Raw genomic sequence first — 126838 nt, 5'->3', positions numbered from 1 at the left:
TTTAAATTATGAACAATGGTGTACTGTCTGTTTTTGTTTATTAAACAGCTTTCAATTAAAAAACATGCCTTTCCTTAAATGCCCACTTAAAATTGCAGTTCTAAATTTACAACAATTAATTCTAAAATGGTAATTCAGAATTTAATTAAATTTAATTTAATTTAAGACAATTTATTGTCTGATTTCTCAGAAATGTTTATCATCCAGGCCGCATACAGGCTTTAAAAAATTACAATAAATAATATAACATTACATAAAACACAGCAACCCATACAAAGTCCTGCAGGAATGCATATACTGTAGACCATATTATTCAATTCAATTTATTTTTATATAGCGCCAGGTTGCCCCAAGGTGCTTTACCAGTAAACCTGTAAATTGACTTCCCCTACCATCACTCCAAGCTCCTATAAGTGCACATTATCCCTTCATTTTAATTTAACAACAAATTGCACTTGCCCATAAACCAATAATCCTTTATTGAGTAGTTTGACTGAATGTGAGATAAAGGAATTCCTCATTTTGTTACATCTACATTGAGAGACTCTAAAACGTATTGGGCACTGATTTATGACTTTGATTTAATAATGGAATGAATCTCTTGTGGGATTTAAAGAGAATATGTTTATGCTTTTACAATCCCTACATTCTATACTGATTCTGTTCTTATTTTAGTCCATTCTGTTTCTCTTAAACTGTCTCATTCCTTCATAGTCTGCATTCCTGAAATTAAAAAAAAAGTTTATTGTGGACTCTGCCTGTACAGTTCCAATTGCTCTCTCACAATGTTTTTCCTTACTCTATATTTATTGTGTAAAAAATAGACCAGTATAGACCATTCCTCTTGTACAGTAGGTGTTCTGATAAACTGAGATAGCAAAGCAATTGTTAGCCATGCCTGACATTTCAGTTTCAGATGCAGATGTGCATATTAGTATTCCCCAATCTATGTGAAGAAAGGTAAAGAAAGTTAAAGACATTTTACCTTTGCCATTTTCACTCGAATAACTGAATTCATTATATAATATTGCACTATAATCAATATCTGAATTCGGTTGAATGTACTGTAGCTGTGACAGGCTTTCAGCAGGTGTCTATTTGGGAAGTTGCAGTTGTATGGAATTGATGTGGAACTACAGTTATAAGTGGTTTTATTTACAGTATATGGCCTGTCTGACTTCCTTAGAGGGGAATGCTGGGCTAACTCTGACCACAGGACTTCAATGGCTCTCTTGGGAAGCAAGAGAAAAAAATGAGTAAACTGTGATTGGGGGCTGTGGGTTGTTACATAGAATGAGAAAAAAAGAAGAAATGAAACTGTGTCAAGTGAGTAGGAAGCGAAGAAAGATCTTGTACAGACAGGTCCTCGATGAGCTCATCGGGAGGGGGTTGGGCCATTCTGCTACAACAGTGTACTCCTTGAACAGTCAAACCAGACTGGTAGATTCTGAGACCCGTGATGCATTGAGGGTATCTTCCTGAATGCTCTTTTTGTGCTACACCTCAACCACTGTACATATGATATTATGCTATATTCTTCAGCAATACTCACTCTTATTGAATTTCAATTTTAGATGTAAATGCATTCTAATGCAACTTGACACCACTCTCTTACATTTTATTTCTAATACTCCTTGGCACTTAGGTATAAACATGCAATTGGGTGGTCCTTTAGCGTTTTCATTCTCTAATTAATCTGACCATGATAAGTGCTCATTTTGCATAAAATAAATCATATCCATCGAAATAAAATAGACAAATTATATTGTGTCTTGTTACCCTACAACTTAACTCTAAAGCTCTTACTCAAGAGGGCACCAAATGTGGAAAAAAGAATATTCATGGTGAATAATTATCACTGGGGGAGGGAATACTGTCTAGTTTCTTTGTTTTGGTTGATAGGCTTTATATTCTAGCTTTAAAAACATGATGATTTCATGTAATTTAGGGTTCATACTAGACTCAGGGCTCTAACCCAGGGGATGACTATTCCTGAATGGCTAATATATCAGCAGGTCTTTTTAAAGTAGCAAAATCTGACCTGAAAAAGCTGTTAAATGTATCCGGTTAAGCTGGTAATCAGCCGGTTTAGCTTGTTAAGAGCTGATCTGGAATGAAAACCAACTCAGACACACCGGGCCTCCAGGACAAGGATTGTCTAACCCTGCTCCAACATGAGTTTTAATTAAACAGGTTTTTGCAGTATTTCGTGTCTCATGAAAGCTGATTTCCACAAATATATTCATTCTATGGTCATATGTAGACTTGATTACTGTAATTCCCTGCCAGCCAACTCCCACAGAAAACTCTTTCAAGGCGGCAATGTGTTTAGTATGCTACTGTCTGAACTCTTCTAGGCAGCAGGATCATATTACTCCACTTGTCTTTTTTCTCCTTTCCTGCTCCATGCTCTGTAAATAACTTCACAATCCAAATCCACAATCTTAGTTGTAAGAACTGTAGGACTCTCATGCTCTCTCTCAGTCTCTCAAGTTTTCTGACAGGTTTATTAGTCATCCCGTTGAATGAAAATGAATTGCTTTTAGTGCCCCAAGCTCCTCAACTCTCTCTTATGACATTAGAGAAATTATTATTCTGTTACAGCTAAGAATATGTTTTTAAAGAGGGTTGAATGGTCAGAAATAACATCTCTGCATTGTCATTCAGCACTGAAATGTTTTGCTGAAGGTACTTTGGATTCATATGTTTTTGTAAAGTGAATACTGACAAGAACATGTTTTCAGACAAGGTATGAATTATACATATACAGTATATTTAATTTAAGGATAATGTCCATGTAAATTACTTTACTAAATACTAAAATCTTAGTAAAATTACTATAATGCAACAGCGTAAAGGTCAGATGAAAAAATAAATAAAAAGGTAAAAAGAGGCACATTAAAAAATGTGATGCATGTTACTTTATGCTGTCATCTGCAAATCATGGTGCATCTTTAAGGAATTTCAAGACATGGACACCACAAGTCCTTGCTGTGAGGTGGGTGTTCCGTTGTCACATGATGCACCTATATTCTTTAACTGTGCATTATTTACATGCATGTACAGTAACTGTATGTCTTCTGCATGGTAACTTCAAAGCAGCAGAGACATCCTATCTAGGTGTGTCTGTAAACATAAGCAGTGAGCTGTTTCGCTATACTTACCAAGTGTCCATTTGTTTTTGCAGCACAACAAAGAAGTGATGCATTGTACCCAAAGAAAGGTGGGGGAATTTTTTAGGAATGACAGGTTATTTCTAGTCCTTTGCAAGCTCCACAATGTCTTACACAAAGTAGCAATTGGAGTCGTTTCACTAATCCCAGCTTTCTCCTGGTGGGTTTCAGACAGCTGTGCGCTGTCACTAAGGGAACCTCCATTACAGCTGGATAGTGACATGAACATGTTTGAACAGGTGACATCTGGATTATAGAGCCCAACCAAGAGAGCTCACTTACTGACTGGGGGACTCAGCCTCCATTTGGAGTTGACATGGACAGATCTCTGTGAAACATGCAATGGTTTTATAGTGCTCTAACTTCTAGGGTAAATTGTTTTTAAACATGAGAGGTTTTATTACGTCATTTGTTTAAATACTCTTATACTTTATATCAATATAACTTTATTTATAGGATGGATGCCTTTATATAGGTGTCACCATTTCTTAAAGGTAATTTGCTAATTTCAAAGGATCTCTAAACTACTTATTAGAACAAACCACCTAATTGAGTGGTTTGTTCTAAAACAGTGGTCAGAACTAAATTGTTGGAGGAATTAGAAATTGATGATTTAAGGGTGACCAATAACAAAAACACAACCCAAGCTTATAAAGCAATTAGAAATTTACTTTCAAAATGACAAACAAGACATTTAAAGGATAATGGTAGATTTTCTATCAAATAAAAAAGGAAGTTCACAAGTCTGATACACTTATTTAAAGTGTATCAGAACTCATAAATGATGCATAAGTTCATATCAGGAAATGCCTTCAGAGTAGATTTAATCACCTTTAGTTAGCAGATATTTTCTTTTTTTTGAACAACTTTAGAATGAAATAAATTGATAGCATTATTAAAATTAAAACGAATATACCTATATATGTAAATATACAGTAGATGATAAACATGTATAAATTGTTCTGTTACACACATAAATGGTTTGGAGCTGAAACATAAAAGCTTGGTACTTTAAATTCCTTAAAACACCTTTAATACTTTTAAGCAAACATTTAAAAGCAGATACTTTGTAAGATATTTGTAATAGTACTGATGTTTAATGATTTTGAAATGCAATTTTACCCTATTTTCAAATGTTAACACTTGTCAACAAATTCTGTTTGTATTCATTTTATGGATAATTTATATGGTATAATATTTCACATTAGACTTTAATACACACCATTTGTACTTGAGCATGCTTCACTGTTTGCTTAATTTTCTACACTGGAGGGTAACGTTCCATAATTATGTTCACACAGTTACCAGCTCTTGCATGTTACCTTCAGAGAAGAAGAGCTTTTAATTGCAAGTGCTAGTGAATTATAGTTCTCTAAGGACCTAGAAGATACATTTATGAATAATGATACTGAAATGTCGGAGGTTAATTGAGTTTAACAAGATGAATATCACAAGTTTGTAAGATAACAAAACTTCATAAATAGAATACATATCACTAATTGCTTTGTTTATTCTAGTCACTCAAAGCAATATGTACTGTATGCATGATATTTATGCAATCATATTTCTTTTCATTTTAATCAGAAAACATTAAGAACACAGTACATAAATTAAATGATTAACAAAAATATTCAATTTTATGCTGTTCATATTTATATAACCAAGCTACCTCAACATTATTTTCACTTCTATTCCACTGAGGTATTACGTTTGAAGTTTACCTTCAAACTGTCGCTTAAATTTAGTAGCATGACAGCAGAAGGAAGTTTTAACGTGTAGGAAACTTCAGCATCTTATGGGTCATGGGGGAGAGGGGTCCAAACCAAAAGGCTGACCTTCATAGATGTTTATGCATACTTAATTGATAAATCTTATGAAAAATAATGCATGGAAGAAACTAATCTCCACACGTTCTCACTTATCTTAAGGGCACAGTATGACCTACTGTATGCAATGGTAAAATGAACAAGAAATACAATAACACCTTTACTTAGGTAAAATGGGTAAATGGTGTTAATGAATTTGACCAGTTTTGTTTTAATCTTTATTGTGAGTATTGCCCAAGCACTGTACTAAAATCAACTATTTGGGTTTTAGCATTGTAGTTTTTAAATGATTTTACTGACATTATGCAGTTCAATATGTACACATTTAGTATTTCTTTCTATTGCCTCAGACCCTCTATGAGTAAACATATATTTATTCTTGTGAAAATCACTTTACAGAGAAGATGACACATATGTGCAAGAAGCAAATGCAGTTGCACATGTAAATTATACACACAAAACGTCCCAGTTCATTTCTATGTATGTCTTACTGGGCAATTTAATTGATAGATCAACTTAATAAGACTTCCAATAACAAACAATAATACATTTTCTTATGTTAGCAGTATGCAATGGTGTCAGCTGAAGATAAAATCAGCAAATTCAGTTCATTTACAGTATAACCTTAAGATATGGAACATTACAACTCAGTAAGTAGAAAGAGCTGGAAATTTGGTGCTACTTTATGATAAGAAATTGTGAAAGCCTGCTATGGATTAAACATAAACCCTTTTTCTTAAGAGTCACCACAGCTTTCTAGATGTACAGTGATAATCAAGCCAGAAATGTCACTCAATGATCAAGAAATAAAATGCTCTTCATTGACAGTTATTGAAATAATACATTTTCATCTTTTAAGTCTCAAAAATCATTTTATTAACAAACTAAAATGGCAAACCTTTCGCTACAGAAAAAAAACACTGCACAGTGCATGTCCTTAAGAAATGACATTCATTCTGCCTAAATATGTTGACTCTAACTGAAACATTTTAGTCTATTTTTAATGGAGTTAATTCAGATACCTTACTTTAACTTGCTTACTAATATAAAGGGCCTAGCAAATACAAGCATGCCAGCTGAGATTCATTTCTCTGCTGCTGTAAAAAGTTTGATAAATCATAACTTTGTTACCTGTGTGTTTTACTGTTTTACGTGAAGTAATTAACATCAAAAGCTTAAATGATTCAGTTCAAGACAGTTCATTATTTCAGTAATAGGTTGTCAATAAAAGCTACAGCAGGAATCCAGTAGAGACACACATTTCATTGTTGTTTATAGTGAATTTGAGGGCTTCAACAGAATTGCTTTCTTCAGATACAGCTGAGGGTGGAGTAATAGCCTCTTGGTTCTTTTGGCCAGATAACTGATACACTGACACTGAAGACAAAGGTTTCATTCTTTTCCTGTAGTAAGTAACTTGAGGGCTTTTTGCAGATTCTGGACTGCTGTGCCGACGTCTTCATACTGCAGAGCACTGCCAGCATATTTGCAGTATTTCTGAGCCCTGGTGTAATCTTCTGGTGTGAGCCGAACTTCACCTGTTGGAACACAAACTAGAAAGTCTGCTTTTTTCTCAGAAAGCTATGTTTCTTACTAGTGATTTTCTCTAAATGTGTGATTTCAGCATAATGCATTTAGACTAAAGTGTTGAACACCAAGGAAGTTGTCTAAACCCAAACAATGAGAAAAACGTGCAAATTATAGACTGTTCAGTAATGAAAAGGCATTTGGCAGAGAGAAATACAGGGAAAAGGAGTTAGAGGAATAAATCGCAAAACCTGGACAAGAGTCAGGTTTTGCAAGTCAATAAATGGATCATTCCAAGCCAAAGTCAAAAACCGATGGTCAACACGGGCTTTAAAATGCTGATGATGCAGCCTTCAAGAAACAGTAACAAAAAATAAGTATAAGCTATATCTCTTTCAATCTGAATGTTTAAATCTACTTATGTCAGCAAAGACTACTGTGTAATACAAGTGAAATTCTGCTGTCAGGGCTATGCACTTGTACAGCTACAATAATGAAGATTTTGTAGGTATCTTTAAATATTCAGGGAAAACAGACAGGTAAAACATGTTCCAATTAAGCAAAATAATTGACTCCATTGTGTCACTAAGGGCTCAGTGGGAATAAAGAACAGAATACTGTGGCTTTCCAGGACCAGTGTAGGATAATTGGCAAACTAGTTCATGTAAAACACTTTTTTGTAATCTTCATCTATAAAAATAAATGATATATATGGTAGTATCACAGTGAAGACTGCGTGCCACTTAAGAAAAATATAATCAATATTACAGTCTACTTGTAATAAGTTTAAGCTATTTTAAAATCTGCATTCAAGCAAATTTTAAACAGACAAGGAGCATCCATCCTAGGCGTCATGGTATCTTTTGCTGGTATAAGATACACTACTCAGTGGCTTGGAAATGTTCTTGACTAGACATATAAGTATACATAAGCTTCTCATATTCATTTCCTTTTGAGTAAAATGGTGTAAAGTATTTTTTCATGGATAACTTTTTTCTCCTCAAAATAGAAAATAACAGAGGTCAAATCAAAACATGTCACCCTTCATTTTAATTCCACTGCAGGGAGACGTTTTAATGTGGCTTTGCTAGTAATGTAGTCTCCTGTACATGTTTCAAAATACATAGTACTTTCAATGATGTAAAAGATCGTGGGGATTGATCCCCTAACATGCAAATAAATTATTAACTGTATTTCTCTAGTTTAAATAAACAGCTATAACTGATATACAGCACTGCATGCAGACAAGGCAAGGAATTTTCTTGAGGTTCCCCACAAGCAACTCCTATTTACCACCAGTCAGCCAAATTGTAGGTTTAGCAGAAGTGGTGGTAAACTCAATACTCACTCATTTGCAAAAGTACAAGTACCACATACGTTACATACCCATTGTGCCACTAGCAATATGCAATACAGTGCACAGAACAGATTCTACAGTACATTAAAGTACACTTTACAAGTAATTTACCTATGGCATGTATTTACAGTAATCAGGACTATATGAAGAGGACAGACCTCTTGGTTAGAGATTATAACAAATATCAGATCAGAGCAGACTGACTGCCAAGACCGCAGGACTTAATGTCAGAGTGAGAATAGTAAGGACTGGGCTGATTTCATTAGGTCTGCCTTTACAAGATCATCATACACAACAAGCACAGTCACTAAACCTGTCTCAAGTCATTACAATCTGAGGTCAGAAAATCACGCTAGAGCTTGTTAATGTCAAGGGTAACTCACTGCTGGACCAGTAAAGGTATTATACTTGGGTAAGTTAAGCAAAATATTTTTTGTAAAATTACTCAATCAATATGGTTTACAGATCGGGAAGACTTGCAATAAATTTCTTTGTATGACTGCATCCTGCCATTGCTTAAGAAAGGTTACATGTGACCTTACTGAAAATTATGTTGGCTGGTTCCTGAGGCATTCCTGCACTGCCACTTACTGTAAATCGACAATATATCATCATCACAAAAGCCTCAAACTCAGAGAACGTCCTTTACCAGGCCAAACAGATAAAAAATGTGATGGTAAAAGGTTCAGACTACAGATTAGGTAATTAACAGTTTAAAACCAAGCTCATTAATGTGCTGCATTGTAGCCATTGTTATGTGGTGGCATGTGTTGTCATGTTGTGGGATAAGCTAATATATAGTCTGGAAAGCTCTCTGAAGAAAGAAGTTGTGATTACCGAATACAATACAAATACATGGGTGCCTGACCAGCAAGATACTCTGTGTATAAGGTTGAACAGCTTGTTGCTTGTGAAAAGGCACAAATATGCCTAATCAATCATCAATTTTATCTTTACAGCTACAGCCCAACAAATGAGACTGAGGTCACAGATCAGGAGGAGAACATAGTAGCATATGTGCAGTGTGGAAATGTTCCAAACTTTGGTGGGAGACATTCAATCAAAATTAAATTAACTTTTTTAATTTTTAAAAAGATACAACCGTAAATGCCCATCAACATCTTCAGGACAGTGCTTGTTATAAGAAAGGGAATAGCCACTCCTACACATTTCTCTGTATTTTATATGCTTATGTTTACATAATTAATTTTAAGAGGACTTAACATTAAAGGCCTGAAACTTAGTTGCATCACAACTTACCAATATTTTCAACCCCTTTCAATAAAGTCCCATTTTGTTGTATTAAAAAGATACACATTTTTAAATATTTTTAACCAAATTAATGCTCCAACTAAAAACTGAGATTTCAGTGAAGTGAAGTTGATTTGTAAAAATATGTACACATTTTCGTTCCAATAATTCCGTTTACTAGTATTGATAAGCAGGAGAAGTAAAAAAAAAAGCCGCGGTGTACCAACTCCTCGAATTACAATGAAGTACAGAGTCATTTCAGTCCAATAACAGCAACTTTCTAACTTGTATTACACAGAATGTGACAAACTGAGTTTCAACTCGTATAGAGAGAAATTAAATTCTACAGAGATGTCAAGTTCCAGCTGCAGACTGAAGAAGAGCTGTTTGCCACCTTTGCAGTCCCTAACCTTACCTTGCTGGTTGGTGTTCAGCAGTGAGGGGTCAACTGCAGGAATGCTCCTAGGAACAGGCACAGGTTTAACAGCCTCTCCTGTGGACAAGGGGAACAGACCAGACACTCGTTTGCCACCAGGAAAAACACAACTTTTTACGAATCACCAAAACACTATTCATATGAGTATTTTTAGAAAGGATGTGTTTATAGACCAAAAAAACCCTGAATTAAGACTTTATTCCAGTAATAACATCTTTAGCTGTAGTACAATACAGATGTTGCCATCATTAACAATAAATCTGATATAAAGGGTATACAGTACCTGGAAGCACATGCATTTAAACATGAAGGGAACGTGATTTCTAAAAACTGAAATGTTATGATTTTTAGATTTTAAAAAAGTTCTCAGTGTTATTCTGAATTTAATTAGAAAGGGCTACTCCTGGGGTCAATCGCAGCAGATTAGTCATTTCCGAAGTGGCTGAAAGGGAGTTACGTTAATTAAGTAGTGCACACAACGGGAAGCATACTCTGCTAAAGGTATGACCTCAATCTTTTCTCAGTTCTTAAAAGGTGCAGAAATGAAAACAGGAAATCTCATAAGGAAAAATGCTGTTCTGAACAGAACCGGCCCAGAACACACTGCTCACATTATAAAAATAAGGATTAATTGTAATTTTTGTATAGAAAATGAGAATGTACATAGCAGGTACCATGGTTTGTAATACAACCCAAACTTCTAACCCAACCTAAACGTCTATATATTTCAGATTAATATTAGTTCAGTATTTTGATTAAACTTACTTACTTTTTGAAGATAATTAAAAAATGTGTTGACTGTGTGGACCACTTCATAAATACTAGAATAGCTATACCATTTAAAGTACAAAAATGACATTTATCATAATGCTGTGACTACACAATGTAGCTACTGCATTATTTAAAAAACGAAAATAATTAAACAAACATTATTTAAAAATGACTGAAGATACAAGCAAGTAAAATTCATCTTCACAGGTGTTTAAGCAATGCTCTGGACCCACCCATCTCTTAAAATTTCTTTAAAAAAGTGAAATAAGAATAAACCTTTTAAAGTAACACGTTCTATAAAAAAATCAAAACCATAGTATGCAAACCATACTTATATTTAGGACAAAATACTCCAAAGCAAAATAAATTTGCCTTTTTGATTGCTGACCTATAACAGAATAATTGTGAATAATTGTGCAGTAACAGAACACCTGTATGGATACACCTGTATACATACAAATTTCTAGAAACCATTCAGTTCTGCCAGATCACAATGTGCCACCAGAACTCACAGTCCAAAGAAGAGGAAGGGTTCACCCTTCAACCTGAATAATACTTAAAGTTTCTGAATTCAAAGTGGATATATTCTAACACAATATTTAGAAATGCATTTACCTCGGCAATCACATAAGGAAATTTGCTAATACTCCACATACAATGGAATGCGAAAGGAAAAATGATTAAGCCAGTTTCCCATGCATGTAAAATAAGCCAAAGTACACAAGTTGTAATCACAAGGTCTTTACCCTGTTGGTATTTGTCTTATTTGGTTAGTACAGGCCAATTTCAAAAAGCTGCTTTGGCCCGCTTTGTTACTTCCAAACTGAATAATCTGCTATCACACTTGCTGGACTGTGAGAAGAAAACTCAACAATATGAACACATTTAAATACACATTGAATACATTTGAAGGAAGGAGTCTGACTTGCTTTTGTACGAGTTTGCATTTTATTTTGTTCTTTGTCAGTTCTGTTTTAAAAAAAAATAGAAATGTGGTAAAAGCAAGCCTACAGCTTGAGCAGCAGCAAATTCTATAACTTAGATAAATACATATATTTAAATGATATATAACGCCCTCACACAAGAAGCATTACTTTTATTTTCTTCATGCCATATTCTTGCAATGCTATGCTTTACAAAGAGATACCAACTTCCCCATGACTAACACATAAATATATTCCAGTAAATTCAATTGTATGCCAGTATCCTCAAAGGAAAAAGAAAGGTTGCTTGGCACATTTCCTTTTTAAACATATTAAAAATGACAAAGTATTCTTTCATAACAGACCAGAGGAAAAAAGAAAAAGAGAACTACATTAACCAATATTTATTTTTATGGTTTGTTTTAAAAGCTATGCAAAATCTAATTTAATCTTTGTGGTAAATGAACAAAATCTCATATATAATAAAATATAACTGGGTTACTGTAGTGTACAGTCATCCCTCTGTTTTACAGAAGACCTTTAACACCAGGCCACAGTGAGATGGAATGATCAAGGCGGCTCTAATTATTTGAACACAGTACACACGCCAGGGGCCGGACGGTGCTTTCATGCTGTACCTGTAGTGGGAGGCACCTCTGCAGGGGTGTTGGCCGGGGCGTGGGCCCCTGGTGGAATATGGATGTTGCTGAAGTTGGAGGGTGGCACACCACCTGTATCGGCCGTGGGGAAGCTTGGCTGGGAAGGCTGCGGAGGTTGCAGAGGCTGAAATGATGCCCCGGCGTCAGTGTCATATTCATCATCTGTGGGGAAAAACAACAGAAACTCAAAAGGGTTATCAACACAACAGATGACTTTGCTGTACAGTATGTCTAGTTATACATGTAAACATACGCACATGAGGCTCCAAATTAGAAGGGGCCATTTGGCCAAACTAGTCCATTTAGCTGCAAGTACCTAATTGATCTAAAGCTCTTATCCAGCTGTTTTGTTAAAAAAAAGGCAGGGCATCAGCTTCAACAACATGGCTGGATAACTACTTTCTTCTTCGCAGTTTCACATGGTTTCTACTTATGCCCTCTTGTTCTTTCTTGTCAATTCTGAAGACATCATTAGGGTTAACTTTGTGAAATCCTTTGAGGATTTTTAATAACTTAACACAGTCCCATCATAATCTTCTCTACTAAAGACTAAAAAAGTGTCTACTAAAGTTCTATATAGTTTCTATCAAAGACTAAAGGCTCTATCCTTTAGCCAGATCTCAATCCAGAATAAGAAGATTAAGAAAAATAATATTTTTATTTTACCTGATAAACCAGTTGAGAACAAGTTCTCATTTACACTGATGACCTGGTTAAGAGGCTTACACCACCATTTCACAAAAGAAAAACAGTGAAAGAAATATGAGAACATTCAGTAAATTCAATTAACATGACAAGATGAAAAATAAGAGGATATGGAAGAGTTAACAAGTACCAAATATGAGGCAGAAAAGATTTAATCACGTCTCCAAATGCCCCAAAATACACAGGGGGATCATTTTAGTTTACACTACAAGTTTTAGTTTACACTCTGGTAGATGTTTTTGGAATATACAGTTTGATAAAAAATACTACATTTTAAATTGCAATTAAAGATCTGTAAATTAGTTTAAACCAGTGAAGCATGGTCATGTATGCAGAGAAAGCTGAACATTCAAACAATATAATTCACGATAATATGTAAAACAAGGTGCCCAAATACAAAGCATGACAAAATGGTGAAGGACAAAGCCTCCTAACAACAACTTTAAAGACCATTCTGTAAACATCACTGTAGTCTAACATGGGAAGTGTGGACATTTCAAAGTTCACACCCACTGCTCGAGTTATGTAAATGTCTTCTTCTGCTTGTCTTGTACAGTATGTAACCCAAATGTTATGCAAGTCAGAAGCAACCCTTTCTTAGCCACTGCATGAACACATAGAGAGAATTACCATTCATGATATTTATAAATAAAAACATTTTACCTAAGGAGAACAATGAATATAGAATCCATTTAAAAAACATGCAGTACAGTCAATACATTCAGCACTGGAAAGGGAGTAAATTACTATGTATAAATACTGTATTGTACTTTTTTTCACCATATACTGAACTGTAGTTAACTGTAATTACACACAAAATAAAATAAACAGTAAAAAATAATATCACTACTTTTTTATTATACCTGTGAAGCATCTTGGTGAATGCTTTTGTACTTCTTACTACTTTAAATCTTTGCCGTAGTGCACAATTTGCTGTACATTTTTCTAAACTCAAAAGATTAAAAAAACATTTACACTAACTTGGAAAAATAAAGCAAATTTTGTTCTGAATCAAAGACTTTGAATATTGACCCACATTTGCCATTCATTGTTGCTTTTATGTCTAAATTACTTGCGGAATTGTGTTTATACATGTGTATATTTATACACTATGTCTTTTTTCTCATACAATTTTTGTATGCAAAGCTCAAATGGACAAACTGTTTTATGCATGCAATTACACATTATTTTATTTTCCTGATTGTAAAAACATAGTCATGACTTCGGTGTCCTTATTTTCCTTGTATCCCATACTTCAAAACAGTTGTGTCAGGTAGAAGTCCTGAGACATAATATTAAAATTAACTTGATATGTTTTAGTTAACAAGATAGCCAGCAGCCATATCACCCTGCAACTCACAAATGGAAACCCACTGAAGCTCAGCAGGTGTGAGCCTGGTCAGTACCTGGATGGGAGACCTCCTGGGAAAAACTAAGGTTGCTGCTGGAAGTGGTGTTAGTGGTGCCAGCAGGGAGCACTCACCCTGTGGTCTATGTGGGTCCTAGTGCCCCAGTATAGTGACGGGGACACTATACTGTAAAAAGGCGCCGCCCTTCGGATGAGACGTAAAAATCCCAGGGCGTTTCTCGAAAAGAGTAGGGGTGTAACCCAGGTGTCCCAACCTAATTTTCCACTGGCCCTTACCATTCATGGCCCCCTAAAATCCCCCATCTATGAATTGGCCTCATAACTCTGTTCTCCTCCCCACTGATAGCTGGTGCGTGGTGAGTGTTCTGGCACATTATGTCTGCTGTCGCATCATCCAGGTGGGGCTGCACATTGGTGATTCGGGGGGAGTTCCCATTACTGTAAAGCGCTTTGAGTGGTGTGTCCAGAAAAGTGTAAGCAATTATTAATAATTAAGATGGTAAAATTAATGTGACATGCTTTAGTTAATAAAACTATAATATCAAGATTGTCCTCTTTGTGATGAGTACTTCAAAAAATAAAGAAACTTAAACATTATTGAATTTAATAACATCAATAACAGGAACAGCACTTAATGGAAGTGAAAGATACCTAACACCCTAACCTTTACGATTAAGGACATCCCTGATGAATGATCCTGATATTATCATCCCTTCTGCTTAGTGTGCATTATCTGAACAGAAACCATAAAACAGCACATACAGTACAAAGTACATATAGTGTGTAATGTTTTTACAACAGCAAAGCACACCACACCATAGCACCATTCTGATTTTCCATCATTATTTTCCTTTTGTATACATGAGGCTGAAACAGAAAGAAAATTTGGGCCAATTTGCTGATAAGCCGTGCACTAAATGAGGAGAACTAAAGACGCCACATGCAGTCCATGGTATGTTGTGCCAAACCAGTTATTTCATTTTGCATTGTGAATTCAAAAAGTAAATATTGGGGACATAAGAACTAGTGGGAGAACAAATACAACTTCAATTTAAAATTCAGAATCCCATAGGCCTCCAGGCAGAATTGGGAATTCTTAATTCCACCTCAGCCAATCTTTTCTCTGTTCCAGCAAATTTTCTGTACCAGCTGTTGGTCTCATCCTGCCCTCCACAGAGAGGCTTTTACCAGATGAATCATTGAAGAGCCCCTGGGATATTTAAAGAAGTGGATCAGCATTTCCTGACATAGTAATGAGATACTCCTAAGAGCATTAATGCTGCTGTCAGGTGATTTGTATGCATAGAACAGATAATCAACAAATACACCTCAGTTTGTACAATCCTTTTTCTTTTCAATTTTCAAAGCTGCTTACAAGGGAACTAATACGTAATCTTGACATGATGACAGCAGAAAAGAGAAATGTGTTGTGTAAAATAATTTACACATTAACACCTAGATCTACAGTAAGTCACACGGTTGCCGGCCCACCCAAAAGAGAACAATAAACAAGAGCTTGAGTGGGGAGCTGCTTCTGTGTGTGCAGCTTGGAAAGGAAAAAGAAAATGTTAATTTCACACAGAAAGAAGAAAAAAAGTTCTAGCTGTTGAGTCTTCACTCTTGAAGATGGCTCAGCAGCTGAAACATTGTGTTGCTTCTGTTTTGTTAGTGTGGAATTAACCTTGTTCATCTTCAGTAACAGCATCCGAGTTCATTGTAAATCTTGAAAATGGTCTGTAGAAGAGTACAGGACTGCTTCTGTAAGCATTGGAAAACTATGGCAATTTAAAAGACATATAGCAGAAGCAGACTGCCTGATACCACAGCACTATGTGCCTATATAATTAAAACGTAGCCTATGTGCTTTCTTGACTTAAAAAAAATGCAATTTGCGTGTGTCCAACAAAAGCTGTCAAGTGTATTTTCCCAGGGTCTGTTTGTATTACTCAAAATTAATCAAAATACTACATTTCAGAATAAAAATAAAAATACTTTCCAAAACTGACGATACATCTTTCTTCTTTAATTCTATTGCTTTCGTAATTCCCAGATGAATTAAAACTTTTTTTAACATATAATTTTAAAATGGGTGCAAACTTACACAAGACTTTGACAGACAAATGGGAAATAGGCAACATAATCTAAAGGCATATGACTGCTGTTTGTTTGATTTAGATTTATTTTGCTCTCTTGGTTTCTCAAGGCTATTTTTCTCCTACAAATGTCTGTTTATTCAAAAAGGGCTATTTTCTGAATGAGCCATTTGAAGGTTAGATAATAACTGTGGTTTAAATTAAATATTTTTTCTAAGCCAAAAACAAACAACATAAGTACGCATTTTGCTGAAGGCACCATGTAACTGCTTAAATATACCCAGATATAAACAGCCGTCTGGAAGCCTGGAAAATAAGTGAAGGTGCTAACATTCCCAAAACCTACAATTCAGGCAAAAGCACAATTTCAGTGCAGTGCAGAGTTCTGACAGTGAAAGAAGAGGAACATTTTCCTGTGAATCTTAGCTTATCTTCAGTCATGCGTTGTTTTGTCCTTCCAAAGTTATACAGAATGTAGGACTACATTTAGGGGGTTAAGATCTTAATTCTGTACGGAAGAATACAAACACACAAACAAACCTGTCTTTTACATTTGTTTTAGAGGATATTACTCCATGAAAAGGAAACCAATTTAAAAAGCTAAACATTATTCCACAACATGCGTTTCCTGCAGAAAGCAGTAAAGAACATCCTTAATTGCATTATTTCATATGGTCCAACTGCACTATCGAAGTGTTTTATAAGTACACTGCACTGTACCAGGAACGGAAAATAAACTGAAAAATTAACTAAGTCATACAGGCTTCCCAAATAAGAAACATAAGCAGCCTCATAATGTTCACAACTGATACTAAGGACTAGAATTAACTGGTAACAGGTATATGATGTCAGAATGTACAGAGGTGCCAGAGTTACTACTGGTTTGCTGTTCTCAATATCATGACTGAAAATTTACCTCTAAGCCCAATAAGGGAAGGGCTTTAAGGGTCAAAGAAGAGATAGTAATATCAGACCCAGTCAGAAGAGCACAGAAAAATAATACACAGAAGACTGTTAGATTAGATTAAATAATAAATGTCAATACGTATTATTTCCATTTCCTCAAATATTTTCAAAATTCATGGGAAATTACATTACTACTGAACAATTAAGTAGTTAGAAATTCCTAACTTAAAGAAAGGCTAAAATATTTTCTTTGTTTTATCACAATTTGTTAACTGTTTTTAACCTTTTAGCTAGTAACACTATGCGGATATCAAGAAATATAAAAGTTACTTTTCAAAATGTCTATTATAATCAATGAAGTAAGAGTGGACCCATTAGAGTTGACCTTATGAGAAAGAGTGGACCTGGAACCACCAACAGGTCAAACATTTTAAGTTGATATATCCATAATAGAGTCTATATCTAAGACAAATGTTCAGTATGAATGATCAATGTGATGTCTAATTATGAACAAACCTAATTCTATAAAACTTCCCAAAGGACAAATTGCAAAATTAAAAGTTAAACTATTTAAAATTAATTTCTGCTAAGACATACTATAATTTTAGTACGGAAGAGTTGGAAAAAATCAGATTTTTAAATTACAACATGCCTGTATGACAAGTTCTTTATTTGACTTATGAAGGATTCACGCATGCTTATGAAATATGCAGGCTACCAATGGGACTTATTTTAATTGAGTGTTCTGATGTTATTCATTGAGACACCTGTTCAATTATGATCTTGGAAAACACTTAATTATGGCACAAGGGCCTTGTTTTTCCATTAAGAAGTAATGTGAAAATAATACAGTAGGTAAAACAGATTCTTTTCCCTTGGGATAGAATCTTGGGCAAGTGTGTTGCAGTCTGCATTAATTACATTTCCATCCTCATGAGAAAATAGATAAGAAAATCCTAGGAAGAAATAATGTTCTTTAATTTTATATTGAGCAAGATTCTGTTTATGACCAGGCATGAACATTTAACTCCGTAAACATTAGCAAAATTGACTCTAAGGAAGGAAATACGTAGCCTAATAATAATAATAATAATAAACTTTATTTTATATAGCGCCTTTAAAGGTGGCTTCTCAAAGCGCTTTACAGGATGACAATAACAATAAATAAGAAGACTACAACAATAAATAAGAAAAATTTCACAAGACAGGACACAATTATAATTACAGCAATACAACAATAACAATAGAGGAGACCGTGGAAGATGGTATTAAGAAGAGCAGAGGGGTGAAGAATGGAACCAGTTAAGTAAAGGCTTTTCTGAAAAGGAGGGTTTTGAGTCTGGATTTGAAGGAGTTTAGAGAAGGTGACTCTCTAATATCCTTGGGCAAGGAGTTCCAGAGCTTGGGGGCATAGCAGGAGAAGGCCCTGTCGCCCATACAATGTAGACGGGCTTGGGGGACAGTAAGGAGGGCAGAATTTGAAGAGCGGAGGTTGCGAGGTGGGGAGTAGGGCGATAAAAGTTCAGACAGGTATTGAGGTGCCAAGCCATGTAAAGCCTTGTAGGTGAGCATGAGGATTTTAAAGTCTACGCGGAATTTGACCGGAAGCCAGTGCAAGGACTCCAGGATAGGAGTAATGTGAACACTTGCACTAGATCTGGTCAGGATTCTGGCTGCTGAATTTTGGACATACTGCAGCCTAAGGGCAAGTAAAGACAGGAACTATTTTAAATATGTTAATGTGTTTTGTTTGGTCTGCAGCATGTATATAATGGCAGAATTATTATTATATTTAGATTCTTAATAATGACTCAGGACTATCATTCTAAAAGGCCACTGGTACCTCCAAAACAAGTGAATTCTTTCATGTGCAGTCCAAACGTAAATTGTCTCTTACTATTTGTAATTGACTAGACATTTTTGAAGAAAAGATGGCTAGCAAGTAAAGAACAAATTGTCCCTCTTGGTAACTCTTTATTTCAACCTCTACCTTCAGCACCTTTGGTAATTAAAACCCTGTGCTTGATAATCTTAAAACGTTGAGATTTCTTATGTGAACAGGAAAATTATGGCTTGCATTATCATTCACAGTTTGTTATAACCATATTCCATCAGCACAGATGATGCCTTAGGAAAATGTTAATCAAAAAGGTTGCCTGGAATTGGTTCTCTTCTGTTTAAACTGGTTTTTTTTCCCTCCATTCCTTTCTCCTTGCTCATTATCTTCCTCCACTTGCAAATGGAAAAGTCAAGCAAATACTGTATGTATCTAAAACAATGGCGCTTTTATTGTGGGATCTAACAAAGCAGGAATTATTGCAAATCTTTCAGCAACATCCTTCAAAGCAGGTTGACTGGCACAGCATGGCACATGAAAGATATTAAGACTAAAAAAATTTCTCTGTGATTGTTTAGATATTCACCATAAGCCGAGGCTTAGTAGATAAAGGCCTGTTCAAGCTGCTTGTTCTGTTTTTTTCCCATAGTTTTAAACTCCTTATATACTAAAGGTTTAGAGAACACTCTAATAATTGTTAATTTTCACCATTAATGCTTTATAAATGTGTGTGTAATATGATGTAAACATTACATTTAACATTATTTCACATGATTCTGGAATAAAATTAAAACGCTCTAAGTGTATGATGGAAAAAAATTTTTCCTGTTGGTTTTTACTATATATTTAATATCTCAATTATATATACTCAATCTAATATATTCTGCACTCTTCCTTAAAATACTCTAACCTCCTAATACTTAGGTATTCCCCTACATCCCATTACAACAGGTAGTAACCCTGGTTTATCTGTGTAGTATAATTCAAGTAAATGTAAAAAATAATTCATTGTAGAAGTGATATAATGTAAAAGGTCAAGGTAGACTGATTTCTGTTATAATGCAGTATAATTGGACATAATGAGAATGTACCAAGATAAAAGTCAATGTGTCTGTATCAAATAAAAGTATGATTTATTGCTTTTCGTTACATAAAATAAGTAGAAACAGATGTGGCTCTTCTGTACCACTACTTAACCAGACTGCGGTTTTGTTTTCTTTTCTCCCGACACTTACCCACCATTCAAAGTAAGCTCCCTTTTCTGAACATCCCCCTCTGCTGTGCATGTTTGACAGATGTAAGGAAACAATGCGAGATAAGATCCTGATGTGCAGACATAGTGGGGGAGAGACCATGATATCAGTTTTCTCTTGGCTTTGTTAGACATCATTGAGAATTACTTAACATGATGTCACTCCTTGGAGTGTGAAGCCCAGATCCTTCTCAAGAGACCTCCTAAACATAACATAAAATTAATAAAAGCGCAAGACCCAAATATACAGTATTTGCACATAAAATTTGAATTGCAAATGCCAATATAATTCTGTTCAAATGATATGGACTAACAACTTGATAGAAGTTACCTTCAAAGCCAAACAGCAAAACAAATATGTCCCCCCGGCACTGTCCTATGCTTATGTTCAGTGTGGAATCACAAACTAAAGCAATCCCACCAGACAGTGTAGAACATGACTTCATCTCTGACATGAACAGGTCAGACCAAACACAGCACACCCAGCAGATGTTGAGTGGAGAGACGTTTTATGGGTCAGGCTGACTATGAAAACCACGATCAGGTTCACATCATAGACTACTATATGCTGAAATGTTCCTCACCAGGCCTGTGTTAAAACCACTGCTTATTTTTAACTGCCTTTCAAACCCCCGATGATCTATATAATGATAATTGCCAATAGTCTGAGCTGTTGCCAATCTCCATCTAATTTCTAATTAAAATCATTAAATATTTAAGTATTTAAAATAAAAAAAAGTTTGTTGCCCTAATAAGAATTACTTCAGATGAAGAAATATTTTATTATAATTGAAAAGTAACAAACCATATTTCACAGCTATATCACTTACTTACAGAGGCAAAAAATACAGAATTAAACTCCACCCGTAATATTTAACAGATAAGAAGTCTTAAAGAATGGTAAGTTAAAAATCAGTTTAACTGCACGGAGAGCCATTAGGGTTCTTGTCTATGTTTCTGTACAAACTTTAAACTTGATAAGGCTCTTGAGAATACAATGTGGCTAACCTTTACAAACACGAGTATGCCAGTATACCCATTAAGGAAACAGTCTTCAATGCGCCTTCAGAAATGCTCAAGAAAATTTATTTTGTTAACAGGAGCCACGGTTTGTTTGTACCACTGATTGTTAATATCAGCCCTCACCATATGCTTCCCCTTCCATTCCAATAGGCCCAGCCTGGGGCGTCTCGCCATTCTTCAAACAGTTGTGGATGTAAGTTGCCTTCCACCTAGCATACTTCCTGTGCTGGATGTTCTGCAATGAAGAAAAAAGGAGAGTGTAATGAATGAATGAGTTAATTAATAAATAATAGTAAGAAGAAAAAATATAACCTTTATGACCTTTTTGGGGGGGGAAGGGAGGCATGCTGGGCTTCAGTTGTGACATTTTCAAATTTATCAGAACCATCACCTTATTTCTAATTAGATGTAAAAACAAAAGACCATTTAAAGGCTCCTATCTCACAGTTCAGCATGTTTTTCTTAGAGAATGGTCCAGAAGTAGCTGCTACAGCATGGTTGCAACAGGGGTTTGCACTGCATGAGGACCACAATGTATTCATCAGCTGGGCAGACTATTAAGCAGACTCTTGTAACATTTACAGTATTTAAGTGACACAGTTAAAAGTAAAGAAAAGAGACAATGTCCATTTGGGCAGTTGGCATAGATTATATTGGATACTTAATAGACATATACTAATATCCATTGTGGGATTGGTTTTACTGTAGTCTAAGTTGATACGTACCTTAAAGAAAATATGCCTATTTAATTCTTGTTCTGATTTGGCAATCCCCATACTATTGTTGCAGAAGGGGAATCCTCAAGCATTTAGGGATCAAACTTGACATGTTTTATGATGTCAAATTACTAACAGGACTCTTAAAACCCTGTGAGTTATTAACTCATAAAATGAGTTGCAACTTACAGAAGAAGAAAAGTCATATGGTTTGTTTATATTTTTGGTATAAACTTCCCTCAAACCTTTAATATGATAAGAAGGCAAACTGCCTAAATGGAGATGTAAATAAGATTAGCATAGTGGTTTTGTTTTCACCTGCAGCTGTGAATTCAAAGTGACCAGTAGAGAATACACTATTCATGGGACTGTGCAGAGATTCACTTCAAACTGCTGTGATGAACGTTGGAAAACCAAAACATTAGTTTTCCCGAAGATAAGGCACAGTGAAAAAAATCCATTCTACTTGGAACCTTAGAATCCAAAATGATTAAAACTGTGACAAAGGTCTGTTGACAGCTATGATTACAGCTTTGATATCACTTTAAATGTATGCATGCTGAAAGCTCATATTGTATCTGGCACTATACTTTAATTACAGGACAGCTAATTCCTGAATAAAAGTTAAGCTTTATTATGTCTACTGTTCAAAGTTCTCTTTCTGTACGTAACCAAATCCCTTTCTATTCATCATGGAAATCTATCAAATAGCAACATAAACTGGGAGATTCTGAAGGCTCATTGTTTGGGCTAATGTTACAGTATGAAGAAGCAGTGTTAAAAAACATCACCCAATGTGCTTTCTACGGTAGGGAAATGCCTGCCCCTTAGGGAGAGAAGAAAACTCAATGAAACATTGTACGTCTTCTGACACAGGTCACTTTTTTCTTTAAAAGGATGTCTGAGGCAACAGCACACAAATGTAGATGTTTAAATCTGAATGTTAGGGCAACAGCAATTAAAGACAGCTGAAATGCCTCTATTACAGACTGTTTCCACTCAGCAAACCATACAATTATTTAACATGTTCTCTGAATCGGTATGCAAAATAAAAATAAGCAAGTAGGCAAATATCTTCACAATTACTACTTAAATAGTAGCTTAGTCAAGTATCTTTACTTTCATTTACTGTATATTTTACTTTTTAACCTTATCATATCCTCTGTGCCACTGCTATTTCTGCTTGGACTGTTTATAACAATTCCAGATAAAACTGCCTCTGAATAGACTTTCCAGAGCTGATGGGAAAGGAAAAAAAGATAAAGAATGAAAAGAGTATAAATGAAATTAGGCTATTTGGCTCATCCAGCTTGTTTGCTTTTTTAGCTGGATCCCATCCAACTGTTTCTCAAAAGGGTATTAGCTTTAACAAAATGGCTGGGTTGTTTGTTCCATACTCCCACAACCCTTTGTGTACGAGGTGCTTCCTGTTGTCCTCTAAATGCACTTCCCTGTAGTTTTCACTTGTCTTAGCTGGTTCATGCTTCATTGACAATTCTGGAGATGTCTAATGGGTTGAATCTGTCAATACCTAAAGAATTTTTAATCATGCACCCTCACAGTCATCAATATTCAAAACTAAAAGTTTGTTAGCCTGTCAGTAAAGGACATTCCAGGATGTCAGTTTCCACTGGAAATCCCAAAGTAGCAATATTTGCAGTACCGTCACCAAAACTGTACAACTGAGGTACAGTTGTACAATTTGAGGTCTTCTGAGGTACAAATTGAGGTCTTACTAATGCATGGTACATTTGTACCATAACATTCCTTAATTTAAGCATGTATTTTAGCATTTCTTAAAATTGTATTGCAAATATAACACACTGTCTAGAAGATGATATGTTAACATAAACAGGTATTTTTCTGTTTATGTATCTTAAGACTGGAATATAAGAATTCATTTTATATAAGGAGCTTTATCAAAGGTCTTATGAAAATCCTAATATACCATATCATATTGACTGTTTGTATCCATTACCACTGTGCTTGCTCTAAAACATCTAACTGGTTAAAAGATAAATGCTTAAACTAAGTGTACCACCTGCATTAAATGCACAAGATTTTAGCCGCTTGGCTTACCTCTTCTGAAAGCTCACCAAACACTGAAAGAACATCAAACAAGAGACTTGCAGTGTAGAATGACTTTATCATATTCCTGTTAAAAAGTAAAAACAACAGCATAAATCCATGAAAGTATACACTACCTCTTGTGCTTGCCATTTAAAGAAGACAATGATCCTATAGGCATGAAATCATTCATAACAGTTTTAGTGGTATGTATTTTGTCTATATTGCAGACCGGACTGAAAACATGATGTTAGATTGTACGACATAAATGTTGAAATAAAATGTAAATCAACCATTACAAATCGCAGATTCATTTAGAGTGAAACAACATAAAACAAAAGAAGGACAAAACACAAACCAAATGTACAGAAGTTGGATTCTTGTACAGACAGCAATGCCATAACTCCTAATTTTTGTACTTGTGTGTGGGATACGACAGATTGACAGGGAGTACGAAAAGAAGCCATGAAAAGAGTTCATAAATGTTAACTGTACATCCCCAAAATGATATAATAGTGAATTTAACACTTGATCATAAAGTTCTGTGCTTCTGAAAATCAGTGCTTTTGCAAGAAGCAATGAAAACATTTCCTGTAGACTAAAGTCTGTATAACAAGGACTAAAACATTAATTATGTCCACATATAAATAAAATATTTCTATATTTGCTGTCATTCCCCAAAGTGCTTTATCACACAATGGAAACATATCCAGTTCTAGATTTGTTTTTATCAGGCAGGAGGCGGGTGGTCAAAGTACATCAGAAGATCGCAGAGCCACTTTTTTTAAACTTAGGTGCCCCCCAAGGCTGCTGTCTGTCACCACTTCTATACTCCTTGTATACAAATAACTATGTATCTACTACATGATCTGTGAAATTAATCAAGTTTGCTGACGATACTGGCAGGGCTAATAACAACAGACAAATCTCTGTGCAGGCAGGTGGTCACTGCTTTGGTGAGCTGTTGCAGCTCAAATAACTAAACCCAAAGAGGTAACATTTGACTTCAGATGTGACAGGGATGAATGACAGCCTCCTGGGATTGATTATCAGACAGTGAAGAGGGCAGATACCTTTAAGTTTCATAGCACAATCTTCTCTACCTTGAAATGGGAGGTCAATGAAAAAGCCCATCTTTCAGTCTTCAGCCTCAGTGTTTTCCCTTTTTGTGTTGCTAGATCATCTCATTGGTGCCTGTATGCCTGTACTGACCTGCAATGGTGCTAGAGTTTGTCAACCCATTCCAAAGAAATGGAAGTTCTGAATAAATTTTACCTATAATGTGATCAGATCTTCATGAGTCATAAAAATACAGAGAACCCAATAAAATAAACAACACACAAAAGGATACACTTTTTCATTCATTTATTGATCAAAATGATTGAACATTAAATGTCTTTGTCGGAAAGACATTGAACTCTAGGATTATCAGTTCAGTGTTACGGGGATAATTAGAATAAGGAGTTTCAATCAATGGGATGACAATCAGGTGTGGGTTTGGGTGGCCCTGCCCTATTTAAAAAACATAAACGCGAGTCTTCACTACCAAAGTCTGGTCTTCACCACACAGGCTTGTGAACGCATGCCATGCCTTGATCAAAGATTTCCGAGGACCTCAGAAAAAGAGTTGTCGATGCTCATCAGGCTGAAAAAAGGTTATAAAACAATTTCGGAAAACTTTGGGCTTCACCAATCCACTGTCAGGCAGATGGTGTACAAATGGAGGAAATTCAACACCATTGTTACTCTCCCCAGGAGTTGTCATCCAACAAAAATCACTCCAAGAGCAAAGCGTATAATATTCTGGGAGATCACAAAGAACCCCAGTGTAACATCTAAGGCTCTGCAGGCCTCTTTTGCACTGGCTAATGTCAGTGTTCATGAGTCTACCATCAGGCAAACACTGAACAAGAAAAGTGTGCATGGGAGGATAGCAAGGTAGAAGCCACTACTCTCCAAGAAGCCAGTTTAAAGTTTGCTAAAGACCACCTGGATGAGCCAGAAGACTACTGGAAGAATGTTCTGTAGACGGATGAGTCGAAAATAGAACTTTAAAGCTTAAATGAGAAACTTTATGTTTGGCAAAAACCAAACACCGCATTCCAACATAAGAACCTCATCCCAACATGGTGAAACATGGTGGTGGCAGTATCATGGTTTCCTGCCACGGGACTAGGACGGCTTGCCATCACTGAGGGAACTATGAATTCTGGATTGTACCAGCAAATTCTACAGGAGAATGTCACGGTATCCGTCTGTGAACTGAGGCTCAAGAATAGCAAAACAGTGACCCTAAACACACAAGTCAGTCTACCAAAGAATGGTTGAAGCAGAAAACATTTTGTGTTTTGGAATGGGCGAGTCAAAGTCCAGACCGTAATCCAATAGAAATGTTGTGGCAGGACCTAAAGCGGGGAGTTCATGCTAGAAAGCCCACCAACACTTTTTCTGACAAAGACATTTAATGTTGAATCATTTTGATCAATAAATGAATGAAAATGTATATCATTTTGTGAGTTATTTGTTTAATTGGGTTCTCTTTATCTATTTTTATGACTTAGATGAAGAACACATTTTAGGTCAAATTTATGCAGAAATTAAGAAAATTCTAAAGGGTTCACAAATTTCTAGCACCACTGTACTGTAAATATCTTCTGCCAGGTAGAGTTGGTATAAATTAGGAAGCCAAGGTCCATTTTTACAGAGCAACTGTTGAGAGCGTGTTTACTTTTTCTGTTATGTTCTGGTTTGGGAACTTTCCCTCTCCTTGTTTGAACTTATTCCCTTGGGAAGAAGGTTAAGATGTATCAAATCTAAAACAGAGCAGTTCCGGAAGAGTACTAATCCCGAGGCTCTTCAGTCTTTTTAATCAACACTGTTATAAAAGTATTGTTAATTTTGCACAAGGGAGTATTCTGTACTTGGCTAAATGGATGTCTATCTTCAATGTACTCTAGCATTGTATTGTTTTTTGTCTATGATATATGCCATTTATACCTTTTCTTCTCTTTTTTTGTATTTCTGTCATTTTTAGCGCACCACAACAAATTATTAACAACCTGAAAGGTTGGTTTACCATTAAATTTTACTTTGACTTTAATACTTCAAACCTTTAAAGTTGTTGTTACTTGTGACATAGTGCCATATTTCCTTTGTATTTGTACATTTTAATTTTAAAAAGCTAAAAACGTCTTAAACAATTCTGTGTATCCGTCATGGGTGGCATAATGTTGCAGCAGTTAGAATTGCTGCCTTGCAGTGCTGGGGCCCGGAGTTCAAATCCACACCTGGGGTACAATCTCCATGGAGTTTTATATATTCTTTATCTGTGTTCACGTGGGTTTCCTCTGGGTGCTCCAAATTCCTCCCAGGGGCCAAAGAAATACTGGTAGGTTCATTGGTTTCTGGGGAAATTGGCCCTGGTGTGAGTGTTTGTGTCTGTGTGTGCCCTGAGGTGGACTGGCGCTACGTCCAGGGCGTCCTCTGCCATGCTCCCACTGCTTACTGGGACAGGCTTGCAGGATTGACTCTCCCAAGACCCTGTACTGAATAAAGTGGTTAGAAAATGGACGGAAGGATAGTCATTGGTCCTTTCCATGTAAGTCTATGTACAGTATGTACGCACATATTCTGGAAACTCCTGTGCATTTTGGCTTCGCCATTGTTGAGGTCTATATTCAGAAACAGTACGAGACTATATACAATCCATACCCAAACACGTGCCATAAAGCTGCCTGACAGCCCATTCACATATACAAGACTATACTGGGTACAGTCACACTAAACAAAGTTTGGAATCTTAATTTTCTTTATAAAACTGGTGTCTGCATATTTTAACTGAATACATTCACAGATGTACTATAAAGGGCTAGATTTATTTGGCACTACAAAACATACTTCATAATTATTACCCTAGGAGTTATTTGAATATTTCCCTCTCCCATATGTTTGAGCTATACTGAAAGTCTTCCTCTCAATTTAGCAAAAAAAAAAAAACCCTGCAGCACGTGTGAATGTACTCTGAAGTTGTGTTACCACTTGGCACAATTTGGTCTATAAAAGTTATTTTGTTGGTGTGTCCTATGAGGATCAATAAGGCCTTTGTGCAGTTGTTATGGGGAATGGAATCAGTTATCCTGTGCCAGCAGTTCCATTACTTCTTACCAGAGACATGAACACACCCATGTTTGAAAATAAACCTAAAATTCAGTATCACCAATTTTGATGTCACTGCCTATTGTATAACTGCATTTAAAGTGAAATTAACATTAATAAATCACACTGGTACACTAATCATCTGTCTGCCAACACCCCCCAAAATGTTTTGATGCCAAGACCAGGGATATTTAAAATGCACTAAAATGCATGAAAACTAAACATGCAGACATATTTGTCATTTTTTAATGGTCTTAAAATAGTTATTGGTAGTTCTGTAGAACCATGTTTGACAATGCAGCATTTCAAATCAAGAGTCATTGAGAAGTTAACTTGCCTTTGAGTTAGTGGTTAAGTTGTAGAAATGTCACACAGAACACTGGAGAAGCTTATAAAATAATGTAACATGGGTCCAATAATGCAGATTATTCTCTAATGAGAATTTAAAGTCTCTATACCTATATCAGGCAGGGTGAAAATCTAACTCGTTTTCGTTGGTTTATATGTGGGGCAGTTAATTTGGTGCTGTAATGTCTTGTCACTGTACCCTTTGTGTTTTCTCCCCATTCATCAATTTAGACCCAAGATACTCCAGGGTCAGCATCTTTAAAAAGTTCACAGTTAGCCTATGGCTATTTACATACATTATGGTCATGACTCTGAGAAATGACCCTCATTAGACCTAAGCCAGTACTCTTATTCTGACACACTCCCTCTTACAATGCGTCTCTTGTTTTCCAGTGATTAACAAGTTCTTAATCCAGCTCCCCATTCACAGGTCAATTAGGGACCTTTATCTTATTATGTCGAGCAGAATATTTTAGAAGCATCTTACTGCAGTTTTAGGGGAGGATTCATTTGGGAATTGCCTTTGAATCTTAAAAGGATTTGGGCTTTCTTTTCATCAGCTAGATCTGTTCCTATCACAACTTACACAATTTTACTTTCAAAAGTTCTGAACAGCCACAACCTATTGTCTTACATTCCGTTCTCTTACAATTATTACCATACCCTGTATTTCTGTATTGCTTTTCATCCCGAAGCATCCCAAAATATTTGCAACTGGACCAACCGTCTTCTCCAAGTCAGCTGACAAAAGGCAGTAAGTCACTCTATTACTTTCTAGGTAATGTACTCTCTCTTACAAAGGGAACTCACTTCATCCACCACTGTAACGCAGCACCTACTTGAACAACCTTCATTTGCATGCCAATATGATGGAGCTCTCAATGGTTGGCTTTTAAACATAAAACTTTTTTGAAGATTGGCTTTTCATTTTGGAAACTGTTATAGGCAGCCATTTGCCAGTGTCAGAAACCTAGAAATTCACTTGGCCATAATTATGAAATGCCTGCTTAAAATTGTGGAATCCTTTTTCTGTCACCTAGGAAAAAGTTAGAAATTTCAAATGAAACCTAAAATGGAAAATTAGTAGACTTTCTCAATGGTAGGCAATGTGTTGCTGTTATAAATACCCTTTTCGTAAAAAAAAAAACTATTTTGGAAATGTTTGAAAAATGTAGCCATCAGCCTCAGTCTTCAGCTTCAGTGTTTTCCCTTTTTTGATGCTAGTTCATGTCATTGCTGCCTGTATGCCTGTACTTACTGTACCTACATTAAATATCTTCTACCAGGTATATGCCTATTCTTGAATATTTACAATATTTTTACAGTAGGTTTCCTTTCACTGCTTCTATGGTGTTCGCCAATATACCTATTTTGGTATAATTTGCTAACTTGCCATTTTTACCAACTGTACCAGAAAATACAACATCATTCATTTAATTTCAGTCATTTTATAAATCACCTTTTCCCTGGTATTTACATTTCATATTTTTCTTAACTGATTTGTTAAACCATTTGTGATTTGTTTGTTTTTTTGCACCTTTAAGATAAATTGGTTCTGTGATTCAAGAATAATTTGTTTAAACTGTTGTTGCACATTCCTATGACCACAGTTCTGTAATGTGTCTCTTACCTATGCCTCACTCTGTCTTGATTGCTTGAACAGATCACATCTATATAAGAATTTCCTCTTGTAGATGCTCTGTCAGACTGGGTAAGGAAACTATCTAACCATATTTAAAATTTCATTTTTGTTCTACCAATATTCTTATAGATCTTTCCCCATCTGTATTGGAAAAGTTGAAGTCTCCCATAACTACCTCTTTATTTATATACACTGTACATCACTATTATACATACTATATTACTTTATTATAATATCTGAATTGGGTCACCTGTAGCATACTGCTAATACTACATCATTTAAATGTTGTTTTGCAAATCTGACCAACATATTGATTTCTTGTGCCTGAATATTCTCTTTGCTGTATATTTCTCTAATTCCACCTCTTCCATTTTATCTATCACTTTCAATTATATTGTAAGTGTCTGCTAAACAGTAGTATCTATATTTTGTATGTTTTACCCCATAGTCTTGGCATTCAGGTAAGAATTATTTATCTAATTCTTTTGTTTTTTGTTTTTTTTCCTGGGGTTCTCTTTTAGGAACTGTTCTCTGTGGATCTCCCTTGAAGATGTTCTTTCTTCCTCTTCCATTTTAGCTAAAATGTTTTTTTTTAGCCCTTGTCAATGGGTCCTAATTTTATTTAGATATATTTAATCACACCTCCACAGCGGGCCTTCGCCATAGAAAGGTTTGCAGTGATCATGGTGTGCTGAAGAAGATGTCAGCTTTCAAGTGCTCAGCTGTGTTTACAAATTAAACATCTCCAAGTGTTCATCTTTGAACGGTGAACGATTCCTGAAAAAACACTGATGTAGTCCTGTTCTTTAGTTTATCGCCAAGGCTTCTGAGTTTGTTATATATTGCTGTTTATGTCAATGTCACTGCTTCCAGCATGAAGAACAACTGAGCTTGAGAGGAGTCTGTCTACTTTTTTTGGAATATTAGCAATCTTAGATCAAATGAGACAGCATACTTTAGTCATTTTGGGGTCCCTGACACACCTTTCACTTTCACAAATACTGAAAAATCAAAGTCTTGTGGAATACATGCCACTTCTTCAAGCTTCTCAGGGTATTCACTGGGAGTTCCTAATATTTTTTCTACGTTGAATGTATAAAATATACTCCTTGCCTGGCTTATATACACTGTCTAACAATGCATCAATCCATTTACTAACCACATTATCCAATTCTGGGTCAAGGGAGAGCTGGAGTCTCACCTGGCAAGCAACTGGCACAAGGCAGGATACATCCTGGACAGGACACCAGTCCATTGCAGACCCCAATGCACACAATCATGCTAAGGCCAAATTTTCACAGAGGACAATTAGCCTACCGGTACATCTCTGGGGTGCTCTTGCTAACCTCTGTGCCACCGTGCCACACCTGTCTGCCAATCATGGTTTCATTTACCTTCAAAATGTATCTAAACTATCCAGTCTCTCAAAAATACATATCCTAATTCCCTCTCTGAAATGCTGACCACACTGCAGCTCCTCTGACACTCTCCTGCTTACAACTGCTTAACCTAAATAATGCCACAGCTTCACGTATGATCTCCGATTAATAAGAAATGCTTCTAATGGTCTTTGTAAGAATCAATATGATTGTTGTATTTAATCTAATTTGACCATTCCTTAAGTGTTCCTGAAAATATTTTATATACAGTGTGCTACAAACATATTCAGCTCCTTGCACAGGTTTCACATATTGTTGCATTAAAGCTAGCATTCATGACACTTTGAAATACCAATTAAAGGAGAAATGCAGTTCCATGCAGTTATTTTTTGCTTCGTTCTGAATCGCAGAATATGGCGCTGCGCAAACCTGGAGATTTTGTCTATCTTGTGATGCAAATTGTAGGTTCACGTTTCTTTCATAATCCAAAATAGTGTTGCAGTTCCATTTTAATATTGGTTATATACACAATCTGTTCCACGTGCAAAGAAAAATGCAAAAAGAAGCAAACAGATTATGAACATGACAGAAAAATACAAGAGTCATAATTGTATAAATATACACAGGTGTACAAAATTACATTTAGGGGCCACAGACTTGTTTAGTGGCCTCCATGTGCAATAACATCTCATGATTTCAGAATAAATCCTGTCTTTGCGAGATTCATTGGTTGGGTACTGAATGTCAAGCAAAGACTCAATCTAAAGACGGAGGATCTTTCATAGCAAGTCAAGAATAAAGTCACTTGAAAAATCAGGAAAAGGGTACAAAAAGTATAGAAGTCATTGTATATTCCTGTGAGCACAGTCAGCACAACCTTAAAAACGGTGATAGTACCAAACTGGGTCAAATCTGGTAAATACTTACGAGAAAAAAAAAAAACTTGTTGTAATTGTTGCTTAAGATGTTTCCACTAAATACTGAGTTCAGGGATCTGAATTTTTAAGCAATCAACATTATGTCTGAATCATTTTGTAATTTATTCAAAATAAAATATCAAAGGAAGGGTCTAAAATACTTTTGCACGGCACTGAATTACAAGTGAACAGTTTTTTTTAAAAGGACTAAAGCAACCAGCATTAAAATACAACTCACTTACACACATAAGTCATTCAATAATATTGTGATATAGTATATATCACTTTATACTTTACATTATACTCATCATCATCGGCAGACTCCATAGCGAAGCGGAGCGGTTTCTACAATGCATTGCCAGCCGTCCCTATCAGTCTTCATTATACTTATACTTTATACTAGTATGAACTTTAAAAAAAAAAGTATTTTATCCGTAGTTTTATAGATAGTATAACAGTTTTGAAATGGGACAGTATGCCCACTTAAATTCAAGCAAAGCAGCACCTTGGTCATCCAGTATAGTCTACAGTGATAGACCTGACATTACTTTTCAGGTGAGGTTAAATCTTCAAAGTAAAACATTCAACATATTTTCCAAAATCTTATTAAAAGAAAATGCATAGCCTTACTTGTGAAACCGCCCTGATCGATCTTCATTGTCTGCATAGAGGAACATTTTTATAGCATAGTTTTCAATGTGGGCGTTTCCAACAATCTCCTGAGAAATGGATTCACTGTCACTTAACTCCTTTTTCATCTGAAACAACAAAGAAACACAGAATTTAGAGGTTGTACAAAAAGTACATAATACAAGAAGTGGATAAGAATGGAAACACCGATGTATAGGAACGTTGGGCCACCATGTGTGGCCAGTACGGTTATTATGAGCCATGTCATAAAATCAACCAGTGTCTGGAATTCTGTAGGAGGGATCAAACATACACGAGAAAGTCGATTAACTCATAAGTGGTTAATAGAGGTGTTATCCCAGAATATCTAAAACAAGCTGGCTTAGGCAAGAAGGGATAAGATGACCAGTCAGTAGACACGAAGTATACTACTTAAATTATGTGCCCCATAACACTACAGAACTACCGGAACCCTTCGCTGCTGGTTTGGTGGAAAGATTTCCTTAGAATGGCACCTGTGCACATGTCCGTTTCTTAAGACAACAGTAAAGGAGCATTCATCTGATCATTTCACAATTCTTAACTGCTCTTTGTACCACCGGACAAGCAAATGTGCATTACAAATGTGATGAACTGTTTGTGCGTTCAAACCTGACTGTGGCAACCAGCTTCAAGGCTGTGGACGGTTTCTGATGAAACTGTCTACTTTTGCATTCAAAATTTGTGAATTCAAATATTCTGTATTTCTGTGTTGTCAAATATGTGTTTGGCTTAAGACTTGTTCCTTCTTAAAGGGTCTTTGGCCATGATTAAAAAAGGTTTTTTAAAATATTAGTAGAGAAATGCGATATTTCAATAGTGCAGTGCCATGCTACAGAAGTCCACTGGTTTATTATTATGTACTTAAAACAGGTATTACAGAATTCCCGAATTCACAAAATCATTGTTGAAGCTGCTTTTGCTAAGGAACAATATAAATATGGGAAAAAAAACAAAGAATAATCAGAAAAAACAGTGATTAAATATCTTAATACTTTACTGGAATAAGACGCTTTGATTTATACTGTAGCTGTATCAGCAGGGTGTGGTGTATTAGTAGGGGGGTAGATCTACAGCCAATTCAGACCAGACGGATGAACTCAACTGTGTGACCCTCACGAGAGAAGTGAAGAGAGAGCCAGAACATGAGAAGAGCTGAAAAGCTGTACTGAAAAGGGGCTACCACACAACCTCAGAGACTTAAAGCTAACCTGGATTGGGTTCCCTGTTTGTGGGTTTTATTTAACATTATTTTTAGCTTCTTTCGCTGTTTGTTATGAAGCTATAGAACAGCAAAGAAAACTTTCCTATTTTCCCCTATTATTATATACCAAAAATCCTGGTTTCTCTCTCTCCAATAACAGTAAATAAAACACTCTGTGGGCCATGTTCATTGTCTTCCCCGCCTCCATGTTGGTGTGTCATCCGTGGACATAGTGACTGACACTGTCACAATAGGTGATGTCATTTTTTATTACTTCAAAGCAAAACTCCTATTTTTTTAACCACCCTTTGTCTGAACAGCTTTCCTAGCAACACATAAATTATTAATTATTTTTTCCCTCATGTTGTGAGTTCCTGTCCAAATACAGTCGGCCAACAAATCTGTTATTTTAAATCCGTTTATTTTAAAATAATAAATATGCAGCATTGCTTTGCTCCAAAATAATTAAAAAATAAAGTACGGTAAGATGTAACCAGCAGCCATATCATCCTGTAACTCACAACTGGCAACCCACTGAAGCTCAGCAGGTGTGAGACTGGTCAGTACCTGGACTGGAGACCAACTGGGAAAAACTAAGGTTGTTGCTGGAAGACTCTCTGTGGTCATTAAAAATTCCAGGGCGTTTCTCTAAAAGTATAGTGGTGTCACCCTGGCATCCTGCCCAAATTTCCCATTGGCCTTTACCCATCAAGGCCTCTTAATAATCTATGAATTATCTTCATCACTCTGCTCTCCTCCCCACTGACAGCTGATGTGTGGTGAGCGTACTGTGCGTACTATAGCACAGCACTATTACACATAACTGTAAGGTTTTTTTTATTATTAATAGGTAAATCTGGAAGTTCTCTGATGATAACTGGAACATGAATATGAGGCTTTTCTGTACTTCACAATGCACAATCAACAGTTGATCCGGTTAAATTAAAGCATACTGTCATCACAGTGTTATGTCACTTTATAGCTGGTTTCTAGGTGCTATATGTTTCTAGGTGAGGGACAATAATAAATTACTGACTAGAACAATCTGATTATTGCACTTCATAACCTTGAAAAGAAATTCTTATATTTACAGAGAATATATTAACAATAATAAAGACTACAGACAGTAAAGTCAGAAAATGCTAGTTTTAGTACAATTTAATGTATCACAAATTTCTCAGAGAAAATTATGCCTATAAAAAATTCAAATCACAGATATTTTGTTGTTGTATCTTAGTAGAAATTGTGTAAATAGTTTACCACACTGTGGTACAAAAACGATTTAAATGCTTCATTTACAGTATCAATACACTATTAAATATAATCCTCAGATGATTTAACCACTTTTCAAAACGTTGTATTCTGGGGAATTCTTTGAGTTATTAAAACAATTAAGAAATGTAAACATCTGCATGTCATCTCAGAGTTTAAGTAGTAATTATGATTAATAATTCCTTGCATTTAAATGTTGCATTGTATCCAAAAGCAGTGTACATATACAGTCTGATCCACTTCATCTACCACTAAAATACGCACACATCTGGGTGATGCACAGTAGCCTCAGTATACAACGGATCCAGTGGAAACCTTGGTTTAAGATCTCCATCAACACCACCTATAACAGCAGCCTAGTTTTCCTTGGAGTTCCCCCATACCTGTACTGACTAGGACTGAACTTACTTCCTTCTCCTCAAAGTATTAAATCACATCATAGAACAGACATAACCAATCTTGTTATACTGTTTTCGACAATTTTTTTATTTTACATTTGCTCAACTACTAAACAGATGATCACATTCTATGATGCTATTTAGTCCCAAGGAGAACAGCAAGGGAGTTTCATCTCCAAAATTACAAGTGATGTTTAGAAATTGTGTAAACTTTCTGTTTGAATACAACTTTTTGAAAAGCAATTAAATCATATTAAACCATTTGGATATTTTGAGAAGGAAATGTGTTTAATATTCTATTGATATCTGTATATGAATCCTTTGGAATCATTTAGAGTGAATATTTTGTATCTGTTATCATCATACAAAGACTATCAAGGAAATACTCAATAACTGATGCTTTGGAGTGTCTATTTAATATCAATCTGCATAAAAGAAAAACCTTAAATCATTACCATTACAACACATCAACTATGTAACAATTTCGACAAGGAAATGTTTATTCCTACCCAAAACAATCAAGTTTAAATCCATATAAAAAGCACCTTTTTGTGTCAAAAATTTATCATTTTAAAACATTTGCACACAGATTTTATTTTCTACCATGAATATCTTAGGTGCATAGATTAAATGAAAATAAAAGACGTTTAACAATAGATACTTGAAATTATGTTAAGCTTTCAAAACAATCACAGGTCAAAATATTAAGGCACAGTGGATGGTTAACTTATTCATGCACTTATGCAAATGCAATATTCCACAATTTCACTTTAAATGGAAGACTCCTTAACAAGAAAATAAAAAGATCAAAACAGGTCTGTGTCACAAAAAGCATGATTGTGCCTTTAAAAACATTTGCAGTATATTCTCTCAAAGACATGCATGCAAGAGGTTTGGATTCTCAATTCAGTGAATCAGAAGGTGCTGAGAGAAAGCTTATTGTACCATATCTAAAGAAGACTATTGAGAAAGAAACCCTTTTATGGGAGACTGTGTGGTCTGAAACCCCTAGACACGTTTTCTTCTGCTTAAGTGACCACCACCTCCCTTCATACGCTAAATTAGCGGGACTCCCATATTGTGTGTATCAATGGTTTGAAGTGGCTGGAACCCAAAAAAGTGCTTCGGAAAGCCAACTCACTGTGACAGAGTAAGACTTTCTAAGATGTTAAGAGTCTACCAGAAAGCTTCAGGTTTCCCTGTAAAATCAGTAAAGCAAATAATACTGCTTACATTTCAACAGGTGGACTCAAGACTTGTGAATAGAGTTACTGTTCACTTTTTAATGAAATTTCAGGCTCCTTTAAAAAAAAAACATAATACATTACACAGTACATCATTTGTATTTAGCAATGGGAAAGAATGTGAAAACTTAAGAGGAAGTGTGCTGACTTCCTACAGTACAAGGGACATATCAAACATGTTAACCAGGCTCAATTACATGAATTATAACAATCCCAAAACTTGGGACATTTATTTAAATGTGACATAAGTCACATTGATGTGAAGGAAATGGCCCTTTAAATATGAAGATTTACATATTAAAATTGTGTTTTCATAATAAATTTAGTCAGTACTTCTCATTTATCATTCATATTGATAACATAGTGAACAATTGTCTGTGTAGACAGTAAAAGGTACAGTAACTACTTATGATAAACTTATTCAATAAAGATAGATAAGATAAATCTTATTCAAAGGAAGAACTCCAAATGATTTTAAATGAAACATTACTTACATTTTAATTGGTTGTCATGCAACATATTTAAAAGAAGGAAAGTAAACTGTTAGAATGATTTAATGGCTATAAGGTTGTTTCATACATTTTACAGATAAAAAGTGGCCTTTAGAAAAAAATACTTTAGGCCCCAGTACAATATGCAATACTAGGAAACTGTCACATGTAGTATCTTCAAAGGTTCATTGTCACTGTTCCAAATTTGAAATGCAGTTACAGAAGACATCACCTCTTCTAGAAAACTGAATGAGCACCTTCATATGTGTGGGACATTGTTCAATAAGACCCTTAATCGAAATCACAAGAATCAACTGAGAGATGGAAAAACATGATAGACACCGCCAGATAAAACATATACAGAAATAGCAAATAAAGGGATAGAGGACAATGTGAAGAATGTGATTATTTTTTGCCTATAAGGTACTGAAACAGAAAAGAAAGAAATTGGATTATGTGTTCTGCTTTGCACTCTGGCAACTGAAAAGGTTAATTATTCCATCAAAATAAAATTATACTTTAAGATGGAAACATCACGACTTTTATTGTATCTTTTTACACTGAGGTACAGCATATATCATCTTTGTACTGAGATGAAGCCGACATTCTAATTGTCAACAGCAATTTTTAGGTGATTACCAAGTGGGTACTAAAAAACAAGCTTAGGTTAGACCTTAGCCTGAAGCTAGCATTCTGAATACAATTGAGGCCTTTATCCACAAAATGGAAAAGCCAATGATACCGATTTTGTTATTCTAACCAAAATATTTTATATTCTTGTAGTTCATTTCAGTTTCTGCCACAGTAACTACACTACAGATAAAGAAGTTGATTTTTAAATTATGCCCTTCAGCCTTATAAAAAGGTACTTCTCCGAGAAAAGTAATCCAAACAACAATAGTATCAAAGAAGATATCTATCAAGAAAGCAACCCTGTAGTGGGCACATAGGAAAATAATGTTTTAAAATGAATAAATGTAATCACAAATGGACAGAAAGCAGCTGCATCAGATTATAGAACAGTAAAACTCTGGCAGGAGGACAGGTGTTTATTTTTAAACACAATAGGGAGGGCAGTGCCAGATTGCCACAAACAGAAAGAACACTGGTTCTTTGATCAGTGGAAGGTCACACAGGTTTTCATTTTTCTTTCCAATTAATTTGCAGTGTTTATACATTGCACACTGTGAGGTTACATATACTTGACACAAAGGGTTCTCTTTCTGAAAACACTCTCCTAATGGGTTTCCTTTATGAATAACAGGTAAGCACTAACTTGCTTTTATCAGGGAGTACATGTTTTCACATCCTTTTGCTAGAAAAGCATTTACAAGAGTAACACAAGGCAGAAACACCAAACATACAAATGGGAGACTCCTCTGAAAAGAAATGTTATCATGGGCAGTGATATCAGGAGACATTTTTCTAGGAGTTAATTTTAAACTTTTAAAACCATTTTTTTTCCTTTGGAAATAATAAAAAAAAACAAATACACAAATGAAAATGGAAGCCAGTCCATTACAGACCCAGAATCACTGCGTTATTAATTCAATATCACTCAGCTTCCACCTAAAGCTTAAAAAAATTATAACAAACTTATCTGAAGACGTTTCCAAATAATATAACTACTGCGGAACCACTCTATTGGCAGCAGGGATGTTCTGTTGATATGATATATCAACCACTCAACATGGCAACCAAAACAAATTCTCAAGTCTTTCTTAATTGAATCCAAAGTATTCTTAAAATTCCCAGTATATAAATGGAAAAAAAGTATTTATTTTTCCCCTTCAATGTATGCATCATTCATGACCCCCATCTTCCACACACTTAAACACGGAAAAAAATGTGGGGCTCTGGTTAGCAAATGTGTCTGTAGGTACTTATTAATGTAAAAATGGGACCATTTGCAAACCACAGCAACCACATATTAAATGTGATTTAGAAGTCATGTTTCATTCTTCAAAGGTGAAAAAGGATTTAATATTCTTTTTTAAGAGCACCTGGGTATCTGTGACAGTAAAAAGGTTATGAGCAGTGGATGTACAAAATTTACAATCACAGTTAGAATTTGACTGGGGTTTAAACTTCAGAGGTTGAGATGTTTAATTTTTCCATATCAGAACTTCATACTGTTTTAAAATTTAATTTTTCAGGAAATAAAGGAAAAAAGGTACCCAACCTATGTTCCTCATCTATTTTCCTACGTTCTAATGGGTTGAAATAAATAGATTATAAATAGAGTGGATTATGTACAAATGCTGTACTAAATCAAAATGACTTAGACGACCAAATTTTTGCAATGAAAATGATTAACTGAAACAGAATAAAAAATCTTCTATGTAATCCAAGGTGTAAACAAATTCATAGGCAATTTAACATAACTGAATGGAACTGCCCAAAATAAATTGTATATTGTATTTAACACCCATATTAATTTAATGATAACTACTATAAATTTCTTAACTGAACAGCAAAAAATTAAGTTTTGACTTTGCTGTTCCAAAACAATTGCACGACACTGTAACTCCAGTTCATTAACTAATCATACTACAATGTACAACTGCTTAAATAGCCTTTTATGATAAAAGAAATGAAGAATAAAAAGTATTGTCCAGATAATTAAAGCACTAAACACTAAAAGATGAAAAATCTCTAAACTGCTGCAATTAAATGCACATTCCTTTTAATAATGTACTGGAGATATAAAAGTCTGTAACACAGTTAGTAACAATTCTGCTTTTTTCTGGCAATCATCAGCAATAACATTCTACATTAGTTCACTCTTTCAACACGTGACAGTGTCTTGTTCAGATGATGGCAGATATTGAGTATGGGCAAATATGAGAGACTATGTAATTATAAACACTTTTCTGCCCTTGCATAATTGAGAATTAATATTTGTATATCACATTATACATGGATGCAGTATTACCTTATAAATGGCTACACCTTGCATCCTTTTTTTAAGACAAACTAAGACAAAAAGACAAGACTACAACAAAATATCCAGAGCAAACACTGCATACTTATGTGTAGGTGTCATGTTATGTTTATGTGCAAAAAAAGGAACAAATGTTGTCCTGTTTCAGTCACAGTGCAACACCGTCACAGCTCTTCATCAGGAAAAGAGAGAGTGAACACACTTAGGATTACAGCAGGAGTGTCACAATACAACATGGCACACAGGGCCAACAACCTTGAGTGCTGAATCCCAGAAAAGCTCTAATGATGGTATATTGGCATTACTTTAAAATGTATACAACGATTTCCACCAGTTTTACAAATACTGTAAGATCTGTGGGCTTTATTGTGTGCACATGCATTTACCATGCACAGTACTGCCCATTATTCAGATATAAAAAAAAGGAAAAAATTTTGCGGATACTTTGCTAACAGAAAAATAATATTTCTAAAAAATAAACTTCTTCTGACTTAAGTAAATATTTGAACTGCGGTTTGGTTTTTGCATAGCCAGCATTCTTAGTCTGCTTTTTTAACACCTGACATAAGGCGCATTTAATGTCACAATTTGAAAATCCAGAACATCGTACTAATCCATATTGCTTAATTCTGAAGTGTGCCTGAAAATAACGCATGATATAATTAAAGTGCATACACTAATCAAAACATTTATGATCAATAAAAACATTTTTAAAGAAAATTTGCACCTAGGTAAATTTTCAAAAAATACATTTCGGATTAACTTTTACAACTATGCTGGTGAGTTACTGTATAATTCCTAATAATTATGAATGTTTTCTAATAATTAAACAAAAGTAATTAAAGGTGCAGCGATATTTTATTGGATACGGTGGACCCATTTAAAACTAAGTGCAGTGGTCCTTTTTTCTCTCTTCAATGCAGTAAACCTTAAATTATTCAGAAACCCAGATTTGTGTTTGCAGTATTGTAGATTTTTCCCTGACTGGATGAAAAGAAAACAACATCACTAAGGTGTTTCCAGGACATAGAATGAACTTCTTGTAAAGCAGTACCATACCCTACTATTAAGAAGAAACAGTATCTCCTAGGTTTTCTGTACCATACCACCTTTTAAAATAATCAAATGTCAGGACATTTAAAGTGCACGTACCTGGCAGTGTAGACAGAAAGACATTTATTGCCAGAATATCAAAAGCATAGCATTCATACAAAGATTAGCAATGGTTTATTTTCTGAGCCTTGGCACCAGAGTTCTAGTGTTTGAAGCGACTCTTGATTTCTAAAGAAATATACACACAGCTTTCAAAACATAATTATCATTCTGCATTTAAAGTATAAAGTATGTTTCAATGATGCATTCCATCAATCATTCGAAATGGGATTATCGTCTTCCATAAGATGGCCCTACATATACTGTATAACATTATAGGATGAATCTGTTAAAACTGCATATTTCTAGGCCATGTAGAGACAAAACACGACAAGTAACATAAAGCTATTAAAAATTAATGTGGAAAGTTTTAAATCATTATTGGAAAGTCAGTCAGTTGCATTTTGGGTTTAGGCTCAGAATACTTAACCTTTTTTTCTGTTATGTGAAAAAGGAAAATTCAAAAGGAAATTCTGCCAAGAGGTACAAATGGTGGAAATTGCTTATTATGTCTAATTATGGTAATAAAAATGTCTTTCACTAAAGGTACTCCCTTTAAATGTTGAAATCATAATCACAGCAAATGAGCATAACAATTGATATGCTTCACCTGCTATTTAAACCATAACCATTTAATCGGAAGATTTTTCCCCGATTATTTGAAATGACAAAATATTTGCAAGTACAGATAAAAGAGCCAACAGTACAGTAACTCCTTTATTTGGGAATATTTTCCATTTTAATTGTCAAAACTGTTATTTTTAAACTATAGGTGAATTTAAAAAAGTATACATCTTTTGATGCGTAACAAAAAGCTCATGATGAAAAACTAAAAAGTATAATAAAGAAATCACTTTGAGGTCAAACTTTATTTCACACTTTGACATTAGTACTTGCCAAAATACCTAATTGCATCTAATTTAGGCTTAACAAACACTGATTTCTTATATAAAGCAATAGCAGATAATAGGTACCAAATATATATTTGGTCTACAAAAAGAATGCAGATCTACCATGTATCAGAAATAAAATAGAAATTAAATTCTAATTTATAATGGAGGAACTCTTTCAATGCATACAGGCATAGGGTTGCTTTCTAAAGATGTGTGCAGTACATCTCTTAAATTTTTACTTGTTCAGGTGGGTAGCTGCATCAGCATGCGTAGGCTGCAAAGGAATAAGTAATAGGTTTATTCCATGCTGAAAAAAAAGAAGAAAGAAAACACAACGTTTCGGCCGTGGAGCCTTCTTCAGGCTTTACACCTGAAGAAGGCTCCACGGCCGAAACGTTGTGTTCTCTTTCTTCTTTTTTTTTCAGCATGGAATAAACCTATTACTTGTTCCTTAAATGGTTACTTTCGTGCAAAGGAAATGTAACTGGAAATAAAAATCAGTTTCTTCTTTTCATTTTTATTCTGCTGGTTCGAACTAGGGTTATGCCACTATCGGAGTATTGCATCTGTATTGGGGCAGCAGCTCATCTTCATTTATACTATAACGGATTCTGGTTCTCTGGGCTTGTGCCCTCGCCACTCCCCACCCCAGTTCAGAACCTGCAAAGTTAACTAGTCAAGTAGTTTGATGACACCAAAATAGGAGAAGCAACCATTAGAAATGGCAAATTACTGGTAGTTCCCGACTTGCATAAATATGACTTCAGGTAAAAAGTTACGTGCAGCCTCAGTGTCGTTTCCCATTGCGTTTTATGTGTGCATTTGCACTGTGTATTTGCAGTTTTACCCTTTTAGTGTGAAATGCATTCTAGTGATACGAAAGGCACTAATGCTGTGAAAAGCACTATACAAGTACTTTTCAAGACCACAGTTTTAATATTAAACTACTGCATAGTACATTTTAATAATGTTGCCATTGTGTATTACAGTACTGTAAAGTTATTATTTTTGTAATAATAACAGCTGTAAGTATGAATGTACTGTATAAGAGTTTGTTCTGTGTAAATTATGGCTTATGTACAGTAACATTATACAAAATGTAACCCTTATGAAAACTGAGGTATACCTGTAACCTTTTTATTTAGATGTTATTAAAGTAAATGTTTAATACTTGTGAAATATGTGGCAGATGACTGTTACAGTGTAACTTGCAGGTTGCAAAATCAATGGTAAATAAGAAATGGGAAACAGCTTGGAAAAGCTAACTAAAAAAGAGATTTTTATTTTGAAACTTTCATATCATAGACAATGCAGGTGAAATGATAAAATAGCAAACAACCTTAGTACATTCAGTTAAAAGTGTACAATGTACAAATAAGATCCTATTTAGAATACAGTACTATGTTTGTTAGTGAAGAATATGTCTGTAGGAGTTAACATATCAAATCACTTAGTTGTCACAAATCTGTTGTTACCACAAGTAGAAATAACACTGGAAGCACAGGGATGAATTCAAGGACTTCAGAGAAGGGAGGCACAGCAGGAAAATATCATTAAATACAAACAAAAGGTCAAATGTACCTGAAAACATAACTTACAAACTATATATATATATAGAAGCACAATTTTATTTTCAAACTGTTGAAAATCTTTAAGTTCTTTCTACATTATCATCACCTGAAAAAGTGGCATGAAGCATTCTGACTACCCAAACACTTAACACTCTTTACGACTGATAAGAACATCACATTGGTTAGGGCCCAAAAACTACACAAGCTAGATGGGCTACATGAACTGCTCTTGTTTTCATGCTTTATTTATTTTGGTAAAATCTTTCTCCTTACAGTAAAACATTGTTTTCTGTACCCTGCCCTGACAAAAATCTATAAATGTGGTGTACAGACCTGTTTTGTATAGAAAGAACAAAGCAGACATTATTTAGCAGGTCCATGAATTACTCAAAATCGAGAAAAGCCTTTGTCCAGCTCAACTAAAACAATTTCTATTAAATCAAAACCATGCTGAGACACAAAAGGAAAGGAAGCTTTTGTAGGTTGCAAGACTGAGATTAGGAAACTTTTCTTGACACAGAGTTGTGTGCTGTGAATGTGGATCATGTGGGATCCTTCAAGAGCTGCTTGATGAGACTTTGGGGTCAAAAAGACCAAGTAGATACAAAAAAAGTCCATTCCATCTTTTAATAAGTCAGAATAACCAAAAGAAGAGGATGTTTTTTTCCCCACAAATAGCCTTACCGTCTCCAATTGATCCATTAGCTTCACTAGAAATTTACGACATTCAGGCGTTTTACTGTCAAGTTTCATTCCTGTCTGCATGGCATAGAGACGACCTGAAAGAGAAAAATAAAAGGTTGTTGCACATTCCTTCATACACAAAATGCATAACATGCATTTATGTGCTAAATTACCATCCCTTCTTGCCAGAACACAAACACTCTAAGGTGATGTCTTTGTATCACATCATGTACTGTAGGCTCCCATTATCTACTTTCAAAGTGTATATTAGGTACACCGCAAGGGTGTTTCTTCCATGTTCGTAACATTGCTCACTTATTAATATACTTGCTCTGCTGTCTGATGCTAAACTATTGAAAAATGATTGTATTTAATCAAGATTAGACCTCTCAGTTACCTTCTAATGTACTAAATATGCTTTAGTTTGTGAAGTATTTTGTGGTTTGTGCACCTAACTAAAAGAACTCAGCATCAGCATGTTACTCCCAGCTTTTCAAAGTGGTACCCAATGAAATTTAGAGTAGACTTTCAAATTCGCTTATTTAATTCTAAACTAGAGTGCTCTAACTCCAGGGTAAATGAAGAACTTATTTCATGAGTAGAGCCCAGCTTTGATATCTGAAAATTTTAAGTCTTCTTACCATGCCAAAAAAACAGGCTCTCAATGGGCAACCGAGTCTAACTATGTGTGCCACAATTTCTGTGGAAATCAATGCTCAAAGCCTTTAGAGAATCTATGAATGCTGATATTTTTAAAACATACTCAGATCGTTTCAATAAAGCATTTAATTTATAACTTCATTTTAGTCTTTGGTTTACAGAGTCAATTTGTGGTGTTTTTATATCTTTTTACTTATGTGTATTAGGATTATTTGTCAAATAACTCTCATTAGTAAAATTGTATTACAACATGATTTGTCTTGTTTGTATCCATTAGTGCAGCTCCTTCTTCATTGATGTAAATTTCAACACAAGAACTACCATGCCTAAATTCTATGTTGACTATCCCCTATATTTATAAAGCCAGACAAGTTTTATTCTGAAAAGAGAAGAAAGGAAACACAACGTTTCGGCTTACACCCGAAGACGGCTCCACAGCCGAAATGTGTTTTCTTTCCTCTCTTTTCAGTATGGAATAAACCTTTAACTTGTTCCTTTGCAGCCTACGCATGCTGACACAGAATAGAACAAGTTTTATTCTAACTATTATGTACAAAATAGTATTAGCTATAGACTATCCTTCTCCATATAACCGAATACTTGGAGTAAGCAGCATGTTTTGTGAAGATGAGCCTACTCATTCCCACCTTGAGGCTTACTAGCGGTCTGTTAATTATACCTTAGTAAGAAAGCAGAAATCCGTAATAAAGGCTTTATTGATAAAATGTTATTTAGAAATAAAATCTAAGAGCATATTTCTTAAATTTCTAAACAGGGGTATTAGGAGGTTAATTAGTGGGCATTTGCAATCGTCGGTTCAGCATGGGAGATAGAATCAGATGTTTATGATCATTTTAGCAGGTTATCTGAAATTAAGCATAACAGTGACCTTACAAAGCCTTACTGTTTAGAAGTAATAAATTAGGAGCATATTACTTAGAATAAAATATATTTTTAAAACAATAATAATAATAAATAATTTTACAATTAAACTAATTCTTCTTTTCACTGTAGTGTAATGGACACTTCCTGAGTGAGCAATTGAAACTGGTTTAACATTTAACTTTTTTTAATTATACAATATGAGCAGCAGAGTATAATTAATAATTTTCACTTTAAAATAGGCCTGCTGTATAAACCTAAAAGCTGTATACTAATAATGGATTTTTTTTACTACTTTCATCTAATTCTTTCATTTAATAAAAATAAATAAAGTGAATTTAAGTACTTTTAAACTTCATTTTGAATTTGCATGTTTGAGGTTGAATCCTACAGAGCTTGGCACTATTACCAAGACTTGGATGAAAAGGAAAAAATAAGACTTTTCCAAAGACAGAAAAAAAACAGAAAAAGTTCCATTGTACATTACATAAGTCAACATATTTAAAAAAATCGGAAAAGAAAAAAAAAGAAGAGATTGAAAAACTAATTGAAAACGTCTTAGCTAAAAACACATTTTAGAAAGAATTAGTTAAAATATTTTTGTAATCCAATTTAAAACTTCTTATTCAATGCTGTGAATCACCTTGTACAACATACAAATAAAATATGCAGTGAGTGTTGTGCATTTTTATGCAGGTGAATCACAATAAAAGTGCTATTTTCAAAATTTTGACCTGCACCCTGACAATTTATAAAACTATCACAACAATGAAAGATGAATATTTTCCCAAAGGACATTACGCATCATAGTTAATGACATTCAACATATTCAAAAGGCTAGAATACAAACTTGTTTTTTCTTTAATCTGGATTTACCATTGTTTTTTTTCATACCTTCACCCCCATTAATCACCAAATGTTAATCATTGTGATGTTAAAACCACCAACCAGTGCTGCACCACAGGAAGAACAAGGACTGTAAACACTGTCTTCCAAAATGCACACACTGTAAGAGCCATCTACCATTTTTTAACAGTGTTAAAAGGATTATCACTAATAACAGTGATATGTTCCTTGCTTACAACAGTGCAAGCACACAGTTTACACAAGGAATGGTGGAAGTCAATAGCAAGCTGTCTATCCTTGCTGTTATACCCTTCATTCAAGAAATGGCAGGATAAAGTCCTCAAATCATATAGCTTCTAGTAACCAAAAAAGCAATTAGGGCCAAATGGACTCCTCTTATTACAATGTTCTTCTTGAGTAGAACGTAGAGCTCAACTTCCACTCTGCAAGGGTGTCGTTTTGCATTATCCCTTCTGAATCCCCCTAGAACTCCTAAAAGCTAAAAGCAATACTGACCAACGAAGTACTTTCTTGTAAGTAAAATATAAAGACAAAGACGTGTATTACTGAACTGTATTAAGCTTTAATGTGGGTATAGAATACTAAAGAAAAAATAAGCATTTTGGTGAGGTAAATAAGGTGCAATTAAGTAATGAATTGCAATTCAGAAAAATAAAATAGTCAAATTATTTAAAAATTGTTTCTGTAAAATGGGTTTCTTTTTTAAAATTGGGAAGTTGAACCATATTTTCCACTTAATTCTAACATATTTAGTTCACGTTTAACAGGGTACTATTGCATGCCAGTACCAGTTTGGGCATTTTGTTAAATAAACAGGACTTCTATTTACAGTCAAACGTGTAAATGTTTTAAGGGCTCCAGTAGTAACACTTTATGAGCTTTACTGTAGTTTAGAACATGTTTCTGTTAAAAGAGTAATGGACAATTTTTTTCCTTGCGTTCTAAATTATGGGAAATTTTGTATATACTGTACTCTACAACACATGTGAAAAGTGTTTTAAAAGCTATGACGTGTTGATGGGGTATGTTTTTCCCTAAGGTTCTGAATTCAGTCAGAACATTTGTACCACTAAATGGTATCTGATGATCTGCGTGAACACAAACTAATGGATGATAAACAACTTCTGATAAAAATAAAACTTTTAAGTAAATATAAAGTAAGAGAATAAGGAGCATTTAAGTCAGGTTGATAAAGTAATTCAAGAGGTCCTCCTTACTGTAATCCCCTTACTTCTGTTATATGCAGAGCCTTGAGTGCAGTCTGGTACCATGCAGATTCTGAACTTAAAACTCACTTTCAGTTTAAGACCACTGAAATCCCAGCCCAGCAGTATTAGGCTACACTGTCTTGAAAGAATTAAAACAAAAAAACGTATACCCAGATGGGAATGTTTAAGGTATTACAAACAAAAGAGGAGCATAAAAGTTAATAAACTGTCCTGTATGTCAATAAATTTAAAAAAGTTTTTCTAGCAATTCCAAGTAAAACTATAACACTTGAACTCGCCACAGAATACTTTGCACTGAAAACTGATTTCAACAAGTGCTGTCTTGTGATATCAAATAAACTACATGGCTTTCCATCATTCCTGTCTTCTAAATTTTGGAATTGAAAATGGCACAGTAGGATACAATATATTTAAAAAAGGAAAGACCAAAGATTTAATCAAATTCAATGCTAATAAAATGTCAGCAGCTATCTTTTATAAGGTTAACTTTTAAGATAATACACATACTTCTATATAAAAATGAGAACTTAAAGTACTGCACAAAGACAAAACCTTTTATTTGGAATGTCAATAATTTCATTGGTGGCTTCTTTGTCCAGTTTGCTACGTTTAATTCTAAACTCCACACAATCAGACTCAGTTCAATGTAAAGAATCTATTAGCTACAAACCAAACACATAATTGCATGGCATATTATGGGTGCTGTTTCTGTTATTACACTGCAATGTAATACAGTACAGGGTACAATTAATTAAAACAGATCCTAGATTTGTATGACAAGTATACAGTGTCATCATACTGAAACTGAACGGAAAATGGGATGGCTTGTGCTATGTTTTTTTTTTATATGGAAAAGTCTAACAAGCTGGAAGCAATCCACTGAAGATTGATATTAAATACTAACTTAAACCCTGAGGCAGTGCCTTACACAGTAGCTGTTCCTTTTTGTAATCAGTATATTAAGCTCTAAAATCTAAAATTGGAAACCACATTACAAATGTTTCTAAACTAATCATCAAACAAATTTTCAAAACCTTATGCAAACCTAATCCAGCTGAAACCATATTTCTTCCAGAGCTCAAATCACAACATATAGACCAACAACCATGAGATTTTTTCCTGACATTTGACGTTGCCCCTATTACAACAGATTAGACTATGCATTGTACAATGTCGTCCTTTGTCGTGCCACGACGCCCATACTGCTAAAGCTCAGATTTTCCTCATTTGAAACAATGCAACAGTGTGGTCATTCAGAATGCAAGACCATGAAAATTAAAGTCACAGTCTTCTCCTACAATTCAGCAAATCCTTTTAGCTTAAAGGCATTGCTTTTTTTTTTTGGACAGGGCTGGGGGTCACTATGGCATCATTCTTCTTACTATGAGAAAGTAATATGTTGTCTTGGTAACAGTCTCACAGGAATATCCTACCAATACTTTGGTAACACACTAACTTCCAGCTGCTGTTCAGCAATGTTTACTCTCTGCATCTGGTTACTTTCTGTAATCTGTTTTCTTCGCCATCTTAAAGGGGAACAGCAATGCTAATTTAATATTTTGGGGTTAGAAAGAATCGGCATTGAGGAATGCATTTCAAACTACAATGAAAGTAAAATGTACACAGTAATGTGCAAAACCTCCAATTTACGTCCCACAAAATTGACTACGTTTCCAGTTTTGCACAGAGCCATATTCAGTGATTTAGAATGAAGCAACCCAACTTCCTGTGAGGTGAAGTGGCCCTATTACATTATAAACAAGCAAGCTTGCGAATACGTCACTTTTAATCCAATAGAATCAAACCTATATTACTCTCGACTTCAAGGCAGTTTTGCTTGTTAACACTGCACGCAGATCATGTTTCTGCAGTGAAATGTCTGCTTCACAACCTTTACGTATTCGCTCGTACATTAAATTACATAAGTCATTACAGTAACAAGTGAGCAGGAAGGACCGCTTCATATTGCAATTCACGCAAACTCTCGCCCTTGGTGATACCAGGGGTTTGTGACAAGATGGCGACTTTACGGTTCTTTCACAAACTACATGACTTTGTACTTAAATCACAATTTGTAAAATTTTGAGATTGTGTCAATTAATTTATTTTGTTGTACTATTTAAGGCAATGACATCATTTACATTTGCTTTAAGTGTAGATGTTTCACATGCTGTAAAAAAAGGCACTTTCTACCCAGTTTCAGCTAAATATTTTTTCCAATTTCCCACCATACTATATGTCTCACAGTTGGACAAAACGAGAATAATTAGGAAAATACACCATCTAAATGTCCTTTTGACTTTTTTTTGCATAATCTATCCCATGAGAGCAACCTTAGACTGCAACAGTGTGCTTAACACTAACCCACTAGGAAAAAAAAACACAGGCCATGTGTTGAGCAAATAATAACAACACATGACTTTAACAGATGCAGAGATTGCTGGTCCAATGATCCGTCTATTAACTTAATGTTATTGCAACCTTCAACAGCAGACTGTTTCCGATGTTTGACTACTATTAGGTTAATCTCACCAATAAAAAGCAATCTGTAGACTGTCATGCTGTACAGTGGATACTTGCTATACCTAAAAGAAGAATACCAAAAATAAATGTACATCCAGAATTTTATATGTTTTCATCATAGGAGAGTTTTGTCCTTGCAAATTGTATTATTTGCCCACAAGATAGAAGGATGAGTATATCTAACCCTTTATCAAATCCCTGGCAAATGTCTAATTTCAAGAGGAATAAAAGTGCAAATTCCCAGTCTCGGGACATGACCGAGTGTTTTCACCAACATCTGCAGTAGGAACAGAATTGTATATTCAGGAATGTCAGCCCGCGCGTTGTGCCTTCCTCACTACAAGGATGTTATTATGTAGCAGCAGTTTAATTTGAAGACTGGATTTAATCCAGGAATCAAGAGGGAAAACAATGTCAAAGAGTTGCTTTTCCATACATTTACAACATTGTAGTGAGCGGCACGAGAGTCTTTTATTATAAGCACATTTTAAGTGGAGTTTAAATATTATATAATGATATCTTCAGAGAAAAATAAATTGTATCGTGCAATGTATCAGTTCTAAATTGTATCATACCTTCATTACCTACTAAATGAATGTGGATGGACAGTGCCTTGTAAAAGTATTAACTTACAGTTTTCACATTTTATTGTTTTAAAGCTTCCAGTTATGACACTTAACATGGCAACCTACTCCACATAAAGCAAGAAACAAAACAGAGAAAGTAAATATAATATTTGATAGTAAATATAACATTTAATATTATTTGTTGTGGCAAAGCTAAAGTAATTGTAGGCAGCTACATTAATTTAACATGCCTCACAAAACACAAGTTAATTGGACACTGTGCAGGTTCGCATGATTTCAGAATAAATCTACCCTAAGGCCTTCAGTCATGTATAGAATTGCAAGCAAAGAGTCAACCCTGAGGACCAACAAGATTTTAAAATAACTCAAACACTCAAGGAAATGTGTATAAAGGTAAAGATCGGGGTATAAGAACATTTCAAAGAACCTTAATATTTCTTTGTGCAAAATGAAACTGATCATTAAGAAGCGAAAGGCACTCAGACACTGCCTACATTAGCCTCTCCCTCCATACTGAACATCAGGGCAAGAAGGAAATCGTTCCAGGGTGTCACCAAGAAACTTACTGCGACATTGAAAGAGTTAAAGAAAATGTGACTTTTTTTTCCCCCCATTCGCTGACATGAGAAAAAGTGTCCCTTGGTCAACACCACCCCAGTCACTACACAAAGGGGGCTTGTATGAAACTGGAAACAAAACACGCAATTCCCACATGGAACAAAAATCCACCTTTTACCAGGACAATGATCCAAATCAGAAGGCCAGAAAATACACTGGAGTGGCTGGCTTGAGAATAAAAATGTGAACGTCCTTGAGCAGCACAAAGTCCTGACTTGAAACGCATTGAGGACCTGTGTAAAGACTTGAAAACCGCTGTCCATACATGATCCCCTTAAGCAACTCTGCCACAGAGCATGGACAAGAACTGCACCGAGCCAGTGTGCCAAGTTGCCATACACTCACACAAAATTAACTGTGGCTGTATTCCGGTTCAAATTGCTTCCAATAAAAACAGTTCATGAGTCAGTCGACTTAACTTATTTCATTGTTTTTCTCTTCAGTTTCTGCTGGCGTGTATTGTAATGTCTTAATCTTATTAGTCTTCAGTTTGTATATTCAGGATTAAATCAAATATTAAGTTAAAAATTAGTGCATGTGTCATTTTGTAATTTTGCAAAAGAGGACATCACATGAAGGGTCTGAATACATTTGCTAACTGTATATATATGCTCATACAATGAATGTGGACCTGAAGAAAATGATTCTTCAGGCACAACATTTTGATGAACAATGTCTATACACATTTTTTGCAGCATTTAAACAGCTTGCCTTTCATTTGGGTAAATATCTGTACAAACTTCGATGCATTTTCTATCAAAGCTTGTGAAAATCCTTTACCCAGTTCATGTCTAAAGTGAAGAGCATTGAAGTCTACAAGAGAAATTACATTTCTAAGTAGACATTTTACAGTTATCAAAGGGGATTGGACTTGTTATCTATATTCCTGAGACTATGTAGTCTTACAGTAAGAAAGGATTCAAAATAATAGTAATGCTGCCCCCATGTGGTGAATTTAAACACTTTCACTTGGCAAAAAGGCATTTCGGGTAGTCACGTTTTCCCTGTTGCTTTAAGGGTATGAAAGAAATCTGAAATATCTTAACCACCAATTTTTAAAAACAGGTGTACCACAAGATACAATGACACACTGTATGTTTAATGTTCGAAAAGCATGTAATGATTTTTTGCCTTTCTCCAATAAGCAGCACAAAGTGTAATATGAAAACGATTAGCATGAGCAAGTACTCTCGAGCTTTTGAAGGTGACGCATGACCCAGAGAAAACATGAGGAAATGACACGGAAGTACATTAAATACTGAATATAGATGGCATTTCTTTAACTGAAGGGTTGGGAAACTAGAGAACATGCCCACTCATGTTGTTGAAGCCAACACCCTGGCTTATTCCAAGAAATGGCTGGATGGCATGCTTGAATCAATCAGCTACTAACAGATGCACTTAATGAGCAGAATGGCCCACACGTTTTTAAAATAATTAAGCAAACATGTTTGAAACACTATATAATCTTTCAGTGAAAATAAGGTACAAAGTCATACAGAAAGAAACAGGTGATCATTGCAAACTGAGTATAGACCAGCTTTGTCAGAAAAACAAAACAAGACTTTTTCATGCAAGTTCTTAATTTTTCAACTGTGAGTGTTAAGTAGGTATCCAACTAGATCAGTAGGTATAGTATCAGAACCTTAATTATCATTCATTGGCTTTATATCAAAATGTTAATGAACATCTTGACTGAATTCATAGTTCACAAAAAATATATAATTACCAGGTCTATCTTTCACTGTATATAACAGATGGCGAAATACCTTTGTGTGTGTTTTTAACTGTATTGTTGAGAACATAAGAACATTTACAAATAAGAGGGGCCCTTGTAGCCTGTTTACTGGAAAGTAACTAAACAATCCAGGAAATATCAGCTTCAACCACCTGACTGGGTAGCCTGCTCCAGACACCCACAGTGCACTGTATTGACAATTCATCCAGTTCATAGTTCTAATTGCACTGCCAAGTAAGTATTTCACTGTGGTTACTGAAGAAGTCCACTAGCTTGACAGTGTAAATACTTTTAGGATTTTGCATACTTGAATCAACACTTAAACTCCTTGCATGTTAGAAGTTACATTTTACATAATATTACATATTAATAATATATTATATTAATAATACTCTTACTATAATTGTCATTCCTTACATAAAATACACCTGGTGGTGGCTGTCTGTAAAACAGGACAATGAATATAAAAAATAAAGACTGCCTGATTACTACAGTAAATATTAAATGGACACTATAAATTTCTGAATGAATAAGTAAACATAACTTTTCATTCCTGAAGCAATCTCATCTTTTGGGGAGCACCCAGTTATACAATGTGCTTAGAAAAGACCACTCAGTCATGAAGAACAATACTAAAGGAATGTCATTTGCTCACTGACTTCAAACATCCTTTCAGATCACAGTACAGAGACTATTTAAATAGAAGCTAACAACAGAAATAATAATAGAAAAAAAACTTGGTTTGTGATAAATTTGAGAGGGTTAGGTACTGGCAAATGTTCACTTTAATCCTAAAACAATACGTTACAGGTAGGGATGTTGAGATTTAAAGGTTTCACTATTAATCACGATTAAAAACGTCACGGTTTCCAATCTGTGAGAATTTTAGAAGCTAAGGTAAAATTCTATTTTAGGAGGCTCGCGTTCCTCATTGTCTTGAAAAATTCCTCTCGCGGGTGAGTGTGCCAGGCTCACCTCAGCTGGCTAGTCCAACAACACCTTAGTTTGGGTGGGTAGCTGTGTCAGCATGCGTAGTCTGCAAAGGAACAAGTAAAAGGTTTATTCCATGCTGAAAAGAGAAGAGAAACATTTCAGCTGTGAAGCCTTTTTCAGGTGAAGAAGGCTTCACAGCCGAAATGTTGTGTTTTCTCTCTTGTCTTTTCAGCATGGAACTAACACCTTAGCCTACAGAGAATGGCAGAGGGATACGACATCACAGCTTTATATCCACCAAAAAAGCGCCTTAAACCGGCAGTCTGGGAGCATTTTGGATATCTAAAAAGTAATCAGTAGTAAAAGACGACAGATATCCAATTTGCAAAACGTGCCGAAAAAAAAGTGGCTGCCAAATGTTCAAACACGTCTAATCTGCTTCAGAATCTCTGGATCACCATCCATCCCTCTATACCCTCTAGTAAAGGTAAACAAATTAAGTTAGGGCTTGCCCTGGCTGGAGCAGTTCACAGCAGAGCAGTCCTTGTTTAACGTTCCTTTCGTTTTCATTCGAGTTGATTTTGCGGGGATACCTCTATCACTTATAAACATTTTTCCTGTAATTTGTGCCCCCCACCAGTCCATCCACTAGCCCTGACGTTCAAGTAAATACACTTTTTATTGACAACGAGTGACGAAGTTCCAAGCAAGGAGAGGGACGGGCTGAGACTGACCTCTTTGAATACTTCCATTAGCCCTCTATAAATTATTCTAAATATTTAATTTAATTTATTTTTATTTATTCAAAAGGTAGATATTGTATTATTTTGGTTTCTAAAGGCAGCCACAGTGAATTCTTTAATGTGCCTACTTTCCCCCCCATCATATTTATGTTATTAATATAAAGTAGGCTTACATGTTTTATTTGCATGACCAAAAGAATGTTATGAAAAAAAAACTATAAAATGTTTAATTATGCCATGCTTTTTGTCTTTTTTCCCTCCATGGTGTCTCATAATAAATTACCTGAAAATAAATTCAGACCGTGAAATTTCCTGAGACTACAATCGTACCATCAAAATCTCACACCGTGACATCCCTAGCTACAGGTGCCCCTTTTCCTAATGAAATCAAACTAAAGAGGAAAAAAGCACTGACCCAACATCACAGCTGTTACAATATGTCATGGTTGTCTGTATAATATAGCAGCTTTGCCATTTACTCCAAGTAAAATAATACTTCTTCCCTTCTGAGTGGATAAGGTTACCATTTCAGCCTCTCAGAAAATCATTACAACACGACACGGAGTATAACAACCCTCATCATATACTCATCACTTCCCTACAAAGCTCTCTACACAGAAACATGGCATGATCAAGATATAAACTATTTCAATGAACTGTTGGCAATGACAATTTTTAAACTAAAGGTTAAGAAATCTGCCAGTCTAAAATGTTTTTTACGACTCTATAAACTACAAATAATCTGTGCACGTCCTGCTGCACTCAAATCACCAAAGAACTAATCTACTGTATTTTATACAACAATCTGTGGCTCCTTGTCTTTCAGTTACCCACTAAAAAACTCAATACCTACACCTTGAAAAGTCTAGTTCTTACACACATATTACTTATCTATGTACATGGATGTCAAACTGGAAATTTGCTCTCTCCAGCACATTTTGCAAAGAATCTTCATAGCCAGTACAGTATATCCCAATCATTTCAAGTGAGTGTCTTTTGTCATTCATCTGTTACTCTGACAGCTCACACTACATAAAAGGTATTAGGGTGACTTTTATTATCCATGCTTTCTAAGAGCCTCAAAGTATCAATGTGCAGCTGTATGATTCACACTGTGTACCTTCACTACTCATTTGCCTGGCAATGGAAATGTACTTAGTGTTCTTCTGAAACAACTGGGATTCATTGAAGTAGGAAACATGTGATGCAAGGAAAAGTGTCTGCTAGATCTGAACAAGAGGTGATTGAATGATAGTGCCTTTGCAAAAGCCATTCATGTAAAACCTTTGCAAGGCTGCCACAGCGAGCTATTACAAGAGCTTTTTTGATCTCAGCATTCTAAGGTGAGCCGGGTGTTGAAAGCATTTAAAAAGCCATCTAAATTCAATTCATAAAGTCTTAGTCTAAATGTGAAAAGGGTACACGTGACTACTTTTCTCAGAGCATTATTTGTTCTGATCTTTTTTATTTATTTTCAGAAAGTAGCAATAGAAAATAGCAACATAACAGATAAATAATCCAATTTCTCCCTTCCCCAATGCCTCACCCGAAGATCAAATCATACTTGACACTGTGTAAAGGAAATACCAAATTAAACTAAATATTATAATCTCTGAGGAAAGATTACGTTTTCGTCCAGCTCTTACCATGAAATGGGGACATCAGCATCACTCCAACCTGTGACCATGACAATTGAAGTGACCAAAATCATAAAGTTTGAATGTTGTAACAAGATAATCCACCAGAGGATTTTCCATGATGGAATTTATGGGATTTAATACGTGGCTGCTCCCCTGCCACAAAAATGTATAGATCACTGCGTGCAATTTACTTTAATAAATGGGGTTAAGTGTGTTGAGGCACTGAATGGAAAACATTCATTTAATTGCTTCTCTTCTACTATTTTTATTGAAAATGAATGAATTTGACCTGCATGGGAGAACAATCATATTTATTATATAAATATGGTCCTGGAATCAATGGTAATACTGCAGCCAGGCATTTAAATGTCTTCCAAAAGTTTTAATTATGGTGTTAAATTCAGTTAACAGTTGTGCGTAAGGATGGGCAGTTGTTAGAGCCAAGCTCTTGAAAGTGCTTTGGCATGAATACAGGTAAAATCATGTTTGTGTGTAAAGTAGCAAAAAGCAGCAGGGCAAATGTAAACAAGCTGATTCTACATCTTTAAAAAATATATTAAAATTGTCAAAAAAGAAAAGGGTGATATCAGGCACTATTACCAGGGTAATTTGAAATGCTAGGCTGCGGATGTTTAATGCTGAAAGGGAAGACTGAAGAGGGTCTAATTAAATGGCCAGCTACAGCAGAAAGAGCACACCCCTGACAGATGGACCTAGTGACTGTGAACTATCTGCAAGATTTTCAAAAAGCATTCCAAATGTTCAAATAAGGCATGTCATGAAACACACAAAGCTTTAATTCACAAGTGGCCTGTCGTAGGACGTCTCCCTTGCTTGCTTTCACTGGTGTCTTCTTAACATTGCTGAAGCCATAAACACTCCTCTCAAATGTGAAGAACTCCAGGTGCCTAAGATGAATTTCATAAATGGATTTGCATATATATCATATTTTAATTAACTCATTTCTTTATCCAGTTCTAACACCAACCAGAGATCGCGCCACTCTCACGCACTCCACTTTCCACTTGTACACAGAGCTACAGTATCGACGGCAGAAAGAATGACATGAATGAAACAGAGAACATTATCTGTTCTCAACTGGGTTCTAATATATCTCTGCTTAAACAATTCAGGAATACAAGTTTCAAGTCTGATCAACACATTTGTGTTCTCCCGAATTGACTTCTGTAATGCTCCACTCGCTGGGGTATCTAAAGCCACATTGAACTAACTCCAGTGTATCCAAAATTAATCAGCCAGAATCCCAACCAGGTCTAGAGCAAGTGATCACATTACTCCTATCTTGGAGTCCTTACACTGGCTTCCCGTCAAGTTTTGCGTCAACTTCAAAATCTTCATCCTCACCTATAAGATTCTGCATGGCTTGGCACCTCAGTACCTGTCTGAGCCATTATCGCCCTACGCCCTACCTCACAACCTTCGCTCCTCTAATTCTGGTCTCCTTACTGTCCCCCAAGCCTGTCTACACTCTATAGGTGACAGGGCCTTCTCCTGTTATGCCCGTAAGCTCTTGAACTCTCTGCCCAAGGATATCAGAGAGTCACCTTCTCTAAACTCCTTCAAATCCAGACTTAAAACCTTCTTCTTTAGAAGAGCCTTTACTTAACTGGTTCCGCTCTTTACCCCTCTGCTCTTACTGTATTTAGAACCACCATCTACACATTCTCATTGTGTTTATCCTGTCTATTTTTTTATTGTTGTTGCTGTTGTCTTTCTGTAAAGTGCTTTAATAAGCCACCTTTAAAGGTGCTATATGAAATAAAGTTTATTATTTTTTATTATTACTTCTACAGCAGACTCAACCAAGTTTTCCACCTCTATATAAGACCCTCAGCTCTGCTGGAATTATTTGAGAATAACCCACTGAGAGTTTGAGGCAATGACCATCAACTTGTATTGGCTTGAATTTCCGTACGCCTCGGTAAGATGGGCTTGTCTGTCTGCTCAGTAGATCAACATAAACATCCGCACGTGGATCTGCCAGATCCAGTTGGAGAATTGCCAAAAATGTGGTGAAGCTGCCAATCTCAAATTGGAGATAACACTGGAGATCCAGCAAATATCCTTTACCATTACCTACTGAAGATATCCTCTTCCAGCCCCTTGTGCAGGTCAATCAGTCAGATGTTGCAACAACATCACCTGTCCTCAAGGTCATTCAAAGTGCCCTGAAAATAATGTATTTTAGCCTAGCGCAGTTCTGCATTCCGTATGTCGACACGGGCTATTACCGACTTGAGTGGGGAATTCCTGTTCGTGAAAGCAAAGGACTGTGCTTTCCTGATACAAGACTTCACTGATCAAGACCAGCATTAGCAATACCATGCCAGAGATTGTCGTTCTAGACAGCTAGAGCTCAAACACCAGTGTAAGCTGCTCATAAATAGATGCCTGTTTGAACCACTTACATTCTGGTGAGGAATGAGGGGAAGCTGTCTCTTTCTTCTTGTACGTCACTTAGAGCTGGAGGTTAACAAAGGAACATAAAATTATACAGGATGGTGGGTTGAAAATAAGTTATGATGGGGTGAAAGAGGAGCCTAGGGCTAGGCAATCATCTTCTAGTGTGCATCACATGATCCGACCCTCTCAAAGCATTATTAAAGAACAAATTGAAAAATTGAAAGAGCTGTCCCCGAAGCTCACAGGTTGTTGGATTTTTATTGCAGGTACTGTGGTGTATATGCAGAATCAATCCATTAATGGGAATTCATATTTTAAAATACTGGCAGCACAAGATTATTAGTAGATATAAGGCACTCTATTAAAGGCATAAAGAAAAATGTAAATCAACATTCCCCCTATACAGGCTTTTAATAGGTCTGTAAATTTTACTGCTTTACATAATACAGGGGGTGCAAAAATTTATTAGTGTAATACCGCATATTGGAAATTCATTCAATTAAAGAAAAACATTTTTTAATTTCCCAGGTAAAAACAGATGCACTGAAAAAAACCTTCTATCTTCAAAACCATGCTTGCAGCATATCTGTAATGTAGTTCCCAAAATAAAGGCATTAGTCAATCTAAATTCATGAACTCACATTTGCATAATGTACTTGCAACATTGGTGAAAAAATAGCCCACTACTTAAATAATTTTAATCTTGCTCTTTTTAATTAAATCACATCATTGATGCATTTTAGAACAAATCGTTGTAATGCATGTTTTCATAATTGTAAGTATCTTTTAACTATTGAATGTTACAAATTTGCTTACATTTTTAAGTCTTTGAAGGCTTTACAGTGAACTTACTATACAATAAACTTCTGCACAGAAACTGTGCCCAAAACATCACATAAGCAAACTAATCAGAATTTCATACCATGGCTCTAGGGTAAAAATGCACCTGAATTGCCAAAATATTAACACCTATTCCCAATTAATACATTAATTAGATACAAAATGGGTATCATTTATTTCCAATGGGGATATTATTCTTCATATAGTAACTGCAGTGGCACATATTATAGTAAAGTGTAACTTATTTTTTCTGCTTGTTTTGGAATTACCATTGCAATATCTGTCAATTTCTAGCAACAAAATTATATAGCACCTGCAAAACTAGCATCTCAATGCACTTTACAGTAGGTGCAAAAGTAAAAAAAAAAAGAAAAACTAATAAGAACAGCAAATTACAGAATGGGCCTATAAGAATATAAAAAACACAAGTGGTAAGCCGCAGAAGATATTAGAAAGAGGAGCAGACACAGACACTAATCAAATAAAAGCCTTTCTGAAAAGAAATGTTTTGACACTAGATTTAAATGCACTCAGGGTAGGTCTCTTTCATTTATCCTTGGGGATAGAATTCCAGTTTTGGAGCACAGCATGAGAAGACCTTCTACATGTAATGTAGAAGACCAGAATCGGATGAACAAAAGTTGAGAGGTGGAGAGCAGACAGAAAATAAGTCAGATAGGTACTGAGCTCCCCAGACAAGTAGAGGCTTATAGGTGAGCATGATGATTTTGTAGTTGACTTGAAACTTGATAGGATTCCAGTGCAAGGACTCCAAGACAGGTGTAATGTGATCATTTACATGCAACCTGGTCAGGATTCTGGCTGGCTAATTTTTTAAATATTGGAGCTTGTTCAGTATGGATTTAGATACCTCAGAGAGTAGGGCGTTGCAGTAATCAATTCTAGAGAAGACAAATATGTAGACCAGCTTTCCCGCTACAGTCAAAAATGGCATTGGATGCAGTCTGGTGATATTTCTGAGAAGGAAGAATCATGTTTTTATGATGTTCTGCATATGAGGGTCGAATGTCAAGACAGAAACATACTGTATATCACCCTTAGATTCTTCAGTTTAGATTGAAATTAAGGCACAGTGCCTTCCAAAAATAGGATTACTGCATTGGTTTTACATAGGTGGTGGAAGGTACCAAATAGCATGACCTTAGAAAGTGTTGTAGTAAGTAGGGGTGGCATTGGTGTAACCTATCTGAAGATATGTTTAAAAAAAGGCTTAGTACAGATATTTTATGTTCTAGAACTACTGCAGAAAGGCACAGATAAGTAGAGACTCACCTTTCTACACAAGACAGTCCAATTCTGATAATTTAGCCCTTTTAATAAGTCTGAACTGTCTACAAGCTTATTGTGCGTCAAAAGCATATAACTTTCTAATCTAATTAAATCTTAAATCTTTCTATGTTAAATCAAAACTTTGATTTTTTTATTTTAAATTTCCCAGATAGGTTTGGCATTTTGGGATATGCTTACAGGGTAAATATAAGTCATGGGTAGTGACCTGTTCAAGACTTAAAGCTTATCAAAGTTAAAGCCATTCTGGATCACACTTACCTCTACAAGGTTATAAAATCCTCTATACCAGCAGTTTTATAACTATAGTTTGCGTACCCCAATGGGTGTGCACGCTGAGCTCTAGGGGTGTTTGAAAAAAATCTGTAACAGCTGAAAAATTAAATAAAATATTTCTTCTCCACACAGAATATCAGAGTCGGCTTCTGGAGCGTAGGCATATTTCTCAGAGGTGGTTTACTGTTGAAGTACTCTTGTTTTGTCACATTGGATGTTCCACATAAGGAAAAACACAGCTGCCTGAAGCCCTTTCATTTATGTCACCACCTAGAGACTAAATCCACCAACTTAAAAGACAAACCAGTTGCACAGTTGCCTTTTTCATAGGTCAACTGGAAGAGTTTTGAAAAAACAACTGATGCAGTTCAACACAGGTATTGGATCTTGCAAAGACACAATAAAGGCATCTTATCTCGATAGCTATAGAGAGGCTAAAAAGGAACGTGACACAGTTGCAAAAAGTCTACGATTAATTGTTGCAAAAGACAGGTTAAGATGTATGATTGGTGAAAAGATTGCCAAAAAGTTGGATATGATCCCTCTTTCAGACAATACTGCGTCACAGTGAATCAGCAACATGTCTGAAAACACCCTTTTCCAATAAGCCAGTCGCACAAAAAAAGTTCATTGTACTCACTGCAAATTCTTGAGCCTACAGATACTGCAAATATGGCATATCTTTAGGTATATGTTCATTACTTATCTGGTATGTGAGGATTTTTTGTTTTGTAAGCCACTCCCTCTGGTACTATGGGGAAGATATTTTTAATTAAATTGACTTTCACAAAAACCAGCATAATTGACTGGGTGCTGTGTGGGAATTTGTACTGATGGTGCTCTGTCAATGGCAGGAAAACAGGCAGTTGTAGCTCAAATCAAGAAGGTTGCTCCATTAGCTTCCTGGGTACACTGCAGTCTTTATAGAGAGGCCGTAAATATGCCAAGAGAACTGCTGTCTGTACTGAATGATTCCCTCAAACTTAATTAAAGCTTGCCCACTAAATTCAAGGATTTGTACAGCACTGTGCATGTGATACTTCTGACATGGAAGTGCACTGGATGCCAGACATGCCAAAGGTGCCTCTACCTGACTCAAGGGAGGTAAATCCTTATGCAATCAGTTATTTTCTGTTTTAAATTTAAATTAATTTAGAAGGATCTATAGAATATTGTTTTTATTGTGACTTTATAGAGTATTTTGTTTCAATCAATAGGAAAAAAAATCAAATTCAATACATTTCTATTCCATACTGTAACACAATAAAAGGTGAAAAACTATGTGGGTGAACCCTTTTGATAGCCACCGTATTAATTGTTTAGCTAAATATACCTATCCTGTAGAACAATAAGGGTTTAATTCCATTTACCAAATTGTAGACCTAATGACATGTCTTTGGTGGAACTGCCTCATAACCCGCTGCAAAACACAGATTCCTTTAAACCATGACAAAAGAAAAATACAAAACCTGCACATACCATTTTTACTGACATAAAATATTCATTATGGCCACAGACTGGTATTAAATTTTGTATCACAGTAATTTCAAACACTTTATTTTATGTTAAGCTTAGAAACCTTTTACAGTTTTATATATTAGCCTTTAAAGGCCTTTCAAAGAACTGCATTTTCAATACATTATGTAGGACAGCTTTTGCGTTTTCTCAAACAAACTCATAGTTGTTGGAGAGTTTATAATACAGATGTCCAGTTTATTATTATTAAAAGTGCATAATGCAGTGAGAGACATTCCTTAATTCTTGACATATAGACCATTCACAATTTGTTTAACTGAGTTGGTACATTATGTTCAGCTTTTTCACAATACTATAATTGTGTTCACATTTAATGTTTGATATTCTCCTAGCTCAGGATTTAACAGGAGATGCTGCCAGGTCATCTGTTAGGGACAGACTATTGAATTTCCCAAATTGTTGCACGGACTATTCTGGCACAGTTTTTGTCAGTATGCAGATCTGATTAACAGCTCCTGGTGTTCAGGAGCCAAAAATCATATATCCACAACTCTGGTTTTCAAGAGCTTTGGATAAGAAAATTTTATCTGGCAAGGGAACAACCTATATAAAAATGATAGTCTGCTCTTATGAATTAAAAAGTAGGAAACTTAAAAAATCTAAAGTCTTACATTACAATTTTAGAAAATCATAAAATAAATTAAACATACACATTTCCAAATCTAGCTGAACACCACTGAAAGGACCAACTTCTCTCTCATCTCATAGAGAACTTTAAAAGACATGCAGGTATATGATGTAGGTTTAACATTTTTACATACTTATTTTAACCCAGCAATTTTTTAACAAGCAAGATTTCTTGCTCTCCCCTTTAGGCAATAAGAGGTGATGTGCCTGTTGAAAAGGATGTGTACAATTACTCTTTTAAGCAAGTAGCCTATTTATAATATATATGTACATATATAACATCATAAATCATATATTACATATAAGTGCAATATAATAAAATATATGATATTACATTAGCCTTTACAAACTTACGACCATGTGGACTATCTGGGTGGAATGATTTTAACTCCCTTCTCACAGGCTTGGTTCCCACTAGATATTCCAATATTCATTATCTCTCAGTAATAAGTGCTAGACCTATTGCATTTGCAACTGTCAAAGAAAGTCTTCAATGCTCTGTTTCAACACCTAATTAACTTCAACTTGATACCATTGCAGTGGTTATGCATCAGGCCACATATAGTCAAAGCACTTGACGTGGGATGCATTAAGATTAGCGATAAAACATTTTTAAAACACAGAATTAGTGAGGTTTGAACACTGAAAAAATATAGCAAATCAGGACAAGTGTCAAGATCCAACCCCTTATATGTAATTAATGCACAAATTCTACAGAAACAAAAGACTCAAAGAATGATTTTAGGTACAGTACATCCATTCATTTTCTAACTGCTTCTTCCAAGTCGGGGTTGCAGGAAAGCCAAAGCCCATCCCGGCAAACAAGTGGTGCAAGGCAGAATACACCGTGGACAGGACGCCAATCCACAGCAGGGCAGATTATAGCCACATGAACATTAAAAATTATTTCAATCTTTCTGTACTGCTTTATAAATTGCAATTCCTTTACAGGTTTTAAAATTAACTGAAGCAGGTTAACATTGATTACTCCTAGATTTAGGTTTTATGTCTCCAATTTGATCTGATGTCTTAAAATCTCTCACTCAAGCTGTCTCCTGCTATTTCCTTTTTGTCACACAAGGTCCAAGTCCTCCCTGTTACAGTTATCGACTGTAAAGATGTCAATACAATGCAACACCGAAGACAAATACCTGCTTACAGAGAGGTATTGCATGTGACACTGAAGCCTCATCAAAGTGTCCGTTTTGAATCACAGATGATGCTTCAAAATAGTGTGCCAGCATTCTAAAACCCCTTAAAACCCCAAAAGCAAAACCCCTACTTTGCTTGATTTTTGCAGGGCTCAACACCTATCCGAATATATATGTTATTGAGCTTTAAGCATGGTAAAAAAAAGGAAAAATATTATTTCAAGAGGATTTATGACAGATTTAGGTTATGAACTCAAATGTGTTTATCACAAATTTGTAAGACTTATCCTTAAGGTCATTACATAAATACATTTTATTATTCATATTCTCTAGTCTACAGGGTAGGGATGACTTGAGCTGAAAAAGTTGTCATTAACCTATTATATGGCAACTTGCCAAAAGTGAGTTAGGCATTCTTAGTATTTTTGTCTTAAAACCCCAATTTGTTATAAATCGTACTCGGGACTACACATGATTTAGTTTGACCTTGAAAGGTCAAAACAAAGCTAATCTTATTAAGAAACAAATATTAATTTTTCAATTTTGATTAGGGGACATTCCAGAATCTAATTCATCTGTATGTTAATCACTTGGGTCAATGGGCCACTTTAATTAAAACGAATATGTTACAGTTGCATTTCAATGCTTTTACTAAGAGAGCACACTCAATTACAAAGAAAAGTTGGTGAATTTGTGACAAATTCATACACAACATTCATCTGTATCTCTACATTCAAATCAGTATGATTAATGAAAATTACTTCCCATTGTTACATTGTTTTGTAATGAGCAAATGTTGTGTTTTTAACTCAGAATTCACAAAATACAAAGCTAAAGAGATGTCAAGTGACAAAACATATTTTGATCCATTTCTGCTGGATGGGGTAGATAAAGAGAAATACATGCAAACGCTACCAAATAATTGCTTAGTTCAAAACAAAAGCACTAAGGTTCGCAAAAGTGACAGCCTACTATCTGCTCCAGGTGAAAGCCTCACAATGCAGACAACATCACAATGTACATGAAGTCATTGGTGAATTGCAGAAAGTTTATATGCTTTTGATGTTATTTAAAGCTTTCCAGACAATAAAATACCATGTAGTATAGCTTTTACTGTACTGTACTATAGCTAGGTTAAAATGCCCTTTGTAAGTTTCACACTGAAGGGACTGATGAACTGATGCATGGTACTTGTATACAGGCCAACTGGCAAAAACCCAGCATCACCTGGCTAAACAAATGTGTTAACACCAACACAATGTATAAACAAAATCCAACTGAAATACTTTTTCATAGTGAAGATGATTTGAGAGCCAGCTATGGCATGTAATCGCATAGCTCTCAATTCTAATGTACTGGTACTAAATGTCACAGTCGCACTCCTTGGTTTGAAAATATCACATTCGTATCAAGTCTAGGTTGATTAAAAAATGAAGTAAAATTTTGAAATTGTTGTAGACTCGAGATTCTATTAATTAACCAGTTTTTTTTGTACATGAATAAAAGAAACCATCAATATAAACACTATGCCATCTCGAAAGAGAAGAAAAGAAACACAATGTTTCGGCTGTGGAGCCTTCTTCAGACGTTGTGTTTCTTTTCTTCTCTTCTCAGCATGGAATAAACTTGTACTTGTTACTTTGCAGCCTACGCATGCTGACGCAGCTATCTACGTGAATGACATATGCCATCTCTATTCTCGAATGAAAATCTCACATATTAGGGTTTTGGACCCTTGATAACTATGTTAGTAATCATCATAGGAAAAAAAACAGAGGGTTTCCTCGCACCTGAATTAATGGGTCACAGACAAATACTGTGTCCCTTCCTCACTTGCCAATTAATATTCAAAGTGAAAAAAGATTTATTGCCTCAATAAGTGCAAAATAATAAATAGCACCTTTATAGCAAAAATAACACAATGATGGCTTAAAGCATACAGAAAATAGCAAATAGCAGTGTATTTCCAGTAAGAAGCTCTTCCTCAGGCAGTATAATGGGTAGCCTACATATTTGATTAATCCTGTGGACAAATAATGTCTTGTTCCTGCAGGAAACCCAGTGATGGATCACGGATCAGTCAAAAACCAATGAAAAAGATATTGCAGTTCCCACTAAGAGGATAACATACTGGAACATAATTTACTTTTTTCATATTATTTAATATTATAAGAAATGTGATATGTAAACTGTTTACATACCACCTTTGTATTAGCCAAAATTGTAAACTAAATGACACTGAATTCAGTATATTTCTAAAAACTGACACAAATATGATATGTTTATTTTCAAGCTGAGTATTTTATATACTATTGTATATAAAACACCTTCAGTACACTGGATATTTATATTCGATAGATTAAGAATTAAAATGCGCTAGTTTTATTAAGGTTGCTAATTTGTTTCTCTGTATTTTTCCCCCAAGGTCAGCCATAGCCTGGAACATTTATATTATACAACTGTATATTGTGATTATGGCATCACACGAAAATGTTTAATCTCCAAAACCAACTTCTACTTTTGTGTTAAGTAGAATTTAATAATCATACAACTAAGAGTTTTATTTTGTTGAATTATATGAATAGATTTGGTATGCTAATGGATATAGTGCTGACACATTCCAGGTTTGTGATATCTGTGCAATAATTGGCACAAGCAAAACAGATTGTGAGCAACCACAGAAAACATTGACTCATTACAACCTTTGGTGTGAGCAGGCAGTTTAGGTAAAAATGGTCCATTCAAAACTACAGAGTAGGACACCAAAGCAAGCTGTAAAGCATAAGCTACTCATCACTCCTGGCAATGCACAGTGCAAGTTCAGCGGTGCAAAGGCCACTGAGCAGTGGAGAAATGTGGTACGGAGAGAAGAATTATCCTTCACCATGTTCTTGCCAAATGGGTGTATGGTGTCACCATCCTTCAGAACACTACAGGTCTGAATGCTTGGGTCCAATAATGAAGGGTTCTGGTAGCTCCGTAATATGCTAAGAGGTGCATCTTCCTGCCATGGTATGGGTGGCTCTCATGCACTTTGAAGGCAAAGTCAATGCTACTATGTACTCAATGGTCCTATGTACTCAATACTAAGTGATCAGTATTCTTATGGAGTACATGTGGTAACCCCATGTTTGGATGACTAGGACACTGCCGTTATCCATACACCATACATCTTGGCCTTCTCAGTCACCAGATTTGAACCCAATCGAACATTTCTGGGATATTCTGAAATGACAACTGAGAGTGATTTACACGTGCATTAACCCTAACCCAGCCTTGAACTGATTTACTTTCTCGTGGAAGAATGATGCCACGTCTCTCTTAAAGAATTCTGGATGTTGTCAGACTCAATGTCAACGTGTAGACAATACATGTAGGCTGTACTTAGCCTCTGCCTGTATATCTAATTTGTTAACTTCCTTGAACTGACTACTTGTGAATTTCAGAATAAACATCAAAATACTACTGGGGGCCTTTAAGCAGATGAAAGTGATTTACATCAATTAACTGTTTATTCCCTATAACTTGGTCTTCTTTTATTTCCTACAATGGCACTTTGAACTCTGGGAGTCCATGATTCTGCTGCTGATGTTTTGTTGCTCCAAAGGTTTAGATCTTGCAAGTCAGTCAGCACTTCAACATTCCCTTCCATTTAGCCATAACTACTTTTTAATGGCCCAATCTAAGGTATTAAATTGTGCATACACTGTTTTGTCACTCCCACGATGACATATCAAGAAAGGCATTATACAAAATATTATTACACATACAATACAGTTTAGTACTGAGTATGAAACTCAAAACTGTAAAAAACACATCAATGACTATAATGAAACAGCAAAGAAAACAGGATGAGTGAAATTAACAGGGAACAACTGATGTTTTTGTAATCTTATATGCACTTCTTGAAGAAACAATGAAGTAGAACTAGATTTGTGTTTGTCAAACTGCCACAGTTATTTCCCCTATGCAATAAATGTCATATAATTAACTGCAATAATGCACCCCCCCAATTACAGATTGCATGTAGATGATGCACTAATTATACACTAATGGATTGAGAAAGTGTGGTTCATTGATTTAAAAATAAAATCCAATTGTAGGTTGTATTTGAGGTAGGAAAGCCTTTTGTATGTGTAAAAGTTTAACAAATAGACAAGTATGTTTGTACTTTTCCATCTAAACTGAAATACAAACTGAACTGTCGAGGGAAGAGTCCTAGCACTCTCCATCTGTTCAGACGATTGCCACCAACTAAAGCTTCAGCAGAGACAGTTTGTTTTCTTGCTGTAATTATTTCATTGCAAATACATATTTTTGCTTATTTTTCAAAGTTCCATATGTGACTGTTAAAAAGTAATTTTAACTGAAAAACATGGCAAACATTACTATGGGAAACTGAATTAGCTGCAAATTAATGAATGTGTTCTGCATACACTATTGTCATTGGAATATAATATAAAAATATCTTCCAGTTATTTAAACTGCACTCTTTAAATCTGCTTTAAAATATCTAATATAACGTCTGCCAAAAATTAGGCTTTTAATATGCAGATTGATTTAACTGCACAACATAATTAAATATTTATGCAGCCAAAAAAGAAGTGATTGTGAACTATTAAATTTTAACATCATAAGTATGTCTAAAAGCTAAAAAAAATCCAGTTTCTGAGACCTTATTACCATTAATCTAACACAAATGTATGACAAACTCAATATTAGTCACAATCCATATTTAAAAAACAGTACACTGTATGGTGCTGTATACAAATGTTACTTCATGTTACTGCAAAGGAATGTTACATGGTTTTCTTATAATATTTTTCTGTAGTCACTGCAGTAATTACAGATATACTAAACTATGAACACAGAACTAATGCAATATTTTTCTATTTGTCTGGACCAAGGTATGTAATAAAAACAATATTATTTACAACACCGACATTACCATGCCAATAAATGAGCATCATCTGTAACTTCAGCAGAAAAGGGGTTAATCAGTCAGTATGCACAAGCACGTTCACATAGTAGCATTGGAGTCTTCTACTGTGGCTGCCTTTGTAACCTAGAGAATGCACCGTCTTTCTACACAATTTTAGAGGCTTCGAAATCTGTTCAGGCATATATATAATCTCATTTCTGAAACTTGGCTGCATTTATGAAACTTTTCTGGTTAAATAACTTTGTTTGTTTGCAGTTTGATATTTCTTGTCTTTAAAATGTTCCAATCACGGCAGATTAAAGAGATTTATGGAAAATCCCTTTAAGCGAGACAGATAAGGAAAATAAATTATTATTTATACATTTTCAAACCTCAGAGCCTAGCAATACTGTATATATGGATACAAATGATTCCTCCTTTTTAATAACATGAACTACATATACGGCTGAAGAATTCTGTTATACAACTCTAAACTATAAAACTACTTTTTATATGCAATTTAGCTCACACATTGTGCGAGAGAGAAAAAACTATATACTCAATGACACATCAAAATGCTACAGTTAGAAAGAAGCACAGAATTATAGGTTCTACACTCAATGAGTTTTATTCTCTGCTGTTCTTACATTTCTGTTTAAGTGCTTCTTGATATAAATATGTTCATGAATATGAACAAAATCATTATCTTAAAGTTTAATTAAGATATACTTAAAATATACAGCGGGTGATTGGCACATTACTTATGAAACAGGATGTTTTAACAGGACTTTTTCCAACTTAGGTAACCTTAGACAATCTCTTAACAAAGCTCATACTCAAAAAACTAGCATTATACTATTCTGATTTAAAATTTGATCTACCATTTACTTCTCGCTACTCAGAAGATTGAAGACAGAAGACTGATGACTGTTTACTCAAATTGTTTATCAATACTAACAAACATTTTAAAAGGTAAATGAATCTTTGGTTATAGTCTAAAAACCGTTATCAACTTACTATAATATAGAAGTGAACTAAAGAACTATATCTTATTAATATGAACATGTTTGCTTCTGTTAGGGTCAAAGGGTCCATGTACATCTGTTGATATATTATATTAAATACCTTTAAATGTCATATTCATAAATGGTTTAAACACATTTAGTTTCTAAAAATGAGCATTCTTGATAATAATTTTTCACAATTTCTTAATGTAAGTAAGAAATTGTCAACATGAGTCGGTCTTCTGAAACATGGTCTTCCTGAAAAGGAGCACATTCAATGATCAAGCAAAAAGAAAAAAGAAAATACCTCCTTTTTAGAGTCCATGTAGTAATGTGTAGTGACCGGTTACATCTGCAATCTATTGTCATCCATCTTCATAACTGAACATGTACTGTATATTGTTCTAAACAGCTCTATTATTAGGTTGATTGCATCTACTATTGAGGTCACAATGTCACATGCTATGACATGTTTTGGTCTTTCAGGAAGAGCAAGCTGCTCACCTCCATGTTAACAGGTGTGTGCTTACATTTATAATTCATGTAAAACTGCCCTTCAGAATGTACAGTGGATATCAATACACACCCTTATTGACGTTTCAGCTTTTGTTGATGTAAAGCCTGAAATCAAGACAAATCACGGCAGACTTATTTTCACCTTTAATAAGGCTATAATAAGGTTATCACTTTATTTAACCAACAATATTTAAGTGAAAAACAAATGGATCTTTTTAGAAAAAATAATTAAAAATAAAAAACTTTCAATTCCTTGGTTGCATAAGTGTGCACCGAAAACAATCTAATCACAATAAACCATCTGGAGATCATGAAAACTAAGAAAAGATATTAAAGATTCCTTAGGTATTTAGCCTACAATGCTCCCTCACAGTTCCCTGGGCTTTTAATTGTTTTAATTAAACAGGGAAATAGCAAAAAGTGTATAGTTTACCAGTCCAAGACATTTCAGGTTTTACATACTGTAGGGTTTTATCTAAGATGGTATCTTAGTATCTGGGATAAGATATTCTGTATCTGAGTATCTCCCTTATATTTTTCACTCTTGTAACTTTAATTTTGACTACATTTAATACACATACAACTATCTAGTGCAGTGTACTGCTCTAGTACAGTGTACACAACAGTCAGACATGAACAGTAATATTATGCAGTGAAAAATAGTACAGTCTACCATTTTACTTTACAATTTAAAATAGTTCACAAAACATGTGACTCCCATATGTTAACAAGCCTTAAAGACAGCACAGATAAAACTGCACGAGAGAGTAATCTAATGGAAAAAAGGCAAGCTATTATTCACTATTAATACATTCCTATGATTATCTGCTCAGTTGATTTTTCAACTGAGATCAGTGCAGAATTTTTCCCTTGCTGAACAAAATTAAATCATTAGTGTAGATCTGAGAATCATAACTGCACAGTGGTGCCAACATTTTTAAAAAATAACTATCCATAAATAGAAAGTGTAAATAGGACATATGCATTATTTGGTCCATTCTAATCAGTGGTGTGAATATATATATTTTACATATATCTATTCATGTAAAATATTTACGTTCTGGTAGTAAGTCATTTTTAAATTAAATATTTACTTTTTTTAAATGTAAAACATGAAGAGAAGACTGTTAATAGTAGTGGGTGATGAACAGTGTGTAAAATGTACTAATCACACCCATAGACACATCTGGCCAACACAACTATCTTTGGTAATTTTACATTTAATGAGCCTATTTAAATGGTATTGATTTTAAATGTCTCTAAAGTTGCATTGCAACATTTTTGCTTATTTAGAGCTTTAGCTGATTAGCAATTGGTGGCTAGTGGTCATATTTAATGAGGTTGCTCACACCTGAAGGCTTCACAGCTGAAATGTTGTGTTTTCTCTCTTCTCTTTTCAGCATGGAATAAACCTATTACTTGTTCCTTTGCAGACTACGCATGCTGACACAGCTACCCACCTGAACGTATTTAATGATGGTTAAACTTAATTTAACTTAATTTTTTTAAGTTACTGGACATGCTCATCTCATTCTCATTAACAAAGCATTTTTCTACCCATATTGCACCTTAGCACAAAAATAAAACATTTCTTACTATTAATGAAACCTTGTTAACAGTAGGATTATGGTCCTTTACATTTTGCTACGGGCATTACAATTATTTGTGCCATCTTCAAAGAACAGTGATACAGAATCTCCACGAATACAGCGCACTAAAACCGTTTTCATTTTTCTTAGCATTTCTTAGATAAGTCTGTAACTTATCTTTACACACCTTATATTCCTTTGTGGCAAGTCATAATGTTCATACTTTAAGACCATTTTCTGGCACAATGAAATCTGTCTAATTTTTTGCAAATTATTCTAAAGTAACTGTTTCATTTACAAATTATTTGCAGCACATTTTGGTTAGTTAGATTTTTTTCCACATAGTATCAATTTTAAGGGATTGATTTAATTTTAATTTTAGAGTATACTGTCAACTATGTCAAGCTGCCTGCTGCTTAAGCAATCCCAGCTCCCAAAGATAATATTTCTCTAGTTTTATTTAACCAGTTATTGCTCAACCCTTAAATGTGGGCAGAGGAGTAAAATGCATTAACTACAGGCTCTATCCTACACAACTACTACACTGTAGTGCAAGGTAGATGATACCATATAGCCTGAAGTTAAAAAAGTGAATATTTCTGCGGTCAGTTTTCATTGTGGTAAATGCCACACAAAAGGTGATAGTTTTAGCACAGTTTAACAAGTTTTAAACCAGGCTGGGACAATAACTGCCTCCCCAAATGTCTGCAGAAGCAGTCTGAAATTCAGCCTTTATTAAGAAAAGAGAATTGCTATTTCAGAACAAAGGAGAGAAAATATATGTATATATAATTAATGCTCAGACCTAGTACTGTGGAGAAGCACAGTATATAAAGCTTTTCTAAAACATCACAGAGGGTCATTTCAGTGAATGTGTTTCTTTTTCTAACGTAATTCTTTTTTTAGTGACTTGGATTAGTCGTGTTTCTTCATATTCTAGCTGAAAGGCAAGATGTACATGGCTGAATCCGTCTATTCTAAACAGATTTGAATATGGATTTGCAATTGTGTGCAGATTTCAGGGTGATATAATTGGTCAGCTGACTGGCAGACCTGAATTTGCATGCCATCTTGAATGATGCATTATATTTCTTTTACAAGATTTACAAGAAATGGCTGAAACTCCTATACTTTATGGGATGATCGTGTAACTACATTTATTCTCTGAGCCAGTAACTTAAAATATAAGGCATTAACTGTAAAACTACCAAACTAAACAAGTTTGTTTGTTTTTTTTCACTTTTTAAATAGAAATGTCAGATAAAGTGGTAGCCATACACTTTTTTAATGCCATACCATTAAATTAAATGTTGCATATTACTTTACCATCACATCTGCTGTAATCACAACTCACATATATGTTCAATTGAGTTTACAATAAAGTTTGGAGGAGCAACAAATTTAAGATAATTACTTGACTCTGATTTAAAAGCCACTTTAAAGGTGGAGTGAAAGCAGGCAATATAATTATGTTCTAAAAGGTGTGACTTAACCCTTTGTCACTAACAGACAGGCTACAGTAAAGTGAAAAAAATGTAGTTTACAGTCTTTATAAAAGTGCTTTCATGAGAACTCATCATACGTATGAACAAAAAAACAAAAACAGTGCTAAATACACAAAAAAATCATTGAAAAACAAGAAAAACAAGGCAGTTTTAACTGTCCAAAAAGGACAGTTTCCCAATTCTTTGAGAAGGGCAATTCACAACCACAGAGCTTAGTCAAATTATATTATATCACTCGTAGCATAGCTTGCTGAAACATAATAGTCTTGTATTAGTGGACCAATACTCATAGCTAGACATAGCTAGTATAAGACATGTGGACAGTAACATAAGAGGATTCAAGTCATTACAGGTCTTGAAAGTCAAAGGTAAGATTTTAACATTGATTCAAAACTACACTGGAAGCCAAAGCAAAGATTCTAATCATTAAAAAAATAACATGAGACTTGAAACTAGTCAGGCTGCCGAGGCTGTTGAGATCTGAACATGATGCAGTTTGTCCACAATTTTCTTGGAAACCTCAGCAGAAAAGGCATAAATCAAGCAAGAATCATTATATAAAAAATAAAGACATGAGCCAGCTTCCAGGCATTGGCAGAGCAGGACAGAGCTGGACCATGTCTCCAAGGTTAAAGGAGGAGATCCTGGTGATATTCCACCTCGGGGTTCAAATCTCAAGTGAGGATTTTCAGTTCAGCACAAAACACAGAACTCCCCCTGACTAATAGATGTACTCAATCTGTTACACATTTAGTGCACCAGAGAACCTAGAAATATATTCTTACTCACAGTTATAAATAGTATTAAATCCAAAGTTTAATGTGAGTTATGCAACTGCCAGGCACTGAAACAGCTATGATAGTTTAGTTTGCAATGGGATGTGAGTGTCTTGCACAAAGATAAAAAATCATGTTACACCATCCCATGTATCCTCTATACATTATGATAATTATACTTTGCTGTCGGAGTTAAAAATTGATGTCTTATAATACTTACGTCTAACTGGCCTGACAGTCTTACAGTATCTTTTCTGTAACACTTCATTTCAAGACACACAAATGTTGAAAAACAAGAACACTTTGGTGCTTATATTATATATTTTAACATAAGAAAGTTAACATTTTACGTTAAACAATATTATACATTAAACATTTTAACAAGGAATTATGAAGCAAACACATCTTCTAACTATTCTAGACGGTCCAAAATGATAAATGTTGACTGTTACGCGAAAAGTGCAGTTAGTTTCCTAGTGACAGAACAAAAGCTAGAAAATCGAAACGCTCCAAAACTATTTTAATACCTTTAGATTAAGCAAGACATTTCTCAAAGGCGGCGAACAATAAAAATCAGAAAGTTACCTATGATTTGCCAAGTCATACAATACGAATAGCTGCTGGTCTCAATTTTATTTTTCAAACGTAATACTACCAACTATAGGCATTATTTGTTCGTTTAGGTAAAATTACGTCTAAGAAACAAAATAATATGTAATGTCATACGTCTATTGTGTAGCTGTTGCAACATGATTAGGTAGTTGAAAATACAGACTTACAGTAATACGCCACAACTGGGTCCCTTTTCTCGTGCTCCTGGGCAGTTCGTAAGTGATGTTGAATGGACTTTAACTGGGGTGGCAGAGCCATCTTTAAAAAATAAACTAATTAATTACTGTTTTAATGAATAAACTATGATTTCTTTCCCACAGTCCGACAAGCAACTCCAAAATGTAAACTCAATATTCAAAGACTCTTCCGCTTCCTGCATCGTGTGTTTCCACGTTGAAGTAAGATTGTCGACATCTGCTGGTGAGGAGGTCTCATGGTAAAATGAAACTTATCTCTCTTCGGCACAGACTTCTATAACCCTTTATGTAAAAAGAGCTTCCTGTTCTCAGTTCAATTCCCCTTTAACTTATGTCGTCTGGTTGTATCGTCTTCACTTGTCATTTTGTTTTTGACGGACTTTTGACTTATTTTTATGTCTTATTAACTATATGAAATAGTTAAAAGATTAGTGACTTACCAGTTTTACAATACACTCTTTAATTTAGCCTTATTTAGCTTTATGCAAGACTTCTCTGGCAGCACTTACCTGTAAGTGGATCCAGGAACAACGGCAGAAAGCAGTTCTTTGCACAAAATGTAGTTTATCTGGATTAAGCTGACTGCATCAGATCTTTCAAAATATAGATGGACGAGATCCTCAGATCAGTTACTAGAAATCTGTTGTACTGTACTTTGTTATGTTCTTAAGGCTACTTCAGCCATAGATGGAATTCCAATATCTGTCAGTGACGGAAATATTACTTAATTATCTTTAATAGATCATCTTTCAATAACAGCAGTTGAATATCTGGCAGACTGACAGCTCTACAAAGATTTGAGTAGGGAGCTGTGTCAGTATGCATTGGCTGCAAAGGAACAAGTTAATGTTAATTCAATGCTGAAAAGTAAATGAAAAGAAATTGCTGTAGTTGATTGTCAATGCAGGTAGCAGTACCTCATTTCAGGACTCACATTCCTGAAAACATTAGAAGCCAAGATTATCCTTTAACTTTGATCACACCTTCCCTCTTCAATCAATGAAAGACTCATTTCTTATTAAAGCTTCTCCATCCAATTTTCAGGTTTTCACATCTCTCCTCCAGAATTCCCTTCTTTTTGGACATTCTGCATCACCTGTGCGCCTATTTCACCTGCTCTATCCTTTGTTCTCCTGTGCTTTGTATCTCTGTTACACTCTTCTCTCAACCTCACACTTGGAGAAGGCTCAACATCTGAAATGTTGTGTATCTTTGTGTATCTACTTTTCAGTGTGGAATTTATCTTTATCTGTAATTCTACACAATGTGATTTTCCTGTTTAATACAATGCATGACTTTCCTTGGCGCTTACCCTGATTAATTTGATGGGTCCTTATTATATCTTCCTCTCTTATAACTGTCAAAACGGTGTTGGCAAAGTAAAACAGAGAAAGCCTCATTTCAATTTAACCATATTGCACATGTATGAATTCAGGGTGACTTCCAGTGGATTCTGTTCTGAAACTGACACTAATTTCTCATTCCAAGTGATCTCCACGTATCTTTACAAAAGACCTTGTATTGTATTTTATATTGGACAAGATATAAAAGAAGATATGTTGTTTCTATTTCTCATTGAAGGTACACTGTAGTCCATGTTGTAATAAAATACAGTTAGGGATACCTCTGTTATAAACACCATTCAAAAGAACAGTATAATGCATATATTAAAGTGCCTTCATTCAATAGTTTCATAATCTGTAAAGTCTTAAGTGGATATCAACCAGATTAGTGGTTAGTCCACAATTCAACATGTATTACGCAAGCATCACTTAAAAATAAAATATTTCACAAATTTTAATGACAATTCCTCAATCATTCACATCTTAGCAAGGAGTAAACCAATGATTTTCGATCATTCATGTAGTGTAGCTCTCTTTTATTAAGTTTCCTAATGAATCCTAGTGATATTCCACTTCAGAGATAAATTATTAGAATGGATATTATTAACACCAGTTTCCAGTCAGTAATTATTCTCCATCCAGATTCTCACAGAAACCCTGGAAACTTTGATACAGCAGTTAGAATATAGTAAGAATACAGCATTGTAAGAAATAGTTTTATTTTTGTAATATTCAGACATCTAAAGACATTTGAAAAATTAATGTTACTGAAGAGCAGGATGAAAAAACTATTCGCTGGTAGGGTTTAGCTTTTAATAACTACATTACACAAATCAGCTGAACCAACAAGGTGATCATGGGGTTTGCCACTTTTTATTTTTGACCGCATGAGCAACCAAATTATACAAAACAATATAATTTAGGGGATTATTATTACTATGACATGGATAACTGAATGACATCCATTTTAATGACCAGTATTCTATGTCCAAGGACTCACCTGACAATGTATTTCAGCTAAAAAACTCAGACTAACAGTAGCACTAGTACAAAAAAAAAATCCAAACACATTATTAATTAATAATTTACAATAAATTATTTTAGAAGAAATTACCCTAATCATGTAACAAATCTGCTAATGTCAACAGGTTACTCCATGACTTGCTGCAGTACTTAATTTTGAAATTATAAAGGGACAGACATTAACATGCTGGCACTGATATCCAGTACATGGAATCCTATATTGTACCTGAGATGATACATTTACCTGCAAACAAAACAAAAGTTGGATGGATGTTTGATAATAGCTTACAGATGCCAATAAACAAAATAAAAGAGGTAAGCATTGTTGTATAAAAAGTGACTCAGGGATTGAATCAAAACACACTTTGGTTACTATAGACTCTGGGAAGGATAAGGAAAAAGGTTCATAGAACAGTCAAAACTCCAAGTCACACTTTGAGCAGCCCTTCTTAGATAAGTCATAACCCAAGACACCAGGGGTATATTACAAGGTAAAACACAATTTAAAATATGTTGCTTTCCCTCTGTAATGTATCTCTGATAGCATGGCTATCTTCTGTATTTAACTGCTTTGAAAAAGTAAAAAAGATGTTCCACAGGATTTTGAAAACTATCTAGGCTTTTATTCTCAAAGACAGAGCTTGAAATGACCAATCACGAAGCATACTGATAGCTACACAGTATAATTTGCGAGCTATACAGATACTGACTGTCTATAAGATCTTTTTAATAATTTACATTTTGTTTTTGGCTGTCTAACAAATAACCATCTTTTTTCCCTCGCTCAACATCAACCAAAAATACTGCAAATCAGTAGGCTATGAAAACGTTATACCACCAAAGACCACCAAAGACATAGCTTTTTGTATTTTTTAAAATACAGAATATATTAAAGTCATAAAAATCAATCAGGATATCCTCAGTGCTTTAGGCTTTTTAAGCCTTTCCTTTTATTTCCAAAATAGTGTATTTTCTTCACTTGTAAATCTACTTGTACTACTTGTAAGCCTTCAAGGTATTCCCAACGCATGAATTGTGAAAATTATGTTAAAGTATATATTTTTAATGGACCTGCTCTTAAATGCAAATGCTTTATTTCGCATTTTCTGATCTTGAAATCCATAACCTTATTGAAATAATGACATTGTTATTTATATGAAGCACACGAAATAGTGATGGGATCTGTTATTATACTGTACATGGTCTTGCTTTTAAAACAAAGACCTGAGAAACAATCAGTGCTATTCCGTTCTATAAAACCCATTTTACTTATGGAAAAGACACAGGTGTAGGATTGACAGTTCTCTCTAATAAAATTTATAATTTCATGTAAAATCATGTCCACCTCTGACCTTTTAAGCTTGCAATTTTTCTTAATTTAAAAAATAAAATAAAAACATAATGTTTGAAAAACTAAAACCTACCAACACTTTACAATAAAAAACTTATGTTTTCAGAAAAAAAGAAAACTACACTGGGTTCTTTTGAAAATCGCGACTGCAGCAATGAACACATGAAATGCCTTTCTATGTCAACTCCCAACTGAAAAAAAGCAGAGGTACTGTACAGTATGTAGCTCGAGGCCTTTGTTTCCATGTAAAAGCCTGGATTAGACTTGATAAAAAGCACAAAAAGAGTATTTATACTGTACTCCGACCTGTAGCTCCATAGCAAATAAAATTCAGGTCACTGACTGGCAAAATAACCCAGTCTTCTACAGAGGATCTCAAAAATCTCTGCAACACAGAGCACCACTGTGATGACAGTAAAGGTGTACATGGCACTGAGGAAGATGGTCTTTTCAAAGTGTTCAGGCACCATACACTTGGTAACGTTAAACTTTTTCTCCAGAGCACTGGCATCACACATGTAAAGAGGGTGCACCTCAAAGCCAAAAAGGTGGCTCTGAAGCCAAAATGCTAAGACCTCCAGAATAATTCTTAGCAGGACAGAAATGATGTAAAAAACAGTGTAGATGGGTTGTTGAAGAATTTCTTCCTGGTCGATATTTTTACAGGCAGCATAAAGATGGAAAACAGCTCCAGGAACCAAAACAGTCACCAGCTGTAAAGCCCAGAAAACCTGAAAAAAAGAAAGAATTTCTGCTTACATCTTTGGAGAATTACTTAGAAGAACAAGAACATGTTAATTAACATTGCCTAACACAGCTCAACTTGAAATTGTAGACATCCAATATTTTTTTTGTAGTTGTTTGCTTCAGTGTAAAACTACTCAAAACATACAGACATAGGAAATTATAAATTATTAAAAAATCGGAATAAATAAAATCTTCAATGTTATATTTCTAAATATGAAAAATCTGTATTTTTTCCAGCATCATAAATCATAACATGAATACAATCATATAACATGCTCAATAATCTAATGTATATTCAGTATATTACCTTGGATACACTTAACATTATACAAGGTACAGATCTATGTTAAATAAAATGGTAAAACAGACATATTTAAATTAAACTTAAAGTTAAAACTTAACAAACCTGAATTTTATGTACACAATTTTTTTATGTACAATACATTGCAGGTATTAATATTAGTTAGCACCTTATCTAATCACAACACATCAGAAACGAGCCAAATTCTTTTATAAATTCTTGTGCATACGAAGTTCTGTCTCGTGAAGTGTTATAAATGTAGCTAATTAATATTCATACCCATAAATCCATTGTGAATGCAACTGTAGTTCCCACTATAAACTGAAAGGATGATCATTCCAAGGTAATACAGCTGTACGAACAAATACAGATACGTATACCCTCTATGCAAAAGGTTTTAAGGAATGCTGAGCAAGGTACTCAGCCATACAGTATTTCTGATGCTGATACCCTGGTATCTTACAAGAAATGGCTCGATGACATCCTTGGATCAACTACTGTAACTGCTAACCACCAAATGGACTAGATGGACAAAATAGTCTCTGCTAGCTTGTAAAATTTCTTATGTACATGTGGACAGATGGTGGCAGAGGACTGAGTAATGTTACCTTAATGAATATTAGAATTGTATTTTTGCAGAATCTGCCAATGTTTTACAGAAATCACAATTATTTACCAATATTATTACACATTCTCCTTGCTTGCATATTATTGTGCAATGTGTTGCCTTTGACTGTATTGAAGCACGGTACCTGATTTACCTGAGGTGTTATTGGCCTGAACTGGTTATAACAGTAGAGGTTTAACTCTCTCTTGTCTGGATCACAGCTGAAGTGCAAGGCTTCATTGCCATAAACTGCAAAGCCCAGGACCCCAAGAAAGAACATGCGCACAGATCCAAAGAACAGTGTGTGGAACTGACCAATCACTGTCGGAGGCCTGAGCTAAAACAGAAAGAGAAATTAAGTAAGCTTTCAAGGCAGATAAAAAGAACAGCAAAACAATGCTTCCTAATAACTGCAGTCATGAGGCACCCATTCTTTTACTGAAAAACCTTTAATAAAACTTGACAAGCCTTTTTTTCCAGCATATACCTCCTGAAATGTTTAGTGGTATAATTACTTGGATATTAAGAAGCAATCTTGATGCAATAAAATTAAGATGTTGTGCTTGAAGTGTTGTGTAAACCAGTATTTTTGCTATTTTCTACTATTACGACATTGCTACTAAATGAGTACATTTAAAAGACCTCCAAGGTCTAAAAGCCACAATTCAAACATTGCCTTTAAAATACTACAAATTAATATCTCAGCAATACAATCCTGACAAGTCCCACAAATTTTGGGGCTGTTTGCCACCTTTCAAAAACCAATGGCTCAAAAACTCAGTTCATTCTCTGCATATTTCTTACACCGCTTTTGGAGATTCATCCATCTCTGTACACTTCTTACGGTCAACACAATCTACCCTTTTTTCCTTTTTAGTATAATTGCATACTCACACATCCTTCATAAAAGTTCTTGATGTAGTTTAAAGACATGACTTGGCAGCTGTTCTCCTATTACAATTGTATTGAAGCGCGTGTCCTTCATTGCCAATCTGCTGGCATCAGGCAAACTCCAGTTCTAATTCTGTAGCTCCTAATGACCTTTTGCTGTAGAAAGCCCCTGTCAATGCATATTTCTCTTTTATCAGGGGTGCCTTAATCGATTTACTCACTCAGTACAAAAAGACAACAAAAAAGCAAAAACAAAAGCACAGGACATGTGATCTGCCCATAATCCCTATTGAACTGTGTCAGCGAAAAAACATCTCTCGTACAACACAATGGAAAGCGAGAAAACACGCAACAAATACAATCCCACCACTTAAATTTTCATATTATACAAAACACGTGCAGTACAAGAACGTTAAAACACGTTTTTAAAATACCTAAATATTAGATTACACTTTAGTTTTCAAAAGTATGTTTAAAGCATAACGAGTTGACTAGGTTTCTTCATTTTAACACGGACGCCTATTAAATATTCTTTAAAACAGTCGTTTTTAAATAAAAACTGCAAGGAAGCCAACATATTCAACCACATTAAAAATTGGAATATAGATAATTGAAACAAAACGTATTTACATTTTTAACAGACTGAATCATCATTGATTGTTACCAAAACGCGTTTGAAAATAAGAACTGTCAAAAGTCACCCCTCCCTCTGAGGAAAATATTTACACACCCTGCAATGCAAGTACTTGTGGAAGCTCATTCACGAAGTTGTCGTTGTATTCTCCGCCCCTGGAATCCACGAGCCACTGATACACTGCAAAAAAACATTCATTTAAAACTTGTATTAAAATTAAGTCCACACACCAACCGTAATCCAGGCGGAGAGTTGTTTGTGCCCCCCATTTAATCACAGGCTGGTGCCGTCCTCATACCACACTTGAACTCCGGTGGAGAGACCTGGTGGGAGAGCACCATGATGGATGCGCTTCTTTTACTTAACTCGTAACGGTATTCAAGAGAAAAGAGGAAACCAACAAGCAGAGCATGAGCCGGATCTGGCATTATATGTTTGGAGAGTTATAAACATTAGCACTCATTACCTAAAAAAAAAGTTAACAAGGTGCCGCAAGCGTCCAGTCGGAGGGTCACGTGGTCCACCCAACTCAAACGCCTCACCTCCTACTGGGCTGATCAAAACACTAAAGCTGCGGCGGTGTTACACGGGCCATGGGTGTACAGTTTGTAAAAGAAAACACTATATACATTCTCTTGTAAATGTATTCTGAATCTTGTCCCAGACACATATAAACATTGTATAATAGACTGTGTTCGTTTTTCGCTTTTCCACTTCAAGGTCATTTTCCCTCATACAGTAGATTTTCTCTTCATATACTACAAGTGTGTCCATTTTCTGTATGCATGGATTTACGTTGTACTGTACTGTATGTCAAACCTATTTGGATACATTTACATAAATAAACTGAAATAGACTGGTTGAAATTTTAACTACAGGTTTATGTCGAAGATATATTACAATTCTTAAAGGAAACACAGCAGGGAAGTTTGTTAAATATCTCCCACAAAAAAAAAATTGAAGTGCTTGATATGTAAAATCAGGATATCACATATGGAATAGCGTTGTGCTTTGATGGGAAAAAAAGTAATATTAAACAATTCTTCTTTGTTATGTTAAGGGTTATAAACATGGAACAGGCTTCCTAGTCATGTTGTTAAAGTAGATGCTCTGTTTTCTTACAAGAACTGGCTGGATGAGATCTTCTGACTGATAAGCTACTAACTGCCAAGAAGGCTCTCATTTTAAATTTACAGCATGTTCTTATGTTTTAATTAATCTCACTTATTACTCTTTCTATCCTAATCTATTTTTATTTGCATTGCTCTTTTTCTCCCTGTTGTCTTTTCTTATGAATAAATTGTATAAATATTAAGTATATTAATTCTAATTCTAATCTAATCTATTCTAATTTAACAGGAGTATTACACACATGCAGCAGTGTTTGAATGTTTGGATTGTGGCTGTTAGTAGCTGTTAGAGATATGGACACTACACCAAAGTGCTGTGGGTTTAAATCCACTGTAGGACACTGCTGTTATACCCTTGAGCAATGTACAGTACTATCCTTACATTGCTCTAGTAAATGCCCTGCTGTATAAATGGCATTCCAGATGACAGTGGGTAAAAAAACAGCAACAACACAGTAGCACTCTATTTTCTTTTTCACAGTTTTTACAGTTTATCAGAAAAGGTGTATTTATTCATCTCATTTTTTTCATCTCATTAAAAAAAATATTTAAGAATAGAAAGAGGTTATTAATGAGAAGAAGCCATTCTGCCTATCTTTCCCAACTGGTAGTTAACACCTACTGTACTCCAGTACAATAATTTCTCGAAGAAGCCAGGGTGTCGGCTTCAATAACATAACTAGTGTCACGGTTTACTCCCACACTCCATCATGGGCTTGTAATAAGACCATATGGGAGTGGTGGAGTCAGAGGAAAAGGAGACGTACTTAGGTGCAAACAAGCAGGGATTTTTTCATGCAGAAACAGGGACGGTTCGTGAGACGGGGAACAGGAGAAGAGACACAGGTATCCAATCCAAAAAGGGAGTCCATAGAAGAGTCAGGGCATAGTACAGGGGTCCAATCTGAGTAATCCATCCAGCGACGACGTGAGGTTAAAATCCCCAGGAAGGGGAAACAAAGACACGACAATGGCTCGGGATGCGGGAGATGTTGGGGATGAGGCCTATGCCCTCAGGTCATGGTGCTAGGCAGGCCTCAGGACATCCATATGCTAATACTTAAGCCTGGGCATTGGAGGTGCTAGGATTAAATAGAGAAACAAACAAGACACACTGGGAGGACATTAACAATCACAAGGAGCTAGGAAGAAGAGAGTAGTGGAGCGCCCTCTAGGGGGGATGTCGACCATGACAGCTAGTGCATTTAAAACTAAGAACCGGAGGCACTTATTCACAAAAAGGCTGTGGGATAATGTAACAGGCTACCAATCTATGTTGCTGAAGCTGCCACACTTGAATTGCAAGATTGTATGCATGCATCTGTTGGCTTCTAGCAATTAAACAGGCTACAGTATGTGGGCTGAATGGCCTCCTCTTGCTTAAACCATTACATAACAAAATAAATACAATTGAAGGATTCTCAGTAAAGCAAGAAACAAGTAAGAATGAATCAAATATGGAAGTATCATTGTTATACATATTATCTTTAGATATTGTAGCAAATTGTGGTTTTTGGGGGTTTCTCCCCTCAGGATCAAACCCAGGTTTCCTGCATTGCTCAGCTGAGGTATTGCCGGCTGAGCTAGAGAAGACCTTCACTAACCTGGGCGGCCAACATCCCTGTTATACAAAGGGGAGTAGAGGGCAGTGCCATCGCCGTGCTGCAACTGGCCCACACAACCTGTTTGTCAGCCGTTCATTACAGTATGTTAAATTAATGATATAAATCTATTGTTATGAGCATATTCAAAACCAGCATTTAATTTAATGGTTTAAAATCTCCTCTCCTTTAATAGGCTCTGAATGCTTACAAAAATCAAATACCAAGTTTTATACTGGAGTTAAAAAACCTCAGGGAATGCTATGAGCTACACAGCTTAACCTCAATAAAGAGTCTTTCAATTATTCTGACAGCTAGCTTTTTACACGTTTGCAATACTAAAAGTGTTCTTTCACAAAATGTGTTAGAAACTTCAAAAAGTATTGATGAATGTTTGCATGAAGTAGTCAAGTCTCATTACTATCAGTACTTCAGTTTCAGTTTCTCACAGTGAAGATCATTGATGTTTTTACGGGGAATATATCTGCAGTCAACCAAAATCAATTACACCATCATAAACTTGGGCTTGACTAAGATTTCTTAGTTATTTAATAGTCTTTTCACTGGGAAGGAAGTTAGGAAAAAGAGCATGTGTCACAATTAACTTGAAAATTCTTAAGCAGTAAAGGCAATTGTCAGCATTTTTCAACAGTGAACATTTTTAAAAGGTCTGTAAAGTGCCAACATCACAAAATGTATAATTTAACTAATTTATCGATTGAGAAAACTTTATTATATTTGCAAATTATTAATTGTTGCTGACACTCAGTTCCTTCCAGTAATAGGTACTGTATTTAGGTGGGACAGAATTTGTTGCAATTAGAAAATGCATACTTAGTTTATGTAATTTTTACTCCTGATTTCCTAGCTCACTTTCATCAGTCCGTAGAAAAGATAGAAAAAACATTTGGGTGACAAATAGTCTCAACATTTTTACATATAACTATGGTTATTCATAATTCTGAAAACTTTGCCTTCAATTGCAGCTTTTGACAGAAACTGATGACAAAGTTCCCTTGAATAGCTTGTCAAAGCACTGATCTTTAAAAACAGCTCTACTGCTGACCAGGCACTATCTATTATTGTCCTTGAAAAAAAATGGATTCCTGTTCACTGTTGTTCAAATTATATATATAAATAATTGAATTCTCTAGATGTTGTATTCATGCTAGCACTGGAAATAGCTTCTTCTTTTATCTTCAGATTACTTCAAATGAAGAAGTCTTTAAGGACTAGCCGTTTTTTTACCTTTTTCATATTTCTCTGTATTTACTTATTCTAATTAAATATATATAGAGAGAGAGGATTTAGAGTTGTTGTTTTCATATGCAAAGTGCTAAAAATAAAGTTCATTACGATTGCATATTCAGCAGTTTTAAATGTACATGCTCCTCTCTACTACTGTTGCATATTTAGTTTTCACCTTCAAGACAAATATTCTGATTAAAAATGAAAACTCTAATTCTATATTTAATTATCCATCTTTCTAGTGGTAAGTGAGAATGATTTAATTGCACCTCATTTGTAATTAGTGTGATCCATATTAGTATGATGAAATGTAAATGACAAAATCCCTGGTGGGAAACTACAAGACAAAATACCCCACCAGTCAGATTTGATGAAAGACTATTTTAAATTCACCAGACCCATATCAGGCTGCATATCATAGACTGAACTTGTTTGCATGGGATAAGAATTGAGTGAGGGCTATGTGCAGTTGGGGGTATTGCACACTTTCTTGGCAACTAGTTCCTTTCTGAAAAAGTTCAGGTGCGTAGTGGCTTTAGCATGCGTATGCTGCTAAGGAACAAGTAAAGGTTTATTCCATCCTGAAAGAAAAAGAAAATAGAAAGGAAAAGAAAACAGACACAACATTTTGGCTTCTTCAAGTGTGACACCTTCTTCAGTTAACCTAGTGCAGGAGTTACTAGGCGACCTGAAGAAGGTGTCACACCTGAAGGAAGCTCCACAGATTTCTTTTCTTTACCTTTCAGTGTGGAATAAACCCTGACCTTTTCCTTAGTTCCTTTCTGTCCATTATTTAGCCTGGATCTACAGATGCATGTCTGCACTGTGAGAGGGGGGAGATTGTTATTGTTTTCTGTACTGTGTAAGATTAAAGCCTCTCTTCTGTTCCTGAGAGGCCTGTCTTTATCTTTGGGGTGAAGAATCATAAGAGCAGGACAGAAAGAATGTAGACTGCTGATTTTAATTTGGGTCTGGCCTAGTTGGCCATCTTAAAGAGAAAGAACAGAAGATTTGAGGGTTCAGGATTCATACTGGAGATACTGTGGTATAAAGTACTGGTTATCCTTACAGGTCAGATTTGAATTCACTTCCTATAGACTGGTTCATCAGTTGGTTTTATTTCAGAGTTTCTGGGATTGCTAGATGTGTTGTGTGTGCTGAAAAATGGAAAACTGCTAATTAATATTATAGTTTTAATGTTCTTATTTTGTCTATTCATAATTCTCTTGACAAGGAAGCTACAGTATTGTAGTGTTATACAGAGAAATTATGCTACAGTTGTCTGCTATGTACAATGTTTAAAAGTCAATGACTGATTTTTAAAATGTTTTTTCTGTGATATGTAATATTTATCTAATTTGATATGGTTGTATTTCATGGTGTATGTTGCATCAGGTATCAGGTAAAGAAATGCCTCCTCTTCTCGGTTTTACATACAGTACACTTTCATAAAGTTGCCACACAGAGACAATTACGAGGAAGCCTGGTACAAGTATTCAAAGATCTCAAGGGCACTGACAATGGCAACAGTTGGAAACTGCATTTAAAACTGGGAACAGAAGGCATTACTTTACCTATTGTGAATGGGCTGGGTTCTTTCAAGACAGGACTGCATTGGATTAATGGTTCCATTAAGTATTAACAAATGGGCTAGATGGCCCTCCTTTTATCTGTAGCTTTTCTCATGTGTTTATGTTTTTTTTAAATGATTGGTTTGTAAAAGTCCATTAAAAACATGATCTACTGTGACATTTAAAGGTCTGTGGCCCATTAAGAAATATATATTCATATTATATACTGTACGCTTGTTTCCTACCTCTTGTTCTCCCAATACAGAACATCGGGACTATAGCTTTCTAACTATCTTTTGGCAATTTGTCATCTTTAAAGTCTTTTCTAAGTCTTCAAATTTCGCTTGTAGAGTCCATGATCAATCCTTCTGTTTTCTCTGTTTGTTCTATCTTGTTCTGTTTACCTTGATTGTTCTGTTTATTCTGTAATATTTAGTATGTTAATTTGAATTATAAATTTTTAATGTTGATTTAACTGACTGTACACAACATTAGCTGCAATGCCACATTGCACATACCCCATACCCTTGCCAGTTTGTAAATAGTTTCCAAGCCATACCAATAACATTTAATATGTTTTAACATGATATTTAATAATCAGAATGCTCAAGTGAAGGACCATTTTACTGAGTCATGGTGTAGTAATATCACCCAATGAGGTGTCAATGGTAAAAGGGAAGATGAGCTATTTAATAGCTTTAAAAAAATACATAATAACCTCATAATTTCACGTTGTTAACCTTATGCATCTGCATGCTGGTTAAATGTTCCACATGATTTTTACATTTTTATCATTTCACCCACCTCCTTTGTGAGATAAATGACCAGCAGATGTCACCAAATAAGCACAGAGTCATGCAATTAAAACAAAAGCATTTTCCTTTGTTAGTTTTATAAGGCTTATTTTTAGCACTGAGTGATATGAAATATAGAGAGTAGGGAATCTAAAAGCTATTGATTAAAGATATTTAACTGTGTTCAATATGTTTATTGAGTTCACTGCAGTGTACTAGCTAATAATGAAAAACTGGTTTTCTGTTCTTTAGAATGACTATGAGAGACTTGAGTGATGAAGTCTGAAATAATAATTTAAATTTTACTAAAATAATATGGACTTGTGCTACGAAAAATCAGAATCAGGTAACATACTTGCTGAATTTGTATAATTAAATTGCCTGCTGAATGGAGGTAATCTTTTCTCTATAAAGACAAAAAAACATACAGACAATTCTAAACACAAAAATATAATAATACTGTGTATTATTTTAGATGAAGGGTACTAGCTGAAAAACCTAAACAATGTAATGTTTCAATCTCAAGAAAATAAATCTAATAAAGCTGAAGGTTATAGAGGGTAAATGAGAATTTAAGCTGAAGATGAGTAATACTGTAGATTCAGACACTTTTGAGTTGGCTGCATTGACAGAGACAAACAAATGAGCTGGCAGACCTGCAGGAAAGTATAGTAAAACTAACAGGAATGATCACTGATAACAATATGGAACGTGAAGGAAGTAAATAGGGAGCAGGGTATGGTTAGGTTAATAGGCTAAAAATGACTTTTCATAATATAAAAAGTTATAAGACAATAGATAAGCAGTTATGAAAAGAATGAAATCTGAAAGACCTGTTTGTTCAGCGATAAAATTAACATCAAATTGACTCAATACATATACTGTAGAAGAAACAAGATGATTTAATAACAGAGGAAAAGATCCTGTTAAAGACATGAGTGGAGCACTTGACCAAGATGATGATCATGATAGACTTATTCTTTATCTTGATTGTTCTGTTTGTTCTATAATATTCAGTATGTTATTTTGAATTCTAACTTTTTACTCAAATTTACTGTATTTTTGTCATGTTGATCTGTACATGTCTTTAACTGATTGTATAAAACATTTGCTGCAATGTCACATTGCACAATCCATCAATATAAAATATCCATCCATTTTTTAACTGTTTTATCCAGTTTTAGCCCCACAACCCTAATCCTAAGAGCACACAGAGGAATCCCATGGGAAGAACATAAAAACTCCACACATCTACTGTAGCATCCCAGGAATTTAACCAAAGGCTCCAGCAGTCCAAGGCGGTGATGTTAGCCAGTGTGCAACCCCATACCAAACATCTGTAGGAATTGAAAAATGGGGTGTTGATGCATCAGAGACCTGAACAGCATCAGCAAGACCACAAATTGGAGAATAATGAAGGAATTAAATAGAGTCAAAGCAGCACTATTTTTTAGTAAAATTCCAGCAGAGGTTATAAAAGCAAACTTTATAACAAAGCCAGATATACTACATGATCTACTCAGAAGCACCTGGAAAAGAGTAAAAAATGCAGGAGAGAGCTGATTTTCAACAGGTACAGGTACAAAAGAGAAGTGACATTTCAGTGTTTGTGGGAACATGACAGGGATTATGCTTCTGTCTTTACAAAGCAAACTTCTGTATAGGATCAAACTGGATTGATTGCAAGCAGCATAGGACAAAAAAGCTTGAAACGTAATAACTGCTCTTTTGCAGTTAAGGATGTGTAAAGATCATTTAGCAATATTACAAATCACTGTGGAGCTGACACCAGAATGGCAAACATTACTCCACGATTTTTTTAAACTTTTATAAGGCTTTATATCATTTTGTGATACTTTGTGAAATCGATTAGACTACTAAATAATAATAATTCCTTCCACTTATATACAGTATAGTACTGCTTTTCTGGACACTCCACTCAAAGCATTTTACAGTAATAGGGACTCCTCTCCACCACCACAAATGTGCATCACCCATCTGGATGATGCGATGGCAGCCATAGTGCGCCAGAATGCTCACCACATATGAGCTAACAGTGGGGAGGAGAACAGAGTGATGAAGCCAATTCATAGAGGGGGATTATTAGGAGGCCATGATTGGTAAAGGCCAATGGGAAATTTGGCCAAAACACAGGGGTAACACCGCTTCTCTTTTCGAGAAACACCCTGTGATATTAATGACCACAGAGAGTAAGGACCTTAGTTTTACTTCTCATTCGAAGGACAGTGACTTTTTACAGTATACCGTCACTATACTGGGGCATTAGGACCCACACAGACTTTGGGGTGAGTGCCCCCTACTGGCCCCACTAACACCTCTTCCAGCAGCAACCTTAGCTTTCCCAGGAGGTCTACTATCCAGGTACTGGTCAGGCTCAACCCTGCTTAGCTTCAGAGGGGGCACATTTTAATTTTTTAACCATAATCAAGCAAATGTACTGTACATCACTCTAGGTTCAGTGAATAGATGACTGAATAGATGACTTCCCTTTGTTACTCCCCTTCATTACAATTGGTAGGGTAACAAGAAAGACAATCTAAGGAAGAACAGTATTCATTCATGAGCTTACATTGCAACTATAAGATTTAGTATGTGAAGGCAGCACCTGCTTATTGTTGGCTACACCAATTTGGACAAAGTACAATCTGGATCTGCTTGATGCAAATGGAGCAAAAGGCAAATGGGGATGAAAATAAATGAAGGCAAATGGATTATAAACACCCTAAGGTGTGTAATTATGAAAACACAATAATGTTGATACGTGTTTATTACAGTGTTGAAATTGTTTAATGAAATATTAATCTCCTTTTACCTAAAAGTTTTTAAAAATTATTTAAGTGGGAAATGCAACACTATTTTTATATTTTGGGATTCGAAAGCATCAGCATTGATGAGTGCATTTCAAACCACAATAAAAGTCAAACGTACACAGGACCTCCAATTTACTTCACAAAATAGATTAAATTTCCAGGTATGCGCAGTGCCATATTCTGCGATTCAGAATGAGGCAACAAAACTATGTTCCAATTTCTTTGTAAACAAAACCAGCTTGCAAACACACCACTTTTAATCCAATAGAAATATTGCTCTCGATATCTAGACAGTTTTGTTGACAAATGCTACTTTCTTGTTAGCTCTGCATACAGATCAGTTTGGAACATTTCTACAGTGAAATGTCTGCTGCACAACCTGTACTTATTCGCTTGTACATTGCATTACATTAGTCATTACAGTGACTAGTGAGCAGGAAGGGCTGCTTTACCTTGCACATTGTGTGGACTCTTGCTCTCGCCCATTGCGACACCAGGGGTTTGTGACAACATGTTGACTTACAGCACTTTGACAAAGTTCACAATTCTGTGCTTAATTAAAAATTTGTTAACTTTTTCTTTACCGTCAATACATTTATTTTTACTGAGATTTAATAATGATCCCAAGTTCCCTTTTAAAAATCACGAGGCTAAAAGGAATAAGTACTTTTTCCCTCATGTTTTATTTAAAGCTTAAAATTCAGATGTGTTTAAAGAAAGCCCTATGTGTATTTTAGAAAATCAAATCTTTGGTAGAGAGTTATAAAAACCCAGAACCCACACGCCTGAACTGCAAAGTACTGTAATATGAATAGTCAAATGTCTGTAAATGACATTCCTTCCCTTTCTTGCTGGTCCCTGGAAGTAATGCCTCTGGTGTTGTGTGATGTCCAGGATCTGTATAGAAGGAAATCCTCAAAATCACTAAAGCTTTTTAATTACTTAAAGATCTGACTACTCTTTGTCTTGCAAAGCCAGTTTTGTTAATACTGTTTATAACTTCCTATTATTTTCCGACTATAAGCAATTTTATTTTAATTAATACTGTCATCTTCTGCATCAGTCCCATCAATTTACTGAAGTTGCACATTTTACATTTTAAATAGTTCAGATGATAATACTGTCCCTCATGGAACACAAGCTTCTGTTGCTTTAATCTATATTGGTTCCTAGAATAAGCAACATCAATACAGCAATAACTTTGTGAAAGAAATTTACATAATTGTATTAGAAGGTACTTTTTAAATCACTCCATTGTTTCTACAACTTGAATCAAATGAAAGGTTGCTTATGCCTTATAGTTTCGACATTGGCAATTTCAACATTGTATGTACTAAAATACTTTAGGTACTAAGATATAGTACAGAGTAAATGAGTGTAAACTCTTTAATTATTCTGACTGGGAACAATTCTTCAGTTTTGATATAACACATATCAATCCACGATTGAAATGGAAAACAATGTATCTAACCATCAGCATTTTACGTTCTACATAATTATTAGCATTTTCTAAGCCACAAAAAGATTTAGAACAAAAAAAATTGATTATCTACATGGAGAAGCAACACTTCTCAAAAAAATACTGGCTTTTGCCACTACATTTGGAGCTCACTCATACTGTATGTGAACTGTAGCTGCATTGCCCAGCTTATGACAGACTAAATGATGCCCTGGGGTAAAATTTAATATACACCTGTCCAATTCAAGATATAAACATATACATACAGTATATAAACCAGATACTTTTAACGCTTAGAAATCTTTGTCATTATATTCAATGGTTGCATACATTTACCAACAGCTCCATGTTTTCTATGTACAGTACTGTATAAGTTTGGGAGTTTAATTAGAAAATAGGAATGTTAACCTTGTAGTTCTTTCTCTTCAGTCAGAAGACAACATATTTTACACTTATATAATTCAATTTAAATTATATTATTTTTTAACAAGGTGCACTAAGGTAGCTAATGAAAACAATTCAACTTGAGAAATCATCTAGTGTATGTACTCTAAAAACCCAAGAAATTAATAACAGACTTCATTAGAAATATCCAATAGCGATTAGTAAATGTAAAAGAGAATTGTTAACAACCAAATTTTGTGTTGCTACTTTATCTGCTCATTTTTTTTTTGTGTAGGAAAAAGGTCGTGACGGCTGTTCATATCTGTCTTTAAATGACGTGGATACTGGATTCCTTTTCCCTATTTTCCTTGACATGCAGTATTGATGGGTTTAACACTTTCTCCGGCGACTCTTGGAGCAGCATAAATGAGCTCTTTACGCAGAAGGCTTCATATCGAGGAGAGTCAGAGCACGGAGCAACACAGATCTTTGAAGCATAGAAGCAAAACTTGTGCAAGCAGCATACACAATAAGGCATTAGAAGTGAAACATATAGTTCATCCTATTCTTGCTACGAATGCTTTTTGGAAAGTTTTATGGACATTTAACAATTCAATAGCCTAACCACTGTGAAGACAGTCAACACTCAACGCTTCTTCTAGTTCCTCAAAAGAAAACCTTAACTTCAATCAATGAAAAGGGATCCCATCGGATGACAGCTTTTAGATAAATACACCAAAGCCTTGTTTTTGCGAAGGGGGATCTTTTTGGAAGATAAGCAAGAGAGACCCTGAAGGGATGCCCTGTTTGTGACGACTATTTTTACCACCACCGTAACGCAGTAGTTACGTAGTAAAAAGTACGAAAAGACATCCGAAGGAAAGAAAGTGATGATAATGACCAAGTGAAAGATGTAACGATTTGCAGTACACAACAACTGTATGCTGCGAAACATCTGTGGGTGTTTCAATTGGAAAGCGGTTTATCGACTATCGGAGACCATTACCAGTAACACCTTAATATTCAGCACTTTCTTACAAGAACAGCTCCTTCGCATTGACAGCAGCATTTAACTTATTCACCATAAACAACGATTCGCTGTAAGAACTGAACTGCAAGTTGTGCAAGTATACACACTTGGATATAAAGGCTAGGAGATACTGTTTATTCTCACTATTCGTTCTAGTATTTCTTTTAAAATAGGTCGCAGTTACTTTAACATGACCATGGAGGAGCTCTTAAATAACTTGTCGTTTTCTGGCAATTCCTCCTTCCCTTTAAACTTCACAGAAGAAACGGTGCCGGATGGCCGGGAAACTGTTGATTTTATTATACGGTGCGTTATACCCTCTGTCTACATTCTCATCATTACCGTGGGATTACTGGGTAACATAACCTTGGTAAAGATCTTCATCACCAACAGCGCGATGAGAAGCGTGCCCAATATTTTTATTTCCAGTTTGGCTGCTGGGGACCTTCTGCTTTTGGTAACTTGTGTACCAATAGACGCGTTCAGATACTTTTTCGATGAGTGGATCTTCGGGACCATGGCGTGCAAGTTGATCCCCGTGATTCAACTCACTTCAGTGGGAGTCTCCGTTTTTACTCTTACCGCTCTAAGCGCTGATAGGTAAGTTAGGCACCTCTTATTTATTGAATTTATATGTCTTTTCTAATGATGCGAAACAAATATTTTCATTGTATTTGATTCTAATAAGCTCAGAATCCAATAAACATATGAACGAAAAGATGTCAGAATTGCCTTATTGCTATCTGTTGGTCTATTGTATGCAGACGTTTTCTTGAGCCTTAATTATTAAACATCTGTTCTAAAATGCATGATATTCATGTTATAAGCTGCATGTCCAGTTGGATGGACTTGTTGAAGATGCAATCACATTTCAGCTGAAAGATTTAGATTCTAATATGATATGTATCTATTTTGTTTTGTTTTCTCGTTATAAACATCTTAACCAACAAAAGATAATTGTAAGATCGATTTAACTGAAACGTAATGCTGTACATTTATATACTATTCAAAATCACGGTCTCGTGTAAAATGACACACATTCGAAAACTTATGGGCTCTAGAGATTCGTCTGTACTATCAATACTATCAGCTTTTCTGAAAACGCAGTAAGCTAACACATGTTGAGACAGCAGGAGGATTTACTGGAAATTACGTTCAATTTCAACGTTCTATCGTATTTTTCAATAGTAGACTACATTCAGAATCAACTTGTCAAAAGTTGAATCTGACTTCTACTGCCATGAGGAAAATAAAAAATATATAAATATTGTGGTGATTGATAGCCATTAAATTGTAAGGGCATGAATGTCAGAATACTATATTTTTATTTGCAATTTATTCAAATTGTTTTAATATTGACATTCGAGTTTAATTTTTATTCATATCACAACATTTAATCCTTGGGATATTTGTTTGTTTCATAAACAATTATCATAAGTCTTTTTGAAAGGTAGTTCCCCGCAAGAGTAAAGACAGTCTCAATTATGACAACGTTATGACAAAATATTTTTTATTGTCCTAAGAAAGGTTACAAACTGGACCATTTATCCTGGTTCTTGTATGAATTACATTCGTTGAAGCAATTATGCAGTATGAAAACATCCTATCTAACACAGTAGCTTCAAGAGAACTGATGACACTCTCAGAAAATATTCACTGCAGGCTTTTTTTAAAGATAATAGTCTTTTAATGACTTACCTAGAACTACAACTACAGAAAACGAATTAAACATGTACAGTATATGTATAAACCACTTACAATATGAAGCACTTTTATATGTTAGAACATATTTCACATATGATTTCTATCAAGAAGTGTGTGGTATATTCATTAGTTTTAACTTCTAACAAAATATTACATTCTAAAAGAGTATAGTTTCACTTTTTAGACAACTAAAATTTCCAATATTGGAATATAGTTCCAATATGTGTTATAAGAACCAACAATTTACTCAAGAACTCCACTAGTGTTTTATACTCATACACCAGCTTTAACTGGCTCATTATTTAAAAATCTTTAATTCACATTGACCAGAATTCCCCAAACCTAGTAGCTAATCCATCACATTTACTATCCATTTTCAGTCCTTTTGTCTTGGTCAGGGTTGTAGTCACATTAACCAATCGAATCTAATTGCCAGATGTTCCTCATCGTTAATATTATTTGTTCCTGTCTATACATCCATAAAGGGTACTTTTTTATAATAGTTATCTTATGTTATAATAGTTACCTTAATGCCTGAGAATTCTGAAAAAGATCACAACAGAATCAAGTTTCTGTATAATGAAGGGAAAATATTGAATAGAGCATGACACTGGAAATTCTAAGCCTTTGTAAAGCATTTTAATTTCAGGAAAAAATTAAATATAATTAATTTAATAGTGTGATTTAATATGATGTGATGGAAATGTGGATAGGGGTTTTGCTGAAGACAAGCTGTGTACAGTAGGAGTGAGCAACTCAGTGGGACAGAGGTTACAGCCCTTCTTTGATCTATTAATATGCTATATTTTTATTTGGTATTAACACCTAGAAAATCAACCTAGTATAAGAGTGAATTAAGTACTGTTTAATGTTTTGGAATGAATTTCAGGAGTAACTCTGCACATTTTAGGGCTTGGGGCATTCATCCCTGTGGTGATTAGTCAAGCAAATAGAAAGAATTTGAATTTTGCTTGTTTAAAAATATTTCTAAACAGGAAAAAAAACACATTAACCCGTATTTTTCCTGAGAATTTACCACTTAATATAGAATAGCTATTATCCTTTAACCTGCAGCGAGTAAGCTTAGTTTCTTTGCATTTATTCTGATGGATTAGCTTCCATCATTGTGATTCATTAATATGAAGGTTTATTGCACTCACTAAAAAACTAGTATGGTAGACACTATAAATGAGAGAATACTGGGAATAACTGAATGTACTGTATATTTTAATGTTAAATTAATTACTATGCATGAAAATCTTATTCTTTAATGATTTTTGAAACCTCTGTCTGAGGAAAGATTGTAAGGATTGTTGCCCTTTATAATTAAAGTGAATTACGCATCGATTTCCCATTCCTCCCTATCATGGGATAGATCGTGTCTGTAATAGTGCTCTGAACAAGTGCTGAAATGAATAATATACATCATGACTCTCTTGCCTGTCCTAAACAATCTTATTAGACTAAAATACATCATTATCATGTTCCCTTCATACACTGAATGCCATTAAATCAATCCAAATAAAAGAATTAATGCAGGGGTGCTTGTATAGAATATACTGTATACCGTGTGTACAGTATATGAAGCAACTGCAAAACTACTGTCACTGTTTATCTGTTTTGCTGCATGCAGTGCAGTCCTTTGCTACAGTCTTATGGACTTTCAGAGAAAAAAGAAGCAGGATTTATTAGTTGGTAGTGTTACTGTAGGGTAAAGGTCGACATGCCTGCAAGTCTTTTTTATGGCAATGCTATTGAAATTAAATGGAAGCAAAAACTCAAGAACTATAGACCAAAGAGCAACATGTGTTTTATGCAGAGCAAATGTTTAATCAATTACTTTAAAATCACATTCCTTTTCACAATTTCCCTGCTTTAATTTCATAATTGTTTAAAATTATATGAATATATCTTTTTCTTCTCAATCCTTTTAGTCCTGTTATTTATGCATAATCAAGGATAGGTACAGTACATAGATGCAGTACAGATTAATATAAAATGCTAATAAAATAAATTTTAAAAATGATCAAATGCTTTATCAGCATTGAAGCTGAGATAATGAAAACTTTATTTTTATTCACTGAACTGCAAATGAAAAGTAGAAGTGTCTCCTGTTTTACACAAAGTGTAATGGATGTCTTATAAAATGCTCAACCATGGTGTTGAAGCAGGTTCCCTGAAAGTGTGCCACTAGCAGTTGGACAAGATGCTTAGATCACTCAGCTAACCAGGCAAGCAAGCCTTTTACTGTAGCATCCTGAAATGTCTGTCAAACTATATAATAGAATGGATCCAAAATAACAGAGCTAATGATAGTGAGTAGATAAGAGCTCCGAAGACCTGATTCTTAGTTCTCTATAATATTGCAAAAGGTTAGCACCCAGATAAACTCCAGTACATTGAAATGTAAATAGGCTATGTTTAGAATGCAGTAATGGTGTTTCTCTCATTCACCAATTATCATGAAGCCACTTGTTCCTGGTAAGGGTCACCTTTTCTTCAAATGAGATGATAAAGTAAAGTCCTAACTTCCTGGTCATTGTGGATCATGTGGCACTATTCATGAAAGTGAGGATGTTAACCCTGATACATAATGGCTGCTATGCATCACAAAGGTGGTTACTGGGCTTCAGAAGAGGTAAAGGTGGATTCTGTCCTGTTAATAAAGTGCTTTGGGGGCCCTTGCAGTAAAAATTGTAATATAAATGCAAATATTTTCATGTGCCTAGACTGTCTTGTCTAGTTTATGAAAATGATGTCCTTCCTAGAAACATTCAGAAGATTATGATTAAATCCCTTATAAATGAAGTCAAATGTGCATTGCAAAGACACCCACATTTGTGTTGAAGCTGCATATTTCTGATGTTTGGAAAAACAATAAACCATACACAGATTGAAAATAATTTAAATAAAACTAACATAGAAGCTTAAATTTGGAACGGACACCCCAACTGCTTTCTGTTTGCAATCTGTGCCTTAAAGTCCTTTTAGTGTTTTACTGTAATTCGTTAGTTTGTTTCATGGGCATTGCTTATTTCAGTTATGAATTTCTTCGATGATACTTCATTCGATGAGTCGATGAGATATAACATAATGGATAATCTTTCATTAGTATTGACTTTTCATTTGTATTTTTATCAGTATTTAAAATAACTCATTTAAATGCATCATGTACCTTACTTTCATGTTTAAATTGCTACAGTACTTGTGTTTATGTGGTCTCTTGTCTGTAGCTGGGTAAGAGATTGCATACTTTATAAGCTTGCAATTTGCTTTTCCTTCTCATCAAATATTGTGCATGACTAGATATAATATGGAAATTAGTAGTTCACTGAACTCTCAAAACTGGCAAAATTAGGAGATATACGACTAGAACACTCAAGAAAAACACACAAAAACCTTTTCAGGAGTTGTGAATGTATAGTTAAAGTTTAGCCTAAGTAGCATGTGGTACAAAACTGTACCACATTATACAAAATGATATGAGACAAATCTCTGAGCTCCACACTAATTACAGTTACATAAATTAACATTTTTCTACAGACAATTCTCATTATCAACAAATGTGTAGAATATATAGCTATTTCCTGACTATTTGCTATTGCTATTTTTAAAGGTGCTTATCTTAACAAAATCCAAATCACAAGTGAGCTGCCTGATTAATTCACCTTTTATGTTAAGTAAATAAAACAAATCTTAACACATTTAACAAAACTGATTTTTAATATGGCTTGTCAGTTCTAAACTATTTGAATTCTAAGAGACGTGACAAGGTATGGTTTGATTCAAAGGAACAAGTAAAGGTTGATGACCTTCTGAATCATACCAGCCTAGAAATTTTTTCAAAAGTTAGAATATAAAATAAATCCTAAATCTCCCACACAACAGCATTTTCAATAAAATAATTAATAAAGTTTCAATTGGGTAGAAATAGAAATCTCTACTTAAGAACACTACTTAAATAGCAATTTTGATGATTGCAGATAAAAGTTTTAGTTTAATCTACTGTAGATCAAGATGTTAAAAGTTAGAAGCTTTGAGGATTTTCTGTCTTCTAATTAAAGTAAAGATTGGATTATCAAAACACATCATTGTACTCTGGATTAATGTGTGTTCTGCTTTTGCTAACTTTATGTAGGTTCCAATTTTTAAAAAAACAACAATCGATCTTTCTCATAACTCTATAATCCTCGGGATTCTAGTGGCTAATAGCTGAGATGGTGGTATAAATAGCATGGTCTCACACCAGGAACTCATTCTACAGTTCAGTTTAGGGTGATTTTTGCAGCTTAACCTAGTTTAGACAAGCCTGAAGAAGTGTGACATGGTAATTAGTAATGGAGCTGGTTGCTACTAAAGACACAGGTAAGAGATCCACGAACCCTTACTCAAACAAACAGTTCTTTCTGGACCCTATGCGGACGACACAGTCCGACGGAGTGGGGAAACACTGGGGAAACGTCATGCAGGAATACGGGGCTGAAGACAGGGGGGCGTGCCAAGGTGCGCTGGTGCATGGGGGAGGTGTGGCCGAGGCGAACAATCCGAGAGAGTAGTCCTTTGGGAATATCCAAAACACAAGAGAAAGTCCAAAACCAGGAGATCCATCAGAACAAAGAATTAAAAACCACGAAGGCCGGGTCGGAACCGGCGGACGGGGAACGGGAACGGGAACGGGAACAGAGGTTAAAACCTTAACGGGACCAGGCGCTTCCAGGTCCCGGACTCGCACGGTGCGGAAACCAGATGCAGAGCCCGGAAGAGCGTCAGCGCCTGGCTTTTAAGGTGGGCTGTGAATAGGGAGCAGGTGCATAGAATAAAGTCTTTAGTGAAAGGGCTGGAGCACCCTTAAGGAGGGGGAACTAATATCGTGACACTTACCTTGTAGGCCACAGCTGTAGATGTTCCTCTTTTCTGCAAGGAGCCACAGGGAGAAGCACAGTTCCTCTTGCTGAAGAAGTGTACTTTGGGTTGCTACAGGGACTCTTTTAAAATCAGTCTCTTGCTGATGTTTACACCATGCTGAAAACCATCCAGAGAAACCATGCTTTCAGCAGTTGAAGGAGGAATTGAAGGAGTTGAAGGAGGAGAGGATTGCAGCTGTTCTCTAATCCATGTAAGAGGAAAGTAAGCAGATAGATTTCCTCCAGGTCACAGCAGAGGCAGAACTGAGACAGCATTAGAGTGTCAAGGAAAGGGACTATTCCTAGTAAAGTCCCATCTGGCTGAATTGGATGACAGAAGCCACTGACTAATCTAACATATGCATTTTTGGCCAGTCAGAAGATACTGAGGGAAATGGCCCTATTAAAGCTTCTACTGAAATGGTTACCTTTGCTGGTCATCACCAGGCTCATTGAAGTTTTGAGAGCACATATAATTTATGACAGTTCTGGGGCAAGAAGAGAGAGACCATGTACCTTTATCTTCAAACACCTTTGCTATACTGCCAGAATATCTTCCTATATTATTCAACTATTATAGAACTGAAGGGAAAGAACTAGCTTCTCTCTGAAGCTAGAATCCCTACACTTGATTGCAGTACAGACTTTCCTGCTTTACCTAGCTAAGCAAAAGATCTTCCTCAGCTGGGCTAGTACAATTTGTTCGACACAGTAGATAAGGTAGAGAGATTCATCTTGTAGCTGAAGAAAAGCTACAAGGTGCCTAGTTTACTGACTGCTCCTACAGCTTTAATGTTAAACACTGGAGTAAGACATTTGTTTTTCTTTTTGGTAGCATGTTTTTGGGCATAATATCTTTTGTCACAATGATGGCTTGCAGATATTCTGATTAAATGAAATTGTTCTTCTGTTTTGAAGTTTGGATGAAGATTGCACTTTACTGTCTTTTTGTTTTCAATCTTGCAAAGAGGATCTGGCATGGTGTGTGCTTTTTTTCCCCTCACCTAGCTACTGTGGTTCTGTGCTTGTTCATTTGTCTGTGCTTAGTATTTCAAAATTCAGGAGCCTTTCTATGATGTTAATCTTTACTTTTATTTACTTGTTATGATTGTTTTTTTCATTTAGACACAAATACTTCATACAGTACATGGTGGCACAGTGCTGCCTCACAGTGCTGGGGTCCTCGGTTCATTTGTGGACCTGAGGTGCTATCTACAGGGGATTTGTACAGTGTAGGGACAAAGCCTATTATTTCACTTAGAATGTAGTGTTGTTAAAGATTTCGGATAAACTTTGTGTGCCTTGACAAAGCATCCTGGTGCCCCTCCCTAAATGCACAAGAATGTGCCTAAAGAGGCCCTTTTAAAAGAGACATCATAAACCTGTATCATGCTGTATGTTTCATGATATATAACGCTCCAACTAGTCTCCAGGCTGGTTCATTCCCATAGGTCATAGTCACTATCCATCAACTAAAGGAAGATACACCAAATTGGGCTCTGTAGGGTGGGTACCAGAACCAAACCTGATGACTACTTGGCCAGTCACAAAAAAGTGGTGTTGCCCCATATAAACTGGAACACAAGTCCCTTTTCTCTGGTTAACTCACTCGAAAATCTCTCACTAAACTGGCCAACTAACGTTTACGATCACATGACTAAAAGCAGTTCAAATCAGGACTTAAACTTTATTCCAAGAAGCCAGGCCAAGAGAGTGGGTCAGCACAATACAGAATTCTGCCCAAGATATTCTACCTGAAACACAAGAAATCTTTTGAACAAAGCTATAGCATGGAATGAACCGAGTTCGCCTTTTGTCTACCTTGTAAACCTCAATAAGACAAAATGTGCACAGACTGTTTTTACAGACCAAAGGCAGCAGGATGCTTATTTGGCTGAGCCGCCTGAGTCTAACACAAAGAGAATCTCTCTCCCTCTTACTGCATACAGTGCCTTGCGAAAGTATTCGGCCCCCTTGAACTTTTCAACCTTTTGCCACATTTCAGGCTTCAAACATAAAGATATAAATTTTTTATTTTATGTGAAGAATCACCAACAAGTGGGACACAATTGTGAAGTGGAACGAAATCTATTGGATTTAAGAAACTTTTTTAACTAATAAAAAAATGAAAAGTGGGGCGTGCAAAATTATTCGGCCCCCTTGCGTTAATACTTTGTAGAGCCACCTTTTGCTGCGATTACAGCTGCAAGTCGCTTGGGGTATGTCTCTATCAGTTTTGCACATCGAGAGACTGAAATTCCTGCCCATTCTTCCTTGCAAAACAGCTCGAGCTCAGTGAGGTTGGATGGAGAGCGTTTGTGAACAGCAGTTTTCAGCTCTTTCCACAGATTCTCGATTGGATTCAGGTCTGGACTTTGACTTGGCCATTCAAACACCTGGATACGTTTATTTGTGAACCATTCCTTTGTAGATTTTGCTGTATGTTTGGGATCATTGTCTTGTTGGAAGATAAATCTCCGTCCCAGTTTCAGGTCTTTTGCAGACTCCAACAGGTTTTCATCCAGAATGGTCCTGTATTTGGCTGCATCCATCTTCCCCTCAATTTTAACCATCTTCCCTGTCCCTGCTTAAGAAAAGCAGGCCCAAACCATGATGCTGCCACCACCATGTTTGACAGTGGGGATGGTGTGTTGAGGGTGATGAGCTGTGTTGCTTTTACGCCAAACATATCGTTTTGCATTGTGGCCAAAAAGTTCGATTTTGGTTTCATCTGACCAGAGCACCTTCTTCCACATGTTTGGGGTGTCTCCCAGGTGGCTTGTGGCAAACTTTAGACGAGACTTTTTATGGATATCTTTGAGAAATGGCTTTCTTCTTGCCACTCTTCCATAAAGGCCAGATTTGTGCAGTGTAAGACTGATTGTTGTCCTATGGACAGACTCTCCCACCTCAGCTGTAGTTCTCTGCAGTTCATCCAGAGTGATCATGGGCCTCTTGGCTGCATCTCTGATCAGTCTTCTCCTTGTCTGAGCTGAAAGTTTAGAGGGACGGCCAGGTCTTGGTAGATTTGCAGTGGTCTGATACTCCTTCCATTTCAAGATGATCGCTTGCACAGTGCTCCTTGGGATGTTTGAAGCTTGGGAAATCTTTTTGTATCCAAATCCGGCTTTAAACTTCTCCACAACAGTATTACGGACCTGCCTGGTGTGTTCCTTGGTCTTCATGATGCTCTCTGCGCTTTCAACAGAACCTTGAGACTATCACAGAGCAGGTGCATTTATACAGAGACTTGATTACACACAGGTGGATTCTATTTATCACCATCAGTCATTTAGGACAACATTGGATCATTCAGAGATCCTCGCTGAACTTCTGGAGTGAGTTTGCTGCACTGAAAGTAAAGGGGCCGAATAATTTTGCACGCCCCACTTTTCATTTTTTTATTAGTTAAAAAAGTTTCAAAAATCCAATAGATTTCGTTCCACTTCACAATTGTGTCCCACTTGTTGGTGATTCTTCACATAAAATAAAAAATTTATATCTTTATGTTTGAAGCCTGAAATGTGGCAAAAGGTTGAAAAGTTCAAGGGGGCCGAATACTTTCGCAAGGCACTGTAGCTGCTACAGAAACCCTGCAAGCTTTTACCAGTGTGAAGTTGAAACTTAATCAATTAAGGTGAACTGGACAACGGATCTTTGAGTATAAAATTTTGTTAATTACATAATTCTTGAGAGTTGAACAATTATTCCGATGCATGTTAGATGTTAAGTTTATGTTAGTAGATGTAGATTTAACTATATGAGACAAAATGAGACAACACCTACAAACTAGACTGTAACACAGTATAGCCCGATGTGTATTTTCACTCTGAAGTTATTAACTCTGATCTTTGCAATCCCTAAGTGAACGATCACCATTTGTGTTTACAGCAGATTGTTTCACAGATATATACTGATGGAAAAAGAAATGCAACACCTCCTCCTCCACACTCTGGCCCTCCTGTCTGCGTGGAACAGGCTGAAGAGTAACTCATCCGTGAAGAGGACCTGATGCCACTGCTGATGACTCCATCACAGCCTCTGTCTGGCCCAAGCCAGTCTGGTGTGACATCTAGGAGGTGTGAGCAGAGGGGCTCTTGACAGGTCACCTCGCTCTAAGGCCAGCACCACGCAGACTCACTGTCTTGTCACTGATGTGAGAATTGTGTATGCTGGCAGTTTCAGCAGCAGTATTGGTGGCAGATCTGAAATGATCTCTCAGATAGACCAGTCTGATGTGTTGGTCCCACTCTGGTGTGGTCACTCGAGGACGAACAGATCTTGGATGGTCATCTGTCCTGCCGATCGGCTGAAACCTTCTCTGCATTTGGGACACAATGGAGCAGCTTACTACATAGTGTCTGGCAATGCTAGCACATGACATGCCTGCCTGCAGCATACCAGTGGCCCTCTCCCTTGCTTCTGGTGACATTGGAGACATCATGGAATGCACAGAAAACTAAGTGTGGCCTTTTTCTTGCAGTGACCTAAGTTTTGAATTAAGGCCTTTTTAATGGTGACCCGATCAAGCATTGTTCCACCTGAACCACGCTGAGTAAAAATGCACCTAACGAGCTTTCGTGTGATTAGCAAGTTGCAGTGCCTCACTGCACAAGCTGTATTGCTGATCAGAGAGCTTAAAACAAATTGACATTTTTTTGTGAAAGTATATAAGCTATAACTATAGTATTCTCATTCCAGAAAATGTTACGTTTCTTTTTTCCATCAGTATATATTCTATTATGTTGTTGTTTGTTATGCATGTTTTGGTTATACAGTATCAACAAATTGTACAGTATATTGGATATTTAGAATCTGTGTGAGAGATTATAAAGTATTATTTATGATCGATTCCTATCTTCAAATACTCTCATAATTTACTGTTACAATTTTTTATTGTTACTGGAAATTAAAACCTCCAATCTCCTATAACAGTGTGCTCTACCCATGTTCACGTGGGTTTCCTCTGTGTGCTCCAGTTTCCTCCCACTATCCAAAAACATACCAGTAGAATAGATTAATTGGCTACAGGGAGAATTTGTTCCTAGGTGTGCGTGTGTCTTTGTTTCTGCCCTGTGATGAACTGGCATCTTATTCAAGGTGTATCCTGCCTTGCTCCCCTTGCTTGCTGGGATAGGTTCCGGCTCCCTCGTGATCCTGAATTGGAAGAAGCGGTTAGAAAATACTAGATATACTTCATATTGGTATTTTTTGTTTCTACATCTTAGCTCCAGTACATAACCTTTACAATAACATTTCCAGTGCACTTATCCAATCTTAATCAGATAAACTTTTCATTTGATTTGCTTTCAGGAATCAAGCAAGTTAGATACTAAAGCCATACATCTCTTTACAACTTCAGAGTTAAACCTTAAAATATGTCTCTGAGCGTATAAACATTTCTGAGAGATAAACAGTCCTGAAATTAACCACCATTGTTCATGGAAGGTTACTAAATGCTTTATTAGGTACTGATGTACAAGTTATGCTTTTAACTGAACATACAGTATAGCAAAAACATAACTGTAGTTTTTTTCACTTAGAAACCACAATCCTGTAGTTTGAAAAAGAACAAAATATTTTTTCTTTATTTTTTTTGTGCTGCCATTTTTGCATATTAGGTAAGTTTTTGTGCATTTATTTATTATGCCTTTTATTTTCTCCTTTGTCTTGTTCTGTTTTAAACATGTAATATTTTTTTTAAGGTGTAAACTTAACAATTACTTTCACAAAAGCAAAGGCAAAATCAGGCTTTTAATGTGGGACTTAAATATTATTTACATTACATGAGTAAATTTTACCTTGGTACAGTAGCTTTGAGCTTTAGCATTTTACCTTTGAGATAGGACATCTCACTGAAAATCAAATTCTCTTTGTTCACCGTTGAACACACAGCTTGGGACAATGGTATATAAACAACATATTTCATAGAACCTTTCTTCCTTTTTTTCAGGTATAAAGCAATAGTTAACCCCATGGACATTCAAACATCGAGTGCAGTGCTCTGGACCTGTTTGAAGGCCATCACCATATGGATCATATCTGTGCTGCTGGCTGTACCAGAAGCCATCTTCTCCCAAGTGGTGCATATTAAAGACAAGAATATCACCTTCACAGCCTGCGTCCCCTATCCTCTCTCCGATGAAATGCACCCCAAAATCCACTCTATTATGATTTTTATGGTTTATTTCCTTATCCCTCTTGCCATTATCAGTATCTACTATTACCACATTGCAAGGACATTGATCAAGAGTGCACATGACATGCCAGGAGAATTCAGTGAGCACTCTAAAAGACAGGTAATGGAGTTTCTTTGTCTATTTAGTTATTTTTAGTTCATCATTTTGAATAGCTGCTACTGAGAATACATTATCAACCACAATGAAAAACTCACTTGGTGTTTAAAAATATTTGAAACATTTGCAATTTGCATTTTCAAACAGTGCCTTAAATTCTGTTGAAACCCTTGAATGGCATTGACATCCTTTTGAAGGAAGTTGTATAATATGCATACTGATATCTTGAATTGGTACTTATAGAAAACCTTTTTAGAGGGTTAAAAAGGCAAATATGTTACTGTACATCTTACCGGTACATTCAGGTTGACAGTAGCACAGTATTTTCAATGATGGCCAACCATTTGAAGCTAGTAAAGCAGCTACATGTATGTAGGTTAAACTCGGTCAAGATTACATCAGGTTGGATCCTGGAGTATGGGTGGGAGCAAAAACATCAGAATCCATTTTCATGTCTGTGTTACAGAGGCACAACAACAGAGAAAGTTGTAATTGCGTTCAATGGATATTTTATCCCCGTGCAGATCTTTTCCTCAATTCAAAATAGCTTTGTACAGATTCCCAGACAATGTATCCCTGGATGATGAAAAGCTATCCTAACATTTAAAACCCACTTTAAATTGGTTCTGTCTCACAGGTCCTGTATTTTTGGAAATTACCTTTATTTCAGTTAAAATATGGTGTATTTTCTAAAATATATATGTGTATAAAATCCAGAAATTACACATTGCATGTTGTCATTTTCAATAATATCTTATTATTTCTGTGAAAAAGTATATCATTCAAACTGGTGTAAAACTATTGAGCAATAGGAAACATAAATATATGTTAGCTAACAGAAAATGTGTTTTTCTCCCTCTGTGAGCTAACATGCATTGCACTTGAACACTTTCTTTGTTCTGTGATCTTTAGTTGTCTGCTGTTAAGTATAGCCTTATAGCTGATGGAAACACCATGCTAGAGAAGTACAGGCTGTGAAGAGAATAGTAGTAAGTACTGTACAGTATATGAGAGAAGTGTATAATCACATAAAAAGCATTTTTTTTTGTTTTACTGCATATGCACATTTAATTGAGTGATCTTAAGAGAAAAATGCTTTATGAAGTTGTACAAAGAACACGTTTGATGGAAAATATACAAAGACACATAAAATAAGTTAGCAACACAATAAGATTCAAATGGTAAACAATTAAAGCACAAATTCTTCTGGTAAAGTTTTCAAGTTGTTTTTGTTTTTAAGAGTTTATTATGCTTGCAGGTAATTGCAATGGCATATTTGAAAACAGTCTGAAATACTGAGTAGAGTATATATGATATGTTTGTCTCCATGCTGGGCTTGAATTATTAAATTCAGGTCAATGTGAACTGAAAAGGAGACTTACAATGTTTTCTAATGTGTGTAAAGTGTAAAGGTTGTAATAGTGAAGTAGAGAGGATGTTTGTGAAACAAATTGATTAGTCTATGCCTGGGGGAAACAGAATTCAGTTTTGATTTCTGGGTAAAGGTCACTGGTTCTATATATGAATGTAAATAATTATTCTTTTGAGAGGAAGGATGATAAACGTCCTTAACATATAACAATAGTACAAAATTGTTGTAACAACAACAAAAAAAAACATTTATTTTTAATTAGATAAAGAAACACAATATTTTAATTATGTTCAGTCTTACATACTGTAGTTATAGAATAGTTTTTGTAAAAAGCAATGTAGTAATGCAATGGTTAAGTATAGTTTTGCTTAAAAACTTAAAAACACGACCCTTGCATTGATTTTATTATTTATTTAAAATTTAAATTTTGGTCTCTTTTCTTCCACAGATTCTTCAATGAAAGTAAAATTGTAAATATCAGCCAACAGAAGAGAAAAATCTATTTTCATGTTTATATACCTGTATACACTGCTCAAAAATGTTCAAGGCTAATATTAAGAGGTGCCCTATTTATTCAATCTAAACTGAAAAATTTCATTTGTGTCCTGGATTAGTACTGTATGTATTGGCTGTTACAGCCATATCATCAGCCCATGATCACCTGTGTCTTTCTGTAGATTTGAACATTCTGAAGTTGAACACTGCATGAATTATGCTACTATGCTGACAAGCCATGATGACTGAATATTTATGGGCTTTGCAGCATGTTAGCAAAAGATGTCTTTTACATACCCCATTAGCACAAATTTCAAAGCATTGGTTTTAATGTACTTATGTTTTTTTTAACTTAATTTTATTTTAAATCTTACCAATCAGAGTTAATAAACGGCCAAACTCTGCTTGTTTAAATTAGAAGCCAATCAGACATGTGGTCCTCTCAGGCCAGCACAAATGTGCTATTGAAAAAAGGAATATGAATTCATCCTTCAGAAGACCAACTGCTTCACATTACTTCCAGCAATACTTTCAGCATTGTACAACATTAAAACATTATACTGAATGAACAGGAAAACTGTGCAGTGTGGACAAACTTAAAACTAAAACAACTGAGGTTAATATACTTACAAATATCTCTGGTATTTATTTATTTGAGATACAGTTTACATCTTAATCCAGAGATAAAAGCTGAGCTTTTCTTGAGGCAGAACGTACATAAGAGTTTCACAAAAAAGATGCACATCTAGCCATGATAATATTGGAACACGAGTCAATGCCTCACACACAATTCAACAAAAAAAAACATTAACACTTACCATGGGATTAGTAGATTAAATAGCACTCATATATAAATTTGGATTATTATAAAGTCAATGAAGTGTAAAAAACAAGCATGAATTATAGTGATGCAGGCAGGCTTCTTTTAATGGAATCTAAAGAAACATTTGTCAAAACCCAACAAATGCTCTGAATACATCAACACACTGAAAAAACCTAAATTTCACAGTGCAATTCTCAAAAGTCCAGTTTGATTTTTCTAGAACAAAACAACTAACTATAGGCAGCTCTGTGGTATTAAGACAAATGCTCTCAGGTTAAAGCTAAAATAGAATAAACCTAACCATACGGAGAAAAACAAATCTGTACAGCAATATGTACTTATTATGCACTTATTCATTTTTTGTACAATTATCCACACTGCACTGACAGACAATCCATAGCATTTGCTCTTTTGCCTCTACAGGCATACTATTGTATAATACAGTAATTATTTTCAGATAGGAAGAAAATAAGATAAGCACATCTAGAAAAACTCCAGCTAAATTGAAAGATGTTAAATAGAACTTTGATTTGCTGTGGTTTAAATGCTTCTTAGTATATTCAAACTGTTGTGTAAACAAGCTAAAATCATCTACTAATTTCTGTACTCTGTGCTTGATGTTGTCATTTCTGGTTTTTGCTATCTGCCATATAGAAACGCAAGATAACAAGAGCATCACAAAAGATTATATTAGTAAAGCAATAGCAAGCTAAAGGTTAAGTAGGGGAATATAGTATACAATGTTGTACAAGCTAAATCTTTCAATTCTTCAGCAATTGACTTGTTTCTTGTGCAATATAAATTGACTGCCTGTGCTCTTCCTGATTGTTTATCACACATTTTCAGATGGTTTTCCTCCAGTAGAAGATAATTTGAAAGGAAAATATTTGAGGAGAAACAACAACAGAAAATAATTTAGAAAACATTTAATACAGATGTGCCGAAAGTCCTGAGGGACATAGTAATAGACAGGACTTTGGGGAATCCTGATTTAAAAGGGGATGAAGCCCAGGTTATATAATTCATTTGTTGGTTGATAAACAATAAACAAAAAATCTCTTTTCTCCCCTTTTTTATTTCTAAGATGGAAACAAGAAAGCGTCTTGCCAAAATTGTCCTGGTGTTCGTGGGTCTTTTTGCCCTGTGCTGGTTCCCCAATCACGTTCTCTACATGTACCGCTCCTTCAACTACAGAGAGATCGATTCCTCCGTGGCCCACCTGATTATCACACTGTTGGCTCGAGTGCTGAGCTTCTGCAACTCCTGTGTCAACCCTTTCGCTCTCTACCTGCTCAGTGAGAGCTTCCGGAGACACTTCAACAGCCATCTGTGCTGCAGGAGGAAGAGGTATCGGGAGCGAGCCACGAGCTACTTACAGAGCACTTCTGCCATCAGAATGACTTCAATTAAGAAAAACACCCCCACCACCACTACTCTCCTGAACGGACACAGTCTCAAACGGGAAGTATCGCTGTGAATGGCAGGTGGGGGATGTGAATGCCAGAGTTTGTAGGCACCAGCTATTAAGTTTTGAAGGCTGGTTATGCTCATGGTCATACAATGCTTTTTTTCAGAAAGATAAAGCATCATGGTACACTTTTAAGAAGAAAATGTTCATTTTATTCTTTTTTTTTTGGACAAAGGATTGTAGAAATCTGACTCTGGCCTGGGGTCATTACTCCTGACCTGGCTTGAGAGAATTGTAAACACCTGCTGTTGTATGCGACATCTCAGAAATAGCTGCAAGGTGGGATAACATCATCAAGAATAGCCACTAGGCCATAAGGGGAATGTTCATTCAAGAACTCCCATTCATGGTAATAGCAAACAGTGAACATGGCGGGACTTGGACTATAAAACCCTCTGTAACACTGTTGCAGTTCAGGGCGCTGTGGAAATACACCTTGTGTGTGTCTCCTTCAGTGTTCTATGGAAATGGCCATTTTCTTTACAATTAAACTAATCTCAAACCTTCACTGGACTGTGCTGTGAATCCTTGCATCCCTATAGGATGATGTCAATTTTAATTTTAATGGCTTGAAAACATTACATACTTTTAAGTGACTGTGAAGCAGCACCATAAACTAAGTGGAGATTTGCGTAATCAGAGAGAAAGAGAAGAAAAATGGAAAAGAGAGGAAAATCAATGTTCAATTAAGTCAAATGCAATTGGATACATTTAGATCTGTGGGGCTATGGTGAAAAATATAAAATGTTTATAAAGAATGAAAAGGAAAGGGAAAATCATGACGAAAGTTTAGCTTGTAAAGAAAAGAAAGTGATTTCACATTGAAAATTCTCTGTTGGATTTTTTAAGTATAAGAATAAAGCACCTAGAAATTAGCCTTAACAGAAACTTAGAGCACCATTTGTTTTTTCCACATCATCAGTCAAAGCAACACTCCACCACATGTTGGTTAGCATTCATATCACTCTGCAGCCTCTTATGTTCCCTGCCTCCTCTTTTTGTGTGGGAGAGCCAATGGAATATATTGAATTGAATGCCTTGTGCTTCCCGATATTTGTACTGCATTACATATCACCAGCAACGGCCAGCAACGGCCAGCAATAGCCAGCAGCCGTATCACCCTGCAACTCACAATTGGCAACCCACTGAAGCTAAGCAGGTCTGAGCCTGGTCAGTACCTGGTCAGTACCTGGATGGGAGACCTCCTGGGAAAAACTAAGGTTGCTGCTGGAAGAGGTGTTAGTGGGGCCAGCAGGGGGCGCTCACCCTGCGGTCCATGTGGGTCCTAATGCCCCAGTATAGTGATGGGGACACTTTACTGTAAACAGGCGCCGTCCTTCGGATGAGACGTAAAACCGAGGTCCTGACTCGCTGTGGTCATTAAAAATCCCAGGGTGCTTCTCAAAAAGAGTAGGGGTGTAACCCCGGTGTCCTGGCCAAATTTCCAATTGGCCCTTACCAATCATGGCCTCCTAAGAATCCCCCTCTGTGAATTGGCTACATTACTCTGCTTTCCTCCCCACTGATAGCTGATGTGTGGTGAGCGTTCTGGCGCACTATGGCTGCCGTCGCATCATCCAGGTGGATGCTGCACATTGGTGGTGGTGGAGGGGAGTCCCCATTACCTGTAAAGCGCTTTGAGTGGAGTGTCCAGAAAAGTGCTATATAAGTGTAAGCAATTATTATTAACATACAGTAGTGCACTGTAACAGTGTTTTCATACTGTATGCAAAGTTCATTTATTTAACCCATTGATTTAGTAAAACTAGGAAAAATACAAATCTTACTCTGAAAAAAAAAACACTTTGGAAAAACAAAGTAAATCATATTTTTATCACATTTTGTAGTTTAAAAGATACTACACTTAACAATTGTCTCTTTTGGGATGAGAAAAGATCATTTAGAGAATACTAAGGCAACAGAGACCTCCTTATATCTACGAAGATGTTCAAATCCTTCTTACTGTATGTCAAGATTAGTTCATTTCTGGCTTTTCATAATTGCATTACCGTGTTTGTGCTGAACTTAATTTGACATTTTTATTATACAAATTAAGTTTGCATCATTTAACAATGCTCTAGGGTACTGAGATACTTTAAGCTAAGAGGAATAAAATATTTTAAAGATTTTTTTAACAGAGCAAAAACCACAACTGGCAAATATTATGTTACAAACACTCTAATAGTATGTCATAAATGAATGTACATTAACAGAGCATTCTTATCACATGAAAGCATACTGTATATTTTTACATGCATTGCTGGATGAAGTGTTCTGCCATTGTGAATTAAAATAAGTGGGCTGGAGTGAGGTCATTTCATGTTCATTATCAATGCTAAAAAACAGAGATTGGGCATAAAATCAAGAAAATAAATTAAAGAGAAAAGAAGAGGGTCATATAATCTTTTATTTGCAATAATTGTATCCTTGAGACATTGTTTCATGGAGAAAATAAACTACAGTTTATTTTAATACATTTAAGTAAATCCTAAACTCAACAGATGTTTAAATTTAATGCTAAAATGTTACCATAATAATTATACGTAAGAATGATTTCTGGTTATGCATTCTTATGCATATTATACATTTTGTACCAGTTGTACGTTGTGGTGCTTATAAGAGGTAGTGCAGTGTTGTTGGAAAGTCTAACCCAGCTGTTTATTTTTGCACTGAGCATGCAGAAAAGTACTCTGTCCTTTAAAATAGCGAAGTCATAGAGAAGGTTCTCCAATATATGGTCTCTATATCTATAAATTTACAGAGATTTTCTCAAAACTGAGCGTTTTCAATCATGTCGTAATACATGAATTTAAAATAAATATAGGTGGATAAATGAGTAGGGTCATTACACAGACAATAGGACGCTAGTCTAATTGAGGCTCTTAATTGATGAATTGATGCATTTTGAACATTTCTTTCTTTAAGTTGTTAGACATAAGACTTGAGTGCTCTCCTGGCTTTAGGCTAATGTTTTAGGGTGAAATCTGTAATAGGTCAAGGCGATGGTTATACTGTAAATGGAAATGATTTTCTCCCAGGTTCATCCTTGTAAAAACAGACTAAGCATATTTGTACTCTTAAATTATTTGAAATTTTGGACTAACACAACACAGCTCTTGACTGCCTAAAGGCTTCAACAGATTGTAATTAGTTCTTTTTGAGATTCATGTACTGCACTCAAAAGTGCCTCAGAATTTCCTGCAGTTGTTTGCCAAATGCTCAGGATTTGTAATCTGAACTACTCCCCTACTCCCAGACAAAAAAAAAAGAATCAAACTGAGGAAGGCCAAGTCAAGAAAGGAACTGAATGCTTTGTGATTCTCTTTGAAAGATTTAAGGGCATCTGTTAGGCAGATAAATAAAACTAATGAAATCTGTTTCTTAACTCTATTATCTCGTTGTGAATGTCTATTTTTCTGTACTGTGAAGTGCCTTGAGTTTGACTATTTTTTTCCCTCAATATTCCTGTCAATGTACATGTTACTTCATTTCTCTCTGTTCTGGATATCATATCTAGAATCATATTTTTCACTTAATTTCTGTAAAAGTTCCTGGCAAGAAATGCAGTTTCTAACTTCTCCCTGGTTATCAATTTTGTGATTAATTTGGAAATGCACAATATCACTCTTATTTATTGTATATTCCTCATGTATTGGATGTGATTTTTATAATATGTAACCAGGGGAATTATGTATAGTAAGTTATCATTAAACCTGTCTTTAAACTGCGCCTCTATATGATATATTTGTATTAACATCTTGAATGGAAATTGCACATGTCTGCAATTTGATGCTTTATTTCTTTCACATAGTAAAATGTCAATTTCTTCCTCTGGATCTTGAAATGAAGAAAGTGTAATGTACAGTGGTGTATTACATTGGATTTATAGTGTTATTCTTTTTTTTCTGAAAAGAAAAATTTTAATATTGTTGCTTTTAGCATTATACAGAATATAAATAGTTTGCTTCTTAAAGAAGGAAAGTAATTTCTGCTTATGACTTTTATTTGATGTTAATTTCCCTGTCTAGATATGAAGAAATGCTTTAATATATCATAGTGATTAAAAATTTTAAAGAAAAACTGTGTTTGGGGTGTCTAGATGAACTTTTAATACATCCAAACATGGCCTATGCTGTAATACAAAAACAGCCATTAAATGTATTTGTCTCAATTACACAATTGCCCTAGATTAATATGGAAATTAAGTGTTGTTATTATATTACAAACGTTAGCCTGCAGGACAGATTTCAATCACTACGTCTTTTAACTAATGTGTGCCTGCTTTGTGACTAGTTATGATTTAATTTAATTTAAAATTTAATTTAATTTAAAAGTTTTTGCACAGGCAGCTTTCTATGTTAGCATGTATAATCTGAGGATATGTTGTTCATGTTCAGGGTGTTTAATGGACTATCTTGTTATGTAAAAAAAATAAAGAAAGAAAATGAACATTAATTGACTTTGTTATAGTCTTTGAGTACAGTATGTCCAGGTATCTTGAGTCAAAATAACGAGCAGTGCGTAAAACTCATACATCTATTTTCTTTGCCATATTTCTTACCTCAAAGCTGGATTTTGTAGACAAATTAGAAATATCAGAAAGTTTTTTTTGTGTATTTTTCAGTATAGAAGACACTGAGCTTCAGGAGATTACTTATGAGAAAGACTTGGTTTTTGTGTTCACACATCATTTTTCACATAATGTAGGAGTCCAGTAATCAAACAGAATGTTAGTATTTATAGTCAAAGGTACAGAGATTAAACCAGGGAGGTTAAGTAAGACTTATTTTAGAATATTGTGTACAATGTTGGTCACTTAGAAAAGTAGAATAAATAAAAGATACTACTGCTCCATAAACAGTTCAGAGAAGAGAAACCAGACACATTCCTGGACTTTAAGGAAGGTTCCACGGTAACAAATGGAAAGACCTGAACACCTTCAGACTTATGCAGAGATTCACTGATACTGATTCAAATATTCAAAACCCTCAAAGTTATTGTCCATGTCATGTTAATTAGCATTAACAGTAAAACACCTACTAGAGGAAATGAACTTCATGTTTGCGTATTTAAACTTGACAACATGAGGTACTTCTTTACACAAAGGACTGTTGGAGTAGGACAAAAATCTCCCCATTAACTGTTCACACTGCTATTCTGGTTTCCTTTAAGATCAGGCAAAATTATCTCCTTCAATCAATTACCTGAAGCAAAAGGTAAGGGTCAATGGCATCTTGTTTGTAAGTGCTATTACAATTTGTCAGACATACTGCAAATCAAATATTGATTTATAAAAAGGACATTTTAGAGGCAATAAAGAAAATATAAATAGAAGAGAGAACTATTGTCTAAATTGTATTGTAAAAGCAGTCTCATTCTACAGTTTATCATTATAATTTCTGTGTAGATGTCACGTCATTTTCCAAATCGCTTTATACCATATGGTGTTGCGAGAAGCTGGAGCAAGCAAGCGACGGGCGCCATGTAGCTGGAAATTTTGTAATTTAACAATCCACAGTACTGTTTATCACTCATGTTTGACATGCATGTTCTGTAGCTCAGACAGATGAGTTTTGCTAGATATCGTTTTCATACCATAATCACATCCCTTACATGGATACTTTCCTCTTTTGTACTAATACAGTACATCCTTAAGTACATATGATTTATTTCATATGCTTGTTTTTTTTTTTTACCAATGTTGACTTTTACAAGCCAGGAAATACCCATGTCTTAGTTTTTTGTAGGAATCCCAAACCATATTTATATTGTGGTGGTTTCATAAGTCAGTGCATACTGTATACTATACAGCATTTCAAGTACTGTAGGTAGCTGGGTCCGCATGCGTAGGCTGCAAAGGAACAAGTAAAGGTTTATTCCATGTTGAAAAGAGAAGAAAGGAAACAGTGTTTCAGCTGTGGAGTCTTCTTCATGTAAAGTCCAGAAGAAGGCTCCACAGCTGAAACATTGTGTTTCTATTCTTCTCTTTTCAGAATGGAATAAACGTTTACTTGTTCCTTTAATATACAGTGTGTTAAAGTCTGCCAGAAATGTTAAATCAAAACCATTAGGACTGGATTTGCAAACACCTCAGTTGTAGAGATATTATGTTATTTAAAGCTGCGCACTAAAAGGATATTAGTAACATTAACATTGAGAATCAACTATTTAGTATGAGAATAAGACATATACTTATGAAAGATATACCATATTGTTAATAATACTGATGACATAGTCAGTGACTATCACTGCTAGTCAACCATGAAACAAAATGTTGCCCTTTGAAATCTGTGCAAATATTTAATTTTGTATGACACATCATTGGTATTCTAACTACAAGAGCAACAATGAAGAACAGAAACAGTTGAAACAACAAGACGCCCTTTTTCCTACCATATGTTTTAAAATCTATTATTTTAATTAATATATCTTAGATACTGTCCATTATTTCGGAAAGTTTTTTTTAAATTGTAAATTGTACTGTATATACATAAAAACAATCTGGTCTATGTTTTAGGCAGATAACTAAGAGGTAACTAAGCAAACTAAGAGTATTAGCTATCAAAGCCCAAGCACTAAGGATTACAAAAATTGCCTTAAGGCACAATAATGAGAAAAAGACCAAGAGTATATGCAAAACATTACTGTGCAAATAATCCCTTTTCTTGTTTTGAAGGAAAGGTTGTGTGGTGCATCTTAATTGTAGTATTATAAATGCAAACAGTACAGACACTAACAACGGCAAATGTACTATTTCACACTAAATACTAAGCTTGCTTGCTAGTTCTACTGATTATTCATTTTGCAAAAATTTTCACATTCAAGTGTCTTCACAACAGTGTTAAGCAGAACATGTGTGTTTTCAGAAGCTACTATCTGCCACTATCAGCCACTATCTGCTGAGTGGTGAGGGTGATGAAGTGCATTTTTTCCTTCATATAGAAGGATAAGACCTGGCTCCCATGGTATGCAAAATGTTATATACTGTAAATGGAACCTATTAGTCTTCAGATTTTTATTATACAAACACAAGATCATAAGAAAAGTTACAATGAGAGGAGGACATTGCCACATCTGGCTCATTTGGTTGCTGACCTATACAAGAGTCTCATTCAATCGTTTCTTGAAAGTACCAACTGTATAACTTGAACTTTATTGCCATATGTAACTGGTACATATACTGTACTAGTACAATGGAATTCTTACAGAAAGTCACTCGATTGTTAATAAACGTGTAAAACACAAAGTGTAGACAGTGCATCAAGACAATATACTGTACAAAAAAACAGTAGACAATGTACAAGTAAACAGTTTGAATGTAAACAATGCAGACATGTCAACAGTGACTGCAGATGTGCAATAAATAAAATTACAATGAGGTAGATGGTGTAGGTGTGGTCCAAGGGGCATGGCCAAATGTGTTCGCCAATTGCACTGCTTGTGAGTAAAAGCTATTAAATCTAGTGGTAAGTGTCCATATGCTCTTGTATCTCTTCCGTGAGGACAGTGGTTTGAAGAGCTCATGCCCGGGGTGGTGACTGTCCTCTGTGATGGCCAGAATTCTACCATGGCAGCGGTCCACATAGAGCTGTTAATTCTCGGTGTGACCACAGCCGATGATCTTCTGGGCCATACTGACCATTCTCCCCAGTGCCTTTCTCTCTCGAAAAGAGTTGTTGCCGTACCACACGGTGATCCTGTTGGTGAGGACGCTCTCGATGGTGCAGTGGCAGAAGTTTACCAACACAGGTACTGGCATTCCGTATCGCTTGAGGCACCTCAGGAAATAAAGGTGCTGCTGAGCCTTCTTCAAGATTATGTCTGTGATCACAGTCCAGTTAAGGTCATTAGAAATGTGAATTCCAGAAAACCTAAAGCTGGTGACTGTTTCCACTTCCGTTTCATCAATACTGTGAGAATGTGGCCTGTGTCTCCGAAAGTCCACTATTAGTTCTTTTTTATTTTACTCACGTTCAAATCCAGGTTATTGTTATGACATCAGCTCAGCAGCTTTATGACTTCATCCCTTTAAGTGGACTTGTCATCATCGCTGATCAGGCCTATTATAGTGGTGTCATCCACAAATTTAATAATTTTGTTGTTAATGTGTCTTGCTGTACAGTCGTGAGTGAATAGGGAGTACAACCTTGGACAGCAGCAGCCTTGTGTGGTGCCAGTGATCAGGGTGAGTGGTGTTGATGTTTTATTACCTGTACCTATCCTATTACCAGACATATTTTTACCATAGTTGGAAACTGCATAATTCACGTATCTTGTCATTTTTAAATGGTCCTTTTGTTGGATTTTTAAAGACAGGTCAAAGACTTTCTTTGAACTATCTTCAACATCTACTTTGAACAAACTCCAGTATGTCAAAAATTAGCAGCCAGAATCCTGACCAGGTCTAGTGCATGTGATCACATTACTCCTATCCTGGAGTCCTTGCACTGGCTTCCTGTCAAATTCTGTGTGGACTTTAAAATCCTCATGCTCACATACAAGGCTCTGCATGGCTTGGCACCTCAGTACCTGTCTGAACTATTATCGCTCTTCTCCCAACCTCGCAACCTTCGATCCTCTAATTCTGGTCTCCTATCTGTCCCCAAAGCCCGTCTACACTCTATAGGTGACAGGGCCTTCTCCTGTTATGCCCCCAAGCTCTGGATCTCTCTGCCCAAGGATATCAGAGAGTCACAGAGTCACCTTCTTTAAACTCTTTCAAATCCAGATTCAAAACCTTCTTCTTTAGAAAACCCTTTACTTAACTGGTTCCATTCTTCATCCCTCTGCTTTTCTAAGTACCACCATCCACGGTCTCCCCTGTACAGTATATTGTAATTGTGTTTTATCTTGTGTATTCTTTTGATTTATTGTTGTTGTCATTCTATAAAGCGCTTTATGAAGCCACCTTTAAAGGCGCTATATAAAATAAAGTTTATTATTATTATTATTATTATTATTATTAAAAAATAAACCATTCTGCAGCATGAATGTCTTCAAGTTCTAAACAAGAAATGTAATCCTAATGAATTTTTAGAAACAAAACTATCTGTGCAAGAGCTTTGAACATGAATATAAACACTCAAACTTTAGTAATCACTACTGTAATTTAACTTTGAAAGTAACAGGGGTATAGATAAAACAATAGGAGATACGTTGGTTGCAGAATTCTTTGTCTTGATGGTAATAAAACAAAAACCTGTTAATTCATTGCTTTTACATTTTATTACATATTTCCCTGTGCATCTTGTTCCTCATCACCACATTAATGCCTATAGGTCAATTTTACAGGTGTTAGTGGAAAGGCCAAATACTCATAGTAATTTGAATTCTGTTCTAAATGGCTAGCTTCCATAATTCACATTAAACACATTTTCAATCTGAAATATTATTTCAATGCAATGAAGAAATTTGAATACATAAACAAAAAATAAAAACTGTTGGCAAAATACTAACCTCTATTTGGGATCCAGTATAAATTAATGTTAAAAAGATGCACTGGATGTTTTGCAAACTTGGAGATCTAGACAGATTTGTTCACATTAAGTCTAATAAGGGAAATAAGTTTCCTTGAAACATACTGAGTGCACGTTCTTGATCTCTTTGTCACTTGTGACACTGAATCACACTATTCTTCAAGGGTGGAGTGGTGGCTCTGTGGCTAAGGATCTGCGCCTGTAGCTGGAAGGTTGCCAATTCAAATCCTGCAGCCAGCAGAGGAATCCTACTCTTTTGGGCCCCTGAGCAAGGCCCTTAACAACCAGCTTCTCCAGGGGTGCCGTATAAATGGCGGACCCTGAGCTCTGACCCCATGCTTCTCACTCCCCATCTGTGTCCCTGTTTGTCTCATGGGGAGCAAGTTGGGGAATGTGAAAAGACAAATTCCTAATGCAAGAAATTGTATATGGCTAATAAAGTGATCTTATCTTATCTATTCTCTTGTCAACACTAGCTGATCAGGGAATTTATTTCTGTGCTCACACTCTTGTGCCTTGCTGATAATACATATCAGGTCTGCAGGTGAGGTTTTCCCTGTTCTGTACTCTCTCTCCACTGGTGTGTCTCAAGGTTTTGTGATGGTCTCCTATTTTTATTCTGTGCACCTGCTCCTTGGGTCCTATTATTGTTACCCTTTGCCACTGCTTTTCTGATTATTTATATACAGATAATATTCAAATCTTCCTCGCTTTTCCTCCAACTGATACCGATGTCTTCCCCTATATACCATTTCCTCCTGGACATATTTCCTTCATCTTAAACCTTTTAAAGCCTAAAACCTTTATTCTCCCTCTCTCTTCTTCCCTATCAATGTATCTCTCAATCTTTCTTTCTATTGGCTTCTCCACCTGAATTCACTCCACTGCCAATAACCTCAGTGTCAGATTTGACCCCCCCCCCCCTTCTACTACTCCTGACACATTTCTGATGCTTCTTTTTCAGTAATATTTATTCAATATATCTCTTCCAGATCAACTATTCTAAACAACTATTAATGTAGAGCACGACATTCTCCTTCTGTAACGGAACAGTTCTTTCCGGACCCTATGCGGACGACACAATCCAGAATTGTGAGGAAACACTGGGGAAAAAGTCATGCAGGAATACGGGGATGAAAACAGGGGGGGCATCTCCATGCAGTGCTGGTGATCCAGGGAGGTGTGGCCGATGCAAACAATCCAAAGAATAAGTCCAAGGGAGAATCCAAAAAACAAACAAAAATCCATGGCCGGGTAATCCATCCAAAACAAGGGATTAAAAAGAGGTGCCGGGTCGGGACCTGCGGGGGGAACAGGAACAGGAGCAGGAAGCTAAAAGCATAACGGAGCCAGGCGTAACCAGGTCCTGGGCTCGCACGATGTGGAAATCAGATGCAGAGCCACGACTGGTGACTGCGTCTGGCTTTTAAAGGGAAACAGGAAGGAGACTGGAACAAGGGGCAGGTGCAAACAAGGCAAACAAGGAAGAGCCGGAGCGCCCTTAAGGAGGAGGGACTACAATCGTGACACCTTCCTAGAGTTATTGTTGTCACTCCCTCTTGTCAGGCCTCCCTGTCTATCCAACTAATTAAAATTTCTTCACCCCCTATATTTTCCTTGCTTTTCACATTACACCCCTGCACCTCCATTCATATCCCATTTCTGTGTCAGATTGAAAACCCTAGTTCTTGCCTACAACTTTCTCAGCTACTATGAGTTTGTTGATCTTCCATCTATTATGTATCCCCTACAATTACTTTATGTTCTATTCTGCCACTTCCAATCTGTCATCCTCCACTCTTTCCAGAATAAATTCCTGACAAATCTGAACTTTTCAATCCCTGTCCACCTCTCAGAGCTCATCTGTTTCGATGACACATGTGATCTCTCAGCTCTCAACGACAATCTATTCCCACACAAATGCCATTCTAATGACAGTACTGATGAATAACTACACACAAAATGATTATTTATAATCTATTATGTATAGCTTCACAACATCTGAAACAGATTAAAAAACTATTTATCTCTTCAATAACCATTCCAGTGAAAATAGTAAAATAAATCCTTTTCATATCTTCCATCTGTAGAAGCATAAAGTGTCAGTATGAGCATTGCACAAATGCATGATTCTGCAATAATTATAACTACAAAAAGTGCCAAATCAGAAATGATAAATAATATTGGTTTTAAGCAAGATGGTTCTTCTCTTCATTATACCAACACAAAACTCCCAATAGTTCAATGACAGCAAATAAAAATGATTAGAACAAGATTTCTTCTGCCGCCCGGCAGTTGTAATCCAAAACTGAGTCAGTCGGCTCACACGAATAACCAAGCATGATTGAATCTAATTCAAATGCAAGTGCTTTTATAAGTGGTCTTGACTTTTTCCCACTCATTCCTTTTAGTTTGGGGAACATATCAAAATCCTATGCCCAGAGAAGTTCAGATAGAGTTCGCTGAAATGCTGGACCCCCCAGGTAGGGTAAAGATCAGCATTAAAACACTACTTACAGAATGTTTAATCTCAGGGTTGGATTTGGGGCCCAAGTCAAGACAAGAGGTTTCATGATCCTAGCTTAGGGTAAAAAAAGTCAGGGTTTTTGAGTAACCTTTAACCTCTTTAAGATGTGCTTAATGTTATAATTCAAATTCCACATTTAATCATTTTATAATTCTCATTTCATATATAGTAAGATAATGAATTTACATGAGAATTATACATTTTCTAAGGAATTAATAAAGCTGTGGTCTACTTACATATGCAGATTTTCTTCCATTGAAAGGTATTGTAAATTTCTGTCAGATATATATGATTGGATTCCAGGATTCATCCTTTGTTACTCATGAAAGATAAATGAATCTATTTAAATTTACTTTCAAGAAATGTCTTTCTTGTTATATTCAAGATTGCTTCTTTTATTTCAGTTTAAAATTAGATGCAATCATCTTTGCATTGACTGAACATATTTGGCCTCTGTGTGGAAGATCTTTTCTTCAGGCATTATGGCTTGTATAAGGTATAAGACATATTGTAGGTCATTTAGTAATGTGACAAAGTAATTCAAATTACAACTCAAAATTTTTATTTTAATCTCTCCTGTATTTTGTTTTTTATATTTATTTGTTCTTAAATACAATTTTGTTAAAGCCACTGTCTATAATATAATTTCATAATTAGAGCCTAAAATAAAATTAATCTGTTATCTAATTACTATTTATACACAGTTACTTATAACTCTCTATATAATAATAATAATAATAATAATAATAATAATAATAATAATAATAATAATAATAATTGCCTACACTTATATACTGTAGCTCTTTTCTGGACACTCCACTCAAAGTGCTTTACAGGTAACGGGGACTCCCCTCCACCACCACCAATGTGCAGCATCCACCATCCACACTATATAAAAATAGTTTATTAGTGTTATAAATTATTGTGACATATCTCATTTAGAGTTGTGATAGAAATATTAAAGATTATTTAAATACATTGTATTTAATTTAATTATTTGTCACTTGTATGCATACAGTATGATTAGCGCAAGAATGGGCTAATAAACATTTAATACTGTACCAATCTGACAACCACACGCTGCTGTGGTAAGAATTCAACGTACCATCTGGCAGTTTAACAGACTAGTGCAATCCTGTATAAGATTATTTGAAAAAATAAAAATGCAATGATGCTCTGCACATTGTGACACCGTGGTCCCTACGTATATGTAGTATACATGTACTGTATACATAGTACATTTCTAATGGCTGCATCTGTACATGAGAAGAGTTAAAAATGAAAAGAGGCCATTTGACCCATTGATCATGGTTGCTAGGTAGTAGCTAACTGACCCAAGGATTCCATTGAGACAATTTTGGCTGGGTACTGTATCTTCTTGTATGCTCCCTCAACCCTTTGGATAAAGAAATACTGCCTGTTTGTAGTTTCAAATACACTTCCAAATAGTTTTGGCTTGTGTTCTCTGGTTCATTTTTCACTGTTTATTCTGAAGAAATACAATGCTTTGACTTTGTCGTGGTAAGTGTCTTTGAGGATTTGAGGATTCTAAAAATGTGTAAATGGTTCGCTTTTATGCTGAAGACTAAAAAGGTTCAGCTCTTTTAAGCCATCAGTGTAGAGAACACAGTGTAGCCATCAATATTCTCTTGAGCTGTGTAATGTACCTGGTTGCTTTTCTGTAGATTGATTCCAGAATAGCGGTGTCTGTTCTATAATGAAGCCTTACTAGTGCATTAAACAATTTAAACAATAACATCATAATTATATTTTATATCCAGGTTTTAGTGAAACTTAATTTAGCTTCAAATGGTATGACACACTTTCAATCTGCAGAACATTTGTTTGACTATTCTAGTTCCTTTAGCCATTTTTGTACATCAGTGCAGGAATCTTTCTGGTTTCTATAACTGTCAGATCTAATATGACATCATAACATCCTGACTACATATTAACAGGACATCTATGAGCCACTTTTCGAAATTGCTTCATGTCACCTAGTAAATTGATGTATGAGTATTTTTTTTTCCATTCTTGGATCATTTTGACCTTTCTTTGTCTTACTTTTGAAGCATTTGTACCTTTTGGTGTATACATTGCAAGCAATATTCATGTTCATAGCTAAAGTAATATGTAAAATAAATCACTATATCCAATCTGTATCACTGTATCCCATCTTAGTAGGCAAGTGTGTTAGAGAACAGGAAATTAACTCTGATTATCCTTCTTGTATTTTCTAAAGGTACACATGATGATTAGAATAACTATGAAG

General features: G+C 35.4%; 3 protein-coding genes across 7 annotated transcripts; 1 reads left to right on the top strand and 2 right to left on the bottom strand.

Moving 5' to 3' along the window:
• Positions 1-5843: 5843 nt before the first annotated feature.
• vta1 (vesicle (multivesicular body) trafficking 1) lies at positions 5844-76742 on the bottom strand. 3 transcript variants are annotated; one of them, XM_088626296.1, is made up of 9 exons: positions 76527-76590; positions 64309-64370; positions 44855-44949; positions 32963-33090; positions 23904-23979; positions 21232-21343; positions 11903-12085; positions 9550-9627; positions 5844-6537 (listed from the first exon to the last, which is right to left on the bottom strand). In XM_088626296.1, the coding sequence occupies exons 2-9, from the start codon at positions 64310-64312 to the stop codon at positions 6392-6394; spliced, it is 822 nt and encodes a 273-aa protein (XP_088482422.1). In that variant the 5' UTR covers positions 64313-64370; positions 76527-76590; the 3' UTR covers positions 5844-6391. The 3 variants fall into 3 exon arrangements, with proteins under 3 accessions (XP_088482422.1, XP_088482421.1, XP_088482423.1); XM_088626295.1 differs by lacking the exon at positions 64309-64370 and having other exon boundaries at positions 76527-76742; XM_088626297.1 differs by lacking the exons at positions 64309-64370; positions 76527-76590 and adding an exon at positions 71669-71776.
• Positions 76743-78753: 2011 nt separating this feature from the next.
• On the bottom strand, positions 78754-83969 carry gje1a (gap junction protein epsilon 1a). 3 transcript variants are annotated; one of them, XM_088626293.1, is made up of 4 exons: positions 83550-83674; positions 82823-82988; positions 82083-82265; positions 78754-81004 (listed from the first exon to the last, which is right to left on the bottom strand). In XM_088626293.1, the coding sequence occupies exons 2-4, from the start codon at positions 82859-82861 to the stop codon at positions 80609-80611; spliced, it is 618 nt and encodes a 205-aa protein (XP_088482419.1). In that variant the 5' UTR covers positions 82862-82988; positions 83550-83674; the 3' UTR covers positions 78754-80608. The 3 variants fall into 3 exon arrangements, with proteins under 3 accessions (XP_088482419.1, XP_088482418.1, XP_088482420.1); XM_088626292.1 differs by lacking the exons at positions 82823-82988; positions 83550-83674 and adding an exon at positions 83684-83969; XM_088626294.1 differs by lacking the exon at positions 82823-82988 and having other exon boundaries at positions 83550-83689.
• A 10913-nt stretch (positions 83970-94882) lies between these two features.
• Positions 94883-113986, top strand: nmbr (neuromedin B receptor). The gene is made up of 3 exons (XM_088626291.1): positions 94883-96101; positions 108063-108408; positions 112180-113986. The coding sequence occupies exons 1-3, from the start codon at positions 95692-95694 to the stop codon at positions 112570-112572; spliced, it is 1149 nt and encodes a 382-aa protein (XP_088482417.1). The 5' UTR covers positions 94883-95691; the 3' UTR covers positions 112573-113986.
• The last annotated feature ends 12852 nt before the right edge of the window (positions 113987-126838 follow it).

The sequence above is a fragment of the Lepisosteus platostomus genome, chromosome 3, assembly GCF_059453375.1.
Source record: "Lepisosteus platostomus isolate fLepPlt1 chromosome 3, fLepPlt1.hap1, whole genome shotgun sequence".
Taxonomy (NCBI): domain Eukaryota; kingdom Metazoa; phylum Chordata; class Actinopteri; order Semionotiformes; family Lepisosteidae; genus Lepisosteus; species Lepisosteus platostomus.
The sequence above is the reverse complement of the archived record's forward strand: the minus strand, read 5'-3'. Positions and strand labels throughout refer to the sequence as shown.

Bases quoted from the DNA above. Each gene is read 5' to 3' on its own strand.
- nmbr (XM_088626291.1), top strand. From the start codon at position 95,692: ATGACCATGGAGGAGCTCTTAAATAACTTGTCGTTTTCTGGCAATTCC. The intron at 96,102-108,062 runs GTAAGTTAGGCA...CCTTTTTTTCAG, and splicing joins ACCGCTCTAAGCGCTGATAG to GTATAAAGCAATAGTTAACC. The intron at 108,409-112,179 runs GTAATGGAGTTT...TTTATTTCTAAG, and splicing joins GTGAGCACTCTAAAAGACAG to ATGGAAACAAGAAAGCGTCT.
- gje1a (XM_088626292.1), bottom strand. From the start codon at position 83,722: ATGGGGGGCACAAACAACTCTCCGCCTGGATTACGGTTG. The intron at 82,266-83,683 runs GTGTGTGGACTT...TTTCTGTTTTAG, and splicing joins CTCCGCCTGGATTACGGTTG to CTCAGGCCTCCGACAGTGAT. The intron at 81,005-82,082 runs GTAAATCAGGTA...TCTTTTTTTCAG, and splicing joins TCAGGCCAATAACACCTCAG to GTTTTCTGGGCTTTACAGCT.
- vta1 (XM_088626295.1), bottom strand. From the start codon at position 76,617: ATGGCTCTGCCACCCCAGTTAAAGTCCATTCAACATCACTTACGAACT. The intron at 33,091-44,854 runs GTAAGGCTATTT...TTGTTGTTTCAG, and splicing joins TAATGGATCAATTGGAGACG to ATGAAAAAGGAGTTAAGTGA. The intron at 12,086-21,231 runs GTGAGGGCTGAT...TTTTCCCCACAG, and splicing joins AATGGAAGGGGAAGCATATG to ATGATGAATATGACACTGAC.